Source organism: Strix uralensis, chromosome 4 (genome assembly GCF_047716275.1).
Source record: "Strix uralensis isolate ZFMK-TIS-50842 chromosome 4, bStrUra1, whole genome shotgun sequence".
Lineage (NCBI taxonomy): Eukaryota > Metazoa > Chordata > Aves > Strigiformes > Strigidae > Strix > Strix uralensis.
Window position 1 is genome coordinate 20534929 of NC_133975.1, and position 124815 is coordinate 20659743.

Genomic DNA, 124815 nt, shown 5'->3' on the forward strand with positions numbered 1-124815 from the left:
AGCAGTCAGTAGCCCTAAAACTTTAGAGGAGCATCGCTGAAACGTACCTCAACATCTGACAGTTTGAATTGTGCCCTTCAGGTTTTAAAGCCACAGAAACTTTGGTACACACCCATGTGGAACAGTTTACGTTGCTCAAGCACCACTTTCAATTTTGGCTAATAAAGAAATAAAAATGCAAACCAGCTCCATGACAACCAGCATATAAGTGAGCGAACTGCCCAACTGTGCCTTAATAAAGTTCCTTCCTCTCCTCTCACTGCATGTTGAAGGTCACTTGTTTTAGATAAGCACATGAAGTCATCAAAAGGATGATTAATTTAAAAGCTTGATAACTTTTTTTCCCTTTTTTTGGAACGTCGGTGAGGACTGAGAGCCAGATTAACAAACTAACTGAGAAAGGAAAAAGTGTTCATCCTGGCCACAATGAAAATGTCTAAAACTTCCCCCCCCCGCCCCCTCCCCTCCCACGGTTCTCCCAGTGACGCCTCCCCTGAGCCAGCGTTACCTAACTTTCACACAAACACGCAGTTTTCAAACAGCTCTGGCTTTCTGTCTGATCACATCTCTGTTTAGGGGAGCACAGGCAAAGAGCTACTACTGAGGGGTTCTGCAGCAACTCTACAAGGTAATCAACTTGTTGGATTTTTACTTTTAGTTTGTAATGCCTAACTAGTGGTTAAGTAGATGGACCAAAAAAATCTTCCTGGCAAACTGTTTGGCTGGAATTTGTAGTAGGAGAAAAGTCTCAATACAAACTCAAAAATAGACTAAACAACACTTTGGCTTGCTTGCTTCCTGCAGGGAAAAAGGCAGTTTTAAAGATCAAGATGTAGTGTAAAATATAAAATCACTAGTATTTCTTTTAATCATGGCTGTCAGTCGTATATGTTTAAACATGCGTATGCATTCTGATTTAGTTTCAATTCATCACATTAGACAGATTTAGAAAGCAGCAGTCCACCGGGACCATGCTCCAGCTGTTTTGCTCAGCACTGCCACAGGCTGAGTGCCTTTCTGTCCAGCCATACTGCTGCAAAAAGCTATTAATTCTTTGTAGCTTCTTGTACCTTCTGCAGGTCAAGATGCTTCTGCTTCTTTCTGTGGTCACTGGGCTTGCCCTGTCTGCCTCTGGTGTCATGACGGACAAAGAAACTGATCCAAGACAAGAGTCATTTCATGATATACAGAAAAAAGTGAACGACCTCTGGCAGAATTTGCTCTATCCGGTAATGCCTGGTAATGAGACTGATGGGATGATTTACACTACTTGTGAAATGAAGCCTAGCTCCAAAATAGATGCTGACAAGCCACAAGTGACTGGACAAGTCCTATTCAGGCAGTATTACTCATACGGAAGATTAGAAGCCATTTTTTACTTGGATGGGTTTCCGCTGGATAATGATCAATCTGGTAGAGCTATACACATCCACGAGCTTGGGGATCTCAGTAACGGTTGTGACTCTACAGGAGGACACTATAACCCTTTCAGCGTGAATCACCCCCGTCACCCAGGGGATTTTGGCAACTTTTTTCCTAAAGATGGCAAAATCAGAAAATACAAAACAAATCTCTTTGCCACTATGTTTGGTCCATATTCCATCATGGGCAGATCCATTGTGATCCATGAGCAGGAAGACGACATGGGCAAGGGCAACAATAAGGCCAGTTTGGAAAATGGAAATGCTGGGAAACGTCTGGCTTGCTGCGTGATTGGGATATGCAACAAGAACTTGTGGGAAGAGAAACTGTCTGAGGTTACGGACAAGAAGAAGAGAGGGCTCAGTAAGCGAACATAGAACCAGGCTTAAGTGAAGACCAACAAGCCAGCTACAGCCTGGGCAGCACTAAGTACCTTAGGCTGCACCATTGGCCACTAAGATATATGGCTAAAGGATTCCCATTTCTCTTTGCTTGCTCCTCTAAGAAATGCGTATCACTTTGTAGAGCCTCCTTTCTGTAAGCCCATCAATAAAACCAGCATCAACTCAATGTTGTGATGTATTTTCTGGAAGAGGAAAGATTCCCTTCTAGGCAGTTTGGGAGCTGAATGTATATAAGAGTACTAACGGATATGGTTAATAGTCTGTAAAGAGTCTGTGCACTGTAAGAGGCTCTTAAGGGATCATAAGTTAGACACCAAAGGAAAAAAAAGTTAATATGAGTAAGTAAGAAATTGCCTCTCATTAGATGCTATTCTGTATTTAGCTGCAAATCTGAAAGGCAAAAAGATCTCTATGCTTTCAACAGTGTTCGGTGTTGTGTTGCAAGATCTGGATAACAGACTTCCCCTAAAAATAAGGGAAAGTACAGACATTTCTGTTTTAAACTTTAGATCCATTACGCTATTCTACTTCTGTTTTCAGGTTTTATTCTCAAACATGTACAAGCTTCTTAACTATTTTTAATTGTCCACATGGCTATAGCTAAGACACACTGTTTACATCTGAAACCAGACTTAAAAGAAATATTCCAGTTTACCATCACTCCCCAGCAAAAATTCCTTAAAGTTTGTGCCTGTTAGTAACTAAGTTGTATATAAAAGCTTTAATGCTGCTTAGACAATGATGATAAAGTTAGCAGATCAGAGATAAATGTTATTTTCAAAGCCAAAAAATGCTGAGTGTGTTTCTTCATACAAAAATGTAGGAAGTAAATCAGTCAATTTAGACTGGGAGAAGTGACAGTGAAAATATTTAAATCAGATAACTTTCAGACTTAAAACTCTCACTCAATAAAGATTACTTTTTTAATTTAACACAACTCACTGAAAATACTAAAACACTACCTCATGACTATCATTCATCTGATACTGAGAAAAGGAAACAAGCAGGTAGCACAAGCGTATCAGGAAATGTTTTTATTAAAGATGACAAAATGTATTAATATAGTTTAACCATGTTGTGCAGTTAATCCAGGCAGCAACAAAAGAGAGGTTTGCAAATAAATTAAACTGCATAATTCCTAAAGTAAAACTACAAAACAGAAGCTGGTAAACAAATTCATATCTTTTAGAAATGTAGCAGACTTTCAACTTAATCTCAGTTAAGATTTTGATATACATTCCTGAGCTCATACGGATTAAAGAAATCCCACTGTCTTTATTATACAAATTCCCATATGCTTAAAAATAGTCTCACTTAGAAAAGAAGCAGCATTCTAAAAGATGCTTCTTAATCTGTCATTTTCACACACTCACTTTACAAATTCAGTGAACATTGTTTTTCAAATAACCACAACATTGTACTTTCAAATGAAATCCTTCTCATGGACAATGCATGAATTCACTTTTAGGTGAGACAATCTCCTTAAAATCAGTTTGCGAAACGCATCTTCTCCATACCCCTGCCACAACATTCCCTTCTCAATTTGCTTCCCCAAAGCCCAACACCAAAAAGGTTTATATGTCTGGATGCGATTTCTGCATTTCTGAAGTCTTGGAAAAGGGAATACAAGTCTGGAAAAAACCAAACTAACCAACCCAACCACCACCAGCACCACCCCCCACCCCCAACCTAAAGTAGCACTGATTCCACAACAAAACACTAACTACTTTATGGGGGGAAAAAAAAAAATCATTGCTCTAATAGCACAACAATATCAATTAAAGCAATATCCAAAAAAGATACTGACAAGAATATTCAGTTAGTTACCACATAGTGCAGCAAAGATGTCTTACTTTTACAAGTCTCCTGGCTTTGAAGTCTTGTGTTCCTGGGAGAAGGCTAAAAATGTAGCTAGAATAAACATTCACCAGGGCAGAAAGGAGAGGGACAGTATTGCAGCAGTGATATAGCATTAAAAATGAGGTTTCCAGAGATCTAGATATCTCACTGGAATTTAATGATTGCAAAGATATAAAAATGGCATCTAAGAGGGAGAATGGTGCAAGGATAATAACCAAGATGTCCTAATTGTTGGGTTGTACATCACTGTTTTCTCACAGAAAAAACATACTAAAAAGAATCAATGAATGAGGCACTGAAAAGCTGTTGGTCCAGCACCGCTTCTACCTGCTCAAATTTTTGCACCAAGGTCTTCATTAATTAATAGCATTAACTGGCTGTTAAGGGACCAGGAGAAAAATGCTAACTCACACAACAGTGGGTCGGGAAAGGCCCAAGACAGGGAAACAGCATAACACCGTCAACATTTCTGAGCTCAGCTATGTGAAATCCTGACCTTCTTATTCGCTTGCCTCAGTTCTGACTGCATTGATATTTAGCTCTGTGCAGGATTAGTCTGTGAAAGATGGAAAAGAATACATCTTGAATAAAATGCTACCTCATGTGACATTCAAGCATTAAAGGAAAAAATCCTGCCACATTCTCCTGGAGATTTCAGTTTCTGCATCTATTTCTCTTCCGACTTGTCAGTACTGTCAGTTTAAATGAGTCAATAATGCAGTCAGTTACAATTAATGGGCACTGCATAACAATCTTTCAAATACTTAAACTCCTCTTGGTTTTTCAGGTGATGAGGAACTTAATGGTGATCAGGATAATGAAAGAAAAACTTTTTATTGCTTCATGTCCTTAATACGTTTAAATATATAGATGTTTTTTGTTCCTAAGAGCTGCTGCTTATTATCAGTGAAATGCTGCAATGTCAAATTACCTTTAAAGAGAAAGGAAACATATTTGAGGAGCACTGTGAGTATGGCTTTATTGGATGCAGACAGACACTGAAAGGGTTACAGGAATGCACCTGCTAGGGAAAACACATGAGAACAGACAAGCCACATTTTTCACCTTCCCACTATCATTCCTTATATTTATATGTAATAATTTACATACAGCCTTTCTTCTGCTGAATACAAACTGTTCATGGACTCTGACACCTTGATTATGGCAGCACCTGCTAGCTCATCTTCCATCTACAGAAGAGTTTGTCAGTATTGCTAATATAAACTCTGTTTATTCAGTAGCTGACAAGTGGGCCGTAAAAATTTGCAGCTGGCAGTTATTTGTCAAAGAAGGACTCAATCTGGGAGGGATTTTCCTTTTTATTATTAGTATTTTATTAAATTTGGGTTGATTCTCTCTGATTGGTTTCAAGTTCTAAGAGTGAGAAATGAACATTTACAGACAATTAGGTCCCAAGCCAGCAGAAAAATTGCCTTGACGGCTGCTGGCCCATAGAAGCTCCACAGCTGCAGAGACTATTCCTTATGCTACAAACAGGAGAGGAAGGACGTGCCTCCCCTTCTCCAACAGCTGCTAACTTCAACGTTAAGTATTCCCTTGTTGCTGCCTTCCTAGGAGCAGAGTGGCACAGCTCCAGCATCAGGAGCGAGCTAGGGAATGACACAGCAGCCTACAGTTATTATAGGGAAGTTTTCCTATAACTAAACATCAACAAGGGAAGAAGTTTAAGAAAGCGGCAACAATGCAAATAAACCTTCTACCACACCATAGACTGGTGAAACGAGGAGGAAAGGAAGACTTATCCTTAATTCCAAAACATAAGAAAATAAAAAAAGACACAGATTCCTTTAAAAGGGAGGGCATAGATGGAGTAGGCTGAAATCTACCACCTGTTACTCAGCCTGAGGGCTGTTCTGGCTCCTGTAAGTTGAGGACTAAAACTCCAGTAACAGAGAGCCAAGTAGGTGGACAGCACATCACAGGTTCTCCTCTTGCTGTTCTCCTTGCTTTGGAACAGCATTGCCGTTTCTCACAGAAGGACTTTTGGCTTCTCTGATGATGTTTCCTTCAGAGCTTCCTTAAATTGGATTCTCAGTATCTGGTGAAATAACTCCCTGCATTTTCATGAGATGAGCTGGGAGAGGGAAGGAAAAATTTTGTACAGTTGAGAAGATATCAAGGTTTGTAATTAGAGAACTACATACATGCAGGGATGGTTTTCAGAAACTTCCTATAAGGGAATAGTGATTTTATTCTAAAGATGTATTTACAGTCACCATATGTAAAGAGACATGGAATCCAGTCTGAGAAACAAGCAAAAGCTTGCAGCCTTAAGATGTGTCTGAATTTATAACTCCAAATTTTTCATCCTTGGAAGACACTTCTAACCATTAAAATACAGTCCAGCACTAGGACCACACATGTTACAGAAGCCTAGTGATAACATGATCAGCCGCTATTGTTGGTCTCTTTGCTACACTAATATAAATTACATCAATCTATGTAGAAACTTCAAATCATTACAAAAACCCAACATGATTAAATCTTATCACTGATTCTTTCCCTTAGGTAATTTATGTTTTTGGTACACTGTAGCCAAAACTAACAGAAAAACACCTTTATTAGAAATATATTAACAGTTCAAGGTAAAAATCAACCCTATGGCACACTGTTTCACTGATCATACTCACAGAAGCACAGACACTGCTAAAGGATTACAGTGAGATGCTCGAGGGCCTGGATTTCATACCTCAAGCCAAACTGTTATCCAAATATTCACAGTTTTCAGCAAGACTGGATGGTTTCTTGTTTACAGATTCAGGGGGCTCCTCAAAGCTGTTATTTGTGGGTGCAGTTGTAACACTGAGCTCTCCATGCCTTCCAGGGTCCTCGGTACGCACCACATCCACGGTGCTGTTATTTTGACCCCCTCTTTCATTTGGAATTTCACAGTCACTCTCTGAGGTTTCGTCACTGTCTTTCAGGGCCTCAGTTTCAGCTGTTTGTTCATTCTCTGAGTTGGAGGGATCTGTGGGGTCAGATGGGTCAGGGCTGGAAAGTGGGAACTCTCCCTCAGATGAACCATTAAGGTCTGCTCCAACCATGGTGTTCCGCTCCCCTGCGGAAGAGTCTGCTCTTTTCGCTTCCAGTTCTGCAACTGCCTGCTCTGTCAGTTTAATTATCTGACTTCCAAGCTTGTTTATTTCTTCTTCCTTGGAAGGTAGCTGGGGTAATGAAGGATAAAAATGTTTATTTTGGTTTCTGTTATTTAAGTTTGTTCCCTCTGGAGCCAGGGACTCACTTGCAACAGCACAAGTTTCATCGCGTTCTCCCTTCTGTTCTGCTGAAAGAGAAATGGAACAGAGATGCTCTGGTCAGTCACAGGTATTTATTATATATCTGACCTGAAGACCATCACCACCAGTGCCAGACTACAGACATATCTACCCCAGTAAGGAATTTCTAAGAGTGATTCCCTATCCCATCCCAGACCCATTCTTAGATGATAAGCAATCAACACTAAGTTTCTTGCTGGATCTGGCCCTGTTTTGGAGCCTGTCTTTCCCTAACACCGACAGCTCTAAAAGAGTCATAGTCAATACCATACTGTAGAACAGCAGGGTCAGGCAAACTTTTTCAAAGCAATATCAACTCTAGGCAGGGCACTCAGCTACAGAAATTTTTGGCACAGCTTAATGTAAATCCCCACAGCTCTGCCACCTTCAGGGGTTAACATAAGCTCCATTGATTTGGAGCTTTTCACAGGCTTTCGTCCAATAATGAAGCTTCATTATTGGTCCTACAACATTTCTGCTAACATAAAAGATTATTCTAATTTGGGTAGCAGCATAAAACAAAGCAGGACTGGAAGAATTTAAAATATACCATTATACCAAAAGGCAAACACTGAACAAAGTGTCAGAATAGAGAAAAAAGCAATGTGTAAACAAACAGCTTTGTGAAAGAGAGAGAATTTGTCCTCATCTTAGTTAAGCACGAAAAGCCTCACTGAAAATAAACTTGTGGAGTCAAGGAAGAAAAATTAGGAAATGCCAGAAGTACGGTTGCATCGACAGCTTAACATGACTCTCGTCACGCAGATGCATTACCTTTTAGTATACGAGCATTTACTCTATTTTTCCCCACAGGAATCCTGCCTCGTGCAATGCAGGGAGAGCCTGGCTGCAGGGAGGGACCCAAGCTACACAACACAGGAGCCCACTGTCTCTATCAGACCCTCCTCGTTTATAATTTGGGAGCTGCCGAATGAGTGAGACACGGGTTAGCATGAAGGGAACAGGCACTCTTCCTACCGTTAAGAAAGCTAGGAATGCTACTCTGAAGAGCTGGAATTTAAGTCTGTGGAAGAGGCAGGGATAAATTAACTTTCAAAAGGTGATCACCCACTGGATCTAATCCTCATTACCTGAGCGCTCAGCTGGAAACCTAGGAGCTTGATTTGCAGTACTGCTCTGCTCATGTTGTATATCTAAACACACATACTCCAAGTGCTCCAAAAAAAGCCAACACTTATGTACCTCAAATTGACACTCGAAATTAGCAGGGACACTACCTTATTCTTTGCATGCCTCAGTTTCCTCCCTCCACAGTGGGATAACATCATCCCACCACCTTGCTGAAATTTTCTGAAGATAAATTGTTTCAAAGCACTACATCACCAGAGAAAAGTTCATAGAAAAAAGGTACTTTTGTCTTCAGGGAATGCTTGAAATAGCACACAGGTAATACAACAGGAACAATGCATTCAACAATGAAGAGGAAAAAAAACAGAATAGCTGTTCATTAGTAGTGTGACGCTAAAGTACAATCTATCCTGCGACACTATCCATCCTATGCATTGGATAAAGTGAGATTTGGTGGCACAGGAGTCTTTACTTTATATGATTGTACCATGTCATTATGCATTTTCACACAGGAACTGCACAGTATATCCTACAGACTTCGACCACCCAGCTTAACTGAAACAATGATAACAAGTACGGACTAAAACAGGCTTTGATGAGACCAGGGTAAGCAGATAGATTAGATAAAAAAAAGCCTGAAAAGCCCTCTGATTACCTGTGGATCTAGCTAGAGCAACATTTGATGTATTATAGAAAGTTCTGATATAGAACGCAGGTTAGTGCAAAAGCTAGAAACATTTCCTGGGCCAAAGAGGCACCAAGTATCGATGGTACTATTTAAAGGACCATAGCTGACCGACATAATACCAGGCCTAGCATTTAAAGATATGCATGAATTTCATGGCTATTCTGCTTATCAACTGTTTTCACTCAACTGATCATTCAACTAATAGGAAAATAAAAGTGGTTTTGTTTTTATTTCTGGAATACTTTTAAACCACGGGCATACTTGCTTGGTAAACAAAGGCAGATGAACACATTCCTATGTTCTTCCCAGCTGCCAAGCTCCCCCAGATTTTGGAGGTACACTGTATAGATGAAAAATTGCAATATGCACCAAGCTCCTAGAATTCAACAGCAGACAGTCATTCTCTATGCAGAGGTGACTCAGTGTATCATGACTCAGTTTTGCTCCCATATAGCTGCTGAATGCGGAGGAGCTGTGTGACTCCAAGCACAGGAACATGCCCTACAGATGAAAACACACTGCTTCCTTTCCAGGCTTCAAAGGGAAGATGGCAGCCCCAACTGCCATTGCTCCACCTACTGCTATAAGCTATGGTGTCCCCTGCACAGCTGGTAGTATATATGTGCTCATCTATGTCTCTGAAAAGTTGGCCCAGTTTATTTAAACTGTCACAGAGGTGAATTTTGTCTGAGTTCTCACTGCATGTTATCAGGTACACTGGGCCACATGCAAAGAGAAAAACCAAGCTGGTTTTTCAGGCAGAACAGTAATTTCTTAACCTACTCCAGTTTAATGACAGGATTTCTCTGACTGATCTTGGCTCTGTTAAGGTTATGGGATGCAAAAGAGGAAAGAGGGTGACAACCTACTGGGAGCTGATTCTTCCCATGACTGCCACAGGCCTAATTCTTGTCTGCCTTCTCCTCTCCAAGGCTGTTTTCTTCTACTCTTCTCTTCCCCTGCCTAGCTCTTTGTTCCTACCCCATATCCCTTCATTTATCCAGTCCCTACACTCACTCTGTCCATTTCCAATCCACCTTTCAATCTTCTTTATCACACCTTGTTTTCACTGTCAGCATTTTGATTCTTTACTCCTATGCTCTGACCTCTGCTCGGTCAGATGCAGGTCGCCCCTCACTCAGACTTCCTTCAATCCCCATCTACCCTAGTCTTCCAATCACTTCAGAGTCCTGACCTCAGCCTTTCTTTCCTCTCTGCTCCAGGTTTTGTTCCCTCTAGGTTTATATTATCTTGAAGGAATCATGCATGCAGAGTTTTACCAGTGTTGGTGGCACAAAACAAGCTCAACAGAATCATTGGTTTGTTTTTTGTTGTTTTTAGCAGATGAGATTTGAAAGTGAATGGTTTAGAATGGGGTAGAAGCTCCAGCCTGTTTTCTCAGGGTGGAAACCTTTTCCCCAGATTTCAAATTCCTTTCAATTACAGATATACTAAATGCTTGCATGTTAAAATAAAAAAAAAACCAAAAACAAAAACCCACATGGTCATCAGAATTTAACACAAAAAAGTGATTTGGCTGACATTAAAAAAATCAGCTGAAGTAGAAAACACAGCATGGAAAGCTTCAGCCCAGAGCTAAAGTTTGGCACTGTTACAAAGCAACAGAAACAGGGTCTGATGAGATTTGACAAGCAGCTTTAATCAAAACTGTAATACCAACCTCACCTAGGACAAATATGTAAAGGAAAGAGCATAATGCCACCAAGTAAATACTTTCAGTAACTGCAGATTTAATTAAAAATCAATGATTAAGCAGGCAAAAAATGAATATTTATGAGTTATTACTCATTGGAGAACTATTCACTAAAGTTTCACTTCTTATTTTTAGCAAAAATATCAGCTGATCAAGATTATAAAAAATTATCAGTCTGGCTGTCAAGTTTTATCAGATGATGACATGGATAATAAAGTCAAAATTAAGCCATAATCTATTTACTTTCAGGACTAACAAATAAATTGTTTATGATGCTTCATGGTTAGCTGAGTAAGATCTGGGCATCCCAAAACGTTATGCCCATTAAAGAGCTTATCCAACCGCCAATAGGCAAGCATAATAATCCATCTCCCATCCATTATGAAAACTAAGGGGGGGAAAAAAAAAAAAAAAATCAAGGTTATCAGCAAAACACTATCTTCTGCTACTGTCAAATTTAAGCTTGACTTTGGAGAGATGTTAAAGCTTGCTATTGGGGAAGGATTTTTAACAAAACACACGCAAGACTGTAAAAAAAGGAGTCAATTTCTTTGGGAAAATGAGTCAGGTATGTCAATTTACTGGGTGCAATCAGGAAGCCTTTCATCTAGATATCAGCTATAATGCAGGAAAGTGCTAAGCCAGTTCCACAGACTGCTTTCCTACTGTGCATTTTAACTGAGGGAAGAAGAGCAGGAGGCAGTTAAGTGTAACATAGATGGCATGAATAACTTCTCACAGTATCAAGTTATATGGCAGGAAAATTCTTTGAGGTGTAAGACCTGATCCCTAGCCCTTGTGCAATCTATTCAACAGTCATTTTTCAGCTGTTTCTTTGCTATTTGTACTGGGACCATCTATCCATTTTACTTGTGGATGATTTATTCAATCTCTGTGACCACTGAAACTTTGCCTTCTACTATCCCAGCATGAAAATTTATTACTTTTTATTTGGAAATAAATGAGTGCTCAGCTCTCATCATGTTCTTTACAATACAGGTGCTCACCTTGTACTTCAGTTTTCTGTGGCTTATCAGTAAACGCTAACAATGGTGACCTGGACCGCTGTATAACAGGCAACATTGGGTCACTGAATGTTATGGTATCCTTTCCACCTGAAACAATCAAAGTGTTAGAACCATTAATTCACCAATTACATCCATTCTGCACTAATGATATTCAAATATATCCTACTGGTTTTTTGCAATGTTATTGAAAAGTGCAGAACAGGAAAAGCATCTCAAATGATCCTTCTACAGCATGGAAAAAAAAGAAGCTCTGTACTGGAGCTGGAATATGCATGTCAAATACAGAAAAGGCGTATGTTTTTACCCACAATACGGAGTAAAGGACAGATTTTGAAAGAAGACCAGCTGCTGTATGCAGCTAATTGTATTAGCAATTTGCATTCAATTCAGAATATTAATAATCAGATCATACCAAAAGTTTTACAAAGAGTAATGGATCATTTGCATGTTATTACCAGCAAGTGTTCAGCACTGCCTCTTTACTCTCTATTACTCTGCCTTGATGACGAACCTGCTCGTATCACATACGTAGTTTTACACTACATACACATATTATCCTACAATGCTCCCTTAAAAGAAATATTAAAAGCTTAGCATAACTAAGGACTGAGGGAGCAAACAAGTATACATTGCTGGGGAACAGGATGGATTTTAATCTGAAAATTCCAAAAACGTTTCAGAGGATTTTTGACTTAAACCAAATGGAAAAGGGTAATTTTCCAGCTCTTTCGCAGACAAGATAGTGCAAGAAACTCTCCAGCTGAGGACTGCTGTAGATGCTTAGTCTTTACATATTTTAGCAATACAGAAAGCAACACCTGCAGATCCTTTAGGAAGTCCTCCACTATTCAGGATGCTCATGTTTTTAGTGACTGACACTACCTTAAACCTAGAGGGGAAATGGCAGGAAATGTGCAAGATCAGCTAAGCCTGGTGTTTGTGTGGCCTCCAGAACAACTGCCAACCGATAAGTAATGGCTGGGGAGGCAGCAAGCTACTGCTCTATTTATCTCCATAAGAATGGACATTTATGTAACAACTACTTCTCCCCTCTAAATCTGTTTGTACGTTTCACCTTAAGGCAACATCTTAAATCTAATCACCCATCCAAGACAAAGACTTTCAAAAGAGCACCAGGTCAGGAGATACCCGGAACAAATCCAGCTCTGAGAAAGTTCTGGTACCTGCTAAGAAATAATGAAAGTCAAGCTGCTCCCATGGAGTCTAACTGGACTATTCCAATCTCTAACTACTTTTGAAAGCACCGGCTGCAAATACCTTGATCCCGAAGGTATTAACAATGGTTTTAGATCCTTAACATGCTGGGGTATATACACTGCAGCAATATGAATGCAATTAATGCTTTTGAAACATGGATCTTGTCAAGCTTTGATCCCCCTGTCAAGCATGCATCAGAATTCTGCCTTCACCATAGCAAGTAATAAAAAATAATATTAACTAACAGCAAAGTGGAGAATGCCCCCAGTGTAAGGCAAAATTAATTAAAAAGGAAAAAAAAAAAAAAGGCAAAACAAATCTGACGGCTATTTCAAAATGCAAAAGCCCCTAGACAAATGCACTTTCCTGTAACAGTGAAGGAATTTTGTGTTGGAAGAACTAAATCATACAGGGAGCTAGAGGTATGAAAACATCCAATAGATATTCACACACAGTCAAAAGTAGCCACATATCCAAAAAGGTATAAAAGAATCCAACAGTGTAAAATTCAAAAACATGCTGAATAAAAAAAAAAATTGGGGGGGGGGAAGCTTTAACAGGAAAATAGAAAGCAGAGTCTTTTTCTTTCTTTTTTTTTTTTTTTTTAATCAAAAAAAGTAAAGCCTGAGCTAAAGTCCCTGAAGATTGCAAGACAAGCTTCAAAAACAGAAACTTCTTGACTTCCAGCCAGCATTTACACAGTAAACACATTTACTTTCACATTTTTCTCTGAAAACCAACTTGGTTACAAAAAGTAAAGCTAAGCTCAGTATCCACACATCTAAGCAACAGATGTGGCCCACAGAGTCCGATGCATACTTATTTATTAACAGTGACTCACATCCATTCACGAAGAAAGGACGTGGGGGTATTGCTGCCCTATAGTCTGTGAATCATGATCTGAAGTTGGGTTACACACAGGGAATTTCAACTAGCTGCCATGTAAGCTCAGTTTCATAATTTACATAGCTTTGTGTTCCTCTATTTAATGAATTTTTCAGGGACTTCCGTGAAAAGTATACAGATCTCAAAATAAGCAAACAAATATGTTTTCAGTACTAGCAATTCTTAATTTTCTTCTCCAGGGTTGGGTATCCTCTTATACCTGCTGCTGCACCCTACACTGCTGTCACTGGCTATGCCCACAGCAGCTGCTGAGCCCATTAATTCTACCGTGTCTCTGCTCCACGCTGATTACTGCAGAGCAAGAGGCAGTGCTGAAACCTTCTTATCATCCCACAGAGAAAAAGGCTGAGTCATGATTGGCTCTTTTCTTGGGCTTTTTTCAGTGGAAATTTGAAATTTTCAGGAAATGATAAACTTACCTGAATGTCTAGTGACATCAAACTGTGAGAGGAATAAAGGTGGTGTTTACTATGTACTACTACTGAATACACTTAGTATATTATGAATGCATATTTGAACCACAATGTACCTAAGGCAAAGCAAAGAATTAAATGCTTCTGCGAACATCACATTCTTTGCTTCCTTCTCAAGGCAAGTAGGCTCATAAGAAGAAAATCAGAGCCAAATCTATGGCCAAGCTTGCTTTCTTTTCAGCAATGAACCTCACAAGAAATTTGCTTAATTAAAGCCCATTTTCCAAACAGGGGAAGCTAAAGTTTGGGGTAGGTGGAACTTCTACAGAAAATGAATTACGCTACCAGTTTCACCATTTCAAAAGTTAAACATGCACTTCCTCTTGATTTAGCTTCCCCATAGTTCATTCATCAAAAAGCAGATGACAAATATGTTACCTAACAAAAAATTAGAGGCGGTCAAGCTCTTTCTTCAATAGGATAAAGTTTATTAACATCATTTATTAAAACCATTTGGAAAATATTAATATTACGGTGACAGCAGATGTTATAAATGTTATATGGACAATGATGCCTAAGTAGGAACATTAACTTCAGATTAAAAACCTGCAATTTATAATATGTGTTTATTTCAGTGCTAGATTGAACATCAGCTTTCATCTGCGTATTTTTTCCAATGACAAAAAGTTCAACTCATAACCAAACAATAATTTTTTCTCTCTGGATTTAAGACTGACTAGATGAGATACTCTCCATGCTCTGGTCCTCACCCGAGCCAACATTCAGCTGCGGAGTCCACCGTGGTAGTTCCCACGCTATTTGTTACGTGCTGCTGTTTTATGGAGCAGAAGCTTTCAGTGCTCTGAAAAGAAAACTGGCGACACACCAGGTGTTGCAAGACTCTTTCTGACCACCTTGGGACTAGAGTGCACTTGGAAACAAAAGTACACTCTCGATTTAAAAGGCAAGCAGCAAATCAACAAAGTTTGAGGCTCAACAGAACTCGCAATCCAGCGTAAAATTCCTTTACAACTATTTAAGATCATACTTTCTTACTATTTTCCTCAATTTAAAGGAACTGTCTTGTAGAGCAGCCTCCATTTTTTTGTGGTCATCTAACTCATTTGACTGAACACCTTAATCTGTTGGATATAAAAATGTTCAGATAACATTTCCATTTATTTACATGCAGTGACAATATTTAACGTACTGCTAAAATCAATTACTTAATATATACGTTAAGCAGAACCTACTCCCAAATCCCACTGAGACATTGTAGCTCAGGCCTTCAGGCAGCAAAAGAAAGGAAGGAAAGAGACAGTTGTTATTGTATAAACATTAATTTGATGTCTTACCTACACAGACCGACAATGGTGCAAGAAGTTCCCACTGTTTCATGTTTTTTAATACATTTTGCAAAGATTAGAAATGTTGCATTTATTAGCATATGAATTTCATGGAACACTATTTTTGAAGAAAAAAACTACAGTACCTTAAACTGGTGAGTTTATGATACACATTTGTACTAAGATACAAAACCACATTAGCAGGGTCTTAGACAAATATTTCACCTGCATCTTTTGGAGAATGTGTGGAGGGACAAATGCACTAAGTACACTAGGTGACTAACTGAAGAGTATTCCACAGAAACAAATTTGTGACCTTCAGTTCTGGAAAGCGTCAGGAAGAGAGCCAGTTCCAGGAAGGTGACTAAGAATGCCTACAATGGGCAAGCTACAGTGAAAATACACCACATCAGGCCAAACAGTTGAACAGCAATTGCTTGTCACAAGGTCTCTTCAGCTTTGTCAAATGTCTTCTTCTAGATGGAAAGGTTAGGTGGAAAAAACAGAGACAAAAAAACTACAGAACTACACTATCTCCCACCCCCAGCAGCACTGATAGGAAGCCATAAACAGCAAAGCCTAATGATGCAAATACCAACAATAGAGTAGCATAATTTACAGTGGTTAAAGAAGACACAATTAGGTGTAATGGGAAGAAGGGAAGCAAAAAGTAAATGTAAATTAAATATTGCACATTTTCCTAACAGCGAGGTCTATTAGGAAGCAGATTAATCTCCCATTACTTGAGTAATTCAAAACCAAATACAATACTTAAGATGCTACAGGGAATAAGCCTGTTCTGGAGAGATGGACTAGAAAATTTAGGATCATTTACATTTCCAATTTCTCAGAGTTTATGATTCTACAGAAAAACATTAAAAATACAGTGATAAAATCCATGGAAGTTACAAGAAGTACAAAATTAGTAAATAAAATTTGTTGAAAAGCATAATGGCCAATATCCTTGTGTATCATTTTACACAATTGTTTAAATAAAATAGTTCTTTTTGCCTGCATACTATAGAGACAATTTGATTATTTCCAGTATTTAAAACTTTTTTTTTTTTAGTATACTTATTTGACTTATGAGTTTAAAGAGGCTAGTGATTTTTGGTTTCAACTTAACATTTATTAGAGGTTTCTAATTTTGCAAATGTGCTGAACAGTACATTTGTGAAATCACTGTCATTAAAAAAATTATAGCCAAGCTTTTCTTAAATGCAAATATACCCTTGAAAACTAAATAATGCAAGCTGTTCTCTTGAATTTTTACTAACCTGGAAGACTCCACAAGCCAGCAATTTCCAAAGTCCTTAATTTCTTTTCTAGTTCTGCCACTCGATTACCTAGAATTCTTCAGAAAAAGAAACAAAAACAAAAGCCAGGGATAGTGAGCTGAAATTCCTTGTTATACTAAGGTAACCAAAGCCCCATTGCTTACAGGACTACAGTTGAATTTTTAACTTGTTACTTAACTAGTGCAGTATGCCTGTATCCAGTCATCTCTTTTCACTAACGCAATGGACAAACTTCCCCAGAGTTAAAAGAAGATGAAATATAGTTGTCTAATCTATCTCATGTGTTGGGTTTTTTTTCTTAAAAAAAAAAGGTCTAGGATGTACTGGACATTCAATCTTTGCCCTTTGGTAAAGACAAAGAATAGCAAAAATAGCAACTCACAGTATTCATATTTCCTTGCCTGCAAATATTTCTTCCTGGTTACTTTTACTTTCTCTAGAGTTAAAATCAGAAGGTAAAAGCTGTGCAGACAAAATATGGAAAACTCAAGACAACATCCAGATTGATTCTGAAGTTCTAAGACACAATTTTGGCCTAGTCCTTTATTCACAGAAGTTTCTCCATCACTACAATTTCTTAAAATGGCAAGGAATATCTTTTCCACTACATCTTTTCTTTTAGTGCTGAACTCTGTTTTCTACTTTACTAAAAAGCTTCAAGCTCTTTAGTGCCTTTATCACCCACTCTTAGTTTTCACTGCATTTCTTGGGTCATCTCTTCTTTTGTATCTGATTCCTACACAAATACTATTTGCAGTTAGCTCTTCTACAGGATTTAACTTTTAGTCTTAATTCTCTCCCCAGATCAAATGAGAGATTGCTATCTTGCAAAGAAAGCTCTTTTTTTCCAATGAATTTTTGAAGTGTTTCTCTCACAGGCACAGCAAGTCTCCTAGAGTCAGAAGTCTTTAGATAAATCCCAAACAATACCCAATAGAGTGAGAAACCTAGACACGGCAGCAATTCTAAACATGACAGCAGAGATAATGGACAGCAAGTTTTACTCATCAAATTACAGGAACAGGATAAGTCAGTTAAATTTGAACTGAACGCTGAGAAGCAGCATATCACAACACAGAAAGGCAATAGCATCTTCCCATGCTCACCAGAGCTGTGTACTACTGCACTGCGTGCTCTCCAGTGAGGGTTTTTATGCTGCAGACATTTGAGCATACTGGGAATGTCATTACTGACAAGATGGCAGAGTCTGGGAAGGATGTGAAGAACAGCAAACCCAGCAAATATAAAAGGGGCTAGAAGAATTGATTAACATGGACTAAGTATTTTTGAAACCTCTACTGTGAGGGCTTGCAATGACACAATAAAAGTCTGTAAGTATTTTAAAGATTACAAAAATAAGATGAGAGAGAGAATGTAGAAGAGAAAGAGAAAGCTTATAATAAATATCAAAGAAAGCACTGAGAACTACAGGGGTGTATATGAATTAAAAAGCAAACAGTCCATCACATTTACAAGCAGAGTAGAGAAGACATTTGGGAGCAGTTATGTTTATTTCCCCATTGAAGCTCAGTAATCAGATAGGTTACCAAGGTTATGATGGATCTACTAGTCTTCTCCAATTACAAGCAAAATTGTTCAAGTCTAGATTTTGCTTTCAGAATGCTTCCGTCTGGTATGAGAGACTCAGCCTTAATAACTCTGTTTTCATATCTCAGCATATGTGCCGACATCCAGCAACTGCATTCTGCAGTACAAAGCAACAGGTAACAGAGAAAGGCATAGAGCAACCTTCAAGAAGCTCTACCTTGCACACAGGGAGCCCACTCCCACCTCCCTGTCTAAGGCCCCACCAAGGGTCAGCTGAAGAACGTGGAGTTCCCCTGGCTTAGAGGGGCAGGGAACAGACAGAAATGATGCAAGACTTCTTCTGCATCAAGTTAGCTCAGCCAGGGAGACAACAAAACAATGTTGATTTGGCTAACGATTGTCACCACAAATGGGTCATCAGTTTAGTACTTCTGCCAGGAAAAGAAAAAGTCCTTATTATTTTCGTAAGTAGTTCACCAGTAGATCCAGGGCAGAAAAGAGGGGAAAGATACTGCCCTCCCTGGCAGCTAGCCATATCACAGAAGGAAACTCAACCCTCTGCAGCAAGTTCAGTTACAGCTACTGCTCTTGTTATTCAGACAACAACAGCAAAGCTACTTTTCTCTTGCTTCTCTTAAATTCTATAATTATCAACTGTACCACACTATCTCTAAAGGTTTTGGAGCAAATATATCCTGGTAATTCCTACTGGATCCCCAGAAGAGGCCCTGAGCTATTTTTTAACCTTTGTTGCAGGTTCTCACATAGAAGGATCATTCTGCGACTCTGAACAAAGGTTGACAAAAAGAGAGGACAATACTTAACACTGCTTCTTTCATTCAAGGAGACAGCAAACTACATTCAGTGATGAATATGATTCTAGTTTGCTTCAAACCACGTTATCTGAAGACAGGTGTAGGAGAAATGAACCCTACATAAAACTGCAAATTCTTATAGAAGCATTTTTTGAAAAATAAACGTGTAAGCAATCCTGAACACAGTGTGGTTTATCCCATTCCTTCCTTTCCCCTGTGACTTCCAGATAATTTGCCACCTCCGTATGTATTGTGGGACGCTGTGGTGGCCTGGAACAGTATGTATTTTTAAAGGGGCTGCATGAGTTGGTAGCATCAAATTCCCTAATTTATTTTTTTTAATCTCTAGTCATAGTGGACCAGATCTTTGACTAAAACAGAAGGATCGTGTCATGGACAACCCTGCCGACAGCTATTTCTGTTTTCTTCTGGTCATGTGTCTAATGCAACAATGGAGTTAGTCTAAACCTCCCTCCAGGATTATCCTGGAAGGTTTTACAGAAATCTGCTGTTCACGTAATAGCAGCAATGCTCTCACCTGAATTTAGAAGCTCCCTTCTGGCTCTCCCATGCTTCCCAACATACATGGCCATAATCTGAAGGGAGCTGTGCTGATTACATCACCTGAGCTCTGTTCACCTCTATTTTAACTTAGATCTTGCTACAGAAGACATATACCCTCATACAGACACAATCACCCAAACGCCTGTAAATAGGGTCCATCACAGTCACATATCTAGTTCTGTACATCACATGGAAACATTTACTCAGTTACAGACTGACACAATCCTTTTTGTAGTTTTGGTCATGACTGAGCTTGCCCAAGTTAGAAACGTTAAAATTAGTGCAACATGTCTAAGCAGCAGAGCAGCTTCTACACTGATCTGGCTTGCATGGGTGCTGGCAATTTCAGGAACAAATTACACTAAAAAGAACATCTAATAAATGGTTTATTGCTGGCAGAAGAAAAAAAGATTTTTATCGACTTGCTAGGCAGGGTTAGGACTGTTTATTTTTACATTTATGTAACTATTTAATCTTGCAACACATTACTGCATACAGAATTCATTTACAACTGCCTTTTCAAATTAAGCTAATGTGCTTGTGAAGAAAAACATAGGACGTTACTTAAACTTCGCAGTAGTAGCTACCAATCAGCTGGGGAAAATGAACTGTTTTCTTCCCAAACAAGTTTGGTGGGTTTTTTTGTTTGGTTGGTTTTTTATTTTTTTTTTTTTTAAAAGTGGTGGTAAAAAAATAAAGACTGGATTTAGCCTACTTGTTCCTAGGCACATACTCCCACACCTCCTTTTATCATGCCACATATTCAGAAAAGCAGCAGTAATAACAGTGTGTCTGGTTCCAAGAGAAAGTGGCAACGGATGTTTTTAACAACAGTATAACAGCAGAAAGTCAACTTCAACAGCACATCTGAATTCTAATCTAAGTGAAAAAAGCCCACTGTCTTGTTATTGCTTCAGTTAATCAGAAAGCAAATCTACCATTCTGCTATTGTAAACTTATAGAGCCATATCTCAATCTGCAACCAACAAAAGAGGTTTTGACTTCAGAATAGGTTAACTGGAGGAAAACAAGTTCATACAGTCTGAAAAGTCTCATTTACTGATAATAGAATCACTAATACGTCAATCATCTATCAAATATCAAACCCAGACTTTCCTCCCTGAATGAAACAACCACCCCAAAATCTCCTGTTCTTTACCCAATAAATCTCACTTTCTTCACAAAACAATCTCAAAGAGTAACTGTGTCCTCCATACTCTTTGCACAGGGAAAGCCAGGCAAACAGACAGAGTGGTGAAGATCACGTCTTCTACCTTCTGATTTACATAAAACCTTTAGTCATTACAATTCTCTCTAACCCCATATTCTTCTCAACTCCCTACTTTGATTGAAGAAATGTCTTCAACAGAAAAATGCATCTTCTACTGTACCAGTTTGTGGACCCGTCTGTTTTACTTGTGCACTGACCTCACTCTCACCTCTAACCTTCTGCAACAGGTGGGCAGTTTCTTCCCCATTTTCAGAAGTCAGCAGACTTTACTTGTAACTTTTTACATGGCAAATAAGTGCTCCCAACAACCTGCTAATGCACCTCAAATAAAGGATGTCCTACCTGCATTTCCCTTTTTCACTTTAACTCTTCTGTGTCTTAGGTGTTTCTACTTGAAGTAGTTTCCATTCCTCCTAGCTCCTTAAAAGCTTCTTTAATCCAACTAAACATAAAAGTGTCAAAATGAACGTGCATACCACATAGGAGTGTTGCTGAGGCTCTTCACTCAGCTTGCTCAGGATTTATCTTTATTTTTTTTCCCCTGAAGCATCCTGAACTGAATATACCACTACAGCTCTGTGCACACTCCTGACCTGGGAGGGATGTGTGTCACCTCCCTTTAAGACTTGATCTTCTATTGGGCATAGAATACTAGTTTGTGTAGGCACCCAGTCTCTAGTCCCGTGGCTATATATGGGCAGCTGGACATGCAGCTAGAAGAATCATACCTCCTTGTAAAGGCTTATCTCAAGAAAACCCATACTCAATAGTTGAAAGCAGAGACAGTGGTATCAGAAAGTGAAGCCATCATTGCAATGATACACTTGAGAGATGCAAGAGGCTGCACGTGAACAAAGAGAAATACAAAATTAAGAAAGAAGTTTGCTACAGTTATAGGCAAGAGTATGCAAACTAGAACACCAGGTAATGATACAGTATCAGGATGTGAAAGGCAAAGATTGGTTATACCTGGAGTAAGAAAAGTTGTTCTCTGGATGTTTTCGTTCTGATGTTACATCAGCAGTAAGAAGTGAGTACGCAGGTGTTAGCCGTTCATTAGCACTGCTCAGTGCAGGAACTCCTCTTGCATTACATGACACACTTACAGCATGAATTGACTGAGCTGCCATCAGTGAGACCTGAGCTACATTTTCACCACTTTAGTCTCCCTTTAGCTGATCAGGCATTTGCTTTCTCAAGAGTATCAAGAGTGGCTATACACTGCTCCTCCACTTCTGTTGCCACATCACTAAGAATTATGCAATGGAGTCTGCCTAGTATCAGAGTTATCAATTTTCAAAATGAATCATCTATTGTAGTGTAATACAGTTTACTTCAGTACTACTCCTTCCTTTCATGAAAGATGTCTGCCTGTTTCTGGCATCTGGTCCTGATGTGCTTTTGAGAAGCCTGAATAACCTCTGATTACCAGTAGTGACTCAGTGCTTAAAAAAAAAAAACAAAACTGAGCACAGAATCAAGGAACACTTCCTAGCTCTGATTTTCATATACTGTATAAGGACACTAATATCAGAATGTCAGAAAATGTGTCAAAAATTATTATATTCTGCCATGATAGGAGCTGTGCAAGACACAAGGAATTCTACTGATGAGCAGAACCGCTAAGAGTAAACAAATTCTCCTTGAAAGTTCAGTTCAGATTTAAAAAAAAAAAAAAATCATATAGTAGCAATCCAACTGTGTTTATCTCCTACAACTTTTGGCAAGGTAACTATAGGAGCAACCGTTATCATTTGTATGACACATAGGCCGCTAGACTGTGACAAATGTTTTTAGATCCTTTCCTAGGTGCAACATTTACTATTCCCATCAGTGTTCATTAGCAAATTCCTACATTAACAACGAATATCACATATCTTCTCCTCCAATTCAAGAGTGTCCTTCCTCCCGGCAGCTTTTCTTTAGCCCTCCCTACAGACTACCTGCTAGAAGTCCCCCCTGGGTTATTATGGTTTGTCTTAAACCTGAGCAGCAAACCAATCCTTGCCTAGCAGAAACAGACAGGTCTCTGTCAACCCCAGACTTGACTTTGAAAATGTAATTTTTCTCTAAACACAAACCTGATCTTAAAAACAAAAGAAATTACCAGTTAACAATGACAGTGAATTTTCTGTGAAAATGGATCTTCTTTCCTATTTCCCTGAAACTCCCCCAAACTATGACTTTTCCATAGCTTGATAAGTTCTGTTTTACTTAGAAGTCATGCTACCTACTTGTTGGTTTGCCTTTGGTGTTGTATGACCATGTTTTTTTCATGGATAGTTTCCAGCAATGCAGTGGCCAGTGATTTGAGATCGGAAATGGACTGTGGTGTGGCTGGTAGGCTACATCCATGATCCTCTGACAACAACTCTTGGACTATAATGTTAAAAACACAAATGAGTTTTGGCTTCTCATGCACAGAGATGTGACACAAACATTTACTTCACATTAAAGAACCATTCCCATTACTTAAATTAATACATTTTTTTTCTTTCAATTAACAAACAAAGCCAAGAGACAGAAATACAATCTCTAGCAGGCATAAAGATGGTGGCTTTCTAATCTGATCATTATTCCCACAGCAATTGCCAGAACAAGTACAGGCAGACACATCTTACATTAATTCTGCTTTTGGAAAATTATTTTTGTTCATAAGGAACAAAACTCATTCTTCTACGGGCCTTCAGATTGGTAAAAATCAGTCATTTCTCTCCCACTTCCATTACAACATAAGCCCACAAGGAAGCTTTCATATTACTTTTTAGAATTATTATATCCTTCAGGTTATTTAATACTGATGTGAAAATAATCACCCATGAACTCTTCCTCTGCAGCTTAGAGCCTGTGCCTCCCAACCACACCAGGATGTTTACTATTATCATTAACTTTGGTAACTAGACTCTGGTTCTGCCTCTTTATATATATATATGTATGTATGTATGCATGCATGCATGTATGCAAGTACATAGAGAAGAGGACAGAAAAGAAGTCAAAACCAGAAAATCCAGTTTCAGCTTACCATGACAAATACTACTGATCTTGTGTGTGTGTATGAATACACCAACACCTAAACAGTAGGATGCCAGGTATACTCTTTGGCTCAAAGAATTTTCTCTTCCCCTTTCTTTCCTAATCTTGATATTTTCTTTGAAGGGGGAAAAAGAGATTACACCGTTTCGCTACCCATGAAGAAACATGGGACAAAACAATTTCTTGCAAAACATCTGAATGTATAAAGTTTCCAAGAACATTAACAGAAAATCTGAATTAGGGCCCCTCCCCTACCACCCAGTCTATTTTGCATTGAAATATGAATTGTGATTACCATCGTTAGCAGAGCAAAGAGATGAACAAAGAAGTGATTTGTCAGGGTCAAAGTTGCAGAGGAGTTTAGAGCTTAAAAAAAAAAAAATTTGATAAAACTGACAGGGGAGAGAATGAATGGCAAAAGAGTAACAAAAGGAGAAGCGCTTAAGAGGTAAATTTTATATTGTCAAGTCAACCAAGAAAAGGACAAAAATTAGCACATAATAATAAACAGGAAAGAGAAGAAAGATTTTGGTTTGGTTGGTGAGGAAAGCGTTACTGAAATTAAAAGGTAAGGTGGAAGGAATTCAATGAGATATGCAACACCACTCCGCATTTACGTAATACCTTGCTTTGCAGACAGGACTCCAGTCAGAGCACTGCTACTGGATCTACTATGAGTCTTTGAATTTTTTCGTCTCTCCAGTGCATTCTAAGGAAAGAACAAATATCTTATTTAGAAAAACTGTAGCCAGCAAATCCTTTCATTAGGAGTAAAGAATCTGGAACTTTGGCTTCTGGTTTTAGAACAACTCTGCAGGGCCTGGGGCTTACACCCATAGTAACCTATGGGAGTGTGACTCTCCTGGAGTATTAGTCTCCAGCCAAAACTGTCTTTGCAATGTTACAAAGACTCATTCTGTCTCATTGCAATATCTATATTGTAGTCTCTCCCACCCACTTCCCCCAAGGCGTTTTTAAGACTTGCCTATTTTTTTAATAATCTGTTGAGTGCCAGTGAAGATACTGCAGTATCCTGTAGAGAATATCAGTTGGGAACAAAATCAGACTTTTCCCAGCACTTCTTTGGATAGGCTTCAAACACAAAGCTCAGACTCCTCTATCAGGGCTTCTAGAAGCCTTTTTAGTAGCAAATACTGACTTTCAGGAATTAGTAGTAGAATCATCCTGCTACAGAAGTCCAGCTCTTCCAAAACAATTACAGTTCTGTGAAACCTGCCAGACCACAAAGACGCTCAGTTCTTACCAACAAACTAACTCACACTCCAAGAGACCCAAATTGTAAGTGTGAACAAACACTAAAATGAACTTGGTACTTCGAGGAGCTTTCCTCACGCACAAAAAGCAATTAGTGCTGTGACTGCTTCATAGTGGCCTAAATGGCTAAGAAGTCCTATTGACAGTCCTAAGACAAACCTTCTCATGCCCTGACAAGCAGCCCTCCCCTCCCACACCCAAAATCACTTGCAGAAGAAAAGAGAGTGCTTGAGTTCAGGGAAGAGCAAGAATATTTTGCCCTCAGGATTCAGTCCTGAAGGTTTCATGCAAAACAGCATATATCTTAACCCAGGAACAGAAGAACAATGAAGACTTAGCGATCATTAAGATACGTGAAGAAACAGTGCTGCCCTTAGGGAACAGGGAGACAAGACCTGCTTGTGACAGCAGCACAGCTGCAGTCATTCACCACACTCTGCATGACTTGCTACTTTTCACCTATCAGCAGGCTGGAAGGCTGATCACCCCACCCTAAGCAGGAGGAGGGTTCCCCCACAGAAGTTAAAAAAATGTATTGAATTAATTTTTCAAAATACTCTTAATGGGTATCCCTTTGTACTATGTTGGTTAAGAAGCCTACAAGGAAGCCTGAGCATGTCATATGTACACATACTAATACTGTCAGAATGTTAATGGTGGATTCTTCTTGGAAGACACAACTTTGTTCTTTAAATGCATATAACATGAGGATGAACAATGATCTCCATGAATAACAAAGCACAGTTTAGATGATACACTGAGAGGATCTTACCTTGTATTTAGTAATATTAGACTTAAGAAGGTTAACTTCCTCTTGAAGTTGTTTTAATCTCTCTTGAAGATACCTGAAAAAGAAATGTAATCCTTTACTTCATGCTACCTTCAAGTACTGCCTCAAGCATTCCTCTTTACTATTTGGCATGTTCTCTCTTTGAACTACTGAGAGTTCTTTTCCCTCTACAGTTCTGTGAGGGATAAAATAACAAAATCTTACTGCTCTTGACCCCATAAAACTTTAAGTAGGGAAACAAATTGCATCAGAAAAGGAGGCTGCCCTTCTGTTAGATTTGTCAAGCACGCTGCACAACCGTTTTATATTGGTCCTCAGGTTTTTGGGGAGAGACGCTAAAAGGATATATTTATGTCTAGAGGAAATAGTCAGGAAGCATTAACTCGTGTCCTCTGTATTTGAAGGTTTGTGAGATGGACACATGAAGATTTGTATATATGTCAACACAAGACCCAACTATGCAGAAATTTTGCATTGCAATATCTATCACTTACATGGCACTTCTCATTAGCAATCACAAAGTAGAAAATTTAACAGTATAGCTGAAAAATGGTATACAGTTAACTGAAACAGTACGGTTCTTCCTAATAGAATTTATGCACTTGGATTAGATGGCTATTTATACATAGGAAAATATTTTTTTCATGTATAAAGGGTTTATAAAATATCCTCTTTCATGTAGTGCAACTGCAGCTGTATTAGGGTTTGTGACAATTTAACTATTTTAGAGAAAAAAAAAAATCATACCACTGTCAGGGGAGCAGGGGGCTTAAACTGATACAAAACTCTGTAGGCCATGCAAAACTGAAAAAACCCCTGCAGTTGATGGGAGGAAGTAATGCCTTTGGTATTACACTTTCCTACCTGAAGCACAAGTCTCTGTAAATGGAAAGTGTTTTACAAGATCTATTTCACTTTAAGGTAATTGTTGACATTAAGGGAAGTACCTGCTATGACTATGTCAATGACTCCTCCCTGTCATCCTTAGCAGAGACCATAAAACACATTCTTTTCCCAAGGAAGTGGTAAGAATATCTGCATGGGTGATTTCACCAGCAACTTTTGTTGGCAAATCACTTCATGTTGACAACCTCTCCCTGCGGTGAGAATTATGTCCGAAACTGTTAACTCCAGGTACTCAAAGTTCCTGTTTCCAATCCAAGATTAGCCCATACAGCCCACTGAGTTTCTGAAGACACCGATTTTTAATATTCTTGCTTTTGGTGCAGTACAGTGATGGGCATAAAAGGTCTGCACTTCTCCTTTTCCTTGTTTAGCTCTGTTTGTGAATATCACTGACATCTCTGTAGCCAAATAAAACATTGGTAATTTTCTGCAGCTTAACTTTCTCAATATTATTTGATGGTTAGCTACAGTACATACAAAACAGACATAACAAATTACCAAAATCTCTTAACTATTATTCTTAGGTATATTTTCTTTAAAGTTTTGTTGTGACTGACGTCCTGATGCTTCTGTTAAAGCAATATACTGCTTCTTCTAGGGAAACAGTAAGGTTTGCAATGCACTCACCTGTTCTCCATACATAAAGCATCTACATCGATGATACGGTTTTCATGCCCTCCTAAGACATGATTAAGTTCTTGGTTTAGTCTGTCAGACTTATCTTGGTAAAAAGAGCGTTCCTCTTTGACATCCTGTAACTCATCCAATGCAGCCTGAAGATCATATCTCAAAGTCTCAATCTGAGAAGAAAGGAGAGCTGTATGACTATTTTGAAGTTTAAACAAAATATTACATAGCACCCAAACTGAAAACAGCAACAAGCACTGCATGTCTGAACAGGATTGATTTTGGACAGTCAAAAGTCCTTCCAAAGGTCATAAACCCCAGTACCTTTACTCTATTTTGGTATTACTTCATTAATTTGACCTTAAGTAACTTTAGCAGTTAGACATGTTTTACAAAATTTCTAGAAAACAACTAAAATGTAACTGCAAAAGAAACCTTAATCCATACTATAATTCTGCTACAAACATAGGAAGCTGGCTTTAGCATGTAATTTCCAGGACTCCAGGAATGAATTCAACTGAATAAGAATTTGGCAAATCTGGAAGATGAAAAAAAAAGTCTATAAGCAAGAATTTATACTCATTCCAGGACTTTCAGCAATGAAGTTCCACAAAATAGGAAGAACTGAGAAAAGTATAAAATAAGCCAGCATGGAATTGACAGGGTGAGCTTTGCTATTAAGCAAAAGGCTGAAGGAGTCCAGTATGAAAGATACTCAAGGACAAACTTCCAAGGAGAGGAAACGGAGAGTGTGAGAGAAATCTGCAATGAGTTGAGAAGTCTCCACTGGCACCTCAGAAAACACTGATAAGCCAGGAAGAGCAACAGAAGACCGTGTGAAAAGAGGCCAGGTGATGAACAGAGAGAGTGCGAGCTTAGGAACAGATACACCAGAAAGAATCCCACTGGAAAAAGAAGAAGTGCAGTCAACAGTCCTTCTGGTAAGCTAAAGTAGCGCTGCACTTGAGTGAAAACTGAAAAACAAGAAATATGCACCTCATTCTGGCTCACAGAATGGCTCATTCAGGGTGGAACTGACATTGGTAGGAATGAGCGTGAGAACAGGGAACACAAACCCTCAGAATTGTCCAGAAAGCTATGTATCAGTATTAGGAAAGAATCTGATGAATTGGATGCTGCATGGTACAAAGCATTAACACTGACTATAATGAGGTACGGAAAAGAGGTCTGATGCAAGAATTTTTCAAAAGAGGGGAAGAAATAGCTAAGAGGCAGAAGGAAGAGGAGACTAACAACACTTCTGCAGAAAATTTGATTCAGACAATGTCTTTAGGAGATTCACCAGCCATCACATACTGTGTTGAATACTTGTAACTGCTTTCGCTAAGGAGTCTCTTCAATGACATTCATTGACAATATTTAATTGTCACAAGTTGTTGCTGCACATTATAAAGAGGAGAATCAATAATCTAGAGAAGGAATTCCTGAGATTAGGAAACTCACTCTAACCACATAAGCATGTATATTAAGTTAGTGCTCAATAAGAACTATTTCAGTAAAAATCCCAACACCTTCACCACCATTTGCAATGTTAATCAGCTACCAGCCTTCCAAACACAATAGAAGCAGTCATTTACTTGCTACTGCACTAGCTCTGTAAAACATGACAGTATATGCCCATTTAGATATTACTTGTTCTCGAGCTTTCTCCAGTTGTTGAACAAGGTCCTCCCGTTCATGTGCTGCAAAGTGGCGAGCCCCAACTTCATCATCTCCAAGTCGCTGCTTAGCTATTGTCATTCGGAGGAGCTGTGATTACAAAACCAGATTCGGTAAGCATGAGAACACAGGCTGTAGCATCAGAGTGCATCTGCATTAGAAAGAGTAAAGCTGTCGTAGATTTCATCTCTTCCAGGCCAAACAGATGGTATTATTTAGACAAGAGGGAATTTTCTGAGCTGAGGACTCAATCCTGTTCTCAGTGAAAAATTCCAGTCAAACAAATCAACAGGAGCTGTATTAGACCCTGCAACAATAGTCACCAGAGTATACAAATGATGAAAGACCAAGTAAACACAGACACGTGGTCAATGTTTTTTGGGAGTGACAGGAACTAATTCCAGTCAGACTACAACTAGAAAATTCTCAGAAAGCCATTTTCATATATAAACCTTAACATTCTCTGCAGCAGAGAACTCTTTCCAGTTAATAAAAAGGCATGAACTGGCTTGCCCAGCTTCATTTTACTGATACCACGTAAAATCCCAGTGCGCTACATCAGTGAAGAATTTGCATTAACAGCTGCTAATACATTTGCTTGTGCATTATTTTTTCATCTACTCACAAAAGTTAATTCATGTTAAAAACAAAAAAACAGGCCAACAACAAAAAGACTTGGCTAAAGTGCTCAAACAGCTAATGAACTCATGAGCTCTGACTGATGAAAACACTCTGACTTGAATTAATACACAGTTATATTCAATATTCAAAGCAAAAATCAACTACCTTTCAAGGATCATGGAGAATTAAAATAACAGTCTACAAGGCATTCAGCATTTACAATTGTTCATACTGAGTACAGCTAGGCAAAAGTGTTGCCTCCCCATGGCCTCATTTGTAGGAGCTCCACAGAGACTAGAGAAACCCACCACAATAACCAGCTTGACTTTCCATGTATCTTTGACTGCACCAAGGAATTAATGTACATCATTATACTGCAGAGTTAGAAAAAAAAAAAAAAAAATCAGTCTTCTAAAGTAGAAGATTATACATTAAAACCGATCTTTGGTATTTATGGAATGCCAGTCACCATAGCTGCAATGTGCCAATTAAAATCCTGCTGATGCAAGACAGACTACCAAAATCATCCTCCCCATTTATTTCAGCTCCAGTTCAGTGCAAGTCACTGAAGCTAGTACAACTTGTTCTGATACACAGTTCACTTGTTGAAGGGAAGCTGTGCCCCCAAAAGTAACTGGTTTTGGCAAACTACATTTCCCTGTCCCCACGGGGAAAGTACAAACCACTGCACAGTTAGTAAGGCTGAATGGATCCTAGGAGATATAATTCCTATTAATTTCTTTATCAAAACAAATACATCAAAAAGGCAACTAGCAAATCCTGGAATGGCTTTATAGCTATAGGACTGGTTTTTTAAATGCTAAAAGGCTGATGAACAAAAGGTATGGTAAAGTGATTTAATTCAGTTAGATTAATTTCTAGAATCTCTGGCTAGTGAGAAAGGCAGTAAGAAACAAATGTAACATTTTGAGGACTCAATCTAGTTCAGAAAAACTGGAAATAGGAAGGGGAATCACACTTTACCTATGCCTCAAATGCCCACAGCAGAGCAAAACTTCTGCATAACGCTCAGCACCAGGCTGGGAACTGGTTCAGAGCTGTGACTCATGCACTGTGACCAACTCTCCTCCAGCCTGGGAGAGGGTGAGACATAAAATGCAATTACAACTGCAAGCAATTATTACTTGCAAGGTCAACCAGTCTGCCAATAAAAGGAGAACTCTTTATTTACTACTAATTTTGAGGTGAAAAAAAAAATGTATGCAGTCTTATGAAAAGAATGCTTCTGAAATCCAAATTCAGCCCGTAAAAGCAGCAGTATAAACATACATAAAATAAAATACCAATCCATAAAATGACAGTGCTTCTTCCAGACAGTTGGCCAATCAGAGAGTTGACAGGGCAGAACAGGCCAAGTCCTTTAATTCTGCATTGTGAATGTCTCATGAGGCAGCACCACCTGCTATAAAATTCTTCCCTGAAAATGCTGTAACCCAAAGAGACACTAAGTGTTATGCCAGAGGGTTAAGGGTTTATTTCATGTATTAGTGCTTTGTTATAAACTTTATACACCTGCCCTCTGGATGCTGTATTTTTATTTCTGTCATTCAGAAATCACTGAGGAAACGACCGCTCAACTTCATTTTGCAGCTGGAGCTACCCCCCAGGATTCTGTGAACAGCATCCGCAGCAGAGTAGATTCAAATTAATGGCACCTTACCAGAGATAGCTACTGTTTGTCAAGAACCCATAGACTGTTAACCAAAACAGTCCCGTGCTGCAAGCCACTAGTCTTTATTATTTTAATATCACTGCTTTTTCTTAATCAGTGTCAGCTAAAATAATTATTAATAAAGTAGTAACTCTGTAGCAGCCCCACAATGCCCCAAACAGGCTTCACTGGAATAGCTGCTCTGTAGGCTTGGAGTCCACAGACAATGCCTGTGCCAAAGTTGTACATCCCTGATTACCGATAAAGCATGCAGAACAAAAAGTGAAACAAGCACAACCAGTAAATTCTTCATGGAAGGCAAAAACCATCATGTTAAGCCACAGTCACTGCCAGAAAAAGTGGACCAGAACTATGCAAATTTGCTACCTTAAGTCCCAGTTCTGCCAAAACATACGCACCACATTTAACATTTTGCACTGTTGCTGCTTGAATGATTATCTGCCTTATAATAACAAACTGTCAGTAATACTGCAGCCATTGTTTTCCATGCATCTTCCTCTCGCTTAACTCTGCCCTTGACAGCTTACAAAACCATGTCTTTGCGTGGGTAGGAATTCAAGTGAAGGCAACTGAGTCATCTAGTCTTCCAGAAGCCTCCAGTTTCTCTTACGCTTTTAATTTTATCCTTTACAAGAGAGAATTAGATTTCCTAACTATCCTCTTCTAAGTTTCAGTAATTGTTCTACAAGCATTGCTGCCAGAATGTTAGGAAGAAAAGATTTACAAATAACTATCATAAACATAGAATAGTTTTCATGTGTCAGAGCTGAGAAGAGATTGTGATCAATCATAAAAATAAGGAGTCTTAGATAGCTGTTGCTGGAGCGCTGCAGTGTAACTGTTGCTGTATTTCTCAAACTGCATCAACAAATCCTTCCAGAGACTGCCTGAAGAAGTTATTATTTGTGCCAACAGAATACTAGTTGAAATTAAAGGAAAAAATTAGTCCAGTTAAACCAAATGCGAGTAATTTGTCATTGCCTAACTGATGATGTACTTAACATGACTTCAGCAAGTAAAATGTCACCAGTTTAAAGTCTTCTTGCTAATCCAAATGACTGTATCCTACTAGTAGCAAACATTAAAGCTGTGAAAAACAAGTCAAGCCATCAAAACATTTCTTTATCAATAGAGCTAATGTGTGATATTTAAAGAGTTTTTTTTCTTTTTTAGTCCTACAAAGCTCTTGCCACTCAGTGACAAAGCCTGCATGAGTCACCCCTGCTCAGACACAGGCAGAATTGTTCATCCATAAGCAGCTTCACTTGCTGCAAAAGCAGCTGTTTGTTCATCTCTTGCCAGAAGTAAGGTTGACGTAGACCAGCTGGGCAGGATGCCCTCCCTCACTTTGGAAAAAGCAGAGAGAAGAATGCAGGGGGAAAATGTAAGAACAAGCAAATTATTATAGTTCTTTGTTTTTGTATATACCATGCATTATCTGGACTCCAGCGCCTGAAGTAACCCAGCTGCCAGTACAGGAGAACTGATGAGCAGAACAGAATGGCTTCAGGAACAAGCCTCGGAATTTTATCACCAAAGCTAGGAGGGAGCAAAATCTGACACAGGAGGAGAGTGTTAAATCCCTCAGAGAGATGGCAATGCTTTTTTAGGCACTTCAAAAAACAGCAACCTGACTCTAAAATAAGCTCCATTTCTCATTTACTAGGAAAGTGAAGAATGTGTTCCAAAAATGAAAATCCTAGTCTAAATTAATCCCTGTCTGATGCAGTTCTTTCCTCCCCCTCTTTATTTAGTGATGCACTACTTTGCACCTTTTGGAGAGGCGGGGCACAGTGGGCAGAATAACTCTTTTTGTATTTTTCCATTCGTTACGATGATCATGAATTTAACTTCATGCTGAGAATACAGATGTCACAAAGATGACCAGCTAATATCAAGTTAACCCACAAAGGCAAATCTAAACAAAGCCAGTTCAAGCACAAAGAAGTAGGCTCTGTGTTACTAAGGTCATATTGTTATAAGGAATTTGAATAGGTACATAACCTTGATATTTAAATATGTTACAGTTTTACTACCTTTGTGTTCTGTTCGTACTTACAAACCATTGTTATCTGTTCAGGACTGGCTTGGGAAAGGCTGTATGGCATAATATTGATACTGGAGAACTGCAAGGCACTGTCTTCTACACTGTAATAATTCAAACAATAACAGAAATGAAAAGAAACACTGGGAAAGCAGGTCTTTGAAGACTTGAGCAAGTTACACTGAACACTATGCATACTACAAATTCAGGTCTCACTTGACCCTTTCCCAGCTCCCTGCACATCTTCAAGGAAGTCCTTTGTGATAAACAATGAATCAGACTGCATTATCACAATATACTTACGGTTAAAACAAAATAAATAAAACGAACTTAAATGGAAAGAAAAAAACCCACCTGAATACTTAAAAGCCACATCATTTTTATTCACATTTTAAAATCCTGTAACTTTAAAACTATAGTTGAGGGGGGGAAGCTATAATTCATTATTTGTTTCATTTTTTACTTCGTTAACCACCTCAACTCTCAAATTCAACCTCTCACTAGTTTGATCCCTGAATGTACTTTTGCATACAGCTCCAGCTGTGAATGTTACATACATTTGGCTTGAGTTTAAATATTTCAATTAACAGAGACAACAGGAGTTTGATTAATACCAAATGGCAGATTTTGAGCAATGTTCCATATAAATGCTAAATTTAGCAATAAAATAATTGGTTATGTAAGGGTAATAGGAGGAGAGCTTAATACAAAGCTCACTATGTATACTTGTGATCAACTGCTCCATATTTTTGAAGGGAAAAATTATGCCTTCCCTGGTTTTATCTACTAACATTTTGCATTTTCATTGCAAAAAAATTGAAAATTATCACATGATGAAAACGACATGCTGATCTGTACTTATTTGTGAGAGGAAATACCACTACCGACATATATTTAAAAAAAAAAAGGAAGTCTGAGATCATTAAAGCAAGACTAGGTGCAAAATACCTAGTTAAGGACAACAGAGCAAAAGCAGCATACAAAAACATATAATAAGCTGCACTTACTGGTATCCTGTACAAGCTTCTTTTGTTCTACTGTTTTGCACATTTATTGCAATCAAAGTATTCTAGAAGTTCTGTAACCCATTGTTTTATTTGTTTTCCTAAGAAGTAAATGCAAAACTCCAGCCCAGTTTATATATTCCATCCCATTTACTGATAACAAAAGTTCATAATACCTTATTGTCCCCTTGTACTTCTCCCAGTCTCTGTTGAAGCTCTCGAATCTCTTCTCCAAGATGTTTATTTCGATCTTGAGCCTCACTCAGTAGTTGAGCAAGATTTGCCTAGAAAGGAAGTATCAGTCAGAAGTTAGTGCCTATAGAGAGAAGTCTAAGTGGTGATTGAAAGGAAACCCTAGACTTACTCCTTGTCGGCCAACAATCTTCACTTTTATTGTTGTTGGTGCCCAGACTTCATACTTCATTAGAGAGATAACAACAAAAGTCACCAGGGCTCCTTTATCTTTAATAGTAGGAAATACATATAGCATGTGTGCATACACGCTCCCAGAACAGCATACAAACCCTGAACAAGACAAAGTGAAAACATCTACACTAGTTCTGGTATCTTGGCTGGTGGGAAGAGCAAAATGCAGAGTACTTTGACAATATTTATACAAAGTTGCCAAAATAATAGTTTTGAACTTGCATATAATTAGACAAAAGGCACAGCTGAGAAATAATTACGATATAACTATATTCCCTAATAGTGTTTAGAGCAGATTCCTAGCCAGTAAAGAGGATGCCAGCCACAGTCCCTGCCCCTATGCAGAGCTATACCGTGGATACCTAGCAGCACAAAACTTCAAACATGACCTGACTTCTCTTGTTAGCTAGTAGGTAGACATCTAGAAAAAGAGAGGAAAGCTAGAGATTAAAATCAAACACACACCCTCACCCCATTCCCAAATAATCCAGGTCAAAAGTTATCATTCACATTAACCTACTAAATTAGGAGGGTGAGCAGTCTGGACTATAATTTTACAATTAAATTCCATCAGCTTTATCACTAACCAAAAAATAATGCAATCTCCTCTCTTCCTATCTATGACATCTGAAAATGAGCAAATACTACACATAAATTTATTTTTTTTTTCCCCCTAAAAATATCTCATGAGTACACAAACACTGGCCCAGCACAGAAAAAGCCTACCAATGACATCTCTTCTAAGAGAGTTATAATCATAGTGGCTAATGTGCAGCCTTTCAAGACATTGGCTATGGGCAGGTAGGCATGTCATCCATCGCCATAAATCTGAAGAGTATAAAAAGAAATGAAAAAAGAATTTTCAGATCTTCTAAGCATGACTTAATAAAGCCCCATGAGTCAACATTTCTAAGATACCCTTACACCTACTCCCTGGGTTTGAGGCCAATGCATCAACTGACTGTTCCTAGTTCTCTCTTGGTATTTTATGTTTAGTTTTAGAGTCCCTACTTGTTGTTTTTCTCTTTCAGCTGCCCCATTTCTCTATTTTGATATCTCTCTTTCACTTTCAGTCCTGCTCTTTTACTCAGTCATTCCCACTACCACTTGACAGTCTCAGAGAATGTTGTGAGTGTTGTCTTTAAAACTCATACACTATCAAACCAACAAGGTGTCTGATAGCCATTCCTGTAATCTTTCCCCTTGTTTACTAACAACTGCTATTTCCACACGTCTTCTTTTGTATTTAAGAGAACTATTAACATGAATATAGCTATATATGCATCTGACCATTTGCAGGATTAGACTATTAAACTATAATCAGCTGGAACTTTTGTAGGCTACTATATGAAGAGGCCGACTCCAGATTCCAATTGGTCTAAAATAGCAATAGCCTCAAACTTTCAAACAGGAGAAATAACTCAAGAAACTGTTATATCCTACCTGATGAACGACAAACTTAATTCACTGCTACAGCTTCTGTACTTCTGGTGCTCTGAGACCAAAGGTTCAGAATAAAGTAAGTTTCTCCACAGTTTTGGAATGGATTAAAGCATCTATTTAAACTACTGATAAACCTGAAGACTGCACATAAATAATCCGGGAAAAGAGTGCAATAGTAAAAAATGTAAATAGCCAATTATAGGCCCAAAATTAAGCTGCCTCTAATTTTATTTTCAAGACTGCAACCATCCAAGCAATGCAAAAGGTTCCTCAAGTATGCTTTGGTAGAATGATTTTTTTTTTTCCCCTACACGTTAAACAAATGTGTAATAGTCATTCATATACTGAATGAATCAAGGAGCTTCAGAACACATTCAGTCAATGATTCTGAGAGGTACTTAATGGCTGTTTAAAAGAAAGAAAACAAAGAACCCACGTTTGCAGGAAATTGTATTTAAACTGAAGTATCTAAGGCTACTGCTCAGATGTGATTTTCTTTTTTTTTTTTTAAGACAGCTGACTTTCAATAAAGGCCATCCAGCCACCAGACTGAGTTACTTAAAAGGAACATGATTTGTACAAACCTCTCTGAAACACTTCTATTTATAAAGTCCCTTTTTATGATGAATTTGAACAACTCCTAACACTGCAATAGCACATGTAATTTCAACACCTGGGAAGAACTCAATCTCACTAATCAGTGTTTACAGCCACACCACCAGGATTCTAGCAGTCTGTATTCAAAATCCAGCTCCCAGTAACTGCAGGAAAGGCATTATCATGCCTATACTAAATCTTCCTGCTCAGATTTATTTCCTTTAAAACCATTTCTCTGGGATTGCAATTCTATGCTGAATTTTATTTGTCAGTCATATAAATGACTTAACGTGACAAAAACCTTTATACTCGAGACAAAGATTTTGGAAGAAACTTTAAATGAAGAATTTTAGACACCAAAGTAAAACAGCCTCATTTAAGCATGCTAAGAGCATTACAATTAGCTAAGTATAGACTTGCTCCTTTAATGCAAAGCTTCTATTATACTTCCGTTAAACTAAAACAACCAAGCTATGTCACAGAAGTAGTCTCCAGCAATTATTCATTTCCCTGGCTTAGAGGTTCCATATAACGTATAATTTAGATTGTTCTGAGTTTTAAAGGTTTTGGCAAGACCTCATTAAAGTTCCCGGTTAACCGTGGATAGAAGGAGAAATATTTGATTTTCAAAAGTGCTCTACTGGGCTTAAAGAGAGCCAGCCAAGAGGATACGTTGAACAACACCTGGACTTGGTACCATTTCTTTGGCATATATAAGAAAGCATACCATATGGTTGAAAGATGATAAAACTAACAATGGAGGACTGGCTTCGTGAACCTGTAAGCACGCATTTTTTGAGGAAAGGGGAGAAATCTATGCAAGGAGAAAGGTGATTCATTTTTCCACCTGGCAACTTCTTTTCAATATTCATAGAACAAACACAGAATTCACTTAGAAATTCAAGACAAGTTACTTCAGCAGACAATAAAGCTCATATCATTTACCTGTGCAACAGAGAACAACTCTGAAAATTAGCCAAATTCAGCTTCTCTAGATTCAATTTCTTCAACAGTTTCTTCTGATTCTAGCTGAAGCCTTAAAAAGACTCCTGTAACTGTCAGAGACTTTACTTCTTTCACTCACACTATTCAAAACTAATGCCAAATACTGATGAAGAGAGATTTCTCAGCCATGGGTAATGGGAGGAAAGATGCAGAGGTCTATACCTTTCTGCTGCCTCATCTTGTCTTGCCTCTGCAACAACCCACAGCAGTGGAAACTATTTGTCTCTCCTACCTTCTCTCAATGCAACTGTTTGTAATACTAAATAACAGATAGTGCTTCATTCAAGTCCCTGATTAACTGCCCGGTATCAGACAATCTTTCTAGAGCTCTGTCCACCTCTGGCAACATTCAGTTTCCAGCAGGTATTCTTGAGCCTCTCCACTACAACAAGCTATTTGTTTTACATCCAACTGTCACAGGAAGCTTGCATGTATCATAGAGTATCTCCAGTTGGAAGGGACAAGTCCAACTCCCTGTTACTTACAGGACTACCTAAAACTAAACCATATGACTAAAAGCGTCATCCAGACACTCCTTGAACTGTGACAGGCTTGGTGCTGTGACCACTTCCCTGGGGAGCCTGTTCCAGTGACTGACCACCCTCTCAATGAAGTATGATTTGAGCGCAGTCCAAACCCCCACTGCAATACTAGACATAAGAAACTGTGCCCATATTCCTTTTTCCTCTGACCAAAAGCAAGCGTGACCATAGCCAACAATCCCACCAGAAGCTAGAAAGAAAGGAGAAAAAGACCAACGTGAAAGTGCTGAGTGGGAAGTGCCTATCGTTATTACATAGGGCGAAAAAAGCACCATAAATCAGAACAGACCAGAGAGTGAAAGAATCAATGGGATGGAATCACAGACCTCACCCTTTTCCACTTAGACTTTGTTAAAATTTGCAAGAACATTTTTGGGATAGAAGGTGGAAGAGAACCTTACTTTTAGCTACAGATGAGCATCTGAAACTACTGACAAAAATACCTATAAATATTTATAAACATAAGCTAGTGAATACCTCTCAGACAGCAACAGATCTTTGCTCACTACTCACCAATGACCCAAGAAGAAGGAGGTGGGAAAAAAATAGTCACCCCTGGCATTATGCACTACACTTGAATTTGGCTCCTTTAACAATTTTGCAAATCTAGCCACACAGAGTGTTATTTTTCTTCACACCACTTTAAAAATGATGGATAGTAACACAGTCTTTAATATAGCTCTCAATTCTCTTGCACATAAATCTTATCTGACACTTAAAAAAAAAAATAAAAAAAGGACTTTCTACCTTTAGATACTGCCTGAAAAAGTAATTTGGCAAGGGGGAAGAGGGGGAAACTTCCAACATACCTTTGCAGTTTAAAAATATTTTTAAATACAAACAAGCATTTCTATACTGCAGTTTACAGTCTTTTATGTTTCTTTCAGCCACACCTTCAAACGAAGAACACTGAATTATAGGGCTGACAGAAAAAAAAAAGGTTGATGAAACATTAAGCACACTTGATAGGTGTGACTGATAGGAAATTTAATTGCAGTTTTTCCTCCAATGCATTCATACGATTGCAATGGCTGAATTAATACAGAAAAACCTGCTGTGCTTACCAACTACCACTGTTCACTCCAAGGTAACCTCCCTTAGCACTAGCCTCCTTACAATAAAAAGCAAAAATTATTGTATTTTTCTCTTTAAGTTGAAAAACCATGTAGAGAAGACTTCTGAAATTAGAGGTCCTGGGCGTACTAAACAAAATATACTTAATATGAGTCGTATTTCCCCACAGAAAAACAAAAGCAAAAATCAGAGCCTTGCCAAGCAGTCACTTGACATAAAACAAGAGAAGAAAATCATCTCCTCCTATGAGTGAGTATCTGCTGCCCTGTGAACCGGGCAGGAATCCTGCCACAGAACCACACCAGCCAAAACTTGACAAGGCTCTGCAAAATAAGACAGACTTGCTCGTGCTCACATACCTCCAAGACACCCAGCAATCAAAATTTTTATAGAGCTGATTAATAGAACAAAAAAGCCATTTTAGCAGTAGACACATAAAATGAATACTTTTTCCCTCTTTTTCAACCAGTCTTCTGTGTGTTAGATTAACACAGTGTTATACAGGACCAAACACCGAGCCACACCTAGAGCATTTGCCAAAGGCTGACAAACAAAATAAAGTTAGCATCAACTACAGACTCATTTATGAGCCCAGTTTTTGCAAAGCAACTTGCTAACATACATCATAAGCAGCAACCAAGGGTGTCAGTATGAACTACCAGTATCATGAGAAGTTACTTGTCAGAAATTCCTTTACTGTGATGGTTGAGTAAGATTCTTCAGTCCCCCCATACTTCATATAGGCATCAAGATTTTGTTGACAGCAGATGAAGATGTAGTCAAAGAGAAACAATTCATTTGTACTTATACAAAGACTAGCATACTACAATAAAAGAAGATTGTTTCATTGGCTTGTTTTATCAGAAGTATTTTAGCTGCTTTGCGATCTTAAGGACAACTTAAACTTTGAGATAATGCACAAAAAGAATCAAGATCCCTTAAACGTTTTGAGTGTTGTGACTAACAGACTATTCATTGAGAGTATTCAGGTGCAGGGGTGTGGATAAGTGTCTCTCTATTCAATTAAGGTAACAGCAACCAGAGGAGAGGTTGTTGTACACGTCGGGTCTGAAGAGCGCTTCAAATTTTAAAGAGGGACTATCACATTGTATTAGAACCAGCATTTCTTCTCTCCTAGCCTTATGTTTACTGCAGTACCTACGTGTTGAAGAAACAACAGTGTCACTTCACAAAGCATGACTCTTAGTGTGGCTAAGTCCTAGATTTTGCATACTGACACCTGCTTCTGTCAACGGAAGAGCAAGTTTCAGCGTGCAGAACCAAAATCTCTCTACGAGCTATGCTCTCAGAGCAGGCACATTTTGAAATCCATGGGAATGTTACTCTCTGATACATTGCAAGGGCAAACGATCTCACTGTTTTCCATCTACCACCTCACACTATGGGAGTCAAACACATGCACCTACAAAGCACAGGTCTAAGTTTAGTGCATGTATAATGTTTTTCATCTTCAAACCCTCTGAAGAGAGGAGGAAATCACATTAATCTTCACAGCACCCTTGGGAGATAAATACAAGATGATTGCTTACCCTGTAGTGTATTTTATCTGAAGATTTTATCTCACAGGACTCTGAATGCAGCTTTTGTGCCTTAGCACAAGACTAGCAAACCTTCCCGAATTCATTAATTAACAAGAAACAGTCACACTATAGTCACACTAGTCATTTTTTCTGATGATGTCAAAAACTGTCATAAAGTAATCCCTGAAGTTTGTTTCAAAAGTGAATTGTGACAGCTGAGTAGATTAAGCTAGGAGCTGGAGGTGGAAGGGATCCAAATGGGTCCAATTTGTGGTATGTCACAACATACTCCTGTCTGGAACCTCCGGTCCTTCTGATGTTCCGTTTGCCCCCATATGCCACACTCATGAGCTTATTCATTAGCAGAAGTCAAGCTGTCTGACCAACATCTTGGTGAGTGGGTAGCATGCTGCTGTGATGTCAATGATTGCTGAAGCAGTCAGAGTCTTGGTTTGAATGAATCACCTCGGCACACCTCCAGATAACTATAACAGAGTTAAGGACCACAACCTTCAGGAAAGATGCACACAGGTTCTCTGATAAGACTTTTTCCTGGCAAAAAGAGTAGGTATCAAGCTGTGCTCTATACTAGGACTATGTCATCCTTATGTTGTGAGGCTCATTATTAAGAACCTCCTGTGGTTCTATGACCACGGGACCCTCTGTAAGGCTCAACAGCTGCTTGCAAGTCAGAGGATCCACTTGACTACATGAGGCAAAAGTATCTTTGCCAATAGGCTGGCCAACTTCATAAGGGAAGTTTTAAACTAGAAATTATGGGGGAGGGAACAAGGAGGCTTGGGATAGGGTAGGCAAGCCAATAGCCTGGGATGATGGGAAGGGAAGGGACATAGCAATTCACAAAGCAACTGAGCTGAAGTGTAATTCCTTTAATCATAGACATGTAAACAAGGAAGTGCTTGCAAAACAGCCTTGTGGGGAAAGCTCTCAAGCCTGTACTGCGGAACCAGCACACCTGGATGCCCCTCAGAGGCCTCTACTCTAACACATGCAGAACGGGGAAGAGTTCAAAGTCTGTATGCACTTACAGGGCTGCAATTTCATTGGGATCATGTAGAAATGGTGGGATAGCTGACACAACTGGAGTGCTGTGATGGAGGGATACAGGCTCTTTAGGAAGGACAGCAGGAAGGTGAGGAGGAGTGTTGCCCTTTATGTGATAAGAGTAACTGGAATGAATGGGGCTCTGCCTTGGGACAGGTCAGGAGTCAGCCCAGAGCTTTTGGGTCAAGATTAGTGGGTAGGTCAACATGTATGCTGTTGTACTGGGTCTCTGCTATAGCATTCCTCATCAGGAAGTAGTAGATAAAGTTTTTTTTCACACAACTGGAAGAAGCTTCATGTTCACAGGCCTGGGTTCTCATGAGGGACTTTAGCCACCCCAATACCAGCAACTATCTGAACACCACCACCCCCACCCCCCCCTCTTTTTTTACTGTGAGAGTGGTCAAACACTGGAACAGGCTGCCCAGAGAGGCTGTGGAGTCTCCATCCTTGCTGATATTCAAAACCTGACTGGACACAGTCCTAGGCCACCTGCTCTAGGTGACCCTGCTTGAGCAGGGGGACTGGACTAGTTATTTCAAGAGTTGCCTTCCCACCTCAACCATTCTGTAATCTTGTGATGTTTAGCTCCATTTAATTTGATTCCTCATATATTTAAAATACAAATATAAGTCCTCACCAGTGAACATATGCATTGCGGCTTTATTTTTGACACACAGCCCCACTGCAAACCCATTATCTCCAACTGAGTGGTCTCACTGAGATCAAATTAAGCAAAGCGTATTTAGGACTGTGGCCCAGCACAGTCATTTTCCTAACCATGCATTTTACTTCACCTTCGTTTATTCAAAGGATCTTATTTGTATTAAAAGAACTTCCATTTCATATAGAAGGTCAAAGGATTCATTGATCTGTTATTTCAGCGACAAAGCTTCTCCCGAACTGAAGTTATACTGAAAATTTAAGCAATGTGGACAAAAATAATAGTCAATATAAATCAAGCTAAAAATCCCACCTATGTTTTTTTCTTTAAGTTTCCCAGCATGGTAACACTGTCCAACAGATATCCAGTACTTGTTTGCCAAGGTTATAAAAATGTTCTGTATCACAGCAAATGCATATAAATGTATACCACTGCAGAATGGTAGAATTTCTATTTATATAGGATGCACAACAGAGGCTCTGTGGACGAAACAACATTTTAACATGCCTTTCAAAATGGGGAGTATCTGTTGTTTACCTCCTGTGGTAAATGTTAACATCAAAATCAACTCTTCATTATTCCTATCCTTCTGAAACATTTCACCCCTCCATTACTTATCCAAAAACTACTCCTACAACAGACACCACAAGACATTATAAAACTACCTTAAACCACAGCATTTAATTGTGAATGTTTGGTAAGAGGCACCAGGAAAGCACTGACAGCTCACAGGCTGTGATAACAACACTAATGGCAAAACACCTACTGCAGGAAGAGATTTCAATAGCAGAGTTTCTCATTTCCTGCTTTTGTTGGTTGGCAGAAGGCGATACACATAGAGCAATCTTTGGATTATGTCAGAGATGTGTACCACTGCACACACAGCTTTGAGAGGGAAACACTGCAGAGCACTGCCTGTTAAGATACCTTTCAGTAACACCAATTTTACAAAAACACATTCTGAGTTGACTGCTTGCTGAGAGAAATTGCCTGGTTATATGATATTTCCATACAAAACACGAAAATTCTGTCTTGCAAAACAGGGACAGAAGGCACAACATGGAAAACAAGTTATTTTAAGTCACAAAGTGTAATTGATAATAAAGGTGAAAAATGAAGAGATGAAGGAGAAGAAAACAGCAATTCCAACCCACCTATTACATTTAAGGTTCTAGATTGCAATTTCAACCATAATTTCTGAGCTGCAGTAAAGAAATGTGTTGTTCAGTTTATCGCATTTTCATCTCATTTCTGACCACAAGAACAGCACGTGCTTCTAAGCCACACAAAATTCATTATAGGATTAGGGTCTCTGCTTTTATAAAGTGACTGAGGTCACAAACTTCTCCCAGCAGCAACTAGGCTTCTGGGCAAAAAGGGGATGGAAAAAGTGCAAAACAGCACAGAGAACGTCACTCTTTCTTACATGAGACAATGCTAAGAAATGTATGTACAGTAACAATGGAATAATATTCATAACTTTATTTTATTATTCTTTGATGCATTTCTCAAAGCAAAACTGTACTCTTTTTCAGAAAGACCCTAACTACTCCAGATTATCCACCTTTTATGCTACAGACATACCTCTCAGGAAAATGAAATCTCAAGAAGTACACTAACAGCCTATTACTGTACAACCTAAAGTATATATTGTCCTTGGGGAAGACCTATAAACGACCCCATCTGAGAACAAGATTTTCTTTCTTTCTCTGTCACCTAGCATGAATACCTAACTTCCTCAGAAAAAAAAAGACCCCCAGCTAGATTATTAAATGGCTTTCCAGGCACTTACCATGGTAAGATTGGCCAAAACTTAATATAATTGCAGCTTCTGAATTTAGACTAAACTTTGCTAGTATTTTAGAAACAAGTATCAGATTTATTTGTTTTGAAAGATGGAAGACAAATTAGAACAACATCCATGGGATGGCAAATCTCCCTCCCTATTTATCTCTGCAATGACCCATATACTGCATTTTTTTTTCCTTTTAATTGTATAATCTTCAGTTCCAATTTTAGTAGTCAGAATGCATAAACCTGTATTTGGCCATAAACTTTTATATGAACTCTGTTGAAATAACAGAATTTCAAATAAATTATGCTAAATAATGAGGAAGTTAAATGGTTCTACACTGAGCCACTGACTTCTTGGCAGCTATTTGTTTCACTGCCTGAAGGAGTAATTATATTGCCTCTGAAAGTTTAGTTTGAAACAACCAAAACCGTAAGCCCCTAAAATTTTAAGAAAATAGCAAGAACTACATGGAAGCTTCCAGGGAAATGATGATTGGTAAAACTTCTGATCCATTAAGAGAATGCAATAACCATGTTTTAAACATGGTTAAAAGACTTGCAGGACTAGCAATTACAGGAAAAATTTTAGTTCTTTTGGGTTGTCCTCCTTCCCCTGCTCACACACTGTGCTTTGGGTGCCATTTTTCTCTAAAAATTAAGATAATTTTAAGATGTGACAACCAACACTCCACATGAGGGACACACTACATGGATCTCCGGCAACAACAAAAAAAAAAGTGAGCAGGCAAGAAGTTTTTCAGGGGAATCATAAAATGCAATTACCATTGTTCTTACCATTTATAACTCATAGAGCCAGAGTGACCTGGGAGAGTACCTAATGGAAAACAGTACTCACAACAATAAATTAACAATTATGGAATGCAGACAATGCATTTCCAGATTGCTTTTATGTATGAGAAGTCCTGTCACAAACCCATTTTAGGACTCAATACAAGAAGGATAAACAACAAAGAGAACAATCTCAAGTCTCCATACACTGACCAATTTCAGTCTCAGGTGAACATAAAAGCAATAGCCATATATTCTAATTAATGATAGTTCAGATATTTCAGACTGAAACATGTTTAGACAAAAGCACAAGAGTCCACAGTTTAAAGACTGAGCTTTTCAACAGACAGAAATGCTTGCTTTTTACCAGATTTCTTAGCTAATATTTTCATAATTTTGCAAAGTACTTTTGTAGCTGATAAATAATGTCAACTGAAAAATAAATCCTACCTGTTTCCTTTTTTCAGGTGGAAGGGATGGATCCCCATCCTACAAATAAATGGACATATTTTATTGGTAACTTATTTCTGAAGCCAGCAACTATATTAACTTTGTGGATCAAGTTTTAAAATATGTATTTCAACTAAAATGTTATCAAAATTATTTCTAAAATACCGCATCTTGATTAACACCAGTAATATTAATTTCAACTCAAAAAATTGTCCAAGGCTGAAGATTTGTTTACATTTCTAGAACAGCAGGTCATTACAAATTTATGTTGCATTATTTTTCATAACGGTACATTAAGCTGCTGTGGAATAATAATACCGCAGTCAGTTTTTAAATGGAATTATGACTGAAACTAATTTCCTCAGAGCACGCACTGTCTTTCTGTGTCTTATATAACAGGCACTACCTCATCAATGCGGAACAAATGAGTAATAATATGATCAGGGCTGTACAACTGCAGGACTACTGTAAACAAGTACCTAAACATTTTTACAGCAGTCATTATGGACTTCTTTCCATTTTTTTTGAGGTTCACCTTTGTCCCCCCATTATACAGTACTCATAAAGTATAACCTACAATCAGCTCCCGATACTTCTTTTTCAGAGACTGGTGTCGTTCCCGCAACTGATTGGCCATAAGCTTGTACTGGTCTCTTTCTTGTTGACATGTATCCAGCTCTTTGGAAAGGATAAGCAATGCCTCCTTTTTACTTTCAAGCTTCCTTTTGCACACCAGATACTGCAGAAGAGAAAAAAACCATCATTGTAACAAGCCATTTTTACCCCAGCCAGTACTGGATTCAAGAGGCTCAAGTTTTTCTCTGAAAAGATGGAGGAAGACTCTCTGCATGAGATCAAAGTCTGACACAAGTCATCTTAGTTTATTAATAACAATCATGGGAAAGAAATCTGTTGTATCAGAAGCCTGAAATTCATTTAAGGCCACATTCTCAACTGACCACCGTGAGTTAGAAAAATTCAGCAATTCAAGTTTCTCCTCTTTTTCCTCATATGCAATAGTATGGGGACCCTCACAATTTGACATGCAGCCCTGGGAAGACTGCTAGAAGGAAGAAGTCTTTGTGAACTCCCTTTTCTACTTGTGTCCACAATACCCAGCTCTGAGTTAGCAACCAACATTTCCCACCTCATTCCCCCTTCTCTTCTCTTCCTCTCCCCAGCTACCAGCAATGTTCTCTAGGCTCAGCCTCCCACCTGGACAGTGAAACAGGACCATGTTCAGCAGAAACAGTAGCACGAGTGCCAACCAAAACTCACTTTGAGTCTGAAACAATTGCAGTGTGATACTTTATTAGCATAGATAAAAGAAACTAATTCAGCTGGGATGCTATGTGCATGTGCTTGTTGAGTCAAAAGAATGAGAAATAATGCAGGAATATTGCAAACACCTGAATGGGGAGGGAAGGCAGAGAGGTGAGCCTTCCCCTCAGCCACTGCCTCTTTTGTGTAGGGCTCATGCACAAAGCAAAGCAGAACTTCCAAATCTTAGCTGTTCTGAGTCTGATCTGCTTCACTGCCTTTCCCCACTGAGAGGAAGAAGTAACATGTATGCCACCCTTTCCTGCTGTGGCTGAATGTTACCTATCAGAAGTTTCAGGCAACTTTTTTCACTTAACGTGATGTTCAATCAGCAGATTCTTCTTACCCGTCACTTGACACTGCTTGTGCTAAAGCCTATATTTCTATTTCTGGTGTTACTCACATAAGACGTGGCACTAAATACTTTCTGAATGTGCTTTGCAAGAGACCAAATATCACAGCAGTCATGAAAACAATTTATAGTTTCATTATATACTCTGACAAGAACACTTTGTCATTATGGGCTCTTGCACAAAGCAAGAGCATCAGCACTTCCATACTGTTCAAGTCAGTGCTGTTCTTTGGGACAAAAATCATTACTAGTGTGTACTACTTGCTTGGAATCGACTTTGTTAACCTCAATTTTGAGTCAATGAGAAAGGGAAAAGTGAGTTTGGTATATTAGTACAGCCAATGTTTCCCAAAAATGGTAAAGGCTTAGTTGCAAAAAAGCAGGAAGGGAATGAGAAAAGTAATTCCAAGAAGGATTTGAACTCTCAAAAAGGACAGTTCCACCTTGGATTAATTTCATTTCTGGCAATACTGAAGTTGAAATCCTGCCATAAATTTTCCGGATTATGATGCCTTGGCATCAACGAAGGCAAATGTACCTATGTACTTATGTCCTTACTGATACCTTACACAAATGTCAAGTCCCCTGATAAAGCACTGAAAGGTATCAGAAGCTAAACTTTAATATTGTCAGCAAGTGATTATAGCGACATGGTAAACTGCTTCAAACTTGATAAAATAATTCCTTCCCTTACAGTGAAATATTTGCCTCTGACAATCTCTCATCTTTTTTTTTCAGTTTCATTTCATGTCTTAGTCAATTCTAAAATATGCCTTCACTAAATTGTTTTTAAATGCTAAATATTAAATAAATCTGATACAGTAATTGCAAATAAAACCAAGTAAATGCAAACCTCACAATCACTTTAAAAACACCCAACAGCCCAAGCCCCTGAACCTACAGGTAGTAGCCCGTCCTGTTCCTTTCACCACCAGGAAGAATGAAGCTGGCCCATCCAGCCAACGCCTAAAGGGGTGGATCAGAACAGCCTCTACAATGTACACAGTGGGAGGGGAGCAAAGCTAGACATCTTGCTTTCGGGCACCCAACACCACCAGCAGGTGCCTCCAAGCCTTGCCACAACCACTGCTATACAAAACAGTGCACGAAAGAGTTGGAAGTTAACTGGAGCATGTGGATAAGACTATAAAAAATAATACTTATCAGGCAGCAAATGCAAACGTGGTGCTAAACAAATCTTGCTTCCGCCATGAGTCACAGACCTCCACAAAGGACACGAAGAGTAAAAGGCAGCTTCACCTTTCACAGCAGCACTGGCAGGGGCAAGGGAATTCTCCATATCGCCTAGGTTGAGGATAATGAACTATAAACAGATTGTGGGGACAGTTGTGTTCAGGGTCTAAATGAGAAGGAATAATGGTCTCCTCCTTGTTTAAAGTATATTTTATTTTAATGAATTATACACTGATGATGTGCCATAGGGAAGGAAGGGCCATGGCATCTCTCATCAATGTACAGTTTGGATTTTACTATAAAAATGACCACCTAGACTTTTTGAAGCCATTTTTGCATTTTGCATATATCGACTTTCCCAAATAAATGAGGTAAAAATAGTAATAATGTATATTAATTTGTTTCCATGGGCTAACAGTACAAGAAACAATAAAGCCACAGCATTTCTGTGGAAGCTGATTATTTGACAGAGCTATTTTTCCAATTCCCATTATCATTTTGAAGGAAAAACAAATTATACAAACCTTAAAGAGGTTATTCAATATATATGCTTCTGAATGTTGGAAAAAAAGTACTTATAATGGCCATAAACTGACCTAACAACTGTACACCAGAAACGGATTCTACTCAGGGAAACACCTGAGTCCCACCAACAATTTCCCATATATGGACAAATAAGTGCAGCAAAACTGGTATGCTGTCAAAAAGAATACAGGACTTTAACAGTCTTTTTGGAGCAATGCAAACAATGAGGAAAATTTTCCCATACACTCTGAGAAAGAGCAATCAATAGATGCTTCTGGCATTCATACAGAGATTTCTTCCTCTGCAATTGAAGGAAAGCCTACATCTCGCATACTATCAACGAGACAAACAAGTGAATTCTGTTATGCACTATAGTTACTACAAAATATTCTTATTGTCTTTTGTTTCTTTTTAACTGATGTTCCAAAATAATCTTTACGTTTAAAAAACAAAGTTAACCAAGAACCAGCTGCTATACTTTCAGTCTAAAAGCTACAACGTACAACTTTTCATATCTGTCTAGTAACTTTTATCTACCAATTCACTGTTATCTGCAATAAAGCAAATTATAATTGCTACAAGGAAGATCATAATAATTAAAGGAATATATACGACATCCTACATTACTGCCTGAACTGTTTTACAGCCAGATAACTACTTTAGTGAAATAGAGTAAAAAGAGACTGACATTACAGGAGAGTGTAACTGCTCCAAGGTGACCCTCTACATCGAACACTTACTATTTGTCCATTGCTATTTTTAGTGACAAATCTGGATAGATCTCATTAACGACACTGTAGACATGGTCTAATAATCTGATGAGCTGGGACACTGTCAAGGTTTTAGACTTTCTTTTTTTAAACCAACAAACACTGAATTCCTATCACAAAACAATTTCTTGTACATTTGAGCAAATTACTGGCCTATACTTGGGTATTTAACGGCAGTCAGTGCCAAGATGGAAAATATCTAATTTTCTGAAGGTAAAAGCAGAGATACTATCTCCAGACTGTGCTTTGGAATCACTATGGATCATATTCTGTGTTCTGTCAACACTTTAGGACCTAGTGTCCTCCCAAATGCCAATAGGCCACCACACCGTATGTGGGCCTGGAAACTATCGTCCACCATGCTCTCAGAGAAACCATCAACTCTGCTTATCATCTTTTAGACAACAGATACACAACTGCTATTGAACTGCCTGAGGTTTTATCCAATTTTTCCTCACTGTACTCTTGGAGGCAATTTTGTTGTGGAAATGACAAAGTGAAAAGTTCCAAAATGCATTGCAACATCACTATTCAGGGTGTTTGTTGAGTGTTTCAGTAATGTTGCTCCCCTTGACTTCAGATTAAACTGTTCAATTTATCTGAAAGAGTCAAGCATTCAAACCCAGAGAAATACACAATTACTGGCCATTTGCCTGCTATCTCATGTCCTCATCTCTGATAAAACCTGAGACAATGCAGTGTCCTTGGTTTTATCCCACAAAATCAACTCTGCCCTTCCTGCTGCCCAGCGCTTGCTTCACTAGCTACCTCCCAACTGCTGAAACACAAAGCAGGCTTGTATCATTCACTGATGATATAAGGGATATAAGCAGCTTTGCAGAACACCATGTCTTGTCTTGATGATAGTATTGCACCACATGATCTTCACTGGTCATTTAAGAACTACCATCATTTGGTCTGATAGTCAAAATAACACTATTTTGCAATGTGGCCCAGCCTTTAAAAGTTCTGTATGTTGTGCATCAGATTACATCATTAATTTCCCTGTGTTTGTTCCTCAACATCCCTGTGGATATCTTAGTCCGGACTGGAATACAGAAACAGAAGAAGCAAACACTTTTTTGTTGCCTGAAAGCCCAACATGCAGGTCTCCATAGCACCTCTCCCATAGCTCCCTGAGAACTTTGGAGAGCAGTAAGTCACAGTGCCAGTTCTTTCAGCATTTCCACTTTCTTGTCCAAATGACAAAGCCATTACAATGCCAGACACCTAGGGAGGGACCTCAGAGCATCCACTCCAATTTGTTCTTCCCTGCAGCCACTGGCATTTCCCGGCGTTTAAAAAAGCTCTGAAATCAGTGGCTCCAAAGCCTGTTGGGTGCCCTCACATAAGTCTGGTGAATTACATTTCATGCTCTGTTTGAAAAGGCAACGTGACAGAAAGTTAGAGAGATATTATAAACATGAAAATCTCACTAATTTTCCTTCCTCTTCTCTCTTGTCCACATAAAAAAAAAAAAAGTGCAACCAATGGAAAAGGTATGCTCTGTCACTTACAAGCAGGTTAGGTTTCTCACTCTTATCAGAATTCATGTCTGGAACATTTAGCTACTTCAACTAGAACTACTGCTCAATAGTTACACGTTAGATAAATAATTCCCCAAAACTCTTTCAAGTTTTAAGCTGGCAATTACTATGCAAGGGAGCTCAAGAGCACAAGCATATTGCTTCCCTCTGTGGTGCCAAAGACCATACACAGCTAATAACCAAAAAATAACCTCTTGAGAATCACAAATTAAATGGAGACTAAATTTCTTCAAACTAACATTAGGAGACACAGTCACACATGAGTAGCTGTAAATAGCATACAGTAAATGCTCTAATATGTGGGAGGTGACAAGGAAAAAAGAAGCATTTTGACATTGGATTTAATTCCAGAAGTTGGCAAATCCAATAGAGAAGCTAGCAGAAAGGATGGAGGACAACCACTATAGTTTTATGGGTTCCCTAGGAAACCTTTCTTGCTTTCAGTGGGAAACACCACCAGAAGTACACATTTTCCAAGCAGTATTAAATTAGGATTAGTGCCAACTCTCAATGAAGTGAATGGAAGCACACTCACCGACTTCAGCAGAAAGGAATCAGAACTTGTAGAAGTCAGCTCTCTAAAGCAAGGACAGAGATGGCCTTGCAGATGATGTAAAAGTGTTTTTCCCTACCACACATGATCTCCCAGTACTATTCAACTCATCCTACCACCCCAAGATCATGCTACCACCTACTCCTTTCTCTATCACTGATTCTGTCACCATCCTTAAATCAAATTATTCTATGACAGATTACATGGAATTCAGACAAGAACTGAAATCACACCCTTCCCCACAACACAATATACAGAGTTGAAAGCTTCTGTAACCTGTCAAAAAGAAGCCCCCAACTACCCTCAAAGTTCATATATCATGTTTTACATTCATATTCATGGGATTTAGTTATGTCTCATCTTCCTTACAGAAACAGGAAAACTGAGCCTCTAAGGAGCTGACTCACGTGAGTTTGTGTAAATCAGCAGCTTAGCATATCCATAAACGTGGCTGTCAGGCTAAGAAAAGAAGTATGGACATTTAAAAGCAAACAAACAAAACTCTGCAACCAAGATTTTGGTGACCAAAATTATTTTGAAGAATTCTGTTCTCTTCAGTGAAGAGTACAATGTAATTACCTCTCCATGGCTGCTTTCTAGCAGGGCACTCAGCAAAGCAACTAGTAACTGTCACACTTTCCTGTTTTCATCCTCTTCCAGATAGGAGAGGTATTTTGTTTGCACCAAGGATTTAATTTTTTTTAAATAAGAGACATTCAAAGGCACGTTTAAAGGAATGGACATTACTCTTGGGATAGTATTTTGAGATTTATGAAGATTACTTATTTCTGGAGGACTTAGACTACCATCTCAGTCCAGCTAGCAAGAAAGTTCTTGCTACAGCTCAGTTTCATTTGTGTCAAACAACAGTTATTGACCAGGTCTTCATCCTACAGCTTTACACTGGCTTTTCAATATCCTAAACATGGGTCATTCAGTGAGGTAAATGTCAAGACAAAACCCCATACTCCAAGCAAAAATTACGTGGTAACCCAACAGAGTACTTTTTATATATATTCACTCACCATCAATACTTGAACTCATCTAAAGAATGAGCAAAATTTATGTGGATTCTCACTCCTGAAGCTTGTTCTTTTGCATTCAGTTTGCAAGATTATCGATGGAAATAATGACTCTTTCTGCTCCTTCAGTATCTGCTAAGTTGGCTTTGCCCCAGTATTCCTTCCTACGTCATCCTATTCAGAGTTAGTTTAAAGAATGTTTAGGGTACATGTGGTGCAAAGATTGTTCTGAGTACCAAGTGCACACTAGGCCTGAAATACACGTGGCTGTAGAGTAAGTGGAAAAATACATAAACATGGAGGCAAAAGAACAAGCAACAGGTTGCTGATGAACATAATGCAAGCAGAGGGTATATACATGAACGGGTACAGAGCAAAAGGCACTGAAATGGAACAAAAGTCAAAAGGAAAAAAAAGAGTAAACACAAAAAAACCCTGGAACACACAAAAAAAACCAAGCATTCTTTTTATCTGATGAAGAATGAAAAGCCAAGCTACAAAAATATACAGCTCTGTGTGTGTACAAGTGTTTGTGTATGTATATATAAGGACCAAAAATACATCTGACCACTTTTCTTAACACCTGCAATACCAGACTTTAGAAAATATTACAGCTGTTTTGACAAATATTTGAATTACTCCTAGCTTTCAAATTTGGAGGACTGAGCTTGTGGAAATGAAAAAGAACGTGACCATGGATCTGAACCCACCAGCTTCTGGACTTTTATACCAAGATTTTGAACCCCATTCTGTTTTAACTGTCCAGCATCAGCAATGTGAGAGTGTTCATTTAGAGCTACCATGTCTTCTCCTGCCTATGTTATCTTGTATTTTGAAAGCACTTCAAAATGTTTACAAAATGTGTAGGGAACAAAACTTAAATTACCTAGTAGACACTGAAGCTAAAGGGCCTGGAGAAGCTCTGTACCACTGAGGGATATATTAAACTGCAAAAACTTACTACAAGTTACTTCAGAAGTCAGAGCCACCTTGTCATATTAGCATGTTGGAGTTAATGGGTAAATCACACAAAGTTAATCACAACAGCCAAAGGAAGAGGAAGGCAAAAGAATGAAGCCTATACCCTGACAGCATATGCTACAGACTTCACGCAGAAAAACAGTCTGTAAGCCTGCTGTGGGAACAGAGAGAAAGGAAGGAAAAATGGAATATAAATCACTAGGCCTCTAATTGTTCCTGAAAAAAAAGAAATTACATGTATGCTTAAGTATTTGCAAGAATGTAGCTTAGCACAGTCAAGAAGCCCCTAAACCAGAAATAAGCGTTCAATTTCAGGACTGAGTTTCTACATTAAATTGTATCAAAAGTAAAAAAGTTCCAAAGTAATTCTAAATTATTTTTAAAGCCAAGAATAAGGACATTTCCTTTGAATACACCTTGTGAGTTGTCTCCTACTTTTCCCCGCCATGTGACACCACCCCCACCCCCAAATAAAATGCCATTTGTGACATGAGATGTCAGATGCAACACTGCACTATCAGGATACCACTAAAAGTACACTTTTCACTTTCTTCTGGATTATTTTATATGTTTGCAAGCACTGTGTACCTAGGTAGACCCCAATTCTGGATGTACCGTACTAGCACAGATCTGGGCCCACACAAACTCCCACTGAAATCACCAGGAGAAGTGACAGGTTCCGGACCCTGAACTCATGCATCTTTTTCACAGGTCTGGGCCTTAAGCCATGCTCACATAATATAACAGAGGCAAAGCCCTCCTGAAATCAGAGGAATTCACCTGTGTGCATTGTACTCTATGACAGTAGACTCAGTCAGGCTGATCTAGGCCCACGCCATTTGCACAGAAGCTTTGTTTGCTAGCTGTAAACATAAAAATACTATTTTTATACTTATGCAAAATTAATGCAATGCAAAATGCAATGCAAAAATCAGCATGCCAACCTACTTCAAACTCCATGGTTCTGTCTATTAAACAGACTTGACTTTGACGATATTAAATTATATTGACCTCAACTTGTTTTGAGTCTGGTAACTTGTCCTACACAAAAGTGCAGCTGTAAACATTGTGGATCATTTAATGTGGACGTAGCAGATAATATTTTTCTACTCGTGTATTCTGAAAATCCTCTACCTGTTGAAGCTCATTGCCACTGTGCTATTACAGATTTTTCTCCCATTTTATAGTTGACACCACAGGTCTCAAAACCCTTTCATTTGTGTTTCAAGTGAAGTAAGAAAACAAAGCGTACGCCAGAGGAGCCAACTCGGAGGAGCAGACCCGTCACCCACGCTGGCTGTCGGGGACCTACCGCCCAGCTGCAGCAGTGCGAGGCCCGAGGCCTCGGCCCCACGGGCCACCGCCACGGCTGAATGCCTGGCGATTTCACGCCAACAGCAGGCTCGGCGCCTAAAGGCCCCTTTTCGGGCAGCCCCAAGCGAGAAGTTCGCAGACACTCGTCCCGGTATTCAGCAGCCGTGCAGGGGGTCGGGGCCGCGGCCGGCGGCGTGAGGGCGGTTCGGGGCAGGGCTGTGCCGCAGGGCAGACGTGGCCGTACAGCTCAGCCTCGCCAGGCTACAGCTCAGTGCTCCCCCCGCCCCCGCCGGCTCCACCTGCTGCCGCCCCAGCCGCGGGGGTCGGGGCCCCTCTCGGCCCCGCGCCGGGCCGGGGTCGCCTCCCGCCGCCTCTACCCCTCGCTCCAGCAGTTTCCCCAAGAGGCGGGGCGGCAGCCGGGCGCCGCGGTGGGGCCGTCCCGCCCGCCCGCCCCTCTCCCCCGGCAGCCCCGGAGGGGCCGGTGCCCGGCGTCCAGGCCGCGCCGCGGGAGGCTGGGCGCCCCGGCCCGCGGCTGCCCCCGCCCCGCCGCCTCACCTCGCTCACCAGCCCCTGCCAGTCGCTCTCGCTGCGGTGGGAGCTCATGGCTCCAGCGGGCCGCGGCGGCATGCGGCGGTGAGCGGCTCCGCCCGCCCCGGTCTTCCGCCGAGGAGCCTGCGGGGGGAGGCGGGGCCTGCGGCCGCCTCTTGCCGGCCGGCCGGGGCCGCCCCGCGGCGTCCCGGGCACGGGCCTGCCTGAGCCGGGCCTGCGGCGGCGCCTTGCTGACCGCGGCCTAGCGCGGCCCTGCCCGCGGAGCGGTGCCGGACCCAGGCCGCCTCCACACCGCGAAGCACCCGACGGAGTTGTGCAGGGCCGCGGTGGCCGGGCGGGAGGAGGAGAGGGTCACACCACACCGCGGTGCCCGGCCTGCTGAGGAGAGGGGCGCACCGCAGACACCCGCCGAGAGCTGCGCAGAAGTATCCTGAGATGCGCTGCCCAGAGAAGGGTCCCCCTCGCCTTACCGCCTAAATAACAGCAGGGGTCTGCTGCCATCCCAGGCACTGAACAGCCAGACATACCTGTAGAGCGGTCGTTGAAGGGATGGGCATCAGGACATACGGTGCTGTCGTAGAGACTTTAACAGAGAATCCCAGAACGGTTTGGGTTGGAAGGGATCTCAGAGACCATCTAGTTCCAACCCCCCTGCCATGGGCAGAGACACCTTCCACTAGACCAGGTTGCTCAAAGCCCCGTCCAACCTGGCCTTGAACACTGCCAGGGAGGGGGCAGCCACAACTTCTCTGGGCAACCTGTTTCAGTGTCTCACCATCCTCACAATAAAGAATTTCTTCCTTAGGTCTCATCTAAATCTACCCTCTTGTCAGTTTAAAGCCGTTACCCCTCATCCTATCACTACACTCCCTGATCAAGGGTCCCCCCCCATCTTTCCTGTAGCCCCCTTTAAGTACTGGAAGGCCGCTATAAGGTCTCCCCAGAGCCTTCTCCAGGCTGAACAACCCCAACTCTCTCACCCTGTCCTTATAAGGGAGGTGCTCCAGCTCCCTGATCATCTTGGTGGCCTCCTCTGGACCCGCTCGAGCAGGTGTATGTCCTTACATTGGGGGCCCCAGAGCTGAACACAGTACTGCAGGTGGGGTCTCACGAGAGTGAAGCAGAGGGGGAGAATCACTTCTGTTGATGTAGGCCAGAATACAGTTGGCTTTCTGGGCTCTGAGTGCACATTGCTGGCTCATGTCCAATTTTTTGTCCACCATAGATATCACTTGTATGTAACAAAACCCCCGAAAATTAGGTACACACTCATATTGTATATGTAAAGTAAGACACAGCAGGAGGACAAAGAAGTAGAAAACCACCTACTCAAAACGTGGTACTGTTACACTGCCCACTCTGGGCACAGGTCTCTATTGTCACCCTGTTCACAAAGATGTAAATAGTGTAAATAATGACCCAGGCCTTGGTCTGGCTTCTTTTTCTCCCTGCTCATGCAGACTCCTCCATCAGCACTGAAACCCAAGCACACTACCTATGTGGCACTCCACACCCTTCCAGATACCTTCATGGCTCAGCCATGTGGTTTGGCATCCAGACACAATGTCCTTCCATTCTCTAAAATGGCTGAGAGATCCTCCTTTGACTTCACATCCCTTCAAGCAGGTGATGCCTCAGCCTCGCCACTGACAACATTTCTGTTCCAGGTGCTTAACTAACAGCTTATATGAGAGGTGACATAGGCAGAATATATAGAAAGAAACATCTAAACCCAGCAGGAACTCTCTTTAAATGTAAGATAATCAAGTTTAATAAATGCATGTGGTTATCTGCATATAAAAATAGTCCAGGAGAGCAGCTAGCTTTAGTATGGAACTTTAGGTTGCTAAATACAAGTTCATACATTTTACCTGCAAATTGTAAATCAAACTTAGTCATTTTCTCCAAATTATAACCTATTTTCTCCTAAATTAGCTGTTCCTCATCTCTAGGAATTCTGTAACTTTAGTGCTCTAGAGGGCACATTTGTCTTTCCTCTTTGTTCATATTTTTCTGTGGTTTATGTTGTCCTGTGTGTGATCTATCAAAATCCTGCATGTCCTCGCAGGCTTCTTGGCAAACCATTGCTGAAAACAGCATCTTGTTTGCACAGGCAAATAGCAAATAATGAAAATTAAATGAACAAGAACTACAATTTAAACCCACTGATCAAAAGAATCGTTAATGATATTAGAAACTTGGTAATTTTCATAGTATTGTTAACAGTTAAAGCAAAGCTATACGACTGCTAGTGTAGATGAAACAAATAGAATCTTTTTCCCAGGTCTGCTTCTCATTTGCAGAATTTCTCTCCGTTTTCTTGGTCTCGTATTACTCCAGACTCAGAATGCTCTTGCAGAAAGAGCTCCACTTGTAAGAAAGATAACCATCTAATAGCCCTCATTTTTGAGGGATGTCACTCATTTTAATCCCAAAGCTTCTTGCACTTCCCACAAACATAAGGTTTTAATTTTTATTGATGATAATTATTCAAATGAGAAGTAAATATTCATGAAAGAGAGGTTATTAAAACAAAAGGAACTCTCAGTGTTTCCAGCTCTTATGATTTTATCAAAAGTCTGATGAGAGCTGGTGTTTTTCAGAAAGCCCAAGCTCTTGGATGAGAATAACCACTTTCTTTTGAAGTAAAAGAAAGATTCAAGGGAATAAATAAAATATAAGCTGAAATGTGCCTTGAGTACGCTTGATAGGATCAGAAAGGAAATAAAAGAACCCAAATATGTATTTTTAAGTAATCACTTCTAGTGCATGATATCAAGCCTTTTGGCAGCTTCTTCAGCTCTCCTGATCCTCTGCCTTACTTACCGGTAGTTACTGTGACACTCCTATGTAATGGTCCCAGTTGGGACCAAGTTACTCTACTAGCCTCTAGGCAGACACGCATTGAGATGTGGTTCCTGTCTTAACTCAGACAAACAAGTCAAGAAGAAGATGATAGAAAACAAATACTATCACCCTAGTTTATAAATAGGAAACTGAATAGAGAAGTAATTGCCTTGCCCAAGAAAACCAAAGTTTCAGACATAACCAGGAAGCGAAATTGCAGGTTTCAGGAGTACCAGTCTGCTGTTTTAGTTACAAAACTAACGAGGTGCCTTGATTCTTCTACCTGCTGCAGTAACTGCTTTTGCACCGTCACCTTGCCAACATCAGAAGAATACAGTATTGTCATTGAACGTCTGAGGAAAAAAAAAAATCTCTCAACCTTCCTCTTCAGCTACCATCCTGTTGTCGTTGTCTCTAGATCTGTTATCTTCTTTACTTTCTTCCTCTACACATTCACTAGATAAACTTATCTGCTTCTAGTGTTTCATCTCCCTTCTCTGCAATTCTGCTTTGTGATCAGTCTTTCCCTCAGTATCTTGAGTTCATCTGTCTTTTCACCAGATTACTCTCCACTTTTCTAAGCATTTTCTACATTTCATTAAGAAGGCTCTAGACTTTCTAAAAAACTTTTTTCTGCCTGGACAAATTACTCATTCAGAATCAGATCCAGGCTCTTTGATGCAACTACTCAGGTAAACATATGTAGGAGATTTAACCAACAGTTTTCACTTGTAGGAGATTTAATCAATAGTTTCAAAACAGCTCTCAGAAATCAGTGTCTTTGTCAGACATTAAGAAAGAAAACCCATTTTTTTATCCATAGGTAAGCCAATGAATGGATGACTTCAAATTTTGCTGCTTATTTTTGTCATCATTTGTCTACTGCACTAACGTGATCATTACATCCATGTCCAACTCTAAAGAAATATATGATTAAAAACCAGTGTAAATCCTCAAAATCTGGACAGGCTACATGATTGAAATGTAATGAAAACATGTAGTGTTTGTCCCCTGAAGAATGATTCAATCTGACTCTCCACAGATGTTTCAGGGTTCCATTTAATCAGGGTTTAAATACCTCTGAATGAAGATATAACCTATCATAGATAAAGCATCCATTATAGTACCTTTGGTAATTTATATCAGCATTATTTTAGTTCATGTTCTTGCTAATCTGATGATAGATAAATACATGCTCAAACCCTCATGCACACATTTTGGAGGAAGCATCCTATTTTGGGGGGGTTACTATCACTTTTAGTGTTTAAATGCACTCCTATCTGTTTTCTTTCCTTTGCTTTTGCCTTTCCTTGTCAGAGGCTGCTTTTTGTCCATTTGTATTCCAGCTGTGTCTTCTCAATTTTCTCAGGTTCATTGCTGGTTTCACTATCCTGTATCAGCTCTTCTACTTCACATGCATGATCTGTCAGCAGGACAATATGATCTGCAGATCAGAAGCAGTTTAGCAGTTATTCATTTATGTTGAATCCTTTTGTGCCCAGTCAAGTCCGTGAAGGACACATCTTAGGCAAACAACAAAGATCTTTAAAGTGATGGTGTTTCTTTTTTCCTCTTCAACAGTTTTGGACCTTCAATGTATTGTATTTCTTTGTGTATTAGATGCTGCATGTAACATTAAAATTGGAGACAGTCTTTTTTTTTTTTAAGCTATTGTATTACTGTTAGCTGGTGCAACTGGATACTGGAGTTCGGAGTAGAGTGGCTCTCTCTGAGACAGAGAGATTGGAAAAAAGAGAATTTGAGGGAAGAGGCAGAAACTGACTGTGATCTGCACAGGCCAGCTCTGGGAAGGAGCTAGGCAGTGAGATCTGGCCAAAGGAGGGAAGGGAGAAGCTACACAAAGCAGCAGCCAAGAGGGAGAAGTGCAGGTAATGGGTGGGATACCTGTGGAAAGAATTGAGAGGGAAGCTGTAAGGTGGTGGAGCAGAGCAGAGACCACAAGTTTCAAAACAAACTAATTTTGAAAATTAATGAACACATATAAGCAAGAGAACAATCCTAACTCTGAGCTTTTCTGAGTGATTGAGAATCCAAAGTCAATCATGTTCTGTTGTATGGATTTTCTAGGAGCACTGTACTATGTATAACTTCATATGCAAGTACTTCAAACAATTTTGTTTTAAAGGCTGATTTCTTCAAGGCCCTGTGATGTTGCAGCATCTAACTCTTAGGCACACTTCTGTCTAGAGAAATCTTCATCCTTAGGTAATATAGGAGGTTTCCATGAAAAACAGCTGGTTGGGTGCTTCCTAGCTACCTGTGGCTGAAATGCTCAGAAAATGGATAGGATAGTGGGCACAGGTGTTTGAGCAGGTCACCAACCTTTAGATATTGCTAGTAAACACCCATTATACAGAACTGCTCAGTCCAAACACTCTTGTGTGGACAAACAGCCTGACACCAAGTCCCCCAAGACCACCAGGCTGTGGATGAGGCTCTGAAAGACGCTGGGAGGAGTTCAAATCCAACTCGGCCAAGAAGGCTCTAAATTCTTTAAGAGCATCTATAAAATTAGGACCGTCTATAAAATTAACTGGTTTGATCTAGGCTGTATTGGAAAAGTTTGGCACTGCTGTCTGCCAGCAATAGTAGGTAACTGTGTAGGAATTGTGAGTATGTTATTTTATGTTCACCAGCAGAATTCATGGCTCTTCTTCCCCTCACCCTAAGAATAAGGAAAACTCAGTAGAAACTAGAACCAAGCAGTAAAAAAACAAGCACCAAATCTCAGAGCCTGTTTTAAGGCCTTGTCATTACAATTGAATATAAAGTTAATGTAAATGAATTCTGTTTTCCCAGAGGCATCAAACTCCTCCTGTCAAGACAGTCTCTCAGGAGAGACTGGAAAGTCTCTCACTGCCCTCCTTCTGCATTATTATTATTTCCCTTAAAATATCTTGCTATTGATGTAACTAAAAATGCAGTATAAGATCAGAGAAAATATTTTGTCAAGTGACTCAGACAGGCACAACTGACAGGTACTAAGGAAACGTGTACTGCATTTTATGTTCCTCTGAGTGTGTTAGAAAAATATAAAAAATAGTTCATTTTACTAAGAAATGCAGGTGGGGAATTCAGACTACTTTCTGTTATTATGAATTGAAGAGTGACCTACTACTGTCATCAGATTTGATATATAAGTGGCTTTTCAGACTTGTAAGTTCATTTTTCAACTGGTGGGGTATATCAAATCCCCAAAAGCTGTCTGACCATTGCAGAGACATTTATTGCTGTGACCACACCAGACTCTTTAGCACAAAGACCATCGCTTTACATATGTGGTCAATACTCAGCAGAATGTAAGCAAAGAACAAGGTGGAGAATATGAAGGACAACCAGCTGGATACTGTTCTTCCTAGCCCATTTAGAGGGAATAAAGCTCACTGACTGAAAGCAGAAAAATTACAGTGAGACAGAACTTGTTGAGAATATCACAGAAAAATAATTTTCCATTTGAAAATGTCTATCTGGAAAAAACCAAAATGTACCTGCTTTGGTAAGCAGTTTTTCTGGATTAATGAGGAAATTTCTCATCAAACCCTGACTTCACACCTCAGAACGGGCAATGGCACCATACGGAGACACTGAGCTGAAGTTTGCCTGTTTTACATTCAAATTGTAAAGACCTTTGGGACTTCGACCTCACTCTCTTCTAAGTGAAGTTTGGTGAGCATTTTTTTATCTCCATGGAAGCTTCTCCTGTTGGTAAAAGCACTTAAATGTTAATTGAGTCGAGGAATGGAAGCTTGTGCTTCATAAATGGCAGGATATAACCTCCCTCTCTTCACATAAATACTTAGTTATAAAAGTGCAACACCTTTAACAGAAGAAATTAAGAGATCTGTCTCTATGGTCCAGGTTTGAATCAGATGGAAAGAAATTAAACCTCATAATTCCTCTATCATAGGAGCCATTGGAGTAGTTGCTGTTCTAGAGTGACCATCTCTTTCTTCGCCCCTGCTGCTTTCTTGTATTGGTGACAATTTTACTGATGAGATTATGGTCCTATTAAATTATTATTCCAGTGAAAGTAGATCTGTACCTTTAATTTATTCATTGCTGCTTGCTTTACCTTTGAATTTCGTATCTTTTTAATCTCAGTTCCTAACTGTTTATTTTTAAAACAAACCCTTTTGCCAAGAAAGGGTTTTTTCTTCATGCATGTTGGTCTCTGAATCAATTTAAAATATAATCTCCTGGTTCTAGTGAGAGGTCATATGTGGATTGGTATGTTTATTTATTTACTTTGACAAATGGTGGAGGCACCAGTCAGCACCAAGAACCCCATAAAACTAGATAAGATAAGGGCTGAGGGCTCTGACTTGTATTCAGCAGTGGGCAGAAATCACAGCCTGAAGTGGGTACTCTCCCTGGCCCTTGCCTTGTCCTCCAGAGGCAGATTGTAGGGACAAATGAAAATTATGAAACAGCTTCTGAATCACAATTTTAAACCAAGCGTACTGAAATGAATGAAAATGTATTTCAATTAATTTGTGTATGCCATGCATATCTATGGTACTTTCTTTAGCCATCTATTTTATATCTGCGTTCTTTTGTGAGTGAGATTCCTGAAACCTGCCAACAGGGGCACAAGGGGTGGTTGTGCAGATGTGTACTAGCTATTTGATGTAGTTAGCTGTATGCTACATAAGGAGCCAAAGACATTCAGATCTCTGCTGAATAGGTCAGACCCTACACGGTTTTTCCAGAAATATTTTCTCCATCAAGGGTTTTCTCCAGCATGGACTTAAAATTTTTGTATCTTCACTGAAAGGGTTGTCAAGCATTGGAACAGGCTCCCCAGGGAAGTGGTTGAGTCACCATCCCTGGAGGTATTTAAATGATGTGTAGATGTGACACTTAGGGACACGGTTTAGTGGTGGACTTGGCAGTGATAGGTTTGCAGTTGGACTCGAAGGTTTTAGGGTCTTTCCCAACATAAGTGATTCTATGATTCCATGATTCAATGATTCTATATCAAGATTCCTGCCAAGTAGAAGCATATTTGCTTTACAAAAATATGTACATTTAAAGGCTAGAATAAATAAAATTAACTAGTGCTTTCACCACTGGAGGTGGTATCCAAGAGGACCACACTGTTTAAGCAACTTTAGGGCTAGAAGGTGTGGAGAGACCCGTGGTGGAACTTTAAATGCTATGAGGACTCTAATTCCCACCAAACTTTAAGACATCTGGCCTTTCTGCTTTAAAAGAAGCAATAACACTGTCATCTAACAGAGTGTACTGAGTAACGTGGCCCCTTGGTTTTTCCATGTTTGAGTAGGATGGCAGCCAATTTGTGTATGCAAGGCATAAGATTTTGGTGGAACATTGCCAGTTTTTAGGACCCTCCTATGATCTTGTTGTGCTCAGTCATAGTTCTTCTCAGTTCTAGACTGTTCTCGGTCTATTCCTAAAAGAAAGAGAAAAAATCCACACAGTAAGAGAAAAAGAAGTCAAAGCCTGGTTAAGACACTTCCTTGGACATTTTGCTGATGGAGAGTGCACTCTGCACTCTCCAGCCCTCCAATTCTGCACTGTTCATGGGTTTCACTAAAGTACAATGTCATTTTTCTTAACTTCAGTGGTTGGGCATATTACGACACACCAGGAAAATGTATATGTTTCAATTTGGTATTTAACAAGGTGCACAGATGGTGTTAAAAAGCAGGTTAATCACCTGTGAATTTTAGGCATTTTTCTGCTGTCCATAGAGGACTTTAGAAGTGCATTTACTGCATGGGTTTCTCCATGATGATTTGCATTTTCATGGTTGTTTTCAATCAATCACCCCAGAGAGGTTTGCAGATCTTTTTATTCCAAAGCAGTGAAGACCTGTCCATGTCCACGTTCCTAGTGCAACAAATGATTTGGGACCTGAATCATGTGGTATTAAGTATTCGCGTTCAGGCATATCCGTACCTCATCGCACCCTGAATTGTTTCATTTTACTGACACCATCTGTTTCTTGTGCCTAAACCAATTTGTATTCCATTTCAAGAGTTGTCCCCTATGCTCAGCTTTCTGTCCTTGTAAATCGATCTCCTGTACGGTCTGTAACAAATACTTTCCTGAAATCTGGATGAATTATGTCAACGAGTTCATCTTTATCAATTCAGCAATGCATTAAAATGACCCTAATACATTTGTCATACATGATCTTCTTTTAACAGAGCCATACAGCTTTCCTTTTACTAAATCACATCTCTAACTGAATTATAATCTTCTTCCTTATGAATGTTTCCATTATCTTCTCACTATTACAGTCAGTCTTACAAGACTGTATTTTGTTGGGTATTCCCAGTGTCTCTTTTTGACAGCTACTGAAGCTACTCAACAGTGAAGTGCATTTCAGGTAAATATCAATGATATGCTCCTTAAATGAAAAAGAAAAAAATTAAAACCTAGTAAAATATACTCCTGGCATTCAATAGTAGCTTTAGAAATTCACTGAAATGAATGGAGAATAAAGAAGGATTTCTTTATTGCTGGCAGTTAGTGGCATTGATGGATCATGGCATAGCCGTTCTCGGTATGGCCAAATAATTCCACTGTATAGAGTTTTATATAGCTACACCTAAAATTCAATGAACTGATTCAGAAGGTTCAGGATAAACTATAACAATAAGTTAAGCCCTTAAATCGATTTAGTATTTTAAAAGGATAGGGAGCAGCAAGATGTCATCTTCCTTCACAGATGTAACTTTAACTGGAACTGTAAATCCAAAGCAGAGTATTGGGGGATAAGGGTATATAATGTGTGATTTAAGACCCATCCTGGAAATCAGTGAGGATTTGAGTACACCAACTCTAAAACATAATCGGAGCGTTATAAGAGTCCATCCAGAAAGTTAGGAGGATATTTTTTAGAAGAATAAAGATAAATTTCATATCTTAAAGAGGCTATTTTTGAAGAGTGCCAGGCAAGATGAGAAAAGAAAATGACTGTGAAAGAAGAAGCAGAGCAGCAGAGGCATAGATAACCACTCATCCTACTATCCTCTCAAGATATGAGCTGGGGATGATTTCTATCAACGACTTCCAAATATAACATTATTCAGCTTTCATTATGTTGTCAATCTAATTTGAATGTAAATTATTCAGAGCACATGGCTGTTTTGCCTTTGTATTTGGCTGTAAAGCACTGCACACCCCAAGCCAGGAAAAAAAGAGAGAATTTGCGGATTAGAGGAGATAACGTCCTCATTGAAAGTGCTGTGTGCAAATGCTTGTTTTCTAATCACCTTTGTGAAACCTGCCCCTGCTATACCACACAGAGCAATTCCTTTAAAGTAAGAATTGCAGCTTATTTTATACTAACTCTGGACAGCCTCTCCACTTATGAGGAATGGGAGAAACTCCTGCCAACTTTCATTATTTTCTGGGAAAAAACACCTGACTCCCAAGATTTGGCTTTGGTGATGACCTTAAGTTCACGGAGCTCTCAGTATTGAACAAACTCTGCGTTTGAGATGAAATCTTGAATTCACACTGAAGTGAAATAGAGTTTTTTCACTGATGTTAGAAAGGCCAAGGTTTCAATTCTTCTTTTTGAGACAGGAGTTATAAAAGTTTTTGCATGCTGTGGCATGGTTACATCAAAATTGAGTGCTGTAGAGATAGCCCACAAGTAATACAGAAAATATTATCCCTGGGGCTGCAAGATCTAAGGTAGTCACTGTGACCTAAAATAGTAGCTTGTTATGTGCTGACAAGTTCATCTTCCTTTTCTTAACTCTAAATAAAAGCATAAAAGTTTAACTGAAGGGACAATTAGAGCCTGAGAATGTGCATCTACCTGCCCTTTATTAGCCTACTGGGTAATTTTCTAGCTTTCAGCTTCCCTTTCCATTTTTCCCCCTCTTTACAATAAATCTACTCTAAATTTCCCTATTTTTGTTGCATTGTCTCTTTTTCCTCCTCTTCGTATTTTCTTTTTGATCTCTTTCTGCCCTTTGGCTCTAGATGGGACTTTTTCTCTCTATTTTGTGCATCTGTCTTTGAGCAGCTTTCCATGCTCTCCACCCCAGGGCCTGATTGAAGGACTAGTTCACAATTACAAAAGACCAGATCAGAGAGGGTTTCCTCTCCTGAATCCCCAGATCTGTCACTGGCCCATCTGTGGCTCCCATCTCATTCTCAAACGAGGCCAGTGAGGACTACTGTCTTTGCTGTGACTCTGGCACTTGCTTTTGGGCACAAGGTGCATTTGCAGTTTGATCAGAAGCCATTGCAGAGCATCATGAAGAAAGCACTTGCGAGGCACTACAGCACATCCTACCTGAGTCTCCAGTAACATGAGCCAAGGATAAAGTCAGTCCACGAGAGTAACTACCAGCAGCAGACTGAGCAGCACACTTGGACCAAGGTGTAAGCAGAGACCGTGTGTGACAGACATGGATCGGTCGGTGTGCTGTTGGACCGCTGCCTTTCCCTGGTGCAATACACAAGAGCTGGGTCCAGCAGATCAGTCCACAGCTCTCACAGAGAGTTCACTCCACTCCCTTCGAGGGTGGGCTGAGTATGTGAGGCAGGACTTTGAAAAATGCCAGCTAATGATGGAAAGCACAAGAATTGACCAAACAAGATGAATACCTACCATATAAAGCTAGGGATCTAAAAGGTATAGTCTTGAGCTAAGCCAAATGCATTGAATATCCAGCTGAGAGTATAATGGGAACTGTTTCATATATGAAGACAATACTGTTTCCATCTCAAAGCCAAAAAAAGAAAATGGAAAAAAAAAAGAAAGGAGGTTATTACATGGGAAAAAGCCAGAGGATGTTTCTTGCCTTCATACAACAGAATGTACATACTGGTGGTGTGATATATTCCAGTTCTGAGATCTGGGCTACACTGTTCACAGTGGCAGGAGGTGTGTCCAGGCACATGATGCAAAGCATGGCATGTCTGAGCGCATAGAGCAGGTCAGTTAGTGCTGATGGTGTGCAGCTGCAGAATGAAAAAGGCTCAGCGGGGAGTACCTCCTTGCCAAGAAACACGGGATGAAGGATAGGAACAGAACAGAGGAAGAGTGCTAGTGATGGTGGATGTCACTACAGTCCTTTCAAAGACTAAAACGTAGCCGAGCAGAGGCTGACAGGTGGAAGAACCAGCACCTGAACAACTTACAAAGGGCACAGGAGCAACTTGGACATCACCAAGTTGGGCTGAAAGTGTGTTTCTGCAGCAGAGTCAAAGCACTAGGCCATTACCTGCCAGCAAGCAAGTCTGGGTGCAGGCACTAAACACCTCCCCAAGCAACAGGGGAGAGTGGTACATCAAAGCAGAGGAGAGACAGATTTTCAGGAAAGCGATGGAGACCAAGGTGCTCAGATCCCAGCCCAAGCAGAGGGGTCCTGACATGGAAGAGCAAGCTCCACACTGCGCAAACTACACAGAATCTTATCTACATAAGAGGCAAAGAGCTGTCCCATGCAGACTGCACCTGAGATGTTCCCCCACAACCATCTTGTGGGCAGCAGGGCTGTGTCAGTGCTTGTGTGACCTGGACTGTGTGCACCACACCAGCAAGAGGCAATGTGGCAGTGAACCCCCCTGCTGCATTGCCTCTTGGGTTCATGCCTGCCACTACAGCTACTATTTTTCTTTTTTGTTAAGGAAAGGATTTAAATCAGCTCCCAAGTTTTACACTGGCATAATGTTAGGACGAAAGCAGTTAGTAACCAGTGGGGAAAAAAACACTGCCACAAAAAATAAATAGAAATGAGGTATTCTGTTACAGTATTGGGGCATTTCAACCCTCAGGGGTTATTCATGTAAATGAATCTTGTGCTTATTCTGTCAGGGAACACAAATTAATAGCACATGAAGAAATAAGAACCAACGATCTTAAAACCCCAGATGAAATCAAACCACACAAATCAGATCCCATTATAGATTTCAGGACCATGCTCTTGATCAGAGAGAATTTTGCTTCTGTGTATAAAGTTGTTAAAGGCAACCCCATATTAGGGTGAGAGTTTTGAACTTACCTCCCAAAACATCTGAGGTGTTTGGACCACAGTTTTTCTTTTGGATTGTGCCTGTCACTGCATAAAGATGAAAGGTCTGCAAATATGGTTTATTTGGAGAGCATGTGAAGGTTTGATTGATCCCAGAGCTCTATCAGCATAGAGATTTACCAAAGGGTACTTTCAGGAAAACATAGTTGACTGTTCAACAGCACTTCTTGTGCTTAGCTATAACACTAAACAACATGTAAAGTTGAACTATGAAAGGGAATACTCCCTGTAATTCCATTCCTGAATATCTCCAAATACTGAAAAAATAACAAAATTTAGACTAGAACAGAAGTAAAAAAAAAAAATCAAAGTTTCAGTGATATAAACAGTGATCACAATAAAGAGAAATCAGTCTTGATATCAACACCACTGGCAATCCAAATATCTGAAATTTACCTGCTGTCTTGTCGTCTGCTCATCAGAGTCACAACGTTGGGGTTTTTTTTGTCTTCTTGTCTCTGAACACTGAGTTTCCACTAGCTCACACTTTCAAACTGTTTAGAGGTGATATGAAAGCAAGGGATGAAAAGAAGGAAGATTTTTGCTTTGTCACTTGAACCTTGGATTTGGAGATCTAAATTACCTGAGAGTAATCTAAATTACCTAATTCACTTCTAATGAGAGTGAATTACAATGTTTAGTCTGAATCAGAATGGCTTTCAGTCTATGAAAGGCATGTTTTGCATCTCACAGAGAATGCATAGTTCCATAGCAGAGGAATTCAGATTCAGCCCCTATCTGCACTAACCATACTGGTACCTTGCTTATTTGTCTTTAGAGGTCTTTGTTCAGCAAGAGAGTGTCACTTTGGTCTTTCTACAGCTTGTTATGTTGTTCACAATCCTACTCAGGCTGCTGTTGAAAATGCTTTTTTCCTCTTCCAAGTCTGAATGTAGACATGCTGTTACTGTTTACAGCAAATAGGCTAGCATGACTATGCAAGCTAAGGAGGAACATACATGCGCTGGTATATTTGTTGTAATATTTTCACAGAAAGTTGAATATATAGAATTTTTAAATAGTTTTGGTGTCAAGATGGGTCATTTTGCAAAGGAAAAGAAAAAAAGCTCAAACTGAATTTGTGGAACATATAGTGAAAGGAATAACCTGAAAGTGTGACCTGCTGTTAATAACTTCTTAGGAACTGGCCTAATTTTGGTGACCTCTTAGAGGAACATAATACTACTGAGTCTGTTCAGAGGTAGTATATTCTTTCCAGAAAAAAAAAAAAGCTGTAGATTAGTGCAAGTAGAAAGCTTGAAAATTATATTCCGGACAAATTACTTCCAATTTCATTTGTACCTATACAACGCAGTCTGTGAGACGCTTTACAGAGATGTGGTCCAACCTCTAAGGAACTGCCAGACTTGCAGACTTCAAAATTTATCATTGAGACTGGGAGCAGGAGGCTGCTCTCTGAAGTCGTGAAATTACATGTAGATATTTAAAGCCTATATGGTGGTTTTTGTCCTGCCTTTAGAACTCACCCTACCTACTTCTAGCATATGTGTGTATATGTGTGTATGAATTAAAACATGTTGCCCCCTCTTGGTAATATAAAAGACCTTGTCAATTAATGCATCAAAAGGACTTTGGTATCTATCATAAAATCATAGAATAATTGAGGCTAAAGGGACCTCTGGAGGTCATTTTGTCCAACACCTGGCTCAAAGCAGGGAAAATGTCAAAGTTAGGTCAGGTTACTGAGGCTTTGTGCAGTCTAGTTCTGAGTAGCTCCAAGGATGGAGATCCCACAACCTCCCTGGGCAACATGGTGCAGTGTTTGCCCACACTCATTGAGATTAATTTCTTTTCTTCTATCTAACCAGAATGTCCATTACAGCAACTTGTGTCTGTTGCCTCTTGTCCTTTTGCTGTGCAGTACTTAAACATAGAAGAAAAATTGTTCTCTGTTCCATTTGACTCTACATAGACCTACCCATCTTACAAGGCAGGGAGAACGAAGATATTTTCTGGCTATTACAGTTTCTTTTTGCAGGCTGCCCTAAATTAAATTATACAGTCAATTCTCCATTATCAGAAAGTAATGGCTGAATTCAATGTATTTTATTGATGCATCACATTGGTGTTCAGATATGGGATTTCCCATGCCTCAAGGCTGCCTTTACAACAATTAACAAATCTTCATTTCTGTGGCAGAAATACACTAGATTTTTCATGTTTATGAGAAATATGAGGAGCTAGTGATACTCACTCACTCTTCTACTTTGTCCTTAAAACATATGTGGCAGACTATAACCACTGAAGTAGCTAGTTAACAGTTATAAATGTATTTATATTAGTGAACATATAGGTAGACTGTGTGAAAGGGAGATTACCACACTGACTGGCTTGCTTCATTTTTGTTTAACTGAGTTACAAAGAGAGTCTGTATTATAATCTTTCATTTAAAAATTAAGAATTCTATTAATCATAATTATTTTTATACCATAGATAAATAATAAATTAGGTGGCTACCTTGATAATACATCTGGATGATTAGGAAATATGGTTATCAAATGTTAAGGTCGGGAAGTGAGGTAGTGTGAGGCTAATGACAAAATCCGCAATTAGTGCTTGCATTGGACCTTGGGCTTGGACTCCTATGTTCTGCCTAAGGCTGCAATCCCCCATGCCCTAGCTAACACCATAAATTTTGCAGGTAAGGTTCACTGGGCACCTGCAGTTATGCTTGTGCTTGTCATCAGCACCACCTTTCAGTTTGGACTGAACAACCACATATCCGTCTTATTATTAAGTCTGGCTGAAAACCTCCAGGATGGCTTTCCTCTAGCTAAATCTCCAGATTTGCTCCACTGTGTCTCAGAGCACAGCTGAATAGTCTACAGTGATCACAACCACTTTAATTTAAAAACAGTATTGCAGGAGAAGCTACTGAAGATAAGGGTGACCTCTGCTCCACCTAAAAGCCCCCAAGCGCTGATGAGCAATCACACACATTTCCCACGGGCTGAGGCAAGGTGCCACTCTGCAGTGAGTCATTTTCCCTTTGAGAGGTCCCCAGATGCATACACTTCCTTGCTTTCACAGAGGTGAAAGTTACCCTGCATAATCCTGCATTCATTGAAGGGTATGAGCAAGCACTCATAAAGGTGCTCTGGAGCAGTGGCAGCACTCATCTAGCTCATCCCACAGAAACTTGCCCATAGGGTTCATCACCAATCCAGGGGATGAGTAGGGTGAAACTACCTCCTGATAACAGGGATCTGCATATTGCAGGGAGGCCAGGGTTATATGCTTAAATCCTGAGAGGGAAAAGTCCCACGGAGTGGTTTGTGGATGGCCACCACAATTTCTAATCTCTTCTGAGGTGCCTGCCTCTACCTGCGAGTTGTGCAAGGGGTCGGGAGAAGGCCCCAAACTGTTGGGCTGGATGCCCAAGGAACACATTGGCATCCCCCTGACATCCCTGTCAGTCTAGCCCTAAGTGACTTGATCATGGACATATGGACTGGGTGCAGAGCAGAAAACGCAACTTAGGTCTTCAGCATCCTGTCCTGAGGCCTAATCTTATGGATACCATGTCCTAACTACCTTATCACCCACAATTTTGTATGCCAAAGTTTATGAGCTCCATGTAAGCTTCAAGCTTCAGTGCAGAATTTGTCCTGTACTCGCTAGAGGGAGCCCATGTGGTCCTAGCAGTGCTAAAGAAGAAAGAAACTGATTTAAAGGCAGAGACCAGCAGCATCGCTCTTTTCCCAACTTGGTTTACATCACTAGTAATCTTAGTCCCTTTTTCTCTTTTCTAGATCTGGGACTTTTATACAACCTGCAGTTGGGGAAGAGGGACTTTCAGAGCACTGTCTGAATAGAATCTTGAATTTTATAAAGAAAGACCACATATGAAATACTAACATGGTCAACTGAGCTCTGGTCCAAATATTGTTGACTGAGGTCACATAGCATAAAAATGGCAGCTGTCTAGATGTTCCCTTAAACATCACCCTGACCAGCAGCACACTGCAATGCTAACATGTTTAGATACGCTTCTACACCTTGAGACTGAGGGCCCAAATCCTACTTACAGAGTGGTTCAATGAGGAGATGACCTCCTCCCCAGGGTCCTGTGTCACAGTGACTAGCAGGGAAGAGTTCAGACCACTGGTGGAGATATGGATTCATCATGCAAAGCAATGAGGATAGAATTCAAGTGGTATCACTGATACAGAACATGTTTCAAAGGATTACACAAGATGTGACATGGCCTCTCCTCTTTGTTCCACTGTGCATTGCTGCTGTAACTTCTTCTGGCCCCTAAGGAATCAAATCCTGAGATGCTGCGATGTAGGGAGATGGGCAGGAGTTGGGCAACCATGGAGTGAGGTATCCTGTTAACTAGAAAGGAGGGGCAGGGTGTAAGTACCCTAACATGCATCACAGCAGAGGTGACTTGAGCATCATGGCAACCCAGAGGGCAGGGTGTACCACTACCGCATGGGTGAAACATGCAAGAACATGACAAATTGGAGGTTCTTTGAGGGCTTGGGCTTGCCAGCACTGTGTAAGCCTACCGTTAGTGCCATTAGCCCTGCGTTTCACTCATTTGCTGGGGCTCTTGCTATGCTTCCCTTTCCTGTTTGAAGAGGCTTGTTTAATTTTGCTAACGACTCTGAATGAAGATAAGGCCCGTGTGTGTAATAACGGACTAAAATTAAACTTCAAACAAATTATCTGTTAGGATTTAGGAAAATCTTATCTGGGGAGGAATTAATCCTTGCTGCTTGTTTTGGGGCTTTAGCAGGCCACTGGGGATTTGAAAGAGAACACTTTTTCAGTCTGGCGCATACACAGCAACTGGAGCAATGTGCATAATTCTGTGGATATGCTAAAAAAAAAACAAAACAAAATGAAAACCCAAAAAGACACCTAAACATCTGAGGCGTAGCCTGAACTGACTGCAAACCAAATGCAGGTGCTGTACATCATCAGCTGTCACTGTCAAAACCCTGGTCTCCTTGTGACTAATGTCCCTGCTTTTTTCGTCATTGCTTATCAGGACAATTCTGTAAGCTGTATCTTAAGCCCTAGTGCCCCACACTGCGTGGTTTGGAAACTAGCTATTGCACTCTTCCACTGACATGGGGTTGCTCTGAGAAGAGGATGCTGCTCAATCCAGCCTATTAATCAAATTAACAGAGAGGGGTCAAGAAGTGCCCGTGGGTGTTACTTTGCTGAAAAATGCTCCTGTTGCTCAGAGTGCCGTTGGGAATGGGACTAGAGTGGGGCTGGCACAGACTGGGCAAAGTCAGTCCATTTGAATGCTACCACCCTGTGATGGTTTGAGGGATTTAGTCCCAGGAACAATTTCAGACTAACACTTCAGTTCTTCTTCACTCACCTGCAAGCACAACCCATGACAGACAAGAGAAAGACAGGAAGGCCTCTGGAAACACCTTCTTACCCTCTTACCACAGAGATACCTTGAATTTCCATCAGCAAGAGATTCCTGGTGGAGGTCTTTCATCTTTTTCTCTTCCATCCATTTTTAATTTCTTTCAGCTTAGCTGTCCACACCAGCTGTTAGGGTGAAAGAGCAGTAGGAAGAGGGAACAAGACAGAAAGGGAGCTTTAACAGCCAAGAGGATATAAATCGGTGCTCTTTGGAAGCATAAACTAGACTAATAGTCAGGAAAATCATGTGGGAAAATCTCCGGTGTTTACTCTTTTGTGGTTTTTTAAAGCATATTTTTCTTGCAATTCTGGGGGCATAGATTATGCAGGGTTCAGAGTAAAAAGCCCTCTCAGGATTGCACAGCGGTATGAGAAGAGAAACTGCCTGAAAACATTGTCTCAAATTTCCATTATCCTCAACCACACAGTGGGGTAAGATGCAAGTCTTAGGTGGAAATAATAGGTGCCTGAACTCTGCAGAGGTTTCCACTGAATCCATTGTGAATCCACTACTGTCTTGGGAGTATTTGACTACACTGCCATGCTATCAGATGGTTATGGTTCAGGGTACTTAGAGCAACCTAATGAGTAATAGAATGAGCTAAACCTGCATCCTGAAACCCCAGAAGACTGAATGCACATACTGTGAGTGTCCAGAACATCCAACTGCATTCTCTGAAGCTGTGTACGAAGAGGGATATCTTGCCTCAGGGAAGTGAATGCAGTCAGAAGCTCAGAACACAGCAGGAAAGCATGTAGAAACAAAGAGCAAAACATCCTTTCCTCCTCTTTGATAGATGGTTTAGATTCCTTCCCACCCAGGTAAATAGCTCTTTGGCCACTCTGCCTCTCCATCCACTCTTCCCTCCTTGCAATTTGCAGCAGTAGTCCTTTGGTGTTTGCAGGTCTGTTTCCCATTTCAAGGGCTCCAAGTCACTGCTTGGCTTAACATAATGATGCAATTTATTAGGAACTTAAACGGATGAGAACTCACTGAAGTCCAGCTCTGCTCCCCTCCCCAGCCAGCACCATCTCTCACTGCAGAGATACAGGTCTGGATCATTGCTCCATCCTGTCTCTGGCCACAGATTGCGTCAAGGAGAGGAGCTGAGAGGGCTCAGTTCAATGTGTGGTCTTCCTGGTCAGAAACCACCTCTCTCCAGAACCAGGTTCTCTCCACTCCCTGAGCTGGTTATGACCCCATGTTGCTTATCATAAATATCAGGTGTCAACAGAAGAATTGAGGATAGGTGGACTATGCAAGGAAAGATCTTTGAAATAACCTTTTCCCTTTCATCACAAAGAGTTGGAATTAAAAAGGAGGACCCTTCTTTACCTCTGAAGCTTCTGGCAAGGACACCAAATTTACAGCCACTGAAGCACAGTGGCACACCTCCAGCAGTGCACAGTGAAATGATGCCCAGCCCAATAAGCCCATACACAGTTGTACTGGGTTTGTGTAGGAAGATTTTGGGAGGGGGGAGGGGGAGCTACAGGGGTGGCTTCTGTGAGAAGCTGCTAAAAGCTTCCCCTATGTCTGATAGAGATGATGCCAGCAGGTTCCAAGATGGACCCGCCACTGGCCAAGGCTGAGTCCATCAGCAGTGGTGGTAGTGCCTCTGTGATAACATATTTAAGAAGGAAAAATAAAACCTGCTGGGGAACCTGCAGTGGAGAGAGAAGTAGGAGTGAGGGAAACACCTTTGCAGACACCGAGACCAGTGAAGGAGGAGGGGAAGGTACACCGGAGCAGAGACTCCCCTACAGCCCATGGTGAGAGGGCAGGCTGTCCCCCTGCAGCCCATGGAGGTCACCAGTGGAGCAGATGCCCACATGTAGCTCATGTAGAACCCCCTGCCAGAGCAGGAGGATGTGCTTAAAGAAGGCTGGGACTCTGAGGGGAGCCTGCACTGGAGCAGTCTGTTCCTGAAGGACTGCACCCCATGGAAGGGACCCATGCTGCAGCTGTTCGTGAAGAGCTACAGCCCGTGGGAAGGACTCACTTTGGAGAAGTTTGTGAAGGACTGTCTCCTGTGGGAGGCTCTCCACATGGAGCAGGGGAAGAGTGTGAGGAGTCCTCCCCCTGAGAAGGAAGGAGCAGTGATGAACTGACTGCAGCCCCCATTCCCCATCCCCTTGTGTCACTGGGGGGAGGAGGTAGAGAAATCAGGAGTGAAGTTAAGCCTGGGAAGAAGTGAGGGGTGGGGGGAAGGTGTTTTTAAGATGTGGCTGCGTTTCCCACTATCCTACTCTGATTTGATTGGTAAATTAGTGGTGGTGGTGGTCAAATTAAATTGATGGGGGTGGTGGTGGTTGTGTTTGTTGTTTTTTTTTTCCCCAAGTCAAGTCTGGTTTTTGCCCATGATCATAAATGGTGAATGAACCTCCCCTGTCCTTGTCTTGACCCACAAGTCTTTTGTTATATTGGGTTCTCCCCTTCCACGGAGCGGGGAGGAGTGAGTGAGGAGCCACATAGTGCTTTGTTGCCTGCTGGGCTTAAACCACGGCAGCAATGCGGAGACCTGAGGATCTATCAGCCCAGAAGTGCTGTGTTGGTGCAGTACTTTGCCTCAGCCATCCACCCCTGTTGGACTGGCAAACCTCCCTGCCCTCCCATTCCTCCTGGTCCCCAGCAGTGCCGCAATCACACGGATCAAACATGGTGGTCTTGGTGTTTCTCTTACCTACCTAGCCATCTGCTGAGAAGTAAACTAAACACAACTTGCACCACCTGAAGTCGTTCTTTTGTGCTACTTCTTGAAAGGCATCTAATGACCTGCTGGTAATCACTACCTGCATGGTCTTTCTCAGTATGCAGCCAAGCAGGACAAGGCAGAAATCCCTATAGACACACAGTCTTTTTTCAGTCCAGCCTTTAACTGCACAGAGAGGTCACTACTGAGCAATCTCTAGTCCATGCAAAAGGAGTATGTTATCTTGGCAACATTTCAAATGTCCGCTGACCTGAAGAGTGAAAGACTAGAGACAAGAGGTTAAGTAGTTTGGTGTGGTGAACACATGGTATAATAGCTCCTTTTTACCTTTCCTGAATTTCCATCTGCATCTCCCATACAGCTCTTGACAATAAATGTCATGAGTTTTATTGTAATAGATATTACTAGCAAAAGGCAAATACATTTTCAAAGGATTGAATTTGTTGCCATGGGAGGCAATGCAAATAATTTGGGGTTAAATACAAAGAGACAAAAGAAAGCTCTCTTGTTAAAGTAAATACAATCTCATTGCTTTGCATTCAGTTTTAGAAGATTCATGAATATCCTTGTTTTCCGTAACCTTGCACGTTATTGAAAAAGATCTTTCATTTGCTTCTACTCTTTGCAATTTCCTTAGATATTCTATTTCCTTGCATCTGCAGAAACGGAGCTGTTTTTCGTGTGCTTGACAAACCGTCAACATCTGCATGTGAAAGATTTCAGAGAGAGAAGAAACAGTAAAAAAAAAAGAAGATGGAAACCTTTCCTAATCATTTTTCCTTTGATTTTCATACACTCATGTAATAGGATGTATCCAGTGGTGGGTTTTTCTGAAAATATATTCAGATTTGATTTGTTGACACTAGAGAACAAACTCAGTGAAAGAAGTAGTCTGTCTTGCTCGGAAGCTGCCTCAGACTGAAGCTGTGTACTCCTCATGGGAGTATATTTGTATCTTCATAGAAGAACCATTTGGAAGACTGGTCTTGATTTGAGAAAATGAAAAAAAATACAGAATTATGTAGTTGTGATCCCTCTCTAGGTAGCATCCATAACTAGAGGATTACCAACCAGCACACTGAGGTGGCACATTCGAGTACCTACTCAAGGTCATGCTGCAAAAAGAACCAAGTGCCGAAAGGTGATGTGAGAATCCAGGTGTCCTTTCTCCTTTCCCACACAAAATAGTTTGTAACTCTGTGCTGTTCCTTGGTTTCTTGGTGACAACAATTGTCAGGTTTTACCAAATAAGAGAAGGGAAGGCCCAAACCTCATCCTTATGAATTGGAGCAAACTTCCTCCCAATTTCTCTTGCTGAATTGTTCATGTAAATCAGGTGCTTCTGACTGAAAATTTGCTTTGTACAAAATAAGCTGCAGGAGCATTTGCCGCACACTGTGTCCTCTCCAGGTGGGAGGAGCTGCTCCCCATGATGCTCCCATCCCCATTTTCTGTTGCTCAGAGGAATTGAAATCCACTGCTTATAACACTCTGTCTTTTGCCCAAAGACCTGCACACCCTTGGATGCTGCCTGTGCCCAACAACCGTGCACCATTTCCAAAGAACAAAGGGGGTTGCTTATCTATTCTTATTTCCAAGCGTAGGCTCTGGGGAGTACCAGGACTGGGATACCAGACCCTGTCTCCCCTCAGGATAGGGGAGGATTGAGCTTTCCTACCACCTAAGCACTTACAAGTAAGAGAGGTCCCAACAGGGTTCTCCTTAGCCCACCCACAGGGAGACTCTGGCAGAAACTTATGACCTACTTCAGAGGGTTTGTGGAAGACCATTTTGTCATCATTGTTATGACTCTAGATAATTTTTACAGTGTTTACCTCGATGTCACAGTATTCATGGATAACTACAGATAGTTGGTCTTCTTGGGTTGAAAGGGAAGATCCTGAGCTAGCTATCAGTGTAGGCAAGTCAAGGTGAAGTACAGCCGGGAAGAAACCCATGGATGAGCCTGAGATGTTTTTAGTGAAGACAAACTTAATGCCTTGGGCTGCAGTTGGGAGCAGTAGGAGTGACTCACTCTCTTCCCTAAATTATACCACTGCGTGGGGCATGCATCAGACATTAGTAAGCTCCCAGTTATTCCAGAAGTCAGTATGCTGTGCCAACTCATTACTTCCTAAATAGCTTCAGTGTCAGTGCTAAGTGGTGACTTAACTGACTGCTGACATTCACTACAAGGTCACTAAGCTAAGTCTATACTTAGGAACACTTTGGTGCTGCAAATGACATGGAAGTGATTTCATCTATACACATTTTGACGAGAATAAGAGGAACAGAGAATTAAATATTCTTAGAATGGCTGGATTTTCTACACAAGTGGTTATAAGCAGTATATTTCTTCTTTGCTCTCCTTCCACGGGGAGGACTTGAACATAAGGAAAAAAATGAACAAAATGAAAAACTTTTTCATTGTGAGGGTGACCGAGCACTGGCACAGGTTGCCCAGAGAGGTTGTGGAATCTCCATCCTCGGACATCAAAAGCCTTCTGGACATGGTTGTGAGCAACTGACTCTAGGTAACCCTGCTTGAGCAGGAAGGCTGGACCAGATGACCCCCAGAGGTCCCTTCCCACCTCAGCCATTCTGTGACTTTTTCTGTTTTGGCTCAGGTCGTGATCTGACAGCCTTTCTGATACCTGAATGCTTTGTCTTCTACTGATCCTTCCTATCACAGGCCTGACCAACATGTACAACAAAGGTAGAAAACACAATCAATATTCAGCTCACTAAATAAAACCTGGAGTCACAGGAAAACAAACACTAAAGAAAACACCAATAAAGAATTGAATAAGAGTTGAAAAAGTGAACATTCCTGCATTTTTTCCTAAGGAAATCTAGCATGCCTCTACTGATGACTGAAGCAAACATGCAGCATTTCTCACTGCAGAGAGCTCTTCTTGACTTGCACACCTCTCTTTACAGGCCACATATTGCAAATGAATTCTTCCCTTCCAGTGCTCACTGAAAAGGGTCTCCCCAAAAGGCCCAGTGTACATCTCCACCTGTCAGCCTGGAGCTTTCAGCATCTTCATGAACTTCCAAATTCAAAGGGTAGTTCTCATCCCCCTACCCCTACAGCTGTTAGCACATCAGCAAGTAACCTATTCCCAACTGCATCCCCCTCCTGCCCCTTGCTGCTGAATCTCTGCCTATCATAAAGCTCCAGGCATTTTAGAAATACTTCCTGCAACCCCTGTGTAGCAAGCAACATCATAGAGGCTACCAGTACCATGTTTAAAGTCCTGCTCACATTTGCCAAACTATTCCAGGGTAGAGCAGGACACTGGAAGTCAATGTCTTTTTAAAAGAGGTTTCTTAGTTCACTACTTTCATGGACAGGTAATTTAGCATTTTCCTCTGCACCTTCCATGGCAAAGCTGGTGTCTTTACTGAGAAGTACTCCTCTGCCCACCACACCAAAGGGCCAGGATTTGTACCAGTTGGCCCTCACTGATAGTCTATCAAAAATATCAAAAGGTAAATTATTCTCATCTGACCTGAAGATGTTAATATGAGTCTCCCTACAACAATAAAGATAAATATCTCAGCTGTCATTTAAGGGGAAATGGCATATGGTTCTTCAAGTCTGATGATTCAGACATAATAATCTCCCAATGATTAGGAAGACAGAGGCAAATAAATTGAGGGCAAAGGGTAAGGAAAGAAAATTGAAAGGAGATAAACTCTCTATTACCTTCCATTTTACCCCCAAATCTGTCTTGATCCATATCTGAGAACAGCAAAGGAACCAATCACTATTTGTTACTAACGGGTCAGCATGGGATTGGCAAGTGCATCTACATACACGTACACGCTATTTCAAGCCAAAGGTGCCAAGAAGGCATTAAAGCACCAGTTAGTTTCATATTTCACTTTATTCTCTTCGCTTAGGTCAGGTACATCCCTAGTGCACATTGGGATAAACTACATGGGAGCCGTGGAGCTCCCGCACATCGGCTCCCTGCACCCTGTACCTGCACTATCATATGGGGTAGGACTGGTATTCAGCAGGGACAAGAGCACAGCCCTCTCCACACAGTTGTCACCCAGGATTTCCTTATCATTTTCCAGCTCAAAAAAAATCAGTGAATGGTTGTTGGGTTTTTTTTAATCCTACCTGCACCCATTTTCAGCCAGCAGCATGCTCCATCTAGCCTGTGTTGTGACAGGGAAGGAGAGCCACCCAAGCTCTCACAGTCCCAACTGTGTGGACTTTTATAGGACAAACTCCAAATATGAGGTTTCACTCTTTAAAAATCATAAAAATCAGGTGGTAGCTATTCCTATGATAGAGGCAGATGCGATAAGCTGGTGGGGAGTAACTGCAGGACTCTGTAGTTACTCACTTCATTAAGTCTTAATTGTAACGATTTCAAGGTGCAACCCCAGCACTGTAATCAGATCCCGAGGTGACAGAGGCACAGATAATTGTAATGAGCCTTCCTCTGAAATGAAAGGCCTGCAGTTTTCTCCCCAGATGCTAATAGTACAAAGCAGAGTCAGAAAATGCTGTCAGCAGGAACCAGGAGAAGCTGGGGATCCAAGGAGACCCCTGGGCTACAGAGTTTACAAACAAATAGTAGGCAGATGCCATTAACCAGAGTTGCTTATTTAACTTCTGTTTCCCCTTTCTATTTCTAGCTTGCTCTCAGAAGCATCCCAAGTAAATCTGCACCATCCTGGCCTCATCAATACATTGCTTTCTGTAAAGCTTTGGCAAAACCATTTACTGTACTGGCAAGACCAGAAGAGTAAGAAATGAAAGAGAGATTAAGCAACATGCAGAGAGCAGTGCTGCCCCCTCTTTCCATGTGCCAGCCCAGGCTCCATCCACATTGACCCCACTAGTGGTGGGTGGTGAGTACTTTCTTGACCCACTGGTCTTTCATTCATGAGACTAAAATGGAGAATTAATTGTCAGGACACACCTGCAGCTGACAGATGAGTCAGCCCCAAGGGACTGCTGAGTCAGAAGAACTGAAACAGCCATTGAAGTTGGAAAATGAGCATTCTTGTACAATCCAGTGCTAATGTCCAAGCAGGAAATAAAAATGAACTTTGGAATAAAAGTCAACAATTGCAGATGAATTAAAATGGGAACAACGCTACCAGAAGCCCTTCATTCTGGTGATGTCATGGTTCCCAAATGCCCTTCAGAAATGCAAATTGCCTACAATGCAATAAAAAGGGCATTTTCTAGAGTGTGCAGAGCTTGCATAGTTTAATTAAGCATAAACCAGGGTGACTCTGGAAAGGAAAATGATGTGGATTGCATTCTCTGAGTGACCTTGGAAAGACACTTAGATACTTTCTCTACAGAGCAATTAAGTAAACTCACACTTCATATACTGTCACTCCTATTCCTTTCCTTTATTTAGAAACATATTTTTTGTTCTTCCTGATTCCCTGATCTCACACTGATTTATCTCTGTGCTTAGAGAATGTGATTTGTTTCCCTCAAGGTAACTAAACATTTATATACTGTCTCACCATCTCTATTTTTCTAATCTCTACTTCAGTATTACTTACATTAAACTTCTGGCACCTGCTTTCCTTGCTTTCCACCAAACTCCATCTAGGCTACCTCCCTGATATGGCAAAACTGGAATAAGGAGAAGCCTATAGAAATTTCTCATCCAGTCTTCCCAAGAGCAACCTGGTGGCCTTCTATGATGAAGTGACTACATCAGTGGACAAGGGAAGAGCTATGGATGTCATCTATCTGGATTTCTGTAAGGCCTTTGACAGTCCCCCACAACATCCTTCTCTCTAAATCGGAGAGATATGGATTTGATGGGTGGACTGCCTGGTGGATAAGGAAGTGGTTGGATGGTCACATTCAGAGGGTAGTGGTCAATGGCACAATGCCCAGATGGAGATCAGTGACAAGTGGTGCCCGTCAGGGGTCTGTATTGGGACCAGCACTGTTTAATATCTTCATCAGTGACATAGACGGCAGGATCAAGTGCACCCTCAGCAAGCTTGTCAATGACAACAAGCTGAGTGGTGCAGTTGACATGCCTGAGGGATGGGTTGCCATCCAGAGGGACATGGACAAGCTTGAGAAGTGGGCCCACATGAACCTCATGAGCTTCAACAAGGCCAAGTGCAGGGTCCTGCACCTGGGTTGGGGCAACACCAAGTATTAATGCAGGCTGGGGGATGAAGGGATTGAGAGCAGCCCTGCAGAGAAGGACTTGGGGATGAAAGGCTGGACATGACCCAGCAATGTGCGCTCGAAGCCCAGAAAGCCAACTGTATCCTGGGTTTCATCAGAAGAAGTGTGGCCAGCAGGTCAAGGGAGGTGATTCTGCCTCTCTACTCCACTCTCATGAGACCCCACCTGGAGTACTGCATTCAGCTCTGGGGCCCTCAGCACAGGAAAGACATGGACCTGCTCAAGTGGGTCCAGAGGAGGCCACAAAAATGATCAGAGGGATGGAACACCTCTCCTATGAGGATGGGCCAAGAGAGTTGGGGTTGTTCAGCCTGGAGAAGAGAAGGCTCCAGGGAGATCATATTGCAGCCTTTCAATACTTAAAGGGGGTTTTTAAGAAGGATCGGGACAGACTTTTTAGTACAGTCTGTTGTGATAGGACAATGGGTAATGGTTTTAAACTAAAAAAGGGCAGATTTAGACTGGTCTTAAGGAAGAAATTTTTTATGATGAGGATGGTGAAGCACTGGAATGGGTTGCCCAGAGAGGTGGCGGATGCCCCATCCCTGGAAACATTCAAGGTCAGGTTGGACAGGGCTCTGAGCAACCTGATCTGTTGAAGATGTCCCTGCTCATTGCAGGGGGGTTGGACGAGATGACCTTTAAATGTCCCTTCCAACCCAAACTGTCCTATGATTCCGTGAAGACCCATATCATCTCTTTCAACACAACCCACAGACTGTAAAAAACATATCCCCCTTGCCTGCCTGTTGAAGTGCATCACACCCCTCTGTGAATCATTCCAGGGTGGCACTGTGCAACTCCAGATGCTTCCCTTCAACACTTTCTTCAGCTGGAGCCATGATGTTAGATTCAATTTGACTTTGATTTTGCTGTGCATGGCTCTGTAAGGAATCATGTCCAGCTTGCAATGTATGCAGCTACCCACTGTGTATGCGGATGGCTCCAAACCATCCACTCAGACCTAAAGATAACAGAATTTGCCTAATGCTTCGTAACATGAACCTCATCTTCCAGCATCTTTCCTCCCATTCAAGATTTTGTGAAACACCTGTGCATATCATCACGCAGCTCTGTGGCAAGAATGGCAATGGCTTATAGGGAAAGTGGTACTGGGGGGTGGATTAAGTTTTTGTAACTATCATTTGAAATGCTTTCACAGTATCAGCCTCTTATGTTGTGGAGGATCTAACACCATGTGGCCAGCTGGTTTTGTCAGATTCTGAAGGTCAGTTTTGAAGCCCAGTAGATCATCTAGCAGTTTCTCAAAAAGGAGGATGGGCTGTATGGGGAATGCAAAAGAAGTTAAGGGGTTTCCAGATACTAGGAAAAAAACCAGTGCTAGCAGCTCAGCTCCATTTCGCCTGGGTTTGGGTGTGAAAAAAAGTCTCAGTAATTCCTTGCTTGAGCATTGCTGCCAAGAGGAAGCAGTGGTAGTAGCTCAGGTCTGTAGGTCAGGAATGAATGGGACTTAGAGGTGGTGAGTCAGACTCTTACAGCTGTTTCTTACACATCTGCCTTCAGCTTGACTTTTCAAAAAGATCCTGCTCTGTCTTCCACTTGACATTTGCAGAGGAGTGGCCATCACATTGCTCTTTGGGAACGCTCTTCTCTTGTGACTTTCAAGGAGGAATAGAAATTTTCTGAGGAAGATTTCAAGAAGGTGGAATGGGTGGAAAAAAAATGTTCACCTAGCAAGGGCAAAGAAACCGGGGGAGGGCAGGTGGGGAAATGGTGCTGATTTGAAGCTGATGTTTGAGCTATGATGGAGTTTCAGTGAACCACACCACAAGGGCTGCTGACTCATAAAAAGGTGGAATACCCAAAAGGAAAGCAATGATCCCAGAGCAATCGCATCCCATTATGGTATGTTAGACATGTCTTTGATTGCACAAGACTATAATTAGTTACAGAGAATTGTGCTGTTTCTGAAGAAAGAAGAGGAAACAAAAAGAATTATTATTCCCTGCGTTAGTGACTATCAGGATCAGTGGATAGTGCTCAAGTATTGGTTTAAATAAAATGTATTCACTGTTGATAGATTTATATTTATTTTGGCAATTTCAGAGTCAATACCAATGATTCAGTAAAATTTAACAAAGCTTAAGAGACGCCACAGCAAAGACCTGAAAGTCTAGGGATTGATTTTAGGGCTTGGTTCCTATCCACTCTGCATGTAAGAAACCCGCCTGAGTATCTTAAGTATCTTTTGAACATTGTTTTGAAAATTAGGATCTCTTGGTTTTGTGGTAAGAAAGAAAGAAAGGAAGGAAACAACTGAGTTTAGTAAGAACTAAAATCGTAGTAATAGCTGCATTACATACCTGCTAACACTAGATGGAGTGTAAGGAAAGAGTGAAGGGGAAAGCCAGGGAACAGCTAAACCTTGGAGGTCCGAGATACCTCAGGCACAAAAACTGAATTTAAGTAAGCTGAGCACGGCTTCTTCCACATTTTCAAAAGCCCAAACCGATCATGAATTGACAAGGACCCATTTTCCCACCTTGTCCATCCCTCTGGCAGTGTGGATCTTTGCAGTGTGGATATTTTAACATGCATGATGCACCACAATTAGTCTTGTTAACTACATTTTATTCATATATTGAAAGAGTACATACATGTGTCCAGTATAGATTGCATCAGCTCCTCTTTACTAAAAAAAGCTCAATGTATATACAGGCTTAAAATGCTCCCACTGTAGCTAGCACACTGTATTAAATCTATGCTTATATAAACTACTGTTCTTTACATAGTTGTATGTATTTTAGAATACATTAAAAATTACCAGGTGGCATGTTCTGTTATCCTTTCTCACTGTCCTGATGGTCTAACAGTTGCAATAAATTATGGATATGCATAGTTTATTTACTATTCAAAACAATTGCTATTAGAGAATATAGGCCATGTAGACAAAAATCACTGTTGCATTTGGAAAGGCAGAAAGCATTTTTGATGCTTAGAGATTTCTGTTGTTATGGCTGCATCCTGCAGCTTTTCCTTGGGAGCAGGAAGAACAGAACAAGGCTCTTTTTGAGACCCTGCCTTTGTTTAATCCTGTGAAATGTACCATAACCTTTTCTTCATCACCTGGTGCTTTTTGCCCTCCCTCTTAGCTGCTTTGACCTCCTGTGCACTAAATCAGCAGAACAGGCAGGCTGGCATCTGACTCCAGGGTCCTCCTGAAGCCGGGAGGGATGCTGAGCTGGGCTTTCTGACCAACCAACACAGCTACTCAGCAGAAGCAGCAGCCTGCCCGCATAATTCATTTCCCTCATTTTCTTCTGGTCCCATGTGAATGAGCTAGACTCCTGTGGATCACTTTATCCTCTTTATTAAGCCTGTCTCTGCAGAGACCATTTTAATTTAATTCAACTTGATAGCCAAGTCTCAAAATCCCATTGGCTCTCAAAACAGTACAATCTCCTGGTATTCAACACACAAGCCCTTTTCCACCGTCCTCTTGCTTCCCTTCAAGTAAAAAATGCCAAGATCCAATTTGTCTAAACTAGCTTTTAGTTCTGACTGATGCCTCTTGCTGAGTGAACGGTACTCACAGTGAGCCCTAAAAGAAAGTGCTGGTGCACTGAGAAATGCCCCTCCTCATCAGAATATCTAACTCTTTTTAAACATCCATGCTCGACAGAAAAGCAATAAAAAATGCCTTCTCACAACACAGGTTAAAGAAACTACTTGACAGCTGTACCTGCTTTAAAAAGTAAACTGGGAACATTGTAAGAAATTGCATTCACTGGCAGACATATGAATCCTCTCTTTGTTTTGTCAGATTTGTTAGCTTAATCCTAGGAGAGGTATTGCTAAAACCTACTACAGAAGGTTGGTTTGCATCTACTGGTCTGATTGAACCACTGGGACTGCCTCCGCATTGCGATTCAGAGGGTGGTGCTCAATACTTCAGATGGCTGGATGGGCTAAGTTGCCGGTGTAATTAAAAATAAAACCAGGATGAGCACCTCTGTAGGAAAAAAACCTAACACGTAATTTTAAAACAGAATGAGTTATGTCTCTGAGATGCCAGCAATAATTTTATTTTTTATATATACATATATATATATAAAAAAGTTGGGGAAGGCTGTGATATGCCAGGTCACTGGTAGGTTATGACTCCTCGTGGGACTCCTTGTGCATAATCCTCTTCTGCAGCACTGTTCACATCTTGGATGTCAGAAAGCCTATGAGAACATCTCTATTTGTGATACTAGGCCATGTTTCTCATGTCCAGGGTGCATATGTGAAGCTCACTCAGCACAGAGATCGTTAGATAGCCCTGAGTATGAAGGAATAAAAGACAGTTTCCTTTGCTCTGCATGCTTTATGCAAAGCCGTTCTATTATCCAAGGCAGCAGTGCCGCAGGAAGACAAGATAAAACAACATAGTATGCTAAGTGGTATGAAAACTTACAGAAACATATGGTGTAAGTGAACAAACAAGGGCTCTGCTCTGATATATAATTTGGTTGTGTAAGGATGGTGGAGAGCCTTTCTAGAAAAACGGTCCCTTGCTGTTATCCTGACAGAGGCTCTTGAGTGCCAGGACTGCCCTATTTAGGGTGACTGAACACCTTAGTCTGTAGCCACCCAAAACACCAATATGTGGCATGGAATGTTCACATCCTCCTGTTTAGCTTTCAATGAACTCAACCAATGAACAACCTGGCAAAAGCCTGGAGCCACCAAGAGGAAATCCTTGGAGGCAGGGTTAGCTCTAGCCTGAAACAGCTCTGGCTGCCTTGGTTTCAAGAGATTTGGTAATACCAGTCATATTTAGACCTCAGCCAGAAAGAGGATTCCCCAAATACAGCCTGTGATGACCCAAGCCTGAATTTATTGATTGTGAGCTGTGCTGGGGAGAGAGCAGTGTAGAATAAATCATCTCAATGTGTACAGACAAGCTACAGCATGCAGTACGTGAATGTAGATGTGTGTTTCAGGCTAAGCTTAAGCTGTGCCTCTAGAATGAGAGATCACAACAGATGGACTTGTTAAAAAACCCCAGAATCTACTGGGATCATCAGGAAAAGTATGAACTAGGGCAAAATGGGTTGGATTTCTGAAATACCTATTAAAACAGAAAGGGGACAGAATTTGTAGTTGATTCATTCATGGCACCATGCAGACCTCTGTTATTTTCTGTCTGTGTTAACTTGCTAAGATCTCACAGTCCAGAAGTGATGTACTCTTCCTGGCTACCCAGTTACTGTGGGCTGGGCTACTTGTTATGCACAATTTGTTGCTGAAATAGTGAATAATGACAGAAAAATGGCAATAGATTTTGACTTTCCCTTTCATCTACAATGAATTAAAATGATGCATCGGACTTACTATAGACCACAGATTTTGCAGACAGACCTCAAGAAACCAAAATAAAGTGTATTCTGGAACATCACTGTTTGCTTTTACAATCCATCAGCAACCATAAAGAACTGGTTCTAGTCTTAAAATCATTACAAACATGTTAGTTTAAGAGTCAAGATAATTTCTATGCTTTCTATGGCTTACTCTTCACTTTCTTCATGAGACATTCAATTCAAGGTAGTTTTCTGGTTAAAATTTAGATCATTCTCTTAGATGTCAACAACAATCTTAATGCACTACACTCTCTGCTGAATGACTGCAGATTGGAAAGTGTCTTTGAAAAAGGATAAAACGGACATGTCATGCAGTAACCAAGTAAATGCAATCCCTGATTAATATGCAAGTTTGAAAAGTTCAGAAAATGTCATCATACTCCGTAGGCGCACCCTGTTTTTGGAAAGGTCTCTTTTTGTTTTGTTTGTGTATAAATGTCATTTGACATGAATTTCACTCCAGCAGCTTTTCATAAACTCAAGTCAATGATGATATGTTCAAATATTTGAGTGTTACCTTTAAAACTAGAGGCAAAGAAAAAATCTCTTCGATCTGTTGACACAGCTGTGAAAGATCGTGGTGCCTGCACATAGATTTCTTTAAACAATCTGAAGATCTTCTTTTCACCATCCCACTGGTAAATCTGGGAGAAGGTATAGTCACTTCCCAAGGCTAGGTAGTAATTGTTCTTGAAGGAGAAAGGTTGCAGCGTCATGGCTCCTCTGGATGGAAGAGCCTGTATCTCCACAAACTGTTTGCTATTCCATTTCATAACTCTGGAGTCACCAATGAATCTCGTGAGAGTGATGTACAGGTTATCTTGCATCCTGAAACTCTTCACAGCCAAGACATCTTCCATGTTGGGGATTTCACTGTGTGGGACGAACTTTTTGGAAACTTTGTTCCACTGGAGTATAATGGGAACCTGGGAACGGCTAGAGAGGATTAAATGTGATTTCCCATCTATATCAAGAAACTCAGCATCAGTGTCCCTGAACCACTCGTGAAGGGACTGGTATGAGTAAAATCCTTTGTTATTCCACTTGTACACTGTTGACAAACCTGCTTTAGAGCTATCTGCTATGACAAAAAACATTTCGCTGTCTATCTCAAAAAGCTCTATATCATTTGGCTTGGAAATGCGAGATACTTCAATATCCTGGAATTTGACAAACTTTGTCCAGCTTTCGTCATACTTGTAAATGTGTGAGCCACCAAAGAGCTGTGCCACCACCACAAAGACTTGGTCACCAACAAGAATGGCTTTACATCCCACTATGGACTGACCTATTGCCCAAAGAAAAAAAAAAGCATATATATTAGCACAGTGCAAAGCACCCTATAAATCACAGAAAGATTACCAAATCACCCCTCCCCTTTTTTAAATCTGCATAATTCTGTCTTCTGCTACATGCTGTCAGAGCTGCTTTTCATGCTTTTTTTCTCCCCAGTAACTGGAAAGATGACTTCAAATGCTGGAAATGTCACACCCTCAAGGTGTGCAAGTACGATGCACCCTAAAATGGTCACTCCTTTTTATCCAGAATACTTATTCTTTCTCTGTTTGTTCAAACACATGGCCCTTAATATCCCAAACAATTATTTAAGCCAAATTTTATTATTCAAAAATAATAAGACTTGTTATCTCATGACTCAGCAGGAATCTGAAATTCTCTTATTCTTGGAATGTCTATCTTTCCAGCTTATCCAGGAAAATGAAATATAGTCTATTTTTCTTGCTCCAAGAGGGCCAGAGTCAGCTTTTTGCTACTGTAAATAGAAATATTGATGCATCTTGTGGATATATCACCTGACAGTGGGATGAAAAAGATAAATCTAACTCTGTTGTTTCTGTTAAGTATTCCTGAAGTTATGTTAAACTAGAAATATTTAGGAATATTGCAGTTTCCAGATTAGATAAGATCGGGTTATGGTCTGTTTTGAGAATGTCAAGTCGCTATACAAGAACCACATCAAAAAAGTAACAACCAGACTATTTACAAAAGGCTTTGTTGGAAGACGAGAGGAATTCCTCTCTGAAGCGCACAGTTTAAGTAGAACTGTAAATGCACAGATTCTCCTATGCATGCTTGGTCACAGTCACTACAGGACACTCACCCTGGCACTTCTGCTGGTCCCATAGCTGTTTCACAGCCGGCCTGGGATGATCTACCACCCTCCCAGTGTAGGAGGGGTGGGATTCATCACAAGTGCCGTAAGGTATCTGCAGCATAGACATGAATGCTTGAGCAGATCATCCAGGCTCTTTCTGGTCTAACTTAGTCAAAAAACACTCTAGAACAGATTTCACCTGGCCTCTATATGTCTCCTTTTGCAGGGGACAGCAACACCTATTCTCTGCATGTTGACTGTAAAGGCAATCTTGACAACTAGCTCAGGTCCGTAAGCCCATGTTGTAAAGGGCTAAATTCAGATATCTGAATGCCAAGCATACAGTTAGTAATGAAACTCCCCGTGGAGCACATAGCTGGCTCCTGAGCTCTGCAAAACACTCTTTAGGCTCCATAAGAGGCTCTTTATGTGCAAAAGACTCTTCTTCGCCTACATTTCAGAGTCCAGAGCTCAAGCTCAGGCCTTCCAGGAACACAGGATGGTTGTTCGAGAAATGAATCTGGGCACGTATGCTGGGTATGGAGTTAGGACACAAGTCCCCAGCAGAAGTGTTTCCTAATCATGTCATTCACAGGAAGGTGAAATACATCCAGAAGACAGCTGTCTTTGGAAATGACCCAAAGTCTCAACTTCATTTCCAGAGCTTTTCTAGAGCACTGTTAGCTCTCTTTGGGCCATCGACTTCTCAATTTACATCCACTGGTATATATTTCCCCCTAATCTACCAAGACACCATCAATGAAACCTAAAAAGCAAAATTTTTCATTTCCAAAATTTCCTGATGGAGGGGTAGCATCTTGGAAACTCTCATTGAGGAGGTAGGTGCTTGCTGCCTTTGTAGACTTCAGCACCAGATGAGGACTCAGCATACTCTTTGTTTCCCAAAATGCAAGGTAAAAAATAATCTATCACACATAAGAAACAGGAGGGAAGGATGCTCCATGGATAAATTTAGCTTCTGAGTCTTCAGAACCAGTAGCTTGAAGTAGCTGGGAAATCGGGCAGCATGTAACAGCTCTAAAGACTCTGTCCCTGCTGTCATGTTGTGACTGAGCACCATGAGTGCCAGTTAGGGACAGAACAGTTGTTAGCATTAGAAATCACCTGGCATCCACATGGGCTTTTTGTTTGATGAGTAATCTGGCCAGGATACTAATTCAGCATGTTTGTAAATGGAAAGTAAACACAAAAGCTTTACAGCACTTCTCTTTAGGTAACAACCATAGTTTAATTATTTCTATGTCATCTTCAGCTGTGAAACGCGCTTTCCTGGCTAGCCTACCCTGGAAGCATCCTTCAGACTTATTTCCTTCTACATGTAGTAGAGTATTTTTATATTCTATTTTGCAGGCACTTTGGCAAGAGTGAGGACTCCTTCAGCTTTAACTTGCAGTATAATTCAGGCAGTGAGTGCTAAGCTGGGCCACGGCATGACATTCACAGCAAGTGTTTGTGCCTTCAAAACAATTTACAAGATCAGACAAAAAAAAGCCTAGTCTGTGTGCTACAGTGAGGTGAAATGTGCATGTATTAATAAGATGCACTGTTCCATGAAGTCACTCATTCCAAATATTACACACTTTGATCTGCCAAATTCAACAGAGATTCGGGACAAAAACTATCAACTGGTCCCATTTACGAATCTCATCCTTATGAAACACCAACAGTTCATCAATGACTGGAATCCCAGTGTTCATATACCTGTGATATTGTCATAACTCCTGAAATTCATTTCAATGTGATCCCACTCCAGCACCATGCAGTTCTCCATGCTGGGCTGTGCAATGGCTACGAACACATCATTCTTTGAGTTGAATGTATCCACTGAAACTGACTGGTAGGGCAAAATCTGGTGAACAACAAAATCTAGAAACATACATTTACAACAGTTAGGATACATCCTTGCTGGAAACACATAGTAAGTGGTTGCTGATTATAATGATTTACACTGAAAAATTAGTGAAATACTCTGGATTTTTTATAACACTAGCATGGAAGTGTCAGTGCTCATCTTAGGCATGCAGCAACAGGGGAAAGTGTCTCCTGCTTTTAGGCATCATAAACTGTCCTCTGGAAATACAGTTGCCAAGGAGATTGAATAGGTGAATAGTGGCAGAACTTACATTTTCCAGCTAGGCTGGCTGGTATCAATGAAATCACGATATTGAGAGAGAAGTCTCTTTCCCCACAGCTGGAAGTTGCTTTCCCGTCAAGTGAAATGGCCTTGCTAGAATCACTTTCAAGCTGAGAGATAGCAACTTCCAGCTGAAGTCCAATAACTTCTTAAGTCATGCAAATTTAATCACTAGCAATTTGTGTTATGCTAAACCAGGCAGAAAGTGAAATGATATCTGAAGTTTGCCTGGGGATAACCCCAGTTTGGCTAGACCATAGACAAAATGGTGTAATCAAATACTCAGTTAACATAACATTTTATGGGGCATTGTAAAGTAGTTTAGGCATAAAATACAACCAACCTGCAAATTACTATCCGGTGGAAAACTTATTCTAGACGCTAAGACTGAGGAGTTGGAGCAACCTGTAAAGCCTAGGAGCGTAACTCCAAAATTCAAGATTTATTCTCAAAATCTAAGTGCCTTTGTAGATTTAACTCTAAAATTCACCCTGGGCTAAGTCAGCAGTCAGCACAGAGCCAATGTGGGACAAAGTGAGGAGACTTGGGTCTGAATTTGATCTTTGGCCTACAGCTGGGCAAGATGATTATTATCAGGAAAAGAAACCAGTATAGCAGAGCTGACAAAGAAAAGCCAGCACTTGGGTCTAGAACGTGGCAGAAGGCCTGCGCTGAAGTGATATATGGATATAGATAGATAGAAAAGGAAATGCATCTTCTGCTACGATGGTGTTTCTCTGTAGAACCACACACCGCTCTGTTTCAAGCTCCATTTGCCACATGCCTTCACCATGCACTCCTACGGTGGAAGGACTGAGCATCCAGGGGTTTTGGTGAAATGGTAATTAAGTCCTCATTCAAGTCCCTCATTTGGGTGCATTATAAAATAATTGTTTTTGAACGAAGAACTCTCTGTCTCCGCATGCTTGAAAGCCTTGCCCTTGAGGAGTTACACTTCTGGAGAATAAAGATAGATGACTATCATTAAACAAACAGAGCAGATTCGACAGTTGTGACAGAAATTACAGTCTCCATTCTTTGAGGGACTATTATAAATAGAGTTTGGGCTTGATTCATAAATGCTGGTAGGAAAACAAGAAAGTTATCTGCATTCTCACTGGGAAAATAAAAGGACTGGAGAAAACTGACACCGAAGTATGCAGAAAGTAAAAATAAGAGATAAATCACGAAAGGTAGCTAAGGATGGAACAATAGCAGATACAGTCATAGAAAATCAAAATATTTTTAAAATTTTGAGAAAAAACAAAAAAAACCTAATGCTGAAAAAGACATATTTTGAAAACTGAACAGTTGTGAAACATTTTGAGGGAATCTGTGAGTTAAAACAAACCAGTCTGTGTGTTAAAACCCACTGCTCATTCAGAAATGATTCAGTGTTAACAGCTATTTTTACTTGTACCTGTCATTGGGCTCTTTATGTCACTGGATGAGTAAAAATGGGTAACAAAATCAGTTGTAATCAGTAAAAACAGTAAATGTTGTTTTTAGCACCAGCTGGAAATACCAGACTCTAATGTGGAACAGGGTTACACAGTAAAGAGATGCTGCCACGTCAGACTTGCCAAAAATTTAGGTCCTGGGGACTCAATTTAGTTTTACAGGCAGGTCCACATGCCTTGCTTTAATGCTAGAAAGAGCTCATACAGTAAATGCAGGGTTGAGGGGGTGTGTGTTTCCCAACATTTTTCTCTTTTAAGCTGGATCAGCCAGCACCGGAGAGGGAGGAGGACACGGCCTCACCTCCCCCCTGTGCCACTGGCTGCACAGGCTGTTGCTCTCTCCCTCTCACCCCAATGGACAGTTTTACTCTCCCTGTCTCAAGACACGTGGTTGTAACGCTGCTTTCTGCTGGCTGGGGTGGTCCCCCTGACCTCCAGCTGCGACTCCACCTCTGCTCCCTCTGCTGCAGAACTGGCATAAGCCATCATGGATGAGGGACCCAACACTTCTGCTGTTGGGCTGATTTCCCTTGCGGGAGCCCCTGCTCTGGCTGATCCCAGCACACAGCTGATCCCAGCCGATGCTTGCAGAGCAGAGGGGGAGTGCATGGGGAATGCTGGAGCACACTAATGAGAAAGGGACTGATGATCTATTTGGGCAGCAGCTCCTAAATTGCATCCTACAACTTGATCCCCTTTTCCTCATGTCCCTTCTTCCCTGAGGTGGAGACTTCTACTCCAGGTGAGGCTACCCAGGACCTGGGGGTGTTATCAGGGAGCATTAGCCATCCCTTCCCATCTCCCACCATGGCGGCACAGGTGATGTCCAGCACAGGAGCAAGTAAGGAGCAGGTAACTCTTGTTTGCAAACTACCTTCCTTCCAGACAGCGGGGAAAGAGCGGACCACCTCCAGAACAGTCCCAGCTAGGTAAAGAAAGGGGAAACCAAGCTTTGAAAGCTTGGTGAGATGATCCTTGCCTGCAGGTCTGGGCAAAGCAGGTCCCAGGCATGCACACAGCCTGTTTCCAGTTAACTGTGGGAGCACGAGGCACATTTTCCAGTCTCCTGAAAGTAAGTTAACATGTGCTGTGCTTACAGCCACAGCACGCCCCCCTCACACACTGTTGTGGGAGAAAGACAAGAAAGGAAGTGAAATAGCCGTGAGAAATGGAAAAGGGAGATGCTATCACAAAAAGAGTTAAAAGTGCAGATCATCGACACTGAATTGCTTTCTCTGTGAAGAAGCAATAGGATCATTTGTTTTTTCGAGTTTTTTTTTAAAAATTTGGCAGCATGTCTTTCCATCTCTCCTCCTGTTACCATTGTAGCAGTTCAGTGGATGCATTGAACTGATGGAGCTGCCAAGATGCATGTTTTATCAAGCAAACTGCTTTGTTACCACACCCTACATCCAGTCGTGCTTGACAAAGAGTACCAGAGACCAGAAATGATGGAAAGTCTGATCACGTCTGGCAAAGGAGAGAAGTATGATACTAAAGACTTACACGAATGAAAGAGGTTTGCAGAGCACTGCCCATCACCAAGTGGGAAAGGAAAATATATCTACAAGGTATGTTGCTTTACTTCAGAATACGGTACAAGCCTGAGCCTGTGACTAATCAGTCCTCAAGGAATGAACATGGGCATATTCATATATGCTCCCTTTGGATCTGGGGGAGGCAATGGTAGAGAAGGAAAAAGCAGCTGTGGCCTGACACCGCAGACCACCAAGGCCACCAGAGGGTTACAGCTCGAGCAAGGCAGCTGGCAGTTCAGTGCAGAGCACAAGATGCTGTCTCAAGGGTGACACATTCCTGAAGATTTGCATTTCTACTCTACTTATCTCCGGTTAGTCTCTTATGCATCATGTCTGCATACAGTCTGTCCCTCTCGGACACTTTGTAAGGATGCCAGAACTCCACGCCTTCTGCACCCTCCACCCTCACTACGCACTGGAGCTCTGGGAAGCCTGCTGCTGCCTACCCCCAAGCCAGGGAGTTAGGCACGCAGCCTTCCCTCACAGCCTGGGGATGACTGGTTTGAAAACATCCTTTACTGTCTGAAGAGTGTATTAAAGCTATATACCGTGCTGTGAGAGCACTTCTCTGATGGCATTTGAACAAATATTCAGCTGGGCAATCCTTGCACCACGTAACACCTTAGCTTCCCAGCAAAATCTACAGCATGTGAAATTAGATTTATGCTTGCAGCAGACAAAGGGACTAACATTAAGGGTGAATATTGCCTGTAGCAACTTTATAGTTAGCTTTCTAGATACAAAGAGATGACAGAGGGCAGGTAGGTCAGTGTAGGTCTGAGGACCAGGTAGATAAGGCTTGTTCTCACACACTGTTAGTGCTGTGCAATTGCTTAAACCAGATTGAGATGAAATAAAGCCTGCTTTTACTTTGTACTTTTGCATGTCAGTGGATTTCAGACACAGGAACATAACTTTGTCCCATTCTAAGCTACATTGCCTTCCTTTGGTTTGGCATCCTTTTATGTAGCTGATTACTGCATTTTACCTCTGCTGCTCTTCTGAAATATTTTTGAATTCTGAGTTGATTCTCTTTTTATTTACATATTGCCCTTGGATTACCTTTCATACCTTCTCCTGAAGGTTCATTTTACATTACTAATAATCAACTTTTCTATTGTCTTTTAATAATGACTGACTTGATGACAGATGAAAACTTGAACGCCTCTGATATTACTGTATAGAAAAGTCAGAGTGCTGACATAGACATGGAAGATGAAAAACAATACTCGTAGCTGATATTCTCAGTTATATGATGTGACTACATTTAAAGATAGGTAACTGCAGCTGTTCAGTCATAAAATATAAGCATAACCACATGCAAGTTTCTCTTCACTTCCTTCAGAATGCATTACATTACCTAAAATAAAAATCAAGATCCTAAACAAGACAGTAGACAGAATATTATTGGACATTTGTCTCCAACTTAATGGAGTTCCATGAAGAACTGCTGGCAGTATTGCCGTCACATTTGATGCTATTAAATCGTGGCCTATTGAATAAAGATAACAGATATAGCCACATTATTTGAACTTCTTTTCATTGCTTTCTGTGAAATACAGAGATTTTGGGAAGCTCATCTGCTATAACTATATGGCCTTATTCCAGATAATAGAAAGCATTCTGTGATGAAAATTAAGTCACAAAGTGAGTCATAATCAAGTCTTTTGGAATATGAATAGTCAGAGCTCTTCTCCCATTATCACTTAATCCAAATAAAAACTCGGTACTTACTTTGGCTTCAAAATGTAATTTTCCCATTTTATGCTTGTTCTAGTACTCGGAAGTGCTTTGTATGTAACCCTTTCCTCCCCCCAGGTCATGCTCACAGAAGTGAAGGGGTATAGTCTAAACTTCCGATAGTTAACCATTTGTAGTGTGCTTAGAAATATACGTTCTGAATACCTGTAGTGGTGCATTCATAATCAAAACTTGTCACATCATTTAACTTCTTATCCTGATATTCTGCTGGACCAATACACAGGACATCAGAAACAGTGGAATTTGTCATCTTTAACCACAAAAACAACCACTTGGCTTTGCAGTCACACTCAAATTTATTTCCCCTTAAATCTCTAAAAAAACACACAGAAATAAACATATTTGAAAAAGTTGATAGCAATATGAATACTACAGAATGGTTATCACCTTGACATGCTGAATTTAAAAATATCTGAGTAGCCTTGAATGTTTCTGAACTGAGAACAGGGAAGTTTCTTAAGTTTTATTTGGACTCTCTTACTACGGACTCTCCTTCACTGAGTGTTGTCCTTGCAAAAACTGTTTCACTCTAGGAAATATGCTCACATATAATCGTAGTAATAGAGCACTGTGATTCATGTGTAGTCACTCATGTTTATAAGTTTTCATAGGATTAGGACTGTAACATAATAAATCCTGACAGTCTGGTTGTCTGCTGCAACCCTCCTTCCCACCATCTACCGCTGACACAGATAAATCCCATTTCTTCACTAAACTACCCCAGTACCGCTGGTTGAGAGAGTGGCCTTGCTGGTACCATTTAGTGTTACACTAAAATACAGATGTAAGGCTTGTATTTTTAGAGTCACTGCTGATGTGGAGACAATTTAACCTCCCTGTACTAACGTATGTGCAATTTCAACACTGTACCTGTTCTTCGATCCTTTGGCAATTTTTGTGGCTTACAATTATACTTTGCTGTTCGAGAGAGCCAGGCCAAAACCAGAGGAAGCTGACTAGCAGCTCAGTTACACAGGAAAACACTGACAGTAAGTCAGCAATGTGCTACAACTGCACAAAACCAAGAAAAAAAACATTTTTTTTTAAATTAATGCCTTTTACTAAAATAATCTCAGGGAATACATGCAACAATAACAGGAAAAAATGTTCAGAGAAATTGTAGTTTTAAAATTCAGTCTCCCTTTCCCTAAAAAACAATTCGTATGAAACACCAGAAAGAAGAACAATAATGCAAGCTACATACAGCATCATGAGAAGCAACAGTGATTTGAGAAACAGCAGTTATTTTAGAGGGGTCTACCAAGTAAACAACTGTAAAATGAGAAAAGCTAGAACAACAAAATGCACATTTCTTTTCTGTGCAGGTATCAGATACAGCACCACACAAACCCAGAACGTAAAACTCAGAATAACAGAGTGACAGAATCAGGCAGTCAGTAGAAAGATTCTGATTACTTACAGTTCAATTAAAGAATCTAAATCACTGAAGACATCCCTTGGCAGAGCTTTGAGATGGTTATTGGCCAAAGAACTAGAAAAGAAGGTTAGAGCTTAGTATCACTGCTGTCTCTTGTCTGGCTGACTCTTACTGAGTCTGAGCTTACTTACAGGTTGTTAATTATCTGGTACTGCCCAGCCACTGGCATTGTTAAGAGTTACAAAGAACAGGCCCATATTAATTACTCTCATTCAAGAATGGAGATTGCTTGAAGCTCACATAAAAGTAAAATAAATAAAGCTTTTTTATTGCCCAGGTGCAAATGTAACACACAGAGCAATCACTGAGCATGCTGAAAAGAAACAGGAATGTCAATCACGAGTATGTGGGGTGACAGTGGTACTGGTGCAGCATCTGCAGGTAACGGATGCACCCAGCACGAGCTGCAAGTGTGTGCAGGCAGGCGAGCATGCCACAGTTCTGCCCGCAGGAATTTTTTTAAGGCCAGTTTTTAATTTGTGGAAGGCATGTTGTTGACAGCAGGAGAAAGCTGACACGCGATGGGGAAGGGAGGAAAACCAGTGGTTCCCCAGAAGAGTTTTGTTCAAATACAAATTATTCTACCAAGTATTAAATAACTTACAGGTGAGTCAGGTCTCGAAGGCCACGAAATGCATTTCTTGAAATTGTTTCAATTTTGTTTCCTTCAATGAATCTAGGCAAAAAAAAAATTATTTTAAAATACTTTAATTAGCAGTATTATTAGCACCACCAGTGCTTTAACCTGTGGTCTCCAAATTCAGCAGGTTCCTGGGCCGCCCCTTCAGACTTAAAGGCAGGGAAGTCTTGGTGGATCTGCTCACATTCCCTTTTCCCCTTTCCTCGCGTGGACCACAAGAAATGCTGCAGGTACTGGGCAGCACAAGGGAGAGCGTGTGACACAAATATCCAGCAGAAGAGGAACAAAATAAACAAAGCAAAAAACATTAGTCCTCTGTTGGTTAATCCTCTTGGGGTGTGTTATGCGAGGTAAGAGACTTGTGTAGGAGAGGCATCCGAGATGGACTTTGGAAGCTAAAGTCCTACCTTCCTCTCACAAATAGCCTGCATTTTAAAACCACAGGGCAGCAGAGCAGTGCCGGGGCTGCCCAGGCTGCAGACGGATGCTCTGATGGGGAGCTCCCGTGGCTGCACACACAGTGACATCTCTGCACCCACAGAGCCGTGATGTGAACTGCTGCCATAGACATCTGAAGTCTGCATAAATGGCAAGACTGCTGCCTTGTTTTCCTTCTAGCTGCTGCAGTTCAGTTCCCTCCAGCCAGGATGCCACCCCTGCAGGGTGCCCGGCTGCACACAAGTCACGGCCCCATGCACTGGGGAAATAATGACAGGCACGTATCGATTCCAGGAGTATGCTGCTCCTCCTGACTGCATGTCAGCATTTAAAGAGCGGATATTTGAGCATCTTGACCCCTGAGTACTTGAGGATGCATCCCTAAATACACCAAAAGCCCTGCAAAGCGACTGCAGCCAGGTGGCCATCAAGATATTGCATGGTACAGCTGTACCTGGAAGAAGAAAACTGCATGCTGACTTATTAAAGGTTTAATGAGATGAAAGCATCTTCCCTCCTCCTACACATCCTTGTTTGCTTTCCAGGGAAATAAGAGGAAAAATGCTATGAGCCAAGGTCTCTTCTTGAGAGAGTCAAGATGGGGATGCAGGAGATGACAAGTGCTCTTGGTTCTGCAGTTTAGGCATAGCCAAAATCCATGAAGTAACCATGACCCTGACTGCATGCAAAGGGTGCAGATGAGAAACCGTTGTGTCTGCATGAGGGATGTCAGAAGAGGGTCAGCTGTATTCTGTTACAAGGCTGCCAGGGGACACAAATTCAATCTGCAGAACAAAGAGCCAAATGGCCTCCTGACACCCTCACCAGCATCTGGCATCGCCACAAAGCACCAGTTCACCGGCCTGTGCAAATAAACACGGCTGCACTGAACACGCTGCAGCGAGATGATGGACATTTGAGCTGGAACTCAGTTATTTGCCAGATTCCTGAGTCACCAAACCTGGCCTCAAAGGGATGCTACCCTGAGAACACCATTCTGATCACCAGAAAAGCCCCCATCTTCATCAGACCTGTCTTATCCAGACTCTGCACATGTTAGTTTGAGGGTGCATTGAATGCCACTATCACTGCTGCAAGTGCAGCAGGACACAGCTGGAGATATATATACATATACACAAACACGCATATATATATATATACATATATAGGTATCTGCTGTGGGTGCTCCCCAACTGCTCTTCATCTGCAGACTTTGCTTTGTACACAAAGAAACTTGTCATTCTTGTTTGTTAGAGTGGCTTTCTTATTCTTCGTAAGGTTGGATCACTGGCAACTAAGAGACAAGAGTTGCTGAAGCTGTAGTGGTGTTGCTGGCTGCATGGCCAAACACAAGCCCAGAGAAAGGCCACTCACACCCAGTTCCCAAACGGCGGAGGTGTGATTTGCTGAGAAGAGGAAGAGCTCTGTGGACTTGGCAGGGAGGGCAACCACAACCATTAACCGAGTCCACTTGTTCAACTGCTACTAAAGGAAATTGAAACTAAGGCTTTGCCAGTCCTCACTCTGCTCCCTGGCTTGTAGCTGGCAACCAGGGACAGAGATTTTCCCTTTGACCAGCTGAGGAGGGGCAGGATTTTTTTCTTTCAGATGGAGGGTCTGGCTGGAGTTACCAACGCAACCGCTACAACTGCATATGCTGCTGGGACAAGCTCCAGGTTAGACTCATCAGCACTTGAAAGCAAGACATTAATGAAACAACATATAAATGTTTTTCTTCCTTTTTGCAAACATTCTGCATATTGCTTTTTCTCCTGTAGACACATGGAAAAGAGAATGATTAGATAACTCGCTATTGCTGAAAAATCCAGATGTAGCTGAATTGTGTATTTCAGAATATACCATTTACCATTATCCCCTATTTCTTGGTCTGCAAATTCCATTGTTGGCTGCTCCGCACGTAGCAGGCTACTAGTCCTGAGTATACCCCACCTTAATACCTACTTGCCTGCAAGACTTAGCAAGAGTCAGTTTTGTGAGCATTGGTCTTCCTTTAGAAAAAGACAGAAACGTTTTCCACAGCTACTTTTCAGCACGGGAAGGTGGGTGGAAAGATGAATTTTTTTCAGATCATACTCAGAGTTTCAAACATACCAGCTCATGTCCGGTAACACAGAGAAATGGCAGTCCTTTGGAGTATGAAGTGAGGACAACCTGGTACCAGGGCTAACACTTTTTTTAAAAGAAAAAAAGGTGACCTAAAAAAAAAAAAGATCAGGAAATGAAGGTAATGTAAAAGTCAATGAAGAAGTGAACTAAGTAAAGAAAAGGAAAGTTAAATAAAAATAATAATTACAATAATTTATATTATATAAAATATATTTATATATGCATATATTTATAATTATTTATAATATAAAGATAAATGCCACAGGCATTAAGTGGGATATTAGAACAAAGACAAAACTGGAGAGGAAGGTTTAGGGGAAGAGAAGCAGTCTGGTAATCAGGGTTGTTCTGGGCAGTACACGGATACTCCACACGTCCTCTTCAGGCTGCCAGCAGGCCAGGAGAGCATTGTTGAAATGGCACTGTTCTGGAAAGCCAGGACAAGCTCTTGCTCAGCAATGCTTTTTCAGTGTACTGTAATTGCACAGAGCCACCTTGCATTCACGGCATATTTTAAAAATCCATTGCAACCTCTGAAAAATGGTGAGCCATCAGAAAGGACATTTGCACAGGAGTGGAACATAAATCCTTCATCTCCCCTGCTCCTGGGAATCACAGTAAAGACTAAGGCTCCATGGCAGGAGTCTTGGCAACTGATCAAAACATCTTGATTTATAAAGGACAGGGGAAGACATAAAATACCAAACTTACAGGTATTCTAGATGGAAGAGACCAGCAAAGGCATCATCTCGTATAACAGTGAAGGAGTTGGAGTTCAGCAAGCTGAAAATGGAGAGCAGGCATTAGGAAAGCACATTAAAACTTGACACACTGGATTATGCCCGTTGTGTTTATTGCCCATGACCAAACTAATCTTACTGACTCGAGCCCATATTGCCCCACCAATGCAGCACACATAAAATACTGTGGAATGGTCTATAAAAAAAAAAAAAATCAAAGGCATAATGTGATGCTAGTTAACATCCACTATTCCCCAGGAAAAATGTTCACTGTGCCATTGACCTTGGTTAAATGCAACCTGGCCCTCAACTCTCTGGTCCCCTGAGCAGGACAAGCCATCCTTAGACTGTAGGTCTGCTGAGTGTGGAGCCCAGTTGCCAACCACCCCTCCAGCCACGCTGACAATTTTCAAGAGGCCATCTCAGCAGCACTCCCAAGCTCCCAGAAAGGGGGTAGCCCTTTTGTACAAGCACCAGCTCTCCTTTGTGTGTCTCGGTGGATCAGCAGTCACTTGTTCTGTGCTCCCAGGGGGATGCTCCAAGCCGGACCTGCAAATGGGCTACGGCCCGCAGTGTGGGTGGAGAGCACATGGTTCATGTGGCTGAACCACCAGAGACAGAGTTCTGCTATCCTTGCATAGCAAAACCCTGTGTCCACAGGCAGTGAGGAAGAACAACGGCACTGCCTGCTGCAAGCACAGCCTTGCCCTCCCGTGTGAACTTCAGGGACAAAATGTGTCAGAGCTGCTCCAGAGCAGTTGTCACCTGAGCCAGGACAAGGCGGTCAGGGAGAAGGATGCTACAGAAAGGCTTTGCAAGCAAAGTTCCTTCTTTGCTGTATCAAAGCACAATGATCTTCAGTGTTGAAGTTCAAAGGCACAGACAGCAATCTCCTCCTAAGAAAACAGCAAAACTTCTAATTTGGACCCAAACTTGAACACTACTCAAAAGAAATAATTTTGGAAAAATGTCAGAATTTTCTGCTACGAGTGAGTATCTCTGCACTAACCACTTTATTAGAGTAACTTATTAATCCTTTTTGTATGGTTGTAGGCATTTTACTAAAATGAATTTAGAAGACTAATGAACATGAAATGCAAACTTTCCCTGTGATGCTCAGTTATTATGCTAATACCAGACAAACACTCCTTAAATTATCCCAAAGAAATCTAACCAAGACGCAGACCGCCATTAGAAATAAATCCTTGCATTACTGCCTTACCATGGTACTGCCACAGAAGACATGGTCCTGAGGTACCCAAGTGCTCAACTATGCATTTATCTCTTTTGTCATTTAATCATTCTTTTTTCTCGTGTTTGAAGGGCAACCTCACAAATTACACTAACCAACACAATTTGTCAGGGCTCAAGGTGGTGGCAGTGGTGATGACAAACCCCTTTCGCTTCCACGTCTGATCTGCTGCATAAAGTGACATGGGTAACTTTTGATTTTCTCAACAACTGACCTCTGCCCCACCACCCCACACATTTCAACATCTCCTCCTGGAAATCTACTACAACTAATGAAAAGGGATAACCTTCATCTGCTCTTCCTCCCTCTTCCCAGTACCACTATCCGAAACATGCCAGATTCCCCTCATGTCTAATTTTCCACCCGCAGTTTCTCTCAACCCACTCATGGATTCATCCCTTTCCCTCCCAGTTGGCATGAGACTGCTTGTTTGCCCCTGTTCACAGGTGGTAAAAGTCCCCCTGCTCTCTGCCCAGGGCTCTGTGCTGGCCCCCAAGTCCCACAAAAATTTGGGTGTGGGACCGGTGCCATGCTAAAGAAGGGGAAAGCCTCCACCCCTTGCTTTGCCCAGTTCTCCCCAGCATTTTCCATAGGGTGCTGCCACCCCTCAAATAGTGAAACAGGCCTTTGAGAACGAGGTAGGGGTGCCTGAGGAGATGAGGCTGGCCATCATGCTACCAGATGCCTTTAGGGACTACCTCTTGCTAAGACCAATTTTAATGTCTAGCTCTGTGGCAAGCACTGAGCCTGGGTTTCTGGCATGCCTCGCACCTTTTTGCCGAATTTTTCTTTGCAGTGTGTCTTTGCTTTAGGGACAACCCAGTCCTTACAGGGGGAGACGTGGAGGGTCTGCTTGGTATCAGGCGTTACAGGGCAGGCTGCATTGGGCAGGGCAGGGCACAGGCAGTGGCACCTCTGCAGGCTACCTGAGAAAGGGGTATCTGGGCTCCCCAGGGAAGTTGCACTGCACCCCGTATCTCTGTGCCTTCCCCACTACTGCCTCCCGGGACAGCTAAATTAAAGCAAGTTTGGGTAAGCTACCGGAGCTGCAGCCGCACACCTGACTGCAACACGGGCACGACCGACTGACATGTCTGAGGTCAGGAAGGAGGGAGGGCTGCAGAGTGCCGGGAGCTGGACTACTGCCCCTTGGGCCAGAGGACCGTCCCGCCTGTAGGTCCATCAGGTCAGAAGGCATCCGAGGGGCCACCCTCCAAGTCAGCCGCCGAAAGCCCAGGGTCATGCTGCAGACAACATCAGGGCTTCAGGCACAGAGGCTTTCCTCCCAGCTGTGGCCCGGCAGCCTCCACTCGCCCCCGTCGCACCCGCAACGTCCCAAAGCCAAGGCGAGACTGCCGGGCACAAAGTGAGCAGGAGCGTGAGCCACCGCATGACTCTGGGGGGAAAACTCAGCCCTAAACGTATTAAAGCTGAAATTAAAAAAAAAAAAAAAAAAGAACTTAGGGCATCAGAAAACATTTTGTCCTCCTTCACTAAATAAATACCCGTTTTATGAAGTGGTACATGAGCGGAAAATGCATCCCTCTGTTATGAAACGGCAGCTACCTCAGCAGAGTTGCACAAACTGGGGATTTACCCGCTCCCTCCCTGTCTACAAGGGCACCCGTAACTCTCCTGAGGAGGAACGGGCGAAGTGCTGCTCGGCCCGTTGCCTCTTCCCCAGTGCCATACTCACAGCAGCTGCAGGGAGGGCAGGTGGGAAAACATCCTGTCCTTGACTTCCGAGAAGCTCCCGTTTACCAGGCTCCTGGAAAAATGGGAAGCCCCCCGTCAGGCGGGACCGCCCCGCACGCCCCCCCCCACCCCCGCGCCCCCCATCCCCGATCCCCCCGATCCCCCGCACTCACAAGGAGCCCAGGCCGGCGGGCAGGCTGCGCGGCGGCCCCGCCGCCCCCACGCACAGCGCGGACTCCCGCCAGCAGCTGCAGGGGGGGGCGCAGCGCGGCGGCCTCCGCGGGGCGACGGGGGGCGGCGGGAGGAGGAGGACGAGGATGGCGGCGGCGGCGCAGACAGCCGGTACCCGCGCCGGGACCGCCATGCCGTGGCCGCCGCCCGCCCGCCTTCTCCCGCGCCCTGACATCAGCGCGGCGCCGCCTCCGCAGGCGCAGCGGCGGGGCCGGGCCGAGGGGGGGCGCGGGGGGGTCCCGCCGTCTCCTCCTCCGCTGCCACCGGTCGTGCGGGGCGATGCGGGGGCCACCTCCCGGGAGGCAGAGCGCGTCGGTGGCCCCCCGCTCCTACCCGCCTCCCCCGAGTTATCACTTCAGGACGACGATTTATGGGGTGTGTGTGTGTGTGTGTGTGTGTGTGTCAAAATTTACTTGCAAAAGGGCAAACCTGTGCTGGTGGTATTGCTGGGATGAGTGCTTTTGCTCCCAGCCAGCTTGCATTTCGTGAGGAAAACCCCGTTTGCCCTATTAGTCTTTACAGCGGGAAATTGTATGAACTTTCTTAAGAGACGTATCTATCTAGTTTACACTGTATACTGCACAGTCATGCTTGCTAAAGGACCCCAGCTCATTGCAAGGAAGAGGATGACAGCCCCCACCCTGAAGAAAAAAGGATACCCCTCGGGCTACTGAGATAACACCAGCATCCTCGCCCCTGCAACACCTCTGTGAAACCCTCCCATCATCCAGCATCATAGTAACGGTAGCAAAGACCAACCCCAGGGACGTTCAGATCAAGCAAGAAGCAGATGGATGATGGCACCATAGAATTATAGTTTCTTTGCAGTAGTATATGTGTGTTAACTAGTGACTGATCAAATCATGTTGTATCTGGATGTTTGAAAGGCATCGGAACCGTGCGTAAAACCAGATTCAGGGTACCCCAATTTGAATGGGACACCTCACGCACATGAATAAACGAATTACTCTTGTAACTCTATCCTTCACGTCCCAGCCTCTCTCCTCGGCTGGCACGGGTCAGTTGCAAAGTTTTCGTGACAAATGCTGCTGCTGCAACTTGTGTCTGCTGCCTCTCACCACCGACTGCACAGCTCCAGCATAGCCCCCTGTTAGGTGGTTGAAAACAGCAGTGAGACTCCTCTTGCTCATGCTGAGCAGACCCAGGTGTCATCATCTCCACCCATACATAATCCCTCAAACAGGCAAAAATTCAGAAAGCATGAGCAACACCTGAGTTAGCGGGTTAATCCTTTACCGTCTGATTAGGTAGAAACAAGGCAGAGAAATTATTTGAGGTCAGAGTTATTCCCAGTTTTCTTTGCTTGGTTTTATCTTTTCAGTGATTTTAATGATTCATGTAATACACCTCTTCACTGGAGCTATTACGTACCACCTCTGCATCTTAATTCAACAACCACAATAATCTCAGAATGTGTATCTCGTTGGCAAGTAGACAGAAATTGTTGTGAACCATGAGCCCTGTTGGATTTTCCTGTCATTGTCTTCCAGCTAAGTCACGGGCGCTTTGTCCTGAGGTCACTGTAAGCCCCTCCAAAATAAATACCAGAACACTACCAGAAATCAAAAGCTTTTGATACTGTCTTTCAGAGTATCCTTCGGGACAAAATATCCAGCACACAGCTAGACAAGTCCATGATACTTTGGGTGAGCGATTGGCTGACAGGTCGGGCTCAAAGGGTTATAGTAAACGGGGTTACATGAAGGTGGCAGCCAGTCACCCGTGGGGTTCCCCAGGGCTCAGTTTTAGGCCCAGTGCTCTTTAGTGTTTTTATAAATGTTCTGGACACAGGAATCAAATGTATATTAAGTAAATTTGCTGACGATACTAAACTAGGAGGAGCTGTGGACTCCCTCGAGGGTAGACAGACCTTACAGAGAGATCTGGATAGACTAGAGAGCTGGGCAACCACCAACTGTATGAAATTTAACAAGAGCAAGTGCTGGATTCTCCACCTGGGACAGGGTAATCCTGGTTATACATACAAACTGGGGGATGAGGAGCTGGAGAGCAGTGGAAAGACATCTGGGTGAGTTGGGTTGATGGCAAGTTGACTATGAGTCCACAGTGTGCCCTGGCAGCCAAAAGAGCCAACCATGTCCTGGGGCACATCAAGCACAGCACAGCCAGCCCATGGAGGGATGTGATTGTCCTGCTCTACACTGTGCTTGTACGGCCCAACCTCAAGTACTGTGTGCAGTTTTGGGTGCCTCAATATAAGAAGGACATCAAGCTATTAGAGTGTGTGGAGAGGAGGGTGACCAAGATGGTGAAGGGTCTTGAGGGCAAGAATTACAAGGAGTGGCTGAGGTCACTTGGTTTGTTCAGGTTGGAGAAGAGAAGGCTGAGGGTGACCTCATCGCAGTCTACAGCTTCCTCAAGGGGGGCAGCAGAGGGGGAGGTGCTGTTCTCCTTTCTCTGGTGACCAGTGACAGAACACAGGGAAATGGAGTGAAGCTCTGTCAGGGGAAGTTTGGATTGGTCATTAGGAAAAGGTTCATCACTGAGAGGGTGGTCAGTCACTGGAACAGGCTCCCCAAGGAAGTGGTCACAGCACCAAGCTTGTCAGAGTTCAAGGAGAATCTGGTTGATGCTCTTAGTCATTGGGTTCAGTTTTAGGTAGGTCTGCAAGGAGCAGGAAGTTGGATTTGATGATCCTTATGGGTCCCTTCCAACTTGACATATTCTATGATTTTCTGAAATAAAAAAGGCACAGTAAAGGTTTCCCAAAACGGCAGCAAAGTTGTGATGTTCCCATGAATCAGGGAAGATATTTCTCCATGAGCCCACAATTAATTTTGCAGACAAGGTGTTTTCTGATTTAACTGATTTAAATGCAGTTTATCTGGCGATCATCTCCCCCTCCCTAGGAAAGAGGAAGGAGGTTTTCCTCGTGCTGTCCCCACCTGGGGTGTTTTGTGCATCTTTGCCTGCAGCAGCCCTGCTCCACTCAGCAAGGGGCTGCCAGGCACGGACCATCGTCTCCAGGGGTCTTGGAGGTGTTGAGGAGCCTTCCCTGTGAGTCAGAGGAGGATGAAGTGGAAGGAGAGACAGGTGCAGTGGGGCCGGCGTGCTGTGCGGGAGGAAGCCGGTGCGGAGAGCGAGGGCTTCGTTGGAGGCTGAGGAGAGCCTGGAGCGCCAGCAGGATGCAGCAGACGGCCCTGTCTTCCTGAAATTAAAAATGAATGATTGTTTTGGAGCATTTACACGACAGAAAACAGGTGTGTGTGTGGATTAGAAATATAAATATGCATATACATACACACATACAAATTTCCTTAAAAGAAATATAAATATGCATATACATACACACATATAAATTTCCTTAAAAGAATATTTAAAAATTGCTTGTTTTAAAAAGCAATGTATACTATTGTACCCATACAGAAGTCCTGCATAAAAATGAAATCCTCTCTCTTCTTTGAGAAGAAAAATGGCACTGAAATAGAGCACCAAAGAACGAGAAATAACACTGAAATGTGCATTCTGTTGCTTTCCTTCAAATTCCAGTTCATAGACTCAGGTGATTTTTTATGTAGACTTGCAGGTGCATCCATTTAAGTCATGCCACAAATAAATGCAGTCAAGTGCATATGAATGATTGTGCTATCAGATACCCATAGATAAGATGGCATTTCAAATGGGTAACACAATCAAAGAAGCACTCAGACAGCATGTCAATGGGCACGATATAAAAGTCTGAACAGATACGTGAGGTGCAAAGGATACGCCATGTCTTTAAACAGTCACTGTAACCGAGTGTGCAGGGGAACGTGCAGGTCCCCTGGGACACCACATGTACCCCAGTGCAGACATGTACAACGGTGCACGTGGTCCTCCAAGTGGACTTTAAATGGAAAATATTCAGATTCCCAGGTGAGTACGGCTCAGACATCTTGTCACTTTGATGTATTACATTATCACCGTCATTTCTGCTAACACGACGACTCTTTCTCTTTTACAAAATCTCAGATTTGCCTTGAATTGCAAAGAGAAATAGAATCAGATGAACATTTAGGCACACATAAATATTAAAATAAATACCCTGATGTGAAAGTTGTCAGCTCTGTTTCTTCAAGATCAGGAGGGTATTTCTCACATGTTCTCATTTTTGCTTCTCAATCCCTTTTTTCATAAACCCCTACTTTATTGAGTAAATATTAACGTAAACACTTTCACTGTATTTTTTCCTTTGATAGAACTGGGCAGAAAGCTGCTGATCAGCTCACCCCATACAAAATAAGAAGTATAGAAGGGAAGAACACTTCAACCTTTTGTCTGAGAAAATTTAATTTCTAGGTTAATTTGCAAATTAAAGTGAGGTTTTTTGGATCACGACCGACCACCTGCCCAAAGTAAGAAATTTGAAAAAAATTGTGGGTGAGAGGAAAGTATGTCAGTGGAAGGATTCCCACTATGAGGACTCTTAATTGCTTGTGACCCTGCTGTGGAAGAAGGTATGGGGAAATTAATGCTCTGAGCAATATTCATCTTGCTGAGTGTTTTCCTTTATTTCTTCACTCATGGTTGATGTGACCTTTTTGGACTCCAACTGTTAGAGGAGATGTACTGCAACATGCAGAGTACATTATTATTATCTTGAACGTTCTCCAGCTTTCATACCAAATGTTTAGTCTGCTTGGTCAGGATTAAATGTCCTTTGCTTTTGACTTCTGAAGATTTCTGGTCCAGATCGCACACCTGGTATGTTTCTGCAGTCTTCCTTTAAAGAAGCACCAAAGATGTTTTCTTTGCTGAAATGCAGCGCTACAAGATAGGCTTTTATGAAAACTATTTTTAAAAAATAGTCTCAGAAATCAAACAAAAGTACGGCTTGCCAAATCCTACTTTGGAAGAACTGGCAAGTCCTCTGCAGTGACACCCTCCTCACCAGCCCCAGACTCCTATGCCAGAGGTGCGCTGCGTGCCATGTGTGGTGGAGGTGGTTATTCATGTTACACCAGAAAAAGGGGGGTTGGTCACACGTACTGTGCTTGCTTTCATGTTTTCCAAAAGGCCCCTAATCAGGGATTCACAGTGGCTCCAAACCCCCAGATCTGGAAAGGACTTGATATGGAAAAGGAAAGGCAGAACAAGTTGGGGTGCCCCAGAGGTTTTTCACATGTAGCTTCACCTACAGTCCTACTCTGCAATAAGTCTTCCTGAGAAAAGGTATTAGTAGTATCTTAGCACCATGTATGGAATAAAAACTTAAGAGACATAAGAATCCATATGCTTTTCTCCTTCTTCACTTGTGGATGCCTAAGACACCAAAGGAGCTGCAAATTGTTCCTTGAAGAACAAAATGAATGGAGTCTGACCGAAGGCTGTGTATCTACACCCACCCTGCGTCTCCCCTCCCTGCAGCATCCTCACCCACCTGGGATCTGCACTTCCCCTCTACCCCACTTTCAGCAACCTTGTGAATGGTTGCCCTCCTTCCTAACAGCCCCATGCCCCATCGCTGTGCCTGCTGGGAGGGCAAGAAATTGGAAGTACCTCCAGCTGATGCTGTACTCCGGGTGTGCTGAGCCCGACTGCCGCCAAGCGCTGGGTGCTGTGAAGGGTGAGCAGAAGGAGGAGCAGCTAAGCATTCCTTGCCTGCCCCTCATCAGTTCTTCCCACCAGCTGTCAGTGGAACTCAAGATCTCTGCGTCCTCCATCCTTCTCTCCAAACTGATTCAAACTGAATGAGCTCAATGTCATCAAAGGGTTTTGGCAAACAAACCCAAATGCAGATAGTACAATAACAGAAGTCTCACTTCTTTAGGACACCAAGCAAAAGAAAAACCCCATAGACAGGATGACAATTCTATGAGAAAAAGAGATTTTCATATTTGCAGGGTGACTGCATTTCACTATTTCGCTATGTGAAATTTGGTATGCTATTTGGCCACCTAACCTCCAAAAATATCAATAAGGAATTTCAATTTTTCTCCTTCCACCTTACAATCAGAAAAAAATATTTCTTAATTAGACTTGTAAATGAAAGTAAAATTCATCCTTTATATTCTTAAGGACAGAATATCTATAGCATTGGCTACAGAAAAGTGATCCACTTGTGGGTGGATTATGTCCTTTGAAATCAGTGAAACAGAATTACTATGTTTTTTTCTATGTATGGCCAAAGCTCAGATAACCTGCAGTCCCTCAAAAGCATAGGCACTTGAAAATAAATCCTTAGATAACTCATAATTTCAGATAACCCACAAAAAGAGGGAGGCTGTGGAAGAAGGAAAGCAGGCTTTGTGGGAATCATGGCAGGGGACTATTAGGATACAGAAGGCTAGATTTTGCCTTGTATATACCTGTTTACTGACAAATTGTACAATCAGCTAATAAATTTTAATGCCGTTTGATCAACTGCAGTTCCCTGACCATTTCACCCCAATTCCGCTTATTGATTTCATGTGCACTGAACTACTTCAGACCTTGCCATTCAAACCAGGATTGCTGGATACAAACAAATCCTTATGGAACAAACAGTCACTACGTTTTAGAAAAGGACCAATTCTCTGCAGTCCCAGTTTCCCTGAAAATGACCCCAAATTGGCTTTTACACATTTGAGATGAAGCTAAAGATAATGTCCATCACACAACAGACATTGCTCATCTTGGAGGTTGTAAACACCAGGTTGTAAACACCAGTCAGACTTAATCTGACACAGCTTTATTTACGCTAGAAAGTGCTATGATATTTTATGAATTTCAGGAAAGTCAAACCCCATTTTCTCAGCAAAGGAGGACAGGCAGAACAGTTCAAGATCACCCAAAGAGTTGTGGAGCAGCCAGGGTGTATTTGCAGCATAGTATTTGGTACCTTCTTTGCTAGATTTTTCTCACCTTCCTCCTAATTTCTAGGTGGTTTCAGTCTGTTATGCAGCCTGGGCATGCTAAATGCTGCTGGAAGTGTGAAGGGGCAGTGCTGACTGAAGCATAAGGGACCTTGTCAAGCTCTGCCTGCTCCTTTCTCTGCCTTGTAAGTCTGTCCTGATCCATTTCCACCACAGTATTTATACACTGAAATACTTGTAGATGCTTCTGCTCCCTCGCCAGCTCTTTCTTGATAAAGCAACTACCTGAAGGTGGGTTGCTCATCACTGGATGCCCTCCCACTTGTCTTGCCCACGTGGAGAGCATCAGTGTGGAAGGAGGCTCCTCCATTGCTGTTTACACTTATTTCCATGCGAGAATCCCTCACTTCATTTTCTCTCATCCCAGTTCCATGAAAATCATGTGTGGTAATCACTGTGCTACAGGGTGTAATTAGTATTTTCACTAAGTACGTTCTGTGTTTAATGATGTTACATTATGTTAAAGTATGTTTTATTTTTATAATTTGCTAGAACATACAACGTAATCCAGTGCACAGAAAAGCTTATCCCAATGTACAACAGATAACAAAGAAGCCAGGTTTAAAACTGCAGCTATGAAGTAGGTGGAAATCATGATATGGAGACCTCTAGCTTACAATAATCATAGCATCATTTTGCCTAATTTGTCAGACTATATCACAGACTGAAGTTTAATCTAAGCAAAGCATAAAATTGCCAAATCCATCTATATTACCTATGTCAAAGAGTTAAGCAAGACTCATTTGAATTGATTTGAGACAGTACAAACATTCCTGTGTAACAAGATCAGGCATATCCACGTGTGTATTTTAGCAATTAACCAAGTGGGACATGCATGGAGAGTGCTGAGGAGCTCAGCGCTTACACTGCCGTTCCCCTCTGAAGGCAACACAAAGTCCCTGCTAGGGCTCTGAGTGACCAAAAACTAAAACTGACTTGGGTAATGACTTCAGGTGTGTAACTCCAAGTGCCTTTTTCCTACCCCTCCTCTGCCCATGGCTAATTACCCAACTCAGAAAAACTTCCTGCCATTGTTCAAAAAGTTTTTTAAAAGCTGTCCAGGTTTTTCACCCAAAATGTTCTTGACCAAATTTGAATTTTTCCTCTTGGCTCTCCTAGACTGTTCCCTTGCCAGCAAACAGAGTCTGCCCTCTCAGTTTACCCCACTGCCAAAATGCACCAGAAGTTACCTCGATCTGCTTACTCCCCCCTTTGCTCCAACAAACCGTATCCAGACCAGCCTTGGCACTTCCCAGCTGCCACCATCACGCCAGGCCTCAGCGCTGAGAGGCAGGGTTGGAGGAGGAGATGACCACCAGTGGGTGAGGATCCAGCCAGGAACCTCGAGAGAACTTGACCCATAGGCATCCCTGGGACTTGGTGGGCTGCATCCAAGGCTGCTCACAGTGCTGGCTGTTCCCCTTGTAAAGCCAGTGTCACCTTTGAAAGGTGCTGCAGAGCAGGGGAGGTCCCCAGAAACTGTAGGAAGGCAAATCTTGCACCTCTCTTTGGAAAAGGCCAAAAGCACAACCTGGGGAACACAAGCCTGACTTTGGTCCCTGAGACCTGTCCAGTTTAACATCTTTATCAATGACACCATGAGTGCACTCTCACCAAGCTCACAGATGACACCAAACCGGGGGGACCAGCCAGTACACTGGAGGGCACTTCTGCCACCCAGAGGGACCTGGGCAGGCTGGAGGAATGGGCCAGCAGGCATTTCCTGAAATTCAACAAGGATAAATGCCATGTCCTGCACTTGGGAAGGAAGAGTCCCCTGCAATGACACAACTGGGGCTGAGCTGAGCTTGAGCCAGTTGTGTGCCCTAGCAGCAACAGTGGCCAAGAGCAATCAGGGCTGTGCTAACAGCAGCATGGTCCAAGGAAGTAACTAAACTCAGCAGTAGTAAGACCATGTCTGCAGTCCCATGTCCAGTTTTGCTCCCCTCAAATAAAAGAAAGAGGATGATCAGCTGGGGTGAGTTCAGCAGAGGGCCCCCCGGCTGGCCGGGGACTGGAGCACTTCCCTGTGAGGAGAGGCTGAGGGAGATGGGCTTGTCCAGCCTGGAGAAGAGATGGCTTTGGGGGCACCTAAGAGCAGCTCCCCAGCATCTACAGGGAGGTCATCGAAGAGGCAGGGCCAGGCTCTTCACTCACAGACGTGCAAGGTAGGAGAATGAGAGACAACAGATGATGAAACAAGAGAGTTTCAGAGTGGATATATGGTTTCCCCAGGAGGACAATCGGTGGGACAGCTGCCCTGGGAGGCTGTGCAGTCTCCATCCTTGGGGGTTTCAGGGAACAACCGTATCAAGCCCTGATCAACCTGGTCTCACCTCAGAGCTGGTCCTGCTCTGAGCAGAGGTTGGACTAGTGACCTCCTGAGGTTTCTTCCAACCTGAATCACCCTGTGATTACATGAGCCTTGGTAATGGAGCCTTCTTATAGACTCCATAAACAAGGAGCCTGGTTGTAGGTGGTGTCACTGAGAATAAGAAATGCAACTTTGAATTTTTTTTCCTTCCCTATATTTAAATTCTCATTAAAATGATGGATTATTTCAGGAGGTTTTTTTACATCACCCAGATATATTCATATACACGCATGCCCTTATATATAGAAACAGAGAGTGTCTGTGCATTTTCCTCTGTGTATTTATCCACTAAATGCATGTTTTATAATCCTCGGTGTTTTGCAAGGCTACAGGGTAATCTGCTTCATTCAGTAGTTACTCTTGCTCAGGAAATGCACAACAGTCACAAATGCTCCACAGTTTGGTTGCTGGGTAAACGGTAGCTCATTTGTATTCAGCACCCTGCGTAAAAGTGATAAGAAGCCAAATACTCCTAGGAAACAGCACAAATGAAATACAGCACGCAGGAGGCAAAGTATTTATAGAAACAAAATATCAGCATTTTCCACACATTTACACAAAGCAATTTCAGTCTTTTCATAGGAAAAAAAGAACATCTCTGGCACTCATTTACTCATTTCCCTGCAGTCATATATTTTGGCCAAAAAGCACTGACTACATAGAAAACCTTCAAGTCACAGCAAATTAAAGATCAATGACAACCTAAAATAGACACTGTCATATTTTCACTCTTAACATGTCTTTGTAATAAGAGCATTGTTTTAGTAAGTAAATAACGTGACATTTCTGCTTGAATGGGATTTTAGCATCGTGGCTGAACCCTGCCCGCAGATCCCCAGCCTGCTATAAGAGAAAGAATTACATCTGCATTTAACTCCTTGGGATCTCTGGGTTGATTAGCTGAAGTCTGGTAAGTGCAAGGCAGAGGACTGCTGATCAGAGAAGCAGCTGACCACCTCTTCCTTCATGTACGCTTATCAGCCGTCTCTCTGTTCATCAACTGTACCTTCTGCTATGATCCTTAAACTTAAATCATTATTTCCCATTTGTGGACTTTGGGGGTGGGGATTTAAGAATGCATGAAAAATACATGATAAGATCCCAGCTGAAGTGTGGATTTATCTTTTATTGCTCTTTTATTGCTGTAGTCTTTATTAGGAACATTGAGAAACAGGGAAAACAAGACAAAATGTTGTAATCTTCTAACACAAAACAAAGAAATAAAACAGTGAATAAAAGAAAGCACCTGAACTAGGAAACAGCAGAAAGATGTAAAAATGTCTTTTTGCTGCCATAGCCTACAATCAAGTCAAAAATATGTTAGACAGAAATTATCATATCTATTAGTAGAAAGGACATGAAATTTAATGGCACTTAGTAATCTTCTGCACATCTCTACTTTAACCTTCATTCTCTTCAATCTCTGTCAATGTTACATAAGTGACTAAACAAGTACTGGTCAGTATATGCCAGTGATTTACAAACAGCAAAAGGTAGGCTTGGTCACCAGTGGAGGCTGTGTGGCAGGAGCCACGTGGTGCTGTTGATTGCATATAGTTCGAGAAGGTATTTTCTTGAATCTCTTTTCTGTCTGTATCAACACACATGGTGTGTGTAGGTAAAGCAAAGAAATTTGAAAAAAATTATTCCTGCAGCACAGCTTTCTTGCTCAACAGGACAGCAGTCTGCAAAGCTTCCTACCTGGCAGAGAAGTGACAATATATACCAGCTGCAGACAAGCCGTAGACAAGCCTGATAAAAAGGAATAAACTGGGGAAAAAAAAGATGCAGTTAAAAAATGTTTAAAAACCTGATCCTAAATCTGCTTCAAAACAGCAAATCCAAGACTTTCTGGCCAAAACTGTGGAGGCCATGCAAGTTACTCTGCTTAGGAGAAATTGATGCAATGCTGTTTCTTACAAAAGTTCTGAGTCCTGTCCCTTCTGGCATTGGAGGGATTAAGAAAACAAGGACAGTTTCTCTGCTTCTACCAAGTATCTTCCAGACAGTGTATTTTCAAACCTGCCCTTCTGGGCTTTTCCTCGGGGTCATGCTTATTTAGGGTAGGTCTGACTTTCTGCTCAGTTCTGTATTTTTCTCTTCCCTTACATCTATAGTCAAGCATCAGAAAAGTTCCTCTTCCTAGATGATTCAGTTTCTTCGGTGAATTTGCATATGTCTTATACGTAGTGCTGATACTAAGTGAAAGATGGTTGCTTCAACAAATTCTATAACACAGCTAGATTAGTATAAAACCTATTTGAGACAGAGATGAATATTCAAGCTCAGGACATCTGTTTCACCCTTCAAGACACTTACTGATTTTACTGAGTCTTTAAAATTAACACAGATACTCCATTATGTTTTGGATCATATGGTTAACCTGATCTGGTTTCTCCAGAGCTGTAACATGGACATCAATGTTTCCAATTTGTGTACCGAAACAGCATCTCTTTTCCACATATCAGATTTCTATTTCCCTTGCTAGGATCCTTGTCTACATTTCAATACTCATAAATCATACTGATGCAACAAAATAATTTCTTTTATTGTGAAGTCTCTTACAGGGTCAGCAAGATCTTATCTAGAGCAACGCACACACATCAGAAGCTGCAATTTAGGAGTTGTACCTTTCAGTTAAAGAAAAAAAAAAAGACAGGCTAGGAAAGTAAGATAACAGCTCTCTGTACAAGGTCTAGGTGCAGAACAATGAAACCTCAGCAAAGTATCAGACAGACCTTGAAGGCCACATGAGGGAGCGCACAAGACTCTTCCCTCCCACAGGCAGGAGGATGGGACAACAGCTAACTCAGGGTAGGCTGGAGAGAAGAAAAAAGGAAAATCTGATGTAGAGGTGCTAGATTAAATGATTGAAGCATCTCTCCTTGTGCCTTGACCTTTCAGAGAAGAATAATTACATCTGAAGGCAGGCAGGCTGCATAGCTTGGGAATTTGAGCATCACCTACAGAACACAGTTTTCAGTAGCAAGGTATTGCCTCACTCTGGTGGGTCCTAAGTTCAAAAGGTGTTTGTGCCCAAAACTGCCCAAGACTTAGGGATCCAGATCAGACATGCTCAAATTCAAAGGAGATGCAGAAACAGGATATTTCTTTGCCTCTGTCCCCATGAAAGCCTTGAGCCACTATGTTTTCTCAGAGCACCTTAACATACCATGGGATCAAGGCCTTCATGAAATGCAGTTCCAGCCACTACTTTTAAAATTATTATAAGAGCCACCTTCCCTGAACAGCTTCGTGATCACCATTCTCAAGAAAATGACAAAGCTATTCTCAGTTTTGCCCCAGGCAACTCTCTAAGCCTCGAAGGAAGAGTCTTAGCCTGAGGCTTAGAGTGTCCTCTGGAGGAAGAGGCGGGATGTACTTCATCCTTCCAGGTGTGCCAAGGAGGAAAAAAAAAAATCCCCTCAACGTTCATTAAATTGAGCAAGAGGAACAAAGAGGTTGGTGACCTGTGGCCTCATGACTCAGGAAGGAGAGGGCAGTGCTCCATGGGTGCCACTGCTCTTTGAGTGAATGGTGTAGGTGCCCTAGCTAAGGCCCATCCGGGGAGTTCCCATGGCTGCCCACACCTCCCAGTGAGGCACTCTGGTCCTTTGGACACATCAAACGGCTCAGAGTTTCTATACTTTTAGGTCAAAAAGATTTCTGACAGCTTCTTTATAAACGCTCTGGGGGCTGTGGATGCCATTCAAAGGGGTTAGGGAGTGCAGCATTGCACTTCAAGGTACCCATTTTTTTTGTTGTTGCTGACTGTTAGGAAATAAACCTCCAGGGAGGCAGTCTCTTACCAAAAGTGTTCTGGCCTAGACACGCCCTGAAGCAGGAATCAAGAGGGAGCTGAGGGACATGGACCGGCCATACTGTACCTCGGAGGCACTGGAGATGGCAGCTTTCCTCCCCTTACAGGTTATGCCCTATTCCAGACCCAGGCTCGTAGACACAACCCAGAAGTACCCCAGTTAGCATATCCTCAGTGTTAAGTCTCTTGCTTTTAATAGCCACCACCAGAAAAAAGAGGCTTAGCAAAGCCATTACAAATACAAATATGTACCCTGAGTATCACAGGTACAAAAAGAGGTATGCTGATGTCCAGTGTGGAGGCTTGGCTCAAGCAGTCCCTCCCTGGCCCAGCAGTCACTGGCACTTCTCGGCTCCTGCATGGGGCTCAGGAACATGTAATCTGCAAGGCTGACAGCTGAGCAGTGACAAGCCTGGTTCTCTCTGTCGATGCAAATCAAACATTATGACTTACATCAGGAGAATCAGTACTACAGTGTCTGCTAGGTGGGGTAACGGGATATTGCTCTGAACCAGTCACTGAAAACAGAAAACACCATTCAGTTTGAATTCTGAATCAATGAGCTAAAAGAATATCCTTGCCTAAGAGAAAACACTGAAGTCACCAGAGTTATTCTATACCGTTCGACTGACTTTGCTTTAGATTTATGACCTTTTCCTTTCTTTACATTTTCCCTTTTGCTTTCAAAAGCAGAATTTTAAAAAAGTTGTATTAAAGATGACTTTGAGTGAAAATGATTTATTTGTTTGGAGCAACGTTAAGACCCATTTCCAGAAAGAATGGAAAAATACAGTCAAGATCAAAGAACTTTGAACAAAGACAAAGACAAAGGTAAGCTCTTCAGGAGTGCAGCCAAAGCGCTGGGCGCAAGAATCACATTCCCAGAAGTTCCTGCTTGACAGTTGGCTGCAACCAACTGGAGCATGGGGAAAACCCAAAGACTAGCATGCAAGAGCAACTAAAGGTCATAGCAGCAAAGAAGGAATATGAAAAGATGAGATTAATCTGCTGGGAATTACACATTTATCAAGAATAGGCTTTGAGAAAGATCTGCCAGGAAGATCTGCCAGGCAGGCAGGAGAATCTGCTTGAGGAACAAATGTGCAGAACCTTGTATTGAATTTGGAAATAGTTAGCACCACCTATTGGTGACCATTTTAGGTGGGAAAATGCTGACATATTCTCAAGTACGCTTATGCAGATAAAAGAGAAAAGCCATTGCTACTACAGTATTTGTTTTTATAACAGACACTTGAGATATTTATAAATGGGATTTACAGATGGGATTCTCAGTTGCACTTCTTGTGACATAGTTTAGGTTGATTCTCAATAATGCCCTAAGTACTTGAAAGATACATAGGTTTGAGCTTAACAAGATATGATTAGGCCAGCATTATATCTGGCCTCATTTCAATTAAAATAAGAGAAAATCCATTGAAAAGCCTTTCCCATGTCTCTCACACTTATTAGTATTTGAAAACGCATGCAAAAAACTCCGTATGCACTAACAAGCAGCAGAGCGGAAAAGACTACAAGATAAATACCTGTAATAAAGCACTTGGTGCCTTCTTTCCGAAGCCCATCTAATCAATCAAAATGTATTTTGCTCTGCATATTTGCCTATTATATTTGCTGACCTGTGTGAGCAAAGCTTACAAATATTGGCAGTCGGGTTTTTTGGGAAAGGAGATTTCAAGTAAAGTGCCATCCATTATAGCATCAGCGCTCTTCGGGGCTGTTTAGAAATAAGCTAGGATTTCCTGGGTTGTTCTGGGGGTTTTTAGTTAGCACTTGTCATTGTTATAGGAATCGTTACTGAATGTTTACCAACGATGAAGGGGTTTCTATAATGGCACATGTGACTTGGATATGGACAGTTGCTGCCCTAGTAAGCCTGCAGTTTAAATGCATTAATTTGACTATTCCCTGCATCTATCTTCTTCTATTTGCCTTTTTTTTTGGTTTGGGTTTGTTGTTTGGTGTTGTTTTTTTGTTCTTTTATTGCTAGCCTGTTAGCTAGAAACCTCCACTCAGAGGAACCAGACTTGTCTGCACTTCAGACAGATTAAACATTAATGGGAAAAGCCTGTGTGGAGAGACTTGATTAAGGTCCATCAGGAGCTGCAGTCGCTGCCCCGGCTGATGCCAAGTACCAGCGAGAACCTCAGCTTTCTTTGAAGTTCATTTGCTGGTTGTCAACAGCTGGTAGGATCAGGTCCTGCTCCTGCAAGCTCTATTAACATATAGTTGGATTTGTTCAAAGGCATTCCGAACAGCGTTGTTTTATCTCATACCTTGGTTATCTTTCTTCCATTTAACAATTGCTTAAATAAAGGGCACAGGCAAGAGCGAACAATTCTGCTGGGACCTGCCTGTGCTTGGCCCAGCCACGCGGTAGCGATCAATAACCGACTGATGTTCCAGCCCCCGCACAGACACAAGCTGGCCTGAAATGCTGCGTGCACAGTTTATGTCTCTGCTTACCACACGTTCATATTACTTAGAAGGACTTAATTTTTTAATGTTTGACATTTCTGAATGTTGTCGTTATTTCTATTAACTATTAAAATTATCCAGATTTCTCAAAAATCTTGGAAAGGTATTTGTGTACTGAAAGCTTTCGTGTAAAATGTGAAATCATAAGGGAAATTTTGTGTATGTATGGGTTAAGTGTGGCTTAGATGATCAGGATTTATGGGACCTATTTCTTACTAAGATAATAATTTAAATTATTTGGATTTTTAAAAAAATATGTCTTAGAAGTGACCAGTCTTGTTAATTTTTGCCTTTAATTTTAAATATTTTTGTATGCCTTCCATTTATTTTATTGTTGAGACTTTGCAGTAAAACTGAAAGCAGAGCTCAGCCATGCCCTATGTTTGGACAGAAATTATAACCTCATTGGAAAACAAAGCAAATCTCTGTGTATAGATGCAACGTATGCTGCTGCTGTTCTGTACTCTCTGTTAAAATTAAAAGAAAAAGATCTACTCTGAGATAGAACCAGAAAAAGAATTAATATTTCCAACTAACTGATAGTGCTGAATTTTTTGCTGTCAAAATCTTATTTTTAGACACATTGTTTTCTGGAAAGCTACAAGTAACAGCTTAAAAAAAAAAAAAGTTTTATAATACAAGCAGACTTCCATTGCATGCGGGCAAGTTATTTGCTTAACTTTAAGCAAGCTGTATTAAACTTTCCTAAAACCATAGACTTCAAAGGTAGGATTGGCAGTGTGCAAGAGGCTATGTAACTATCATTGCTGAGGTACTTCAAATACTTAAGAAAAATATCTGTTGACAGGCCTGAAAAAAAGGCATGTTCTGGCAGTGCATATTCAGTGAACTGAGCGCTATAGAAACAGTGATGGCTCATTGTCACTTCCCTGCTCCTCCACTGTACCTCTGGAAGGAAATCAGAGGTCTTTGTATTTTCTAAGCTTCTTTTATCTTAGGCACTTTGAAATTATCAAAGGAGCTAGCTAGTGAAAACCACCAGCCTGGAAAGCTGCTGGGAGCTGCTGATTTTACCCCTGTATATGCCAAAACGTGGTATTTGGTCTTGTGAATCCTACACCAAACCTTATTCAGGCAAAAAAAGTATTTATCATTGTTTCGGCAGAAAACAGTTAAAAATGGAAGAGTTGAAGTAATCTTCACCTTAAAGAGAGAGATGCAAGGACAGGTACAGTATGTGTCCTGCGCTACCTGTCTCTGGCATCAGACTTTGACCTGCTACTTTGGGCTTTCTGAGATGGAACCAAAGGGCATAACCAGCATCAACCAGGACAGCTACACAAAAAGCAATCGGCACTCAGAGGCGATCGATCCTTCTGTCTTTACTTTCTTACCTATAAAATAGGAAGGATACTTACATAGCTCCATCTCACAGAATGATGGAGAAATCCATCCTTTCCATTTCAGGCTTTGTAGACCTCAGGCAAAACTAAAAAATACACGCAAGTGTTGTACAACTAAGATCATAAAGTAAAGGATGAAATTGAATTTTTAAATGAAAAGATTTAGGGGTTTTTGTACATGTAAAGGTTTCTCTGAGAACAGCTTTTCCCCTTTTTATGCTAGGCACTAGTTTCTACTGGTCTTTCTGGAAGGCCTTGAAGCAAGTCCCTCATGACATACGTGCTCTTAGTCTGGATCAGCGACACAATCAATCTTCTGAGCCACCGTCATCCCCTACACTTCAGGACACAATGCTTACACTGCTATATTTTACTGAGGAAATGAGGTCACGCAAGACTCTCAGACTCCTAAATACGAATGCCTGTTACTGTAGAGTAAGGCAGAAAAACAGGAGCAACCTCAACCCCAGTGTGACTGGAGAGGAAATAACAGACCTGTCATGCAGGACATACGACCAGGGTATGCTTGTGCAGGGGGCCATGTAGCAAGGGGGCCATAGAACAGGATTTTGGCCAAGGAAATCTGTTTACATCCAGCATAGGGGTGAGGAAGAGAGAGAAGAGCTGCAGGACTGCCCCGTATATGCAAATAATGTCAGCACCGCTGTGGAGGAACAACAAAACTAGAGCAAACATTGGGGACGGGAACATTGAAGCCACCTTATCATTTAATAAACTCATGCCTGATCAATAAAGAAGCAAAACCAAATACAAAAACCCTGCATAAAGGACTGGGGTAAGGCTTGAAGTAGGGCTAGCCGCTTCACAAGCTCTGGAGTTACAGCTCCTCTACTCCATACCAAGTTTCAGACCTATTTAAACCTCTCTGAGCAATTCTGTTCAGCACTTTACAGACACCAGCTGCAGCCGTGGCACTGCCAGCCATGGTCACATTGGCCCATGAGGCAGCACCACCTGTGTCTCCTCCACGAACAGGCCCCACCTCGATTGAAGGTGGGACACAGCAGAAGGTAGGTGCAGCCACAGAAATAGAAAGCAGCAACATGCAGAAAGACAAACCCATAAGGTAAAAGGCAGGAGAACACATAGCCGCTATAAGAAAAAAAGCAGGGGGTGACAGCGACCTGGTAAACTAACAAAGGAGGAGGAAGGAAGAACTGTTAGAAGGGTGAGAAGATTTATCATTAAAAAAATACCCGGCTCTTCCCGATGTGTTTATTTTGGTAACACATTCATTGTGCATGTGCAGCTTATCTCTGTAGCTCAGAGAAGAGTATAGATCAGCTCTCCGCTGTCATCTCGACTGACAGACAGCTGCTGCTGCAGCAGAGTGACAGCTGAAAAGCTGCGCGATTGATTCCAATCCCGTCTTGCTCCATTGCAGCTAACGAGAGGCTTGTGTTCATTCTGCTTTTATTGAAGTGATTTCTTCTAATTGCCTATTTAACACCTTAAAATATACCGGGAGATACAGGTCAGTGCTCCAGTAAGCTGATGTTCAGGCAATGTTTTCCAGGTACAAATGAAGATTTGCTTATGCTCAACACAAAGGCTGCAGAGAAAAAAATTAATGATCTTATCAGGTAAAGCAGGTGTTGTGGTCACACCACCAAGGTCACTAGCATTAACAAAACACTCTGAAAACAGAACTGTGGCATGTTCC

The 124815-nt window shown here is 41.4% G+C and overlaps 3 protein-coding genes across 9 annotated transcripts; 1 reads left to right on the forward strand and 2 right to left on the reverse strand.

Moving 5' to 3' along the window:
- Positions 1-493: 493 nt before the first annotated feature.
- On the forward strand, positions 494-1992 carry SOD3 (superoxide dismutase 3). 2 transcript variants are annotated; one of them, XM_074865912.1, is made up of 2 exons: positions 494-628; positions 1080-1992. In XM_074865912.1, exon 2 carries the CDS (start codon positions 1086-1088, stop codon positions 1797-1799), a length of 714 nt encoding a protein of 237 aa, XP_074722013.1. In that variant the 5' UTR covers positions 494-628; positions 1080-1085; the 3' UTR covers positions 1800-1992. The 2 variants fall into 2 exon arrangements, with proteins under 2 accessions (XP_074722013.1, XP_074722014.1); XM_074865913.1 differs by having other exon boundaries at positions 509-628; positions 1061-1992.
- An 853-nt stretch (positions 1993-2845) lies between these two features.
- Positions 2846-56143, reverse strand: CCDC149 (coiled-coil domain containing 149). Of its 5 annotated transcripts, none has more exons than XM_074865915.1 (14): positions 56037-56143; positions 46481-46642; positions 45904-45942; positions 34690-34797; positions 29125-29241; positions 27472-27644; positions 25921-25993; positions 24498-24582; positions 23075-23219; positions 16662-16738; positions 15292-15324; positions 11481-11588; positions 6397-6987; positions 2846-5781 (listed from the first exon to the last, which is right to left on the reverse strand). In XM_074865915.1, exons 1-13 carry the CDS (start codon positions 56106-56108, stop codon positions 6398-6400), a joined length of 1782 nt encoding a protein of 593 aa, XP_074722016.1. In that variant the 5' UTR covers positions 56109-56143; the 3' UTR covers positions 2846-5781; position 6397. The 5 variants fall into 5 exon arrangements, with proteins under 5 accessions (XP_074722016.1, XP_074722015.1, XP_074722018.1 ...); XM_074865914.1 differs by having other exon boundaries at positions 6397-6990; XM_074865917.1 differs by lacking the exon at positions 15292-15324.
- A 29676-nt stretch (positions 56144-85819) lies between these two features.
- Positions 85820-106348, reverse strand: LGI2 (leucine rich repeat LGI family member 2). Of its 2 annotated transcripts, XM_074865920.1 has the most exons (8): positions 106145-106348; positions 105973-106044; positions 102996-103067; positions 99684-99755; positions 99062-99133; positions 97786-97955; positions 92450-92614; positions 85820-89902 (listed from the first exon to the last, which is right to left on the reverse strand). In XM_074865920.1, the coding sequence occupies exons 1-8, from the start codon at positions 106333-106335 to the stop codon at positions 89085-89087; spliced, it is 1632 nt and encodes a 543-aa protein (XP_074722021.1). In that variant the 5' UTR covers positions 106336-106348; the 3' UTR covers positions 85820-89084. The 2 variants fall into 2 exon arrangements, with proteins under 2 accessions (XP_074722021.1, XP_074722022.1); XM_074865921.1 differs by lacking the exon at positions 105973-106044.
- Positions 106349-124815: the final 18467 nt, after the last annotated feature.

Bases quoted from the DNA above. Each gene is read 5' to 3' on its own strand.
- SOD3 (XM_074865912.1), top strand. From the start codon at position 1,086: ATGCTTCTGCTTCTTTCTGTGGTCACTGGGCTTGCCCTGTCTGCCTCT.
- CCDC149 (XM_074865914.1), bottom strand. From the start codon at position 56,108: ATGCCGCCGCGGCCCGCTGGAGCCATGAGCTCCCACCGCAGCGAGAGC. The intron at 27,645-29,124 runs GTAATATCTAAA...CTTTCTTCTCAG, and splicing joins TGGAGAAAGCTCGAGAACAA to ATTGAGACTTTGAGATATGA. The intron at 23,220-24,497 runs GTATTACGTAAA...TTAACATTATAG, and splicing joins AGTCCTGTCTGCAAAGCAAG to TCCAAGAGTTGTTGTCAGAG.
- LGI2 (XM_074865920.1), bottom strand. From the start codon at position 106,335: ATGGCGGTCCCGGCGCGGGTACCGGCTGTCTGCGCCGCCGCCGCCATC. The intron at 106,045-106,144 runs GTGAGTGCGGGG...CCATTTTTCCAG, and splicing joins CCCGCCGGCCTGGGCTCCTT to GAGCCTGGTAAACGGGAGCT. The intron at 99,756-102,995 runs GTAAGTTTGGTA...TTTTTTGCCTAG, and splicing joins CTCTTCCATCTAGAATACCT to ATTCATTGAAGGAAACAAAA.